The sequence below is a fragment of the Chamaea fasciata genome, unplaced genomic scaffold (genome assembly GCF_029207755.1).
Source record: "Chamaea fasciata isolate MVZ Bird 193981 ecotype frontalis unplaced genomic scaffold, bChaFas1.0.hap1 SCAF_18, whole genome shotgun sequence".
In the NCBI taxonomy this organism is placed as follows: Eukaryota; Metazoa; Chordata; class Aves; order Passeriformes; family Sylviidae; genus Chamaea; species Chamaea fasciata.
The window spans coordinates 2578883-2686359 of NW_027094103.1; the positions used below are offsets into that span (position 1 = coordinate 2578883).

Consider the following 107477-nt stretch of genomic DNA (forward strand, 5'->3'; position numbering starts at 1 on the left):
CAGCTTTTCAGGAAGCAGGAGAACATGAGGCAGAGGAGAAGAAACCAGCAAAGAAACAAAAAGCTAAAAATGAAGAAAGTGCAGAACAGATTCACAAGATGAAATAATAAAATAAAGGTGAGGAGGAGAAGAAGAGTGCAACCACCTTCAAAACACAGCACAGGTAGAAGTTGGGGAGCATAAAGAGAGACAACACCTTTGAATTTGTTGGAACAATAAATTTTCTTCTATTAATCCCATGATCTCTGCCAGCAGTGCTGACCTGTTGTCCCCACCCACCCAGGCAGAGTCAGCTTCAATTACCTTACCTCAGGAACATTCATTACAGGAAGATGCCCTGTGTGTATCAAATTAGTGCCTTCAGAAAACCCCTTCAGGAAATGTCTATATGCTCCTTATTCTGTTAGCAGGGAGAGATGGAGTGGGGATGCCAGCTGAGAAGGGGATTTTATGCAAACACGGGACTGCTGGACTGGCAGGGACATGTCCTGCCTGTACAAAATATTGGTGCAGCCTCTCAATTGCTTTTGTGCACAAGAACCATCATATTTTAGAGTTGAAAAAATTCTGATCTTAGATAGAAAATACTGGGATGAACAGCTGGACCTGGAGGTATCCACAGGAGACATCCCCTTTTAATCTACATAAGAGACCAAGGTTGATGAACCTTAGATGTCTTTGGAAGGTGTTTTTACCTTAGAGTTTTGGCATTGAGACAAGCAGCCAAGTCACTTGGAGCAACAACAGAGACAATACCAGTTCAAAATGATCCCCCTGTAGCTGGGGTTGGGAAAAGGTGAGATTTCCATGTGCAATACGAAAAGGTCTTAGATGTTGCAAAATCTACCAGTCAGCTGCTGGAACAGCCCCTGACACACTGGTGAAAGTCTTCAGCACATTTCCTAAACTGCTGAACAGATCTCAGATCTCAGAAGACATAGCCACAGACTATTACCCCTTTCAGGGACATGGTGTCTCAGAGAAATGTCCCATTCTCCTGCTTTTGTTGCCCCAGGGAAATGGGATGTAACATGCTGCCAACAGCTGCGAGCAAACAAGATTGTCCACACGGCAGCTGTAAGGCAATGGGACTGAGGAGAGATAAATTTCTGTCTCTGACAATAGCTAATGGGCTCCAGGCAGACTGGCAGCTGCAAAGCACCCAGTTCCCTGCTCTGGTTCTGCTGACCAGGCACCTCTGGGACTGTACTTTGAGCTGGTGAAGAAAAGAGGCAAAACAAGTCTGCTCCCATCTATTTTTATACTGCAGATCCATCTGCTTCTCTCCACAGCTGGCAAGGCCTCGAGCTCAGTTTAGATGCTCCAACAAAAGCCTCTTTATGAGGCATGGGAGTCCCCCAGCACTATCAGCACCACTTGGATTGGATTGCCCAGGCACGGGCTATTTTGGGCACCACAGGTGGTTTCTCCATCTCACTGAGCACAGGGATGGAGCCAGCAGATGCCTCACCACAGTACTGCTCTGCCATTCCACCGGGGGTAAACTGAGCAGTGTGAAGGCTCTGATAAGCCCATTGGATCTGGAGGGGTGGGACACAAAGGGAGGAGTTCAGGGAGTGGGTTTCACAGGTGAGACACAGCAGAATTTCTATCAACACCGAGTCTGAGAACTGCTTTTGAGGCAGAAAAACGGAGCAGAGCTGATCAGTGCCTCTGCCCTGAGCAAAGCACCAACTCACCCCACATCTAGACCCAAGGTCTTCATTCCACAGACACCATACCCTATAGAGCAAGTCCTGCTCTGTCTGGGCAAAGCAGAAACCTCCTCTCCTCTCCTCTCCTCTCCTCTCCTCTCCTCTCCTCTCCTCTCCTCTCCTCTCCTCTCCTCTCCTCTCCTCTCCTCTCCTCTCCTCTCCTCTCCTCTCCTCTCCTCTCCTCTCCTCTCCTCTCCTCTCCTCTCCTCTCCTCTCCTCTCTTCTCCTCTCCTCTCCGTCCAGGCAGTAACCCCTTCCTTTGTGCTGAGGTTCAACATCTGCTTGCTCCTGTTGGAGAGAACTCCAAGCTCTGGGTTTCCCCCTGACACACAAGCAGCGGAAAGCTCTCCCAGCCTCTCCTTTCTCTGTTATCATATTGCATGGATGTTTCCTGTGTTTATTTTTCTTGTCTGCTTGGCTGGCCTGGAGGGTCTCACCTGCTGGAAAACTGCTGTTACTTCTCTATCTGCAACATTGGCCAAGGGTTAGCAGAAAAAAAAAAAAAAAAAAAAAAAAGAAAAAAAAAAAAAAAAAAAAAAAAAAAGAAAAAAAGAGTTTTAGGTCACTTCTAGTTTTCTTGGGATGCCTGACTACCAGCAGAGGCCAGAGGCCACAGATGCTGAGGGAGAGCAGGTTCCTGTGTGTCCTTACCTGGAAGCTGACATCAGCAGATGCATGTCTTTAGGAAGAAGAACAGGGACACATTTCACCGCGCTGGGATTCATCTGGCATGGACAGAACACAGCCACCTGGAAAACACTGAAACATGGTTCTGTCCTCAAGGACCTCCCTTTGGAGACCGTGAACGTGTCTGTGCAGCAGACAGAGCACAGCTCTTCCAAGACCTGACTGACACACAGGCTTCAGTGTTCAGCGTCAGCCACATGTCACTGACATCCCGGCCCCAGGATACAGCCTCATGCTCCTGACGGGAAGAAGGTATTAAACTCTCCCAGGGAGGATTGCATGACCCACACAGCGTTTCCAAATCAAACGCTGATGGAGACATCCTCCTGCAAGGGAATCAGAGACTTCTGTTAGCGTAGAGAGCACCTCCTCTGCTCAAGCCACAGAGGGAAGATCTACAGGAGCATGGTTGCTGCAGTCCTTGAAAGTGCAGGCAGTTCTGAACCATGGAAAGGCGCAGGCAGCCCCTGCATCTTGAATAAACTTCTTGTGCAATAGGTCTGGTGTATGGCAGGAAGGAGGGATCATCTGCAAACACAGAATTTAGGATGGGAGAGAAATTGCTTGGGAAGCAAGTGCTCTGAGAAAGCAAGCTAGAAGTGGTTCTGATTAAAAGGCTTGATTCCTGTGCATTGCCTCGATCCATACGGAATAGGGATCTTGGGTTTAATTTTGTTGCAGATGAATTCTAGCTGGGTTTGTTCAGCAAACTGGAAGGCCTCAGTGCAAGTTAGGGATATTGTTGTGTATTTCCTCTGGAAGGAAACCAAAATGCTGTTTCTCATGACTTCAGAAAGGACACAGCTGTAGAACAAGCAGCTGAGTCTCAGCTTTACTTGTGGCATTGAGTTACTCATGGTGGGAGAAAATACTATTTCTGTTTTTTCAATGCAACCTTTAGCATTTTGATCCTTCTGGAATTAGAGGAAGATCTTGAGGAGGGTCTGAGACTTTTTTTTTTTTTTTTTTTTTTTTTTGTCTCCACCCTATTCTGTTAGTGCTTTTGGCATAGATATAAAGAAAGGCAGGAAGCACTCGGAATACTGGACTGCTCCCAAATGGCAGGCACCTCAGAAACGAGGCAGTCAGCTGTCCTTTAAGGTGCTGGATGCCACGTAGCCCAGCACGCCTGTGCTGGTGCTGGGTGCTCTCCTCTTGAGACTCTGCCTTGCAATCTGTCGCAATCCTTGTGAATTAACTGCAGCCGTCCCACACTAGCCTCTCTGGGATGGGAATGCAGACATTAGCCCTCTTCTCCCCAATGTCTTTTGGATCTACAGAATAATGTCACAATCAGATGTGTTGCCAGCACAGAACAGCTTCAAGTCAGCAGCACAATCTTCAGTAGCCTGCAAGGAGCCCTGTGTATCACAGGCCTGGATCAGGAAACCTGTGATTGCTCACAATCACATTAACAGAGAAGACAGGATGTCAGGGAGTCACTTGGCAAGTCTCAGAGCTACCATTCCTGTCACCTGTGAAACCAGTCAAATTCTCTGGATGATGGAATGGTTTAATATCACAGGATCCAGTGTGTGTGGCAGGGCTGCTCAAGACATTAACACAGGAAGCAATATTGTTCAATGTTGACTTAACTGCCTGGCAGGTTGTACAGTAATGGGGAAGGATGGGAGCCCACTTGGGCCCGGGACTCACAGCCCTGCAAACAGCATTTCTCCTTGGCAGGACTCTTTTCTACTGCTCAGTGGTAAAAGCTCGTATGAGCATGGAGTCAAAACAGATTTACCCAGCCCAGGTCAGCATGGGCAGAGGTGCTGAGCCCAGCACACCTGTCTGCAGGAAGCTTCAGCATCTGCTGCTGCTCAGCCCTTCAGCACCTCCAAAATAGGAGCTTGGCAAACAAAGCCAGCGGAGTGCATTGCTAAGCAGAACATTCTGCCGAGTCCCAACACCAGGACTGCGTGTTATAGGGCACTTGCCAATTCCTGAGTCAACTTTATTTATTATACACAAGAAAGGTCATGACGAATCTCAAAAGATAAAATCTGTGTCTGTCAAGTCACCTTCCTTATTTTCATTGGCCCAGACCCTCACGTTCCACACCAACAATAACAGGACATGGGTTCAGGAGGCACCATGAGTGCAGCTTACCCTGAGATGGCCCAGGCTTGTTTTGCATTCTTCATAGAACTGATCCAGGCTGCTCAATTCTCTTTATTAGGAGGTGGTTTTTTCCCTGGGTGCAGTCACCGCACTTGCACAGGAGCCCTGCATCCATGGAAATCCCAAAGAACAGACACAAGCTTTCACAGGCCAGATGATGCCAAATACCCAAATGATGCAGCTGCAAGTTCTCCACCAACATGAAGCACCTGAGATATGCTTAACTCCCAATTAGAAGAAATATCCTGGAGCAATACCAGCCCAAAAAACATCCCCATGATCTGAGGCAGCAAGATACCCCATGCACATAGATTTCTTCATTGTCATTTTGAGCTGTTACCTAGGAAAGGCAAAAGATTGGAGCTGCCTCAGGCTCTGGGTAAATCCTTGGCTAGACCTGAGCAATTGTAGCTCCAATGCTGTCAGTGTCCAAGCCAGCAGGTTTCAAGGCTTAAGTTGCAGTCACCTCTCTGGATTGCAGCAGAACACTCCCAGAAACCACAGTCCCTGCTCTGGAGTTCAGAGTAACAGTCTTGGACCACACAGTATGGATCTGCACTCCACATAACCTCATCTTTGTACAGCTTACTCTGAACTTGCAGATGGAAAGGTCTTTTCCCACTCCTTGCCTTTCACTTGCTGAAAAATCACTGCGCTGCTCTCAGACCCAGACTTGGTTTAGATTACTTTCTCTGATGTGTTGCAAGGACTCTAATTCTTGAAATGAAATTCTGATTTTCTGAATTCTTGAAATGAAATTCTGATTTTCTGAGATCTAGACAGCACTTTCCTGACACTGCAGGATCTTAGCAGTGACTGCTGCAGTCCCAAAGCAGAGAAGTGACTGCATCTTACAGCCAAAACTCCTCCAACAACTCCACCCACCGGGTCATTTCTGAGGAAACATCTCCAATATCCAGAGATGCCCCTCCTTGTTATCCAAACAACACTGAAAAGGAGAAAGAGAAGGCAGGGAGGAACACAGGTCCACTTACTATTCAGTGAGACTCCAACCTGCAGTGGGTCACATCATCTAACCTGAGGTGCTTATTTGTGGGATCAGAGAGGTGGATTCCTCCCAGGATCACTCTGAGCAGGCAAAAGTCTGTCTCCTTCCCATGAATGGGCACACAGAGAATCTCATCTCTCACATGATCACAGTCAAATGCAGGACTGGAGGAATCTTTCCTGTGAAAGTAAATTGTGAGGTCCACAGGGCCTCAGAGGAGGTGCTCAGAGCTTTTTGACTACCTGAAACTTCTTGAAACACATGTCGACACTTGTGTGTATTATGCTTAGCAGCGAAGTCTTCCTATTTGGGGGCAAAAGTGACAAAGAAGATTCTGCTGCTTTAGATACTGTGAAAAGCTCTTTAGCCAAAATCATTCTGCCATTTGTAGGGAACACCTGCTAATCCTCCACAGCCCCATCCTACTTCATCACTTAGAAATATCAGCAGTTCCCCAGTGCCGCAGCCAACTCTTGCCTACAGCAAAAGCCCTCAGAGTCTAATTGCTCCAGGTGACTGAGCCAAGGTGTGGATCTCTGAGCAGAGATTTCTGATCAGGCCAATTGTGTTGTTAAGCTGGGAGCTCTCTCTGTTCTTCCAAGTTCCCTTTCTTAGGTACGAGCATTGTTCCCGCTGGGCTCCTGCAGACGCCCATTGTTCCAAAGCTCCCGGCCTTTGATGCTGCAGAACAAAACGCACAGTGTTTGTGAAAGGAGGGAAAATCAAAAAGCTTCTCAATTACACACTTGGTGGAACAGCTCGGGCAGTTGGCTGCAGAGCACCAGAGTGCCAGCACCCCTCCACAAACTCCTCCTCCTGTGAGGAGGCCTTGAACACAGCTGCAAAGTGCCCCAAAAGAGGGAATGACTGGTGGCTGACGGCTATCTGGTGAAGTTTTCATTTCAGAACCTCCCAATTCCAAGTGCTCCTGGATTGAACAGATTTCTGTTCACCTCCTTAGGCACACGTTTAGTAGCCACCAGCTGGAAGAAGCTGGAAATTACTCCTGGTTCAGCCCTGGTTGGATTTGACAGGAGAAACACCACAGCAGCATCCAGATTTCCTGCCTCCATTTCCAGACTAATTTGGCGGGCAAGAACTGGGCAGAAGCCTGAAAGGGTGATGGTCTGAGGTGCACCAGCAGGGCCCCATGGAAGGAGAGCCAGCAGGGTGGGATGGCCCAGTCACAAAGTTGTTGCATGGTGCAGTTATGGACCCTCAGGTCCTGCTGTGGAACACCCCCTTCCTGCCCGGGCAGTGGTTTGGGTGAAAACAGCTTTACTTTGTGTTCTCTACACAGCTGTGAACGATTTCTAGTGCCACCATGACAGATCCCGGGATGTTAGAGATGGGGGGAGTCTTCTAGTCCATTTGGGTCTGTCACTTTTGTCCGTGCTAATCTCCTCTGTGAAAGCACAGGCAGCACCAGGGAGAGAACGCTCCAGAAGGATCAGTCAATGGAGAAAGCCAATAATATAATAAAAAAGCTTGCACACAAGATCCAGCCAGATGGATCTTCCTGGGACAAAGACACTCACACTCTCTTTTACAAATATATTTTATTATTTTAATGCTTATTAAGAAATGTAACCAAGACAGACTCCGCAGCACCAGCGGCTCCTCACTGCCCAGCAGTCTGATGACTTCACAGATATGAAAACTTCACAGATTCAAAAAAACCTTTGGTCAATGCACTTTAAATACATTTGCATGCACAGATTCTCCCACTCCCTTCCCACCCCCCCAATGGTAACTGACAGAGGGAAAACAACACCTATATCATAAAACATTTAAATTAAAAGAGTAATTGTTTCATACTGACAGCATGTGCAGCAAGGTGTTCATAGTGTCTTGGTTTTCAGACCACAGAGAACCTCTCCACAGGACAGGGCAGGACCACCAGCTCCTGAGACAGTGGGGGGAGTGAAGGATGTTCTCAGATCAACAGGTTCCAGTCTTGATTTTAACACGTCCTCGTGTGAACAGCCCCAGCAGGCAAGTAAGGTGGGGAGTTACACACAACATTGGCCCAGTCTGGGGATTCTCCTCTGTCAGGGTTAGTCACCTCTCATGCAAATGAGGAACTGGTGATTTTTGTTACTCTTCATGTGTTTTGCCATAGAGACAGCCAGAAGCTCAGGGCCGGAAAGAAAAAATGCTGAAATGACTCAGTGCAATTTGATGCCCAAAACAATTTGGGAGAGAACTTTTAGACAGCTGAACTTAGCAAACACCACCAGAGAGTATTGCATGCAGGTTTAATGCATCATGGCACCACTGCAGCCTGTTTGTCCTTCCACAGAACTTGGCTGGAAGGATTTGCATTTAGGTGGGGTCCATGCTCATGAAGCAGAAGGGGATTTGTTGTGCTGGATGTGCTCATGAAATGGGACAATGTATCTGGAAAGGACGTCACCCGTAAGAACCATCCCTGCCTCAGTCAATATAGATCCTACAAAGTCAACCCTGTGCACACCCCAGAAGGGCTGATCCTTGCAGTGACCCCAGGAGAGCTGTAAGGCTCCATGTCCCTTCCAGAGTCCTTCCCTCAGCAAGTCACACACTGGTCTCAAGCCAGCATCATCTTTACACCCCACAGCACCTCCCAGCACATTCCTGCTCCCCTGAAATCCTCCCAAACACCTACTCTACAAATGCTCCTTCACTACCAAGAGTTCCTGTCCATCCTGACCCTCCAGTCTCCCACACCTTAGAGACTTCTCTATATCCACCAGCATCCCCTGAGGCCTCTTCAAAGAATGATCAAAGGTTCAGACTATTCCATGTCACTCCAAGTCCACCTGTGCCCTAGCACCAACTGGGACCAGTGAGAAATCCTTTCTGTCTCCAGTATTCCCAGCTGCCCCACCATGCCAAATTGCTTCTTGGTTCAAGAGCAGCAGTTCAAGCTTGCACAGAACTTTGACATATCACTGATCCAAAAGGGACTCTGCAGGATACAGCTGTAAGTGCATTTATTTGCACACACCAAAGAGCAGTGCCTTATTGAGAAGAGCCCCAAGAACTCCTGGCAAAATTACTCCTGGCAATGATCAAACTTTGCTTTCTCCAAAACTTATAAAGCAAATAAACTCTGAACCTAAGAGTCTTCAGGGAATGGTGAAATTCATGGAATGCCCTCATGCCAAATGAAGCACCACATCTCTATGTGCATCTTCAGACTTTTTTAGCAAAAAGTTCTCATTCAATGAAAACAGTCTCTGCTGACCCCAGCTCCTGCTCTCTGGACCCACTGCACCTGGAATTCCCAAGAAGGTCTTCTCCAACCTCTCCTGATTGTCACCTCATTCTTCCCTTTGTCTTGGCACCATCTTTGTCTAACCAGAACAGCTGGATCAACTAAACGTTCTCCAGCAGGAAGAAAAATGGGCATATGAGTGGTCCTATGAAGTTTGGAAGGCAGGCACTTTTCTCAAGAGTGGAGAGCTGCCAGAAGAAAGAAAGAGCACACTTCACTGATGGGACCTATTGCTTCTTTTTTTTTTTTTTTTTTTTTTTTTTTTTTTTTTTTTTTTTTTTAAGGATAACAAACCAAGAAGCAGGAAGCCCTGAAATTATGATCCCTAAGAAACAAGAAATATGAAGTCCAAAATTATGTTCAAAAAGCTCCTGCTCTCCCCAACAGCTGCTCCAGAAACATCCTCTGAGGGTCCATCTCAGCCACACATTTGCCAGAAGGCCTGGCATGTGGCGCAGCTGCCATCCCTCCCTTCCTGTGGCTGCAGACAGCTCCACAAACCACCCTGTCCATACCCTGCCCTTCCTCCTGCACACAGCCCACCCCCTTCACACACTCTTTTCACTTCAGGTCTGGATCACCAGTACTGAAAGGGACTGGATACACTTGGGGGCAGCTCAAGCAGCAAGACAAGAGCTAAATTCGAGACATCTGGAAAGTCAGTAAGCTCACGTGGTGATCTTGTTGGGCAGGAAAGTTTTCCAGAGCAATCTGGAAAGCAGAACAATCCTAAGTGTGTCCATCAACACAGATCAACTTGATTCTTGGGGCAACCAAGCAAGAAACTGCCATAAGTAAGTGTGGAGATGCTCAGGAAACAATAGAAAGCAACCAATCCACACTAACTGCTGAAAGTCTGATCCAGTGCAGTGCAAACCATCCCTTTACCATGGCAGCTAAGGCTCAACAGGCAACACTTCTGCACTCGTGTGTGTCAGCACATGAGCAATGCTGGCATTTTCCCACACTTCCCTCCCTGCTCTGGGTCTTCGTGGACCTAATTGTTACTGACATGAGTGCCGGATGTAATCTTGTGTTATTCTTAGAAACATTTCAGCTCCCAGCTGAGGCCTGAAGAGAGCAGCCCCCCATTTTCCTGAGTTCCTCTGCCATTGTTACAGGAGGTCAGAGAAGCCATCACACCAATAACCTACAGAAATATTCCATCAAGAAGGATCAAGAGTAACGAGACCCCGAGTCACCCTACAGAGGAACGACCTGTGACGTCAGTCACAGGGAAATGGCTTCGTGTTCCTTAATGGTGCTGGAGTGATAATCCTCTCCTCTGACGTCAGACTGTGGGGAAGAGCCCTGCCAAGAAAGCAGCAGCTCAATTAAACCACGAAGTCTATTGTTTTACAAACTGGCCAGTCTTTCTGCTAAGGGCTGTGGTGGACAGCCACATCTTTTTATCCATCTCACAGTAAGCTTTGTGCTAGCCTGCAGCAGCTACATGCTCAAACACATTCAGCATCACAAACTTCTCCCCACGTGCATGTAGGGAAACTGGCAAAAAGAAAATTCCCCTCAAAATAAAACTAATTTTTCATTTTAATAGTTCACAATATATAAAATAAACATGGAATAAGAACATGCAAACCTATCCTGCTCTTCCTCAAGTATGAAAATCCAGTTTCCCTTGGCTTCTGAAATGTTAGTGGACAGACAAGAGGAGGAACCAGATTGGGAGAGGATATTTGTGATGTTTTCAGCTAGGGAATAAGCTTCAGATCCCCGAAAGACTGAAAGAATGAAAGTACCAGACTTTTCATTTCCCAGTAGGACCACTACTGCCTGTCTCTCCAGAAGGCTGGTAGTACTGGACATGGATTATTTGTCTGAGAAACAAAACCCAGACAATCCTCAGGTAGAATTCAAGCTGATGTGGTTTTCTGCTATCCTTGAGCTTCTAGACTTGTTGTGACACAGAAAAATTACCAAACTGCAGTGAAACAAACTGTGCAACAAACCACAGCAGTGTGTACACTTGCTGCAGCACAAATTTGCCTGGTCTCTTCTACAGAAAGTAGAAACTGCAGTTTCTAAGTTGAGTTCCAATACTACTGACACCTTTCAGCTTCTCAGAGCAGGAGCATCCTCTAACCAGACAGGCCCAGCTCTGTTGGCCTCTGCACCACCAGGGACACATCAGCCTTCACAGGAAAAAACTGAAATCACAGGAGAAAAGATTTTTAAATAAAGGTCATTGGAATTTCAAAATTAGGTCAAGGTATGTGTGTGGGTTGCTCTCTATCCCAAGAAAGAAGAAAGAAGTCCCTCAGCCTGTTGGGTGAGGATGAAGATGACTGAAATATGGAATATTGCCTCCCCTCACACACGTCTGGGGCCATGGAAAGAATTTGCATTCTAGGAGCTCGGGAGGAGAAGCACAGAGACAGGGAGAAAGCAGAAAGTGCCACCAGCCTGCCAAGAGCTCACACACCCACAGCCCTTCACAGCCCTGCCCTGAGGACAGCCCACAGCACCACGTCCTGCTGACAGCCCTTTTGCCAGGGGAAATCCTCGGCAGGGCTCAGCTTTGGTGATTTGTTGGACAAAGTGGAGCGCTAAGAGGTGATATTTGCCATCATGTGCATCTGGAACACTGAGCACTCAGGGCACGGATGTGAGTTCTTGCCCATCTTTTATAACTTCACGTAAAGTAACCTGGTCATCACGTGGCAAAAAAACATTTGAGCAACCTGTTGCAGTATAAGCTTTAAAAACACAAACTGAAAGACAAAATGCCATGGTTGAAAGTATCCAGAGTTCCCATCAGGTAAATCCCTTCCTTCTCCGAGCAGCTCCTGGCATCCTTCCCGATGACAGATTTTGCTATCTCCCCTTCTGCTTGTTGCAGGGCCACAGTACTGAGAGGCCCTTCCCAGTTGCTCTTTGTTATTCAGGGAATACTTCCACAGCCACGCTTCTATTTCCATTGGTAAAGACACGAAACCAACACTCAGCCACAGGCACAGTACAGCAGTGTCCCGAAACCCCTGCATCAGCAGTCTCCCAGTGCTGAACTTGGAATGCCATCCTCGGCCTTGGCACTGCTCTTGGTGACAGGTCATTGATGGGTAACGTGTCCCTCCTTCCTTTGTCCACTTCAGTGGTCTCTTGGCTTTTCTCCAGTCTGGTATTTAGGATCATCCAATAGTCCTGGATATGGACCCCTTTCTCCACAGCGATCTGAATACACTGCTCTCCCCCCGCCCCCCAACCTCCCTTTCTGCCATGGCAGAGGTCACCAATGGAAAAAAAAATAATTCTACCAGGAAAACTTCGAAAGTCTCATCAGGAAACATCAGCTGCAGCAAAGGCTGCTCTTTCCAGATCTGAGTAAGACACCTGGGCATCAAATAGCTCTTCACTGTGACGCTCCCTGTTCAGGCATGCATCTGAGAGAATCCCATTTTTGCAGGAGTGTGGGAGATGCCCGTTTGTCTCCAAGTCCAGAGCATTTCCATTCTGGTGCCATTCCAAGCCAGCTTTGCATTTGTTTAAGTCCTGCTTTTCGGGATCCCTGTGGATCTCCCCGTTGGTGTACACCTCTAGTGCATACTCACTGATCCGTATGCTGGCGTTCTCTGCGTCCCCGCCGTGGGTGGAAGTCCTGGAGCTGGCTGCTCCCGCCTTGAAGGGCTCCTTGCGGCCCAGGATGTGCTGGCTGATGATTTTCCGGAAGGTGTATCGGAACTCCCTGATGCGGTAGGCATAAATTAGGGGGTTTACAACTGAGTTAGCGTGGGACAGGATAATAGCCAGGTACATCAGCCAGAGGGGAGCGTGGGCGCAGTTTGGGCAAAAGAGGGTAAAGCAGTTAATAATGTGTAGTGGAAGCCAGCAGACTGCAAACAGCCCCACGATGATGGCTAAAGACTTGGCTGCGTGCACTTCCTTCTGCAGCGTGGAGCGGGAGCGTTCCCCGTGTACCATCTTGTTCTCCATCTGCTTCAGCTGCCGCCGGGCTGCCATGAAGATTTTCAAGTAGATGCCAAACATGAGAAGGAGGGGCAGGAGCACACAGGCAAAGAAGTTGTAGTAGACCATGTACTCCATGGTGACCACGGCCTCGAAGAGACACGCCACCATGCTGTTGCTGCAGTTGATGGGAGAGGACCAGTTGGAACCCGGGTCGTCGATCTGGGCACGCTTGTGCCACCCCAGCATTGGGGTCAGGCCGATGATGAAGGACAGCACCCAGCAGATGGCAATGATGCCTTTGGCTCGGGAGCCGGTCACCAAGCCATTGTACCTGGAAAGCAGAGAAGATGGGAGTTATATTGGTGGCATTCAACAAGCTGTTGGCACCCACACAACCTCACAATGGCCCCGTGTCGCCGGTAGGGACACGAAAGAACCACACTCACTCAGGTTCAGAGGTGAGCAGAGAAAGAAAGAGTTTATTATCATTTGTGATTTAAATGGGATTTGGAGTTTGGTCAAGGATTGGTAGATGAGAGGAACACCTTTCTGACCCTAGTGGTCAGTTCACCAGTCCATCAGAGACTGGTATGAAAACAATCTACTTGTTTATGTTACATTCATGAGAGACTCCGCTAGAAATATGTAAACAGTCATCAGAAGGCTAAAGAATCAGGGCGACAGCCCCACGTTCCAGAAAACAGTGAGAAAAGCACCTGCTTCATCCGAGAGGCCTTTGCACTGATGTGCAGAACCAATGCAGCACACCAAGGACATGGTGACACTGCCACCTACTTCCCTCCCCTTTCCTTTAGCAGTGAATAGTTGACAGAAAAGCAGGGGAATCAGTTCAGTTTTCATCTGTGCTCCTTCACCCCACCAGTCCACTTGGGCATGCACATAGATCTTGCAGCCTGGATAACCAACAGCACTGCTCCGACCCTCGTGATGAAGACCACTGTGGGTCTCTTGCCAAAGGCTAAGGCAGTGTCTCCTTCCTGGCAAAGGAGCGGCCTTTTAGCATGGAATTGTTAGGTCTGTCTTGCGGTAGATCTGTAAACCAAACAGTCCAAAAGAACCTGGAGGCACAGTGCCACCAGCCCTGCGTCCACATTGTGGTGTGCTCCAGGGAAATCCTGCCGGCTCAGTTGCAGCAGCCAGGCTGGCATTGCCTGCCTGGCACCTCACTCTCTCCTCAATGGCACTTTCAGGAAGACCAGCACCACCAACCTTCCTGAAATAACCGAGGCAAGTCAGCAGTTTTCCTCACCAGCCCAGCTAAGTCGACCCCATGTCTTTCTCAGAAAGGAGGAATTGAGCTGAGGACAATTCTCTGACTACAGGTGTGCCGTGGGCTGCACTGCACACACCAAAGGGACCTCAGTGGTGGAGGAGGTATTGATGCCTGCCTGAAGCCAGTGCTCTTAACAGTAAACTCTCCAAGATCTGTTGAAAGAAACAATAAGCGACATGGTAAGAATCCGACAGTGCAGTGGAGACTTGGTTTGTTTGGAATTTCAGCCAGTTTCCAAGGCCTCACAGGTTACTGCGAGTCCTGAGCTGACTCCACCAGTCCTTCCCTCTGAAAATGTAAATTAGGGCAGCAGTTTAACATTTCAATGCAATTTCCTTCCCTGGGTAATGCTCAGCATGGAAAGTAGATGGCCGGATTCCCACATTGTGCAGCGTGGGTCCCACACTGCGTTTGACCCCGTGTGTCTGTGATCGGACGGTAGCGCTGGGCTCCCAGTGTTTACCCTGTGCTCCTTCTCCCTCTGTCCCCAGGATTCTCTCCAAAAACAAACATGACAAGAAATAATACAACAAACCACAGAAATCTTTCCATCTCCCAGTGAAATAATTACTCCCACAGGTTCATGCTCCTATCCCAACACAAGTTCAAGACAGGCAAGAAGAGTGGCTGCTTTTGCACAGTAAAGAATGGAGATCCTGCACATGCTTTAAATCCCTGACAACGGGCCTTGGAAAAAACAAGATCCATCAGGCTTGAATTTCCCTTTCTCAGTCGCATTTCAAAACCAGAAAAGAGTGAGTGGTTACGGGAGCCAACCGCACAATTCCCAGCACGCAAAACACACCTAAATTGCCCTTCCAGAAATGAGGAAGGAATTCAGCCGATTCTGAGGGAGGAAAAGGTTTTTTCCAGCACTTAGTGGATCCTGCCCAGTGCTTAAAGGATGCAAAGGGCACGGCATGAATGGTAGCAGAGAGCTGCTCCATTCAGACCTCATCAACACATCAAAACAGCATCTGTGCTTTGAAATGTACACTCGGGGAGCAAGAGAGTGGCTGGAGGCCCTTGAGGCTTGGAAAAACAACAAAACAAACCAAACCAAACAAAACAAACAAACCCAAACAAACCAGACCAAAACAGAAAAAAAAAAAATCACCAACAACCGAAAAACACAACCATCAAAACCCTGCAGCTCCGGAATTAGCTACATCTCGTCAGAGGAATTTTGAAATTGTGCAGCTGTTATCCCACGACTAGAGATGTCCCTTCCCTTCCACTAAAAATATATTCACTACTGCTCCAGACAAACAAAACACCCCCCCCCCACACACACACACTTCCCCCTCCCTCTTATCCTCCGGGGATTCCCATGCAAGGAGCTTGACAAGGCTTCAGAAACCCGAGCAGCTTCCCGCTGCAGTGCATTGTGCCGGAGTGCATGTCCATAGCACCTTGTCAGGATCTCCCCGGGTCAGGACGGAAAGCTCACAGCATCTCCTGACATAGCCGGTGGCCTTGTGTTGGCCAGGTACCCACTGAGAAGTGTTAATTTGTTTAGGAGAGCTTTATTTCTAGGATCTACATGAGGCACCTCTGAGTGACTTGGCTGAGGGAGTGCTACAGTCCAGTTGGGCTTTCCTGGACTCTTTTCTCTCAGCCACTTGGAGATGTCACTGAAGGCAATGCCTTCAGTGTACATCTTTGTGTACTTTGTCTCAGTATCTTTCCAGGCTCACAGCAGCCAGGCCAAAGCCACTCTCCATATCCTCAGTGCTGCAGAGCTATGCAGGGTAAGTTCAGGGCTTCCCAGACACATCCCCTCTCCTGGGAGCAGCTGGCACCGTGCAGGAGACACAAGCTGCTGAAAGGAGCTGGTCACACCTGCAGCCCATGCTCTGCACAGCTGGCAGGTGACTTTGCAGCATGTCTGATGTGTCCAGACAGCACTGGATTGTCTGTGCACCAGCAGTTCTGCTTCCTGGAAATAACACACTTGCTACACAAACAACCACTTCTGCTTGTGAAATTCCAGACTCAAAGGATATGAGAGCAGAGCACAGGGATGCTCATGGTGGCACTGGGTGTGGGGACAGAGTCACCTGCCTCCTCTAAAAACCTAAACCAACTTTTGCAAACACATGAAAATGTGAAACTTTTCCCCAAAATAGTTCCACCTGCCCTGCTGCTCTCCCAACCAGCCAGCTGGCAGAGTGACTGCAGGAGAACAGCTGCCCTTGGTGAATGTACAGCTCCTCTGGGCTGCCCAGAGTAACTCGGCTGTGGATGGGCCTCTTCTGGGTCCTTGGGCTAAGTGCTGTGCCATGAAGACAAAGACTCCAGCGCAGAGTCTCTGAGACTGGTGGAAGACAGAGCTGGTAGTCTGCCCAGAGTGTCTTCAGGGAGAAGTAAAAATCTTTCAATACATTGCATGATCTGTAGCTGGCCTAACTCACCGTCACAGTGTCCAGCCATCCTGCTGCTTGTCTTGCAAACCCTCCTTTGGTGGACAGCCCTGCACATCCTCTGGCAGGTGCGGAGCAGTTTTCAGGCACCTTTACTGCACCACCCAGAATGCCTGTGCTCAGCTGCGGGCTTTGATCTGAATTCCAGCGCTGCTCAAAGGTGTTTAACAAATCGCTACAAAACGCTGCTCACCAAACACATCCACTCATCAGCCCACACCTCGGGCAGCTGCAGCCACCAGGGCCAGGACCAAGCAGGATGTTCAATCCCCATCACATCTGTGTGGAAATGAGAAATCCTGGCAATCCCAGATCATCCAGGAAATCTGTGTCAGGGCAAGAAATCCAACTGAGACCTTCACATGTACCAACTAAGCAACCTTTCCCAAACCCCTCAGTCCAGAACCTTCCTCCTCCATTGCCAGGTACCAGCTGACCCTGGTGTTTGTCCATGCTGTGGAGACCGGGGAGGTGAGTCCCACAGGTGGACACAGGTGCCCAGCATTATCTCTTCTCTAAGGAGCAGGAGCAGGAATGATGGGCAAACAGTTCTGCTCATGAAGTGATCAGCTTCCTGAATAAAACCATGGTAACAGCAACCTCTGTGCAGGCCATGAAGGCACTGCTTTCAAAGCTGTGCCCATGTTAAAAGAAGGAGGGGAATTACTCTGTTCTCACATAACCTGCCCTAAAGCTATTTAACATGAGCATATGTAGGAAATGCCTGCCATAAAGCCAAAAGGTTTATGGTGAGCAGGGGAAGAAATGAGTCCACATATGGCTCAAAGTGACAATAAAACATTAAAACCCTGGTTCATTGGTTTAGATGCTCACATGAGCGTTTCAGAAGGAAACCCTAGGAAATTAAAGCAACTACTGAAACAGGCTGTTCTCAGCACAAAGAGAGATCCATCCTGCACATCCTATACTTCATTCAGGGTTGGTGTTCATCTCCCCTATTCCTCCTAGACTTTGAGAAGTTCTTCATGTCCTCTGGCAGAAAAACATCCCAGCGCCACCTCAGAACTGCACTTTAAATCACCACCACATGGGATAAATCAGTCCCAAAGCTCCAAACACCAGGGAACTGCACCTTAATAATGTTTCCCCGGAGAAGCACCGCAGCAGTAAAAACAGCTTCCAGCAGAGGGAAAGGCCTGCAGCTGGCACTGTGTGACCTGGGGGTTTCGTGCCTCAATCCAGCACAGAGAGCAAGCAGCAGCCTCAGTAACCTCAGCAAACTTTTCTGTTTGGCTGCAGGAAGGAGAATTTCCCCTCTCTTTGCAGTGTGTTGGAGCTACCTGTCCTTCCCCTGGGAATGTCTTTACACCAAAGCCTGCACAGGAGCACGTGGCTGGGCACGGTGCCCACGGAGCTCTGCTGGCACCACAGAGCCTGGAAAGCAGCAATTGTTCTTGGCCCAGGGCTCCGTCCTGGGGCTCAGAGTCACAGCCAGTTTTGTTCAGAGCACCTGGGGGTTTGATATTAGCCGGTGCAGGTTTTCAGGGACCTGCCTCGTTTTGTCCTAGACCGAACAATGGCTCGGGCTCCTTTCCTTGGGAGTGCCTTACTGCAACTTGCAGAGTGTTACCCTTGTAGAAAAGCTGACAGAATTCAGCAGAGTGCTTGAGAACTTGTGGAAAAGTAACCAAATTCTACAAAATGTTTCAATTGTTTGAAAGGCAGAACACATAAGATACTCACAAATTAGTTTTTATCCATTTTAAAATTTCACCTGTAAATGTCTTTTCTCATTGCAGTTTTTTGGAGGAGGATCTCTTCTCCACAGAAAAATAATTTGAAAAGTACCTAATAATGTACTGAGGGGTCCAGAACCAAGCAGTATCAGAAAACCCACTCTTCTGCCTTCTTAGTACTGACAGTTTATTTTTATTTCATTTATGCGAATACACATCCACATATGCAGTTCCCTTCATTAGGACAAATCAGACATGAAATATTTAAAGGGAATTAGAAGAATAAAACACAGGTTTGGCCCTTTTTGGTTTCACTGGAGTGAAGGAAGTCTGGTTTATTAATGATTCAGCAAATGGATATTAGGAATACCTGGTGGTGCCTTTCATGTCATCTGAGAAGGAGAAGGGCCCTTCCCAGATGTTAAAGAATGGGGTGAAAGCAACTCAGTGTTAGTGGCAGAACTTGCCTTCAAATTGTTGGACCCATTTTTGAGACAAACAGGTATTAGTGAAAGAAAAAAACGTGAGGATGTGGGCAGTCTAAATTATATCACATTTCCCTCTTCGGATAATCAGCTTTCATTTTCTCAGCATGTCTGAGGCTATAAATCTAAAGCTTATTCCTCCATAAATTCTAAAGGGGAAACACAATTGACAAGTTCATCACTCCTGCTGAAAAAGGACAAACGAGCAGAGGACAGGGAGGAGGAGGAGCCCATGGATTTACCTGTGGGTTTCTGCATCCAGTCAGTCCCTCTGTCCCTGGGGAGGAAGAGGGTGTGCTCTGTTTTTTCCAAAACAAGATAGTGAAACCGGTGCCGTGCCCAGCACTGATGTAGTCTGCTTTTTTTGAAAAGACTCTCTACCTTGGCTGTTCCAGGAAATTACATTTTCAAGACAATATAGTTACAGTGATAGCCCAAAACGTGGGCAGAAATCCAGATTTTTAAAATCCCTTTCCTGGCAAGTCATCCTCTAGCAATAAGAGTGCTTAAACTGTCAGCAGACATCCTCAGAGTTAGCTTGTGAGAGATGAAATCAAGACATCAGCCCTTCTCAAAATCATTTCAGAGGCAGCTCCCAGGGGCTGCTCTACATGTTTCCTTGTACCATTTATCATTATTTTGGTTTTTAAACTGAAATCATCTACAGCAGAACTGTAGAAACGTGGAGACAGTCCAGTTTATGGGTAACCATTATTGGCAAAGTTTTCTCTGCAATGGAATGGAACCGTTATTCCTTATGTCTGCATCAAAATTAGAGGCTGTAACAGGTGTGACCAATAGGGTTTGGAAACTGCCCACTAAAGGCAATGTTACAGCAGCACAAACTTGCTGAGGTGAGGCTTCAGGAAAGACTTGGCTGCACTGGTCCACATGGAAAGGCAATTTCCGCTCTCCAGGGCTCCCAGTCTGGTTTTGAACAGGAGGTTTGTGTTAATTGACATAAGTGCTGCATGACCAAAGTATTCAGAAGAGACAGGACTAAATTGTACAGATCAGCACAAGTGATTTAAGCTCAAGAAGAGTGAGGATATCCAAAGACTCAAACTCAAGAGCTCAAAAAACCAGAAATTTGTTCCATTTTTTTCAGCCACTTTGGTTGTTCAGGAGACGAAGGCGGTCTCTCCACTCCTGAGAGCGTGCTGCATCCTCCTAAGGATGAGACAGGAAGGAAGGAGACTCCTACAGTTCTCCTGCAGCAGCCTCTCCAGGGGCTTCCTCTCCATCTCTGGAGCTCAGTGAGTGACTCGGAGCATTGTCACAGCAACGCTGCCTCGCGCCCACGGGCACACACAGCCCACCACAGCAACCTGCTCCTGCAAAACTGACCTGAGCAGCAGCCTCTGTGTGTGTGGGGCAAAACTTCCCCTGCCCCGTGTCAGCCTCCCTGGCTGCACACCACACAGCAGCCAGGCTCAGTCGTTAAAATGTCCTTTTCTGTCTTTAAACTGCAGAGACCACAAAACCCCCGTCTGCAGCCTCCACCTTCAACCTGTGCTGTGCTTCCAGGGGCAGTGCCTGAGCCACTCCGAATCTCCCTAAGGCCCATTTCTTGGTAGCCTGCTGCTGCTTCTCCCTTCACATTTAATGGACCCCTGAGAGAAAAGCCCACCTCCCTTCCCCAGCCCTGCTGCTACACCTTCCACAGGGAGGGGGGCAAGCTGACCTTGCCCTTTTCTGCCCTCCACCCTCCTTCTGGTGCCACTGGCTGCAGCTCAGGGCACAGTTTGCCCAAGTATGGAGTGGCAGCTCCCAGGCAGCACCTCTGTGATGCCATGGACACCCACCACCGGAGAACAGGAAAAGGAAGCAGCCAGAAAATCCACCAGCCAAGGCAGACTTTAGGACCTAGAAAAGTTGCTTTCAAAATACAGGAGAAAAAGCACTGATCTTCATTGAACTTTTCCTTCCTTGATTCATCTCCGGACATTTTTGGGGTTGTGGAGCCCTCAGCAGCCCAGCCCAGCCCGTGCTCACCTGAGGGGTATTCGGATGGCAATGATCCTGTCGATGGCGATGGCAAGGAGGCTGAAGATGGAGCTCTGAGTCAACACCAGGACAAAGCAGGCAATGAAGAGGCAGCCATAGAAGAAGGCACAGAAGCCAGTGCTGATGGTGATGGCAAAGGGGATCGCCAGCACACCCACGGCAATGTCAGCAGCAGCCAGGGACACCACGAAATAGTTGGTGACGTTCTGCAAGTTGCTGTTCAGGTAGACGGCCCAGCAGACCAGGATGTTCCCCAGGATGGCCAGCACGGCGATGATCAGCTCCAGGATGATGTAGGCTATGTCTGAGAGGAAGTCGTCCTTCCCATGTACTAGCATGGTGAGAACAACCAGCCCCAAAGCTCAGCGTTCATATCTGCAGAGCACTGAACAGCCAAGACGCCCAAAAGCTGCCTGGGGGCCGTGGGGTGCTCGGCTGCCAGCCCAGGAAGGCTGCTCACACACACGTTTTTCTCCCCACAGTTGTTCAAGGACTTTACAGTAGCTGGTGTCAAGAAAAAAAAGCCCAGGGTTTGCCAGCTCCAGCAAAGTGGATTCAACCAGGTGCAGAATAATTCAAACTCCAGCAGACAAACGGACAGGAGAGTCTCTCTTGGAGACACACAGTGCTCCCCAGGCCTCAGAGTGCAGCAGGCAGTGCAGCACAGCAGCTGTACTGTACAGCAGTGTCACATCAGCTCCGGTGCTTTGTTTCCTGTTGACAATCTCCCTTCTAGTCATGGCTTCCTGTCATCTCCATACCTACTAGCAACATCCTCTGGTCCTCTTTTTCACCTTTTCCCGCCAGGACTTGGGAAATATTCTCTTCAGCTGAAGCAAACATGAAACTTCTTCACTTGCAGTTTCCTCCTTTCTAAAAAGAAAAGAAAACACCAACCACATCCACTAAGTAATCAGCTCTATGGAGGAGATGGAGAAAGCAAAATCTCATTAAAGCGGCACATTAAATTGATAACGGATATTAAACAGACCTAGAAGAATACATTGTTGGCAAAATTCTCACATTTTGTCTATCCTGAAAGCTGCAGGGCCAAGCCCAAGCCCGGGAAGGCAGCGTTTCACAGCGGTGATGAGAAACAAGGGACGTTTTGTTTTCGAGGCTACCAAGTGAGCTGGCACTTCAGCAGCTGCTCCATAGCCCGCCCTGAAACACGAGAGCCCCACTAATTGTGTCCTGGCAAGTGCTGAGGCTGCACAGAGGAAAGGTGGAGGAGCCTTTCACACACACCTGTCTCCCTGTGGTCACAAACACCGGCTCTGAGCCATCACGTGCTGCCCACCCTCACGTGCTTTGCCACCAAACTGCTGCAGCAATTCCCGGCTCTGCAAGGCCATGAGCCCTCGTTCACAGGGGAGCCGCGCTGCTGGCGCGTGTGGTCACCCCTCTGGGGCCACACCTGGCTGGCCTCCGTGTCTGCAGGCGCTGGAACAAGATCCATGGCAGGGAGAAGTGCTCAAGGGGTCCCACACAGGGACATCTTCGAGGACATCCCTGCTGACCGTGCACACGCTTTGCAAGGGTCTCTGCAGGTTCCCCTCCTGCAGCTCCATCATTTTTGTTCAGGTAGATCTGTATCCTACGAGCAAACCATTTGTTCACGACACCTGCACTGTCCATAGTGTTTGTTGCATCCAGGACAGCATCATCCTTCACCTACAACCAGCCAGCAACACGTCCACGCAAACACCCCTCTCCCAGAAACACACACAGAGGCACGATGCCAATGTCACAGCTCAGGGCTGTGTTTGAGTTCCTGCAGTGTCCTGCACGCAGCCCTGGGACTAAAGCTGGTGCTGCTTGTGAGGAAACAGTCCTGCAGCTGCATTTTATACAGATCCACATCACCTGCACGCCCTTGCAGCTCACCTGGTACCTCTGCTTCAGATGTGGGTGCGTTTCACCACGGTTTCAGCTAAAAAACACAATTCCCTGAGCTTTGTGCCACAGTCAAGAGATAATTGCTTGCTGTCCTCACCTGTCACTTCCAGAGTGGGTTGCAAACCTTATTTAGCAAGCTTTAGCAATAATATTTTCTCATTAATTTAAGAAACAGCTTGATACATCAGAGGGCCAGGAGAGAGAGGAACACGGCACTAACTGATAAATCACCAAGCTCAGTTTTGGATGCAACATGAACCTCCAAACCCCAAGATTTCTGAGCCCCGTCCACAGGTGATCTGGTGTGGTCTCACCCATCAGGGTTTGATGCCTTCACAGTTCTCTCTGTTTTTCAAGTCAGAAACCTAATTTCTCAGGGTAAAATAAAAGGGTAAAGACAGTGATAATAAAAGAAAATATTATTAACTTGTGATTCACATCTGATCTCAGGAATATAATCTAATTTTAGACCTTTCATTGATTTAGAGCTCTATTGCTAATGCTGCATTTGAAAGGAAAGTGAATGATTCGTGGTGGTTTGGACATGGTTCAAAACCTTTGCTTTTCTCTACCTTCAGCTATCTTGTTTCTGTGTTTGGTTTTAGCAGAAGAAATCAACAGAAGAGATCAGTGTGTGATCTAGCCATTAAGAGGAAGATAAAGATCATCCATTTAATCTTTTTAAAGAAGAAAAACCCCAAGAAGTCTCTATAGCCTATGCTCCTGCAGCAAAGCCTCCAGTTTTTCAGTGACTTCCTAAAGATGGCTTTTACTTTCTTGGATTTCAGGGATGTCAGTGATATGCCTCTGCAAGCATCTGCTTGTCCATTACAAATCCCAACAGGTTTGTTTCAAAGCAGTGATACTGAAACCTCAACCTCCAGCCCAGCTTCCAGGGAAGAGGATTAGAATTAATATAAGATAGGAATACAGAAGATCTGGAGGCAGAGAGAACAGAAGGGGCAGGATGAGAAATAAACAATGCTTAGTGTACGTGTGTGAGCAAGAAGGGAGGGAAAAAAGACAGGAAAAAGCTGGTAGGAGGAAAAAACAACCTAACAAAGGAAGCAGTGGGCAAAACAGGCTCCTAAGAGGAAGGGGGGTGCAGGACATGGCTGTGCCTGAGACTCTGAGGTGGGTGTGAGCCCCTGAGCCCTCAGCAGGACAGGCTGGGAGCACACACCTCCCACAGGCTCCCACCTCACTGTGCAGGACAAGAGCACGTTCAAACTCCAGAGCCAGGCCAAGTTTAGAAAAATTAGCAAATTACTCTGGCATATTTGGGCCAAAACTACTGCTAAAGCCACTCTAATTCCCCCAGCAGCCCCTCTGAGATGGAGTCAGAAGAACTGAAGGAAGCCCTGGGCACCTTAACCTTGATGCTCAGAGGATTTATCTGAAGTCCTGCTGTGCTGCTCTGGCCCATCATGTTCACAGCTCATATACCTCAGTGAAGAGCATCAAAGCAAAATTACTGGATATTCTTCCCCATTTGAGAGCTCCCTTCAGTAGGGTCATGAATCCATACCGACCCTAGAGATGCATTTTGTTTAACCTGACTCTTTCAATGGCTCGTCTCAAACTCCAGCAGGACGTGGAGGAAAGTTACAAACTTCACTGTGGAGGTTCTGCACAAATCAGTGGCTCAGCACAAAGCCGAAATTTCCTGCACCTCTGCCTGAACCTGAAAAAGCACAGTGCTGGAATGCGAAGTTTAATGACTACATCACACGCTGTTTTCTGACACAACAGAGCTTTTAGCCTTCTACTTTGACTGTTTCATGGCCCGATGTTAAATCTGAATATTTATCTCTGAATTTGTTTGTCCCTCGCTTCCCATCTCTCTACACAAACAGCGGCCTGATTCTTCATCCCAAGCCCCAGCCATTTATTCTGAAGCAATGGGAATGTTATGTCCAGAAAAGGACAGCATGTCCTTCCACCCTCTGCTCTCAGATGGCCGGAAAACACTCGGAGTTCTGCAGAGCCAGCACATCTCAGGGGAGAAATGGCTGGAGCTGAGCAGGTGTCCCAGCCACGACAAAACAACATTTTGTCTCTGCCTCAGCGCCGCTGAGTAGCCACTGACAAGCAATTAGAAAAAGCAATTACTGGCCACACAGCCCCAGCCTCACCTGCTGCTGCCAGAATGTGCCACAGGCAGGGAGGGTTCACGTTCACCCTGAGCTCACCCACCTCTCCTCATTCCTCTCTCACAGGGTCAGCTGCTGTGGTGCTCACCTGACACAACAAATCTCCATTTCAGGAGCATTTGCGACTTGCTTTAGAACAAGATCAGGCTCGGTCTTTCTGCTTATACAGCTAGAAATTCACTGCACAGGGACAAAATGAAATGAAGACCACCCAGAGAAGATGACATCGATCCAGAGGCAAAATGAAATTTATTGTAGAATTGTCTACTTCATGCAAGACCCAAAGGCTCAGCAATCAGGTCTAATAAGAAAAAATTAATTAACAATCTGCTTTACTCACTGGGGAAGTGTATATTTAACATCTCAGGCCCTTGAGGGATCAGCATGGCAAGCTTCTTGAAACTTAAGAAAAATAGCCTGTATCACCCAACAGGCTGGACAGCCACAATTAGTATTTCTTCATAAGCCCTTGTTTTATTTTGTTAATTCCTTCTTGATACCCCGGGCTGTGTTCCGGCCTTTCCCCCATTATTAAATAAACCTTTTTTGTCATTCACAAACCTGTAAACCTGGTGCTCTGTTCGTTTGTAGTGACTTGGAACACTCTGTTCTCTCTCATATTTCAGTCCCAATGAGAAACTCCTGCTTGAAAATTCAATAAAGCATCTGCACAGCACGTTCCCATGAAGCCACTCACCAGCAGAGCCTAAGCAAGCTTTGGTTTGGCATCTCCAGTTGACTTTGGACCAAGGCGCTGCCCCTTCTCCCTCCTGAGTGCCAAAAGCATCGAGCTGAGCCCTTGGCCACCGCTTGCTTCAGATCACCCACCTCAGACAGGCTCATGTCCTGCTCTTGTCCCCTCCAGGCTGAGTCCAGCCCGCTCTGGGAGGGTTTGGCCGCCTCCGTCAGCTGGTCCAGAGCAGACTCACCCTCCGTGCCTGCCAGGCTCACAGGGCCTGTGACACTTCAGTTTGACAGCTCCTCTCACGTATGAGCAAAACCTCCAGACGATCAGCAGCCCTCAGGGCACCCAGGACAGTCTGTGGGCACGTAGGTGACAGACTGCAGCTCCCCGGGCCCCAGAGGGGCTGGGCTCTGTGTCTGCTCTGGGATGGGGCAGCAGAGGCAGCAGGCAGCTTAGGGGGGCCAGGGAGGGTGTTCGTCAAGGCTCATTCCACAGATCACAATCTTGCATTTCCCTTTGACAACATGACCCTTCGCAGGTACCGGCCGCATGCAGATTACCTAATTCCCTTAGGGAAAATCCTTGAATTCACACATGGCCCTAAGCAGAAAAATTGGTGCTGCTAAATCGTTTGTTTCCTACTTTCCAAAGCCTGGAGGGGGAGATGCCTGTCAGTTTTTATCCTCTCTTTGAAATCCCTTCAGCTCAAAGAGAATCTCCCTATCTTTTAAATCAAAGACTCCAAGAAATCTTGTCTCTCCCCCGCCACTTCAGAGGATCGAGTCACAATAAACCAGCCAATGTGCTCAAGGGCAGAACGCAAATTTGCAAAACAACCGGGGCTGTAAAACATAATGAAAACAGGTGTCCTTTGGGGAGAACGATAGGGAGTGCAGCAGGAGCACTTCTCTGTGTTGCTCAAGGGCTTCCCTTCTGTAGCTGGGTATTTTCTGAATACTTCACGTCGAGCAGCTTCCCCGGGTCCCTGACTGCTCACACACAGCTGTGGGGAGCATCCTCAGCCTCGCCTCCCTTGCAAGGATGAGGAGCTGTGGCTGGGTGGGGCAGGAAAGAGGAGGAAGGAGGCATCACCCACCTAACCAAGACGTACATTTTCTGATTCCTCTCTTTGCTTTATTATTGGCTGCTGCCTAAATGATCTTTTAGGTCATCTGCTTACAGTAATAGGAGGAAATTAAATATTAATAATAGACTATTTCCCTCTAGACTGCTCTTTGTTAACAAAGGATGCGAGTGAAACAAAGCAGGCAAAATTATCAGCACACCATGGTCTTGGTTTTCAGGTAGCTGGAGCACTCGCACTTTCCCTGAGCCCTCCCTGGAGGCCCTGGCAATGTGTGGACACCCTTGCAAGTGCAGAACAAGGGCAGGAGTGGAAATTTTTGTTCTATCAAGGAGCTCCACGTGCCAGTCTGACCCCTCCAGGCACCGTTTCAAATTTTATCCAAAATATCATCTGAGCCACTGATGCTCTGAGTGCAAAAATGCAAGGCCAAGGATTTTTGGAAGAACAGACTTTGTCTCCTCTTGGGAAGTGAAGTGTGCTGTAATATAAACCTACAGTGGGGTAATGAGCTTTCTGGATAGGCTTTGCAAGTTCTCCTGAAATAATAAGTAAAATGAGAGCTTCAGCTTTGCTAAATTTGGTGTAATCCCCTCTTACAGGAAAGCAACAGCCCTCTGAGACTTAAACCCTTCCCTTCATGTACTTGTGAAAGGCAGAAGAAATGGCTCTTCAGAGACCTGTACTGTGCCTGAACTTTGTCTCTCAGTTTAAAAAACGGGAAAGAGGGGCAACAATCCTGTTTCACATTTCCATCCCTGCTGCAGTCCAGGCCAAGAAGGGAGGCTGTACTCCAGCAACAAGCATGGTGGACCTGGGTGTAAATCTCGACTGATTGACCAGAGATAGCCGGACTGCTGCCTCAGTGGCAGCAACCGAAACCGGGACAAAACCACACCCTGCCAGCCGGTCCTGTGCCTCCCTTCTCCTCCTGTTTATGCCCATTAGAAAAAAGAAATTAAAACCAAAAACTGCCCCAAAAGTGAAATCCCACTGGAGAACAAGCAAAGGTTGTAACACAGATGGGCTTTCTGTCAGGAATGGCTAATCCCAAACCAATATTGCAGCTTTGCCTCCTACCCTCCAAGTGCTAGAAGTGGATTCATTTTTATTGTGGTAGCGGAAGATTAGAACAGAACACATTTGACCATATTTTTTTTTTCCTAAGTGGATGTTATAAATGTTTAAAAGCAAGAAAAAAAAAAAACAAACCTCACAGTAATTATTCCAATTCTAATGGTCACAAAAAGCCAAGGAGGGCAAAACTAAGTAGGGATGAATGACCAGCAGTTAAATAAGCCAGATCAAACAAACAGAAGGGAGAACAGCTCCCCGGTGCTCACCAAAGTCTCGCTGGGCAGCAGCAGGCATCATGATATGTTGCCAAAAGACACCAAAACATGTTGGATTTTTGAGGAAATTATTTGTACTCAGGACGGCTGATGTTCATTTATCTATGGTGGCATTTCTAAAAAATACAAAAAAAAAAAAAAAAAAAGAGCATTTGGATAAGCTTTCATAAGGCAGACAAGTAAAAAAGCATAATTAAAACCATGTACCATGACCAGAAACAAGTTACTACTGCCAATATCATCCACAATGTCTCTGAGGAGCCAGTTTTCCTTTCCTGTGTGAGGGAACAACTCAAACTCTGCCTCCTCACAGCCTCACTAAAGCCAGCTGTGTTCACACATGAGGAGCATTTCCTTCAAGGACAAAATAAAAGAAATGAGGAAACAGGATATAAAGAAGAGGTGACCCACTGAGGAATACAGGCAAGGGAAGAATTTTCTCTGAAGATATTTATCATATTGCTAATGCGTCCATTCTGGTTGATTTTAAAATAACAGAGTAGATTTCTCTCCAGATGTGAGTTTGCCTCTCATTTCTGTATGAAGTTTCCAGACAGGCTGTCGAGAATTGGGTACATCTGTTCGTTTTCTTGCATTTTTATCCACTTATTCCCAAAGCCCGTTTGCCTTCTCTAAGTACAGGATTTCTCTCCACCACGGCCCGTGATCCCTGCTCCCTGGAGCGCTGTCCTGCGGGCTGCCTGTTTGCATGAACTCTGATGGTGAAACAAAAACTCACCCCAGTGCAGGGAGAGCTGTTGCAGCAGGTCAACATCCCTCTACAGCAGAAAGAATGTAACTCTTACCATCTCTCTCCATGAAAAAAGGATTCCCCAGCTGTCCTTCCCTATCCTGACGAAAGCTTTGTACGCCACTGTTCATCCCAAAAGCAGGCAGAACCCACAATTACAAATTTTCTTTCCCCTGAGTTTGTTTCCAGCAACTTTCCCTCCTCCTTTTTGTCAGGTGCTCAGTGTCAGCCTCACCGTCCCGTCAGTGCTTCTGTCGCAGCCTCAAAGCTATTTCTGACATGTTTAGGACTCTGCCACCCTCTGCGGATAAGGAGCTGATGCTCTGATGATGCCCCGAGGCCACTTGCCCTCACTTGGTCATTCCCTCTCCTCTTTGCCGTGACTTGCGCCACGCTGCTGTCACCCTTGTGAGGTGACACTATCACCTGGAGCTACTCAAAGGGACTGTTTGCATCCCCGAGTCCTTGCTTATAAGGCCGTTTATTACGAACTTTCCACTGTCCCCGCTGCTGCTGGCGGAGTGTTCAGCCGTGCTCCGAGGGCTCTGAAGCCCTTGTGTCATTTCCTCAGCCCCCGAGCTGCGGTCAGGGCGCATCCGCTGCTCCGCCGGCCCCGCACCGCTCCCGCTTCCTGCTCCGCCGGCACCGGAGCCGCTGCTGGGCCGGGGGAGAGCACTGAGCTGCTGGGGAAATGACACTCCTCACCGCTGAGTCCAGTCCTTCTGCATCCAGCCACCACACCGGAGAACCTGCAGCCGTTCATAAATCACTTCGGAAAACATCTCGCTGCCTTTGCTGGCCGTTCACGGGCTGATGTTCTTGTCCAGAGGGAGCAGAAAGGAGAGAGCAGCTGTCAGGACCCCGCTAGAGCACATCCCTCCACCAGCCTTGGGAAAGGGCCCTTCTGTCCTCTGAAAACTTGAGACATGTTACAGTCTCTGCACAACAAGATATCACACAAAAGGTCCATCTGTAAAGAAACCTGCGATCATTTCTCAAATTCCTGACAACCAAGATCCTCACACCTTGCCAAACAAGGATAATCCGAAAAAGACCCCCAAGGCAAATTCCTTAGGGACTGACTTTTGACTCCCAACACAGAAGCTGTTAGTCAAGCAGAGATGGATCCCGGGGAGGTGCTCAGAACAGATATCCCCGAGCCTTTAGGATGGTTTCTCCCCCATGGACTGTGTCCATCTCTTGCCTGCTGTAATCATACAGCTGGGCTGAATGGTGGCTACAAGGAGGAAAAGGAAGATTTCCCTTTAGGAATGGGGTGGGAAAGTTAACAAGGATGAATCATAATGGTCAAGCAACGTTTGGATCAACATTTCGTAAGACACAGGATGGCATAAAAGGAAGTATTAATGTTTGTTAGGTGTTTGACAAAGTCAGGTACCTCAGTTTTGAAAGGTCCACTAAAGAGGAGCTGCCTTTTGGGATTATCAGAAACAGTCCCAGATTATTCCTGACTAGTCAGCCATCAGCACAGATCATTTTTTTGCCAAAATCCGGGCTGCAGAGCGTTTTACAAACTTTTTAAACATCAGTGTGCTTCCCCGCACATGCTCCAGGAGCTGTAATGGTGCTGGTGCCAGCCCAGGTCAGCCTGATGTGATTTTCCACCGTCCCATTGAACCTGGGCACTGATCTGTGCATTGGACGTATGTGGAAACTGTAATTATTCAAATCAATTTCAATCACGTGCCTCTCTTCTGAAGATTTTAGTAAAAAGCCACATACCTCTTAGCTGTCTTTTATCCAGGGGAATGTTTCCTATGGAAAATCCCAGTCTGTGCCCAAGTCTGTGGCTCTCATACTGAAACCAAAGTTGTTATTATCACAGAATATGACACTGAACCACCTACTTCCCTTAAATCCTTAAGCTCAACAGCTGATTCATACCAGGATCTGGCAATCCTGTTCTATTGGGGAAAACTCAATGACCAAAATGATAGGGCTGTTTGTAGAGGAGTTTCCCGGTACAAGAAGGGGGATTTGCATTAGAGAACAGGCAGAAAGAGCAGAAACATTTCTGCTGCCCTAGGTAGAAAAAATAAGAGGGAGAGGGGAGGGGAGGGGAGGGGAAGGGGAGACAAGAAGCAAGAGGAGAACACAACAGTGCAAACCCAAACCAAAACGTCCCCAACAAAGCAAAGCCAGGAGAAAAACAGAGGAGACTCTGAGGTCTGAATACTAAATGAGGAAACTTCCAACCGGGAAAACTGCAAACCTCACCATTCCCGAAGGGATGCGTTACAGGCTTGCACCTCGCTCTGCTCAGCAGCGTTCCTGCCCTGCCCGGGGGATGCTCAGACAGGATCAGCCTCGGGCCGGGCTCCGAGAGGCTCCAGCAGCCAAACCCCCCCGGCGAGCTGCGAACAGCTCCCAACACCGGGCACGGGGAGACAGGGAACGCCGTGCCGCAGATAAAACAGCCCCAAGCTGCAAGGACTGGAATGCCGGAGTGCCTTCCCCCCTGGAACTGGGAGCAATCACAAATGCTAATCAACACACAGACAGGAGCCCAGCATGTCACCCGTCACGTCTCCAAAGCTCCAGGAAAACCCCCCTTTCCTCTCCTTGTATCACAGGGGGACAGGAAGATTCCCTCATCCCCTGCAATGCCTTTCCCTCCCCCGGTCCCTGGATCAAATCATCCCTGCAAGAAGTTTCCCTCCCTGCTCACTTCTCCGTTGTCTCGGATGCATTGTTTGCAAATGTTCCCTAAAAATGCTTTGTAAAGTATTCTTTATTCCTGTTTCAAGTCTTTCCACATCCCTGTGTAACACCTGGACTTTATCTTGTTACCTGTCAGATAGTGATAAACCTACTGCATGCAGCCCCTGACTTACCATCTAAGATAAATACAATTTGTCTTGTGGCTGCCATTTCTTTTCAAACCCTGCCTTCTACAGCTGCATTTGTAGCGGTAATAAAATGACTTTATTCGGGCTTGAAATGTGTAACTTTTAAAGAAATAATAAATTTTAAAATCCCATCAGCAAGAGCCCCAGGACTCAGGTTGAGGAATGAAAGAGATCACACCTTTAGCCACTCACATATACCAAATATCAACTTTTGGTGAAGTTCTTTGAAATACTCTTTGCTGGTTGTCTGTGGGTTGCCCACTGTTGTCAGGATGGAGAACAAGTTAGATCAAAGGAGCTTTAAGCTGGACATCAGGGTATTTCCTGCACACCAGGAAAGTGAGGAGTCTCCACTGCAGGTCTTAGGAGCAGGACAGAGAAAGATGCCAGGAATGGCAAATCCACAGCTGATCCTGCCTTTGGGCAGAGGTCTGGATTAGATGACCTCCAAGTGCCTCTTAAGGATATTTTCCATAATTGAGAATTGTATGTGCCATCTGTCCATTCCGATCTACAGAGATTTACTGCAGAGAAAAAAAAAAGCGCAATACAACCAATAATTATTCCTGATACAGATGCAACCTTTGTGAAGGGAGAGGCATCTTCTGACTACAAAAGGAATTGAAGCCTTCAGAGGTTAAATCACCTTCTGTGCATCTGCCCAGACCCTCCTGCCCTCCCAAGACAGAATGCTGCCAGTTCTTCACCCCTAACAGTCCAACCCTCAATGTTCAACCACAAAAGCATCTCATTAAGTGGCAGCTGCCTCAGCATTTTTGAAATGAGAAGAGAGGCAAGGAACTGGTGCTATTTTGTTCAAGTAGCTTCATCAAGGCTGCTCAGGTGCACTGTGCAAAACCTGAAGATGGTCCATGAAGAAACCAAACCTTCTGGTCCTAAATACCAAATAGCTGATAAAAGGGAATAATCCTCCTCGTGAGGATCTTCTCTGATTCCTTCACACACAGCTCAAGATCTCTTCCCTGGTTTTTACTTTAGAGTCCAACAAAAAAAAAAACAAAAAAAAAAAAAAAAAACAAAAACAAAAAAAAAAGTTTAATAGCCCATCTCCATTTTCAGATGGAAATCACACAATAAAGAACAACCTTGGGAGTTAATCGCAATCCAGATCAAATGAGAAAATGAACAAGCAGAGCCAGAATCTGTTTTGAGCTGAAGACAAGGACAAACTTTGCAGGACACCAAGGGAGATGTTGGCACCGGCCTTTGGATGGAGAACACCTCACTCCCAGCTGTGCAGAGCTCAGAGACTTTCCCCACACTGTGCCTTGTCCCCAGCTCGTGTGGGCAGAAATGTCAAACCCCAGTGAAGACCTGAAGCGTAATGAAAATGGTGGGAAATCTGTGAAAGCTTAAACATCCTGTACGGACAAGAAATCACACGGCCATCAGTCAGCCAGGCAGAAAGGAAGTGGTAAAGGCAGAGGCTTTCCCTCGACACAAGATGGGAAAGCAGCCAGGCTCAAGACCAAGGGGGACCAGACCCTTATGAGAGACAGGACAGAAAGGAAGAGTAAAGATTCCCCCCAAACCTTCTGCAGGGCTGAGCTGTTCCCAGTGGCTCTTAGGAGAACTTAACCACACGGCTCTACGTGAAATCCATCATTGAGGATTAAACAACAAAGATGAAGAGCTTTCGAAAGTTGATTATATTCAAATGCAATAGCAGTAGCAGCCCTTATGGAAACATCCTATTAAAATACCAGCAAAAACAGAAATGCAAACACAACATAGGAGACCTGGCAGAGGCTTTCCAGCTCAGACCTTTAGTGTCTTTTGCAGCCATTAATAGAAGGACAGAGGCTAAAAACATCATTATTGGGCCAACATCCCTTGACCTGGTACAGGGTGATGCTGATTCTATTTTTTATGCACAAAAATACGTGTGGAGAGACACAGATTATATGCACATGAAAATTACAAACGTACCACATGGCCACCATTAAAAAGGAGACCTGCTTGCCTTTCGCTTTTTTTTTCACACCCTGCAATAGGTCATTTTTATTTTATGTACACACATACATGTTTGCAGTTTGTACCCACATGTTTTCTCTACAAATTCAGAGGTTCACAGCTTTCCTGGTAAATTCAGAATTTAATCTATTTGCCACATTAGGCAAGATTTTGTTTCCATGGGTTTTTGTGGTACGTGATTACATTTACATTGACTTTTTAATTGAGATTCAAAATAAGGTATTTCCTCCACAGACCTAACTCAATTGGAATATTTCTCACATCCTTGCTGGTCACTTTATCTAATCTTTTTCAACCTCACTTGGGCAACATGCTCCAGGCATGGCTCTAACTTCAGGGGCTGACCACGCTTTCTCTCTCTGTTAGTTTTCCTCATGCAGAAGAATGAATTTATCAGTTACTCCAGTTCTTGAGTTACATGTGCCTGAGACTTACAAGCCTGATAAGAAACCTGAAAACAAATACATCCAAAGACCGAGTTATCTAATAGTTGGCCATCTGCTTAGGAAAATCATTTTAAGTAGTTACAGCAATTCTATTAACTATTTACCAAGTGACTCATGTTGTTCTCTTTAAGTTAACCCTTCCTGTCTTTTCGTGGGCTCAGTGCCCCAGGCAGTTTTGAAGAAGGTGCTCAAGCACCTTTCCTCCTTTCAGGCTATGGCAAAGCCTGCAGTCCCCCTGCACTCGAGACCCCCCAAACTCACACAGTCCAGGGCACAAAAGAGCAATAAAGCGACCCTGACTCTTAGACCACACAAACAACCACGCAGAAAATCTCCCAGGAGCATCCCCGGCTTGGGCACCACGCGCCGGCACTGACACAGCGGGATGGGAACGCACCTGCAGCCTCAGGCACCCCGTGAAGGCAGGTGAGCCCCGGGCGGGGCAAAAACCTGCATCCACCCCCTGCCCACAGCCCCGGAGACACCTCGCAGCCTGCCGGCTGTCCTTCAGCTGCCCTCTCCCCCGGCGCAGGGCCACAGGCCCCTCGGGGGGCTCCGGGGCTGAGCGCTCCCGGCACAGGGAAAGGCACTCACTCTGCTGAGGAACTTGCAGCTGCTCGGCAGAGATAAGGCAGAGTTGGGGCTTTTGGGGGCAAGGAATGCGACAGGACCGCACAGGTTTGAAGCCATCTATTCAGTCCCTGCCTTTTACCCTTCCACACGGCTGGGAAGCGCATAGAGATCTCCTTTGAAAGCCCTAGAGAGAAGTTTGCAGGATGAAGGGCGCTCCTGTGGAATCACTATTTCGTGATTAAGCACAAATATCTGCTGAAGGGGCCAAGGAGGGCTGGGTGCAGGGAGGCAAAGTCCAGCACCTGATGTTTGAGGGAAGATCCGTGGAGCAAACATCTTGGAGCGCGGGGGTGTGTCGAGGGACTGACAGTTGGGAATCAGCACGGAGTGAAAAGCACCGGCTCCACCGGGGAAACGCCGTCCGAGCCGGGGCACGAGAAAGCGGCAGCAGGGCAAAATCGCGCCGTCTTGGGGCTAGGGGCTCGGCCGCACCGAGAGGGCGGCGGGCGGCCGCTTTTCAAATTCGCGGCACGGGCAGGAGAGGGAGCGGGGCTGCCGCGGACGCCGCGAGGGGAACCGAGCCGCGCTGCCGGGGCCGGGGACCGCCGCGCCCGGGATGCTCCAGCGGGACGAGCCCCGCCGCCCGCCCCGGCCGGGAGGTCCCGCTCCGCCCCGGGAGCTGCTCCCCGCGCCCCCGCCGCCCCTCCCCGCGGGCCCGCCGGCCTCACCCACCTGGGCTCGGGGCTCCGCTCCGCTCCGGCCGCGCCCGGAGCCGTGTGGCGGTGCCGGCGCTGCCCCGCTCCGCTCCCGCCTCCGCGCAGGACGCGGCTGCCGCGGCTCCCCCTGCAGGGCGGCGCGGGGCGGGCGCGGGGCGGCCACGGCCCCGGGAGCGGCACCGGGGACGGCACCGGGAACGGCACCGGGAGCGGCACCGGGAACGGCACCGGGGACGGCACCGGGGACGGCACCGGGGACGGCACCGGGAGCGGCACCGGGAACGGCACCGGGAACGGCACCGGGAACGGCCCCAGGAGCGGCACCGGGAGCGGCCCCGGGAGCGGCCCCGAGAGCGGCACCGGGGACGGCACCGGGAGCGGCACCAAGAGCGGGACGTGCGGCCACGGGAATGGCTCCCGCTCCGGGCCCCGCTCCCGGCCCCGCTCCCGGCGGGATGGGCGCCCCGCAGCCCCGCAGCTTTACCTGGCGGCCACCCGGCCCCGCGGCGCTCGGTGCCAACACGGGCAGCCCGGAGCAGCACCCCCGCAGCGGGGCTGCAGGAGGGAGGGCACTTACTTGAGAGTCCTCGCTCGTCGTGAGGGACCTGCCAGTGACAGCAGCGGGCTTTGACTGGGCTTGATCTGCATACAATGAAAGGAGGAAAGAAAGGAGAGGAGAGGAAAGGAGAGGAGAGGGGAAAGGGAAGGGAGAAGGAGAGGGGAGAGGGCAGAGGGGAGGGGAGGAGAGGAGGGCTTTCTCACTACATTATTTTAAGCATCTACTTCTTTCCAGGCTGGAAAACCCACCCAGCCAGTGGAAGGCTGCAGCTGTAGCACAGGGCTGGGTGGCACCGTGCGGTGCTGCGGGGGACACCGGGTCAGGCTGCACACAGAGAAACTTCACTCTCTTCCTAACTCCTACGGACGGAAAGGAGCCCCTGTGCTGTACTACCCGGGAAGGTTGAAGAGTTCTCTGCAGAGATATTGACTCTTTGACAGCCGTTTCCCATTCCCAGCGGGCAGGCTGTGGATGCCCCCAGCTCACAGCACAACTCCTGCCCGCGGTGCCCCTGGCGCTGCCCATGTCCCCAGCCAGCTCCTGCTCCTCCCAAGGACTTGGGGACAGCCATGACTCATCTCGCAGCAAGTTTGAAACAGGGAGAGAACCTCTCAAGAGTTTGACCTCACTGGTCTTTGTGGGGATCTTCTAAGTTTTTTAACTCCTATTTTTCAAGTTTACCTCTTCGCAAGTAAGCAATCTACACGTTCCTATTGGGTGGACATTGCAAACAGGAAAAACCTCCAACGTGACTCCACATTTCCCACCAGCGCTATGGCAGGTCCCAGCCTGGGACAGACTGATCCACCTCAGTGACAGCCAGCCCGGGCCCCTCTTGTGCAGGGACTGCCACAGCTTGGGTGCTTGTGTCATGCAGTGAGGTTTTATTCTAGGATTCCCTGCTCCAGAGGGGCTTTGCTGCTGCCACCTTGGCCAAAAGCATCCCCACATCCTGACACCCAGCACTGCTCCCCCTGCCTTCCCCGGCAGCAGCAGCAGCACTGGTGATGCTTTACATCTCCTTGGTGTAACAAGACAGTAGGAAAGAAGGAGCAGAACTGGCACCAGCCCCTTCAGTGCCAACCTCAAAATCTATGAGCATCTAAGCATTAAAAATTCAGCTCTGGCAGCAGCTCCTGGCACCTGAGCTGCCCTCCCCTCCACTCTCACCCCAGTCAGGAAGGCAGAAAGGTTCATGGGCTGGCTCAGCTACGCAGCTGGGAACTACAGAGCACAGCGAAGGCTGCTCCAAACACAATGGGAATCCTCTGGGGAGAAGAGAAAAAAAAAAAGTAGTTTTTCCCAGGAAGTTACAGAAAAAGCTGGAGTAATTTACCACACAGTAACATGAAATGATTTTAAGGAACACATACACTGACTAGCCAAGTCAAGAGAAAAAGCAAAAGTGGGAGATGAGAAAATTAGAAGTCTCATCAAAGCATGCTGCATAAATGATAGATTTAGAAATGCCATCTGCCTACATGATGTTTACCAGAGCTTTTTTTAAAAAATGCCGACACTAGGAATGGGATACTGTCCATGTAATGGTCTCACATCTGCCCTGTACAAGAGGTAGTATTTTCCCACTCCTAATTGATATTCCCTGGAATTTTATACCATGCAATTGTTTTTGAACTAGAGGGGCAAGTCAAAATCAGCTGCCTGCCAGGCTCTGCCGCATCTGCTCAGTGTTGCTCCTTCCCAGGGCAGTGTTTCCTGTATTGCAGAGGCTGCCTCACTCTTTGGCCCAGGTCCTCAAAGCCATCCAAATTACTCTCTCCCGCTGAAATCAATGAAAGCTGGAAATCAAAATACTTTTAAGGAGCAGAGATGCAGTTTCTAAATATTATTTTGTTCCTGAATGCATTAAATCCAAAGCTGTCGCAGTCAACTCCCTTTGCTGAACTGCCAGACTGGTTTATTCCAACCATCCCATCCTCAATATATCACCTTACAGGTTTCCCAAGTCACAAATGTTGATCACCATACCTTTGAAGGACCCCAGAAATGCATCACTGGGTGTTTCTTTTCCCAGTTTTAACTCTGATTTTTGCAGCTAACCAATTTTAAGAGTATTTAATGTAGGTTTTCTTTTAAATCTGCAAGTCATAGAAGATCCAAAGCAAATGTGAAGTACTTTCACAAGACTGGCTGATAACGTCTCCCTAAGCAGCTTCTAAACCTTCTCAGAAATTACTTTCCTTCCATGAAAAGTGTTCTGATACCAGGAGCACCAAACCACTGGTTCCTTCCCTCACTGGCCATTCCAGTTTGCACAGCATATCAGATCCCCATTGTCACCTACTGATTTTCTCTGTGCAGCTGGGAACTCTGCAGGGATCTAAAATGTTAAAACCAGTATTAACACCTCCCAGAGCAACTCGGCCAGACCCTCCATGTCTTCTGCATGCTCATTTCTCACTTCTGCACAAGTAACTGTGTTTATAATGAGCAGCTGCTGTTTTATGTCCTGTTCAGCAGTTGGATGGGATAACTTCCATTACTATAATAAGATTTGAATAGATCTGTTACCTTTCTTTCGACCTAAAAAATGAATTGGTTTTCTCGTGGTTCTATGCCATTGTCCCTGCCAAGTACCACACCATAACTCTTGTGTATATTCCATGTGCACTGTCCTTACCTCTGGGTATTTCTACTTATGCCCTCTCTTGCCAGTGGCCAATGACAGTAAATTGACAATAAGGAATACAAACAGCTTTTATATCTTTGGGTTTTTATAATAAATGCAGGGGTGGCAGCAGCACCAGAGAGTGCAACTGCCCTTGGTCACTCTGGAGAATAAACCAGCATTACTCTAAGTGCCCAGGCACAGCTTGAGAAGGGGTGACATGAAGAGACAGGCTGAAACCTCCTGGAAACAAAACAGCTTCCAGCAGCCCCCGCAGCCATGGGAAGGTACTGCCACACGTTCAGAGCTGGCTCTGAGCTGAGCTGAAACGAGTCCAGGACTGCAAGGACAGAAGTTAAATTTTCTGATTCTCCCATGTGGATCCAAGAACGGCTTTCTCATTCCTGGAAAGCAGAGCTGCAGTAATATCCTGTTCATTGTCTCACTGAACAAGGCAAACTCCAGAGGTTTGGGCAGCTGAAAAGTAGTGATAAGAGTATTTGCACTCCTCAGCAACTCAGCTCAAGCAGTAAACTCTAGAAAGCCTGTGTAGAACAACCCTTGAAATGCTTCCTCCAAAAAGGTGAGAGCAAAGCAAATAAAAACCTCCTGCTCGAGACCTGTTGTGAAACTCACCCTTCCCTTTGCTGGCACTGCACGAGCAACACCTTGGGCACGTCAGGGATACCCCTGGAACACAAAACAGGTTCATGACCAAACACAGCCTGCCACCCTGAAAATCAGACCCAGATACTGAGGCTTCCATGTGGAGGACTGAAAATGATCAGTTTGCCTAGGACAGAATCTGGAAGAATTAATCTTATTTTAAACAGAAAAATCATTTCTGTCTTTACAAAGAGATTAATGCTTTGAGGCTCTTCTCTGTCATGAACTTTTTCTTTCTAACTAGACCGAATTATTAAACACATGCAAAATGACATTTAAGGGATGCATACTTTGCCAAGAACACCCAACTGAGAATTGCATTAGCACGTGTTCAATGTTGTTAAACAGGACATTTCAAATGGTGTGTTCTGACTTGTACATATCCCACTCCCACTAATACTGCCTGAATCTCCTCAAAAGCAATGAAAGACACCTGTGTTAGTCTAAAAGATGGGATGAGGGCACAGTTACTTGAGGTCCTTTGAATACACCAGCAAATCCTTCAGCATTAAAGACAGAGATATATGTAAAAATCTGTATGTGTGTTTGTAAATATATGGTTATTTCCCTCACATTGCTCAACATTAACTATTTGATAGCATTTTTAAAATCAACATTGGGAAAAGCTCAATTTTCCTGAAGAGTGTCTTCTTAATCAAAGTTACACATGCAGAATTGTGCTGGCAATGCCTCTGGCTAAAATCATAATAAAGGACACTCCTGTGTCAGAGACTGGAGCGTTTTTGCACAAACTGTTCAATTCCAGCACAGGAGGAGTTCAGCTTTTACCAAAGGCTTAAGGAGAAGCTGAAGTCAAGGTAAGCTTTGCCCTCACAGGGAAATGCAAACTATATCCCCAACCGAGTCTGAACCCAGTCTGGGTCAGAACGAAAGAAGGATTTTCAGTAATTTCATGTCAGGAGTTGACTACTCTCCGTAAAAGGCACTGCCCAAACAGACTGTGGCTGTATTTCTCTCAATGCTATTCAGCATGACAGACTATGAGATGGAATTCAATCTAAATTTAAGCACTCTCTGTAAACTATTAATAGAAGAAAAACTGGTAGCATGAATCATCATGTGGGAGCTGCAGAGCAACAGCTAAAATATAACTTACCTTTATACAATAAATGAACTGTTGGATTTGAAAGGCCCAGCAGAAGTCACTTGATTCTTCTTCACTTGAACTATTCTCATTTTAATGTGAGGAGCAATGAGAGGGCAACCCTTATTTAACTCGACAAAATACACATTGTATATAACCCAGCTTTGTCCCACACACAAACTGGAGACAGAAAGTAGCTGCTGACCCTGCTCCCCACCACTCCCTGCTGGGGCATAGTGTGTGCTGGAAACGTCGGTGCAAAATGACACAACTTCGGGGCTTCATAGAGCTGAGCTCATGTTTTAGCATCCCATTTCAATGCCAGATGTACCTGTGGCCAAGAGCAGAACGGCACCAAACCTCCCTTTTGCCCAGACCAAAGCCCAGCTGGATTCATTTCTTGGAGCAGCAAAGCTGACAATGCAAAGCTGCGATTCTGCAGAGACAGCCCCGGCTCTGCCCAGTGCAGGCTGTGCCCTGGTGCAGCCCATGGACTCTGAGTGTGGCCCCAGGGAGACACAGCCTGAACTCAACACAGTGGCATTTTGGTGCTCTGTGGGATATTTATTTTTGAAAAATATGATATTGTCAACAGCTCAGTGAAATTGTCTCCAGACTGTTATGTCTCCTTCTCAAGTTTCTTTCATTTTTAAGAGCTTAACTTTTAGGCTTCTGGCGTGAGGATAGAGCCTAAAATGGTTTAAGAAAAGGACATAAACAAGGGAGTGAGCTATGCACAGCACTGGAGAGAAGCACAAATAGTGCCCCACACTATAGAATCAATGCAGATGTCTAAGAGCAAAAATACCGGGATGAGACACTACTGCGTCCAACTCTGTATTCATAATGAGATTAAGAAGGTTCCAAAGAAGTCAAAATCCTGAAGGACAAAGGCCATTTGAGAAAAGTCAACATCATGTTTTTCAAATAGGGCATTTCACATACAGAAATTCAGTTCTACAAGAAGGGTTAAACAATGGTGACACAGAGGAAATAGCAAAGGCTAATAAAAACCTTAACCTGGATTAGAATTGGTGGCACCAGTCGCTCATCTGCTTCTTTAAAAATTCATAGACAGATTTTTTTTCTGAACAAAAATTTACATGGGAGAAGTTTCAAATCAACTCTTCTAATAGAAATTAGACTAATAAAAAATATTTAATTAGACATAAATGCTCTTCCAATCTCGAGCTGCCAGGAACAGAGACACTGATCAGCCAATCATTCAAGGTGCTGGGTTGCAGTACCAAGTAGGAATTCATGGAGAAGGTACTGGAGTTTCCTCAATGCCATCACAACTTTCCAAGCAAATTCAAAGGAGAATTCACTCAACCTTTACTACTGAGGATGAAAAAGAAAACCAGCTTGAGATTTGAGAACATCTCAACATGAAATGCTGGGCTCAAGGAAAGACAGTGCTGAAAAAACAACACGGACAAAGCACCGAGTGAGGGAGCCGAGAGGGGCACAGAATTCAGCTCCCTTTTTGTTTGTTTTTTAAGCTCTAGCAGTGGCTGCTGGCTGTAAATAGCTTCCTAATTAATACAGTTAAGAAGGGAGTTAACTTTCAATGATAAGGGTCTCCTCTAAAACAATTCAGTGTGGTAATAACGCACATCTTTCGTGAGCCCCTCTGATCTCTGCCCTTTGTAGAACCCTCTGCAACAGACAGGATTTAATCCAAGTCTCTTCTGTCCATCAAAGCAATTGTGAAACCCTTCAGCACAATTTCAGCAGTTCTGCATTGCTAACTTAGTTCCTCCACGGAATTTAACTGCAGAAAAACCACGACTCCAATATCAGCTTTTGTGATTTAATACAATGGAATATTATATTGCTGCTGCTTCTGAGGTATTTTACTATTCCACTTAGCTGTAGCTTTTTGTTACAGCAAGATCTTAAAAACTAATGAAGCAATTTTATTATATTCAACTTAGACACACTTATGGAGCTGGTTTCACATTTTTAACAAAATTTTCTAGTGACATCTTGGAAGGCAATCCACAAAAATACCCTGGTGAGGGAATATTATTTCAGTGGATATGGGAAAGAAAAGTTGCAGCTCTACAGACTGTGCAGATCCTGCAGCTTTAGCATCCCTCAGGCCTGGCCCATGTCCTGCCCCCCAGATGCCCACTGCACCTGGAAAAGTCCCTCCTGTGGTACTGCACTTGCTACAGCAAAGAAAAACATCTACTTTCTAACATGCGCCTACTACACTACACTTCTGAAACACTTATTTGCAAAAGAAGTAGGAAAATTGAAGATCCACACTTACAAACAGGATATAAACCCATGTTCTCAAAGCACACACCTCCAGCAGCTCCAGACACTGCAGGAAGGAGTTCTCAGGGAGAGTATTTCCCCTCAAGAGAGGAGAAACAAGACACTTTCTTGCAGAACAACATTACTGAGACAAAGACTTTCCTGGATGGCTGAACAGTCAGAAAACACCACACAAAATCTCAGAAAGGGAGAATTAAAATACCTCTACTAGCTAGTGCCTTTCAGAATAATATTTACAATAATTAGGAGCTCAATCCAAACCTCCGGATCCAATTTATCCCAGAGCACTTGAAATTTAAGTTCGCAACCAGCACTTGAAAACAGTTACCATCCAGGATGATTTGAGACCAAACCACGTTAAAGTGTTCTAAGCTTTATTTTCACCTGGAAAATCTACGTTTAGGCTTGCTTTAAAGAGTCTGAACTGTTCTAGAGATTAAGTCCCCAAGCCCTCTCCAGCCCAACTCCTTTAGAGACAGAGAGGGAGTGAGCACACTATTGCCTTACTTGGGTTGGGCTAAGTAACATTTAAGTAATTCTAATCCTGCAACATATTACAGAAGTTGCCTAAACTGAACGTACTCTCTGCCATTTCCTTCTCTAGAACAATACAGGTTAAGCAGATGCCTTAAACATGTCCCTCTTATCTGGGGTATTCACTGACTTATCACTTAAAACCCTTTGGGGGCAGATCCTGTAGAGGCTGCTGGTGTCCCAAGAGAAATGACTTCCAAAAAAATCCTGAGGTTATGAGCATCCTCACCTCCAGCATTGCTTCCTGCAACACTGCTGAAAAAACAGCGCCAGACCCAGCGTGAGAACAGCCCCTTGTGCCGGCCCTCGGCCAAGAAAACACACACACGATCTGCTATTTGCAACCTTTATTTCATGAATAATTAAGAAGAAAACATGGCAACATTGGCAAATTGAAGGCATACATACTAAATACTCATACAGAATACATTATGGAGAAAGTAAATGCCCAGGTCTTTAGTGGTCCTTGCAAACTGAAAGCATATTGGGTCCTCCAAAAGGTTTAGCTTAACATAGGCTTGGCTGACTTTTCAAGGTCCAATCATTACCAACTTGTGCCTTTCAAACCAGAAACAGGATGAAATACAATTGGAACACTCATTCAAATTCTCCTCAAACCTGTATTTCTCAGCTCTAACCAGAAGCAAACAAATTTTTTTTTTTCCTCCTTGCCATTTAAATATATACACTAATACACCAGCCTAAGTACTCAAGACACAAGCGCTTGTTGAAACACGATCCATGTTACTCAGAACCTGCAGGAGTACAGACCTCAACACACACAGTCACACATGTGCATGTGGCTACATCTGTACGTTTATGCAAAGCCTCTCTCCGTGTAAGATGTGTGCAAACTATTCAAAAGGGTTCTGGAAAAAAACAAAGTACTTGCACCTGTCTAGTGACAGGCTGACATACAACAGCTGTGTTTCAAGGAAGAGTAAAACCAAGACAAATCAGAAAAGCTGGAAGGATGAGAAGAGCTTTTAGAATCACTGGGTTTTGTATCATCTTTAAAGGCCATGGAAAGTGAGCTTTAAATTAGCTGTTTAGCAGAGATCATTACTGGCTGCAGTGTCATCTCAAACAAGGTTAGTCCTTATCCAATATAGTGCTGTGAAGTCAGACTGAGGCTTCAATAAAATTCTGTTCTTTCACTAAGTCCAAAATTCATCACACTGTTCCGTCAGTCCTGCCTCACACCTGAACTGGAAGTACCCTCGTCCAAGAGGTGGAGGGTACCAATTAATGCCCTTCTGGGTTTGATCAGGAGAGCTGTTCAGCATTAAATGGGATCACTGATTTATTTCAGATACACTGAACAACTCTTGATCATTACTGACCTAAAGTGAACTTACAGTCTGGAGGCAAACTAGTCTATGTCTTATTTAGTAGTGTTATACTTTCTTCCCATTAGATAATACACAGAAAAAAAACACATTTCTGTTCAAAAAAACCTTCAGATACATATAAAAGTGCTACTTATAGACAGAAAAATTAACCTTACAATACACATTAAACCAAAAGTTTCTATCAAACTGAAATGTTGTAAGTTACAAGGATTAATTACTTGAGTATGTTACATGTGTTTGTGCCCTCCTAGACGAACTGATTCCCAAGTAACCATCCTAACTGAACATATGCAATAATTGGAAACCATTAAAAGCCTCCAAAGAATTTTCAACAATGGAACAAAAAACACCCCCCCCCCCCAAAAAAAACCCCCAACCAAACAAAAAATACAGTCAAAAAAACCCCAACAACAATCACACCCCCCTCCAAAAAAAAAACCACAACAACCCACAAAAAAACAACAAAAAAAAACAAACCACACAAAAAAAAAAAACAAACAAAAAAGTAAAGAAGAGCCCCCTTCTCCCCACTTGTTGAAAGAGTTCCAAATCAAAACGGGACTATTCCATTATTGCAAGTGCAGTCCACAGTCAGAACAGGTCAGTCCATGAGCTGTGGAAGCTGGACTGCCAGTGGCTCCTGTGCAGCAGGAAATGTCTGCTGGGCTCCCTCACTACCATATAAATACACCAGTTACATGCAGTTAAAACAATACATGGATCACTAGGGTGAAAATGCACATCACACATTGCTATGCTGGGGCAGAGCAGGTTCCAAGCCTTGCCTTCCCCAAGCGACTTCCTCACAGTCTACAACTATGCAAAATACAAAAGCCTTAGAAAAGTGCAACAAAACTAGCTTTATGACATTTTCCTTTCCATTTCCATAAATACAATCTCATAAAAATATTATTAAACAGAAGCATACTTCCCAGTGGAGAACTAACAGGCCACATTTCAGCTCTCAGTAAATGATTTTGCCTCAACTGAAACCCCCTGAAAATAGGGGGTTAAAATGAAACCTTGCATCAGGCTGCTGTAATATTCTGCCAGAAGTTTACCCTACTGCATATCCCCAAGTCCTGCTGGGACTGATGGGAACTTTCTGTGCAACTCTGAGGCAGACAGTGGCCTTTGGGTAAGGAATATTCCAAGCAAAAGCTAATGTCAGTTGGAAGGAAGTCATCTGGTATTCATGGGTTTCACTAAAGTTTCATTGGGAGGAAGTAATTCTAATATCCCAGAATTAATGAGCTCAAGGAGATCAGGACAGGGGCTTTGTCAAACTGAGTCCAAGGGTGCTGCGTCCAAACAACTGGTAAGTGTAGCAAAAATACAAGGAAAAAAAGACTCGCATCAATAAAAAGAAACGAGAACTGTACAAGCCTCGACCTTTGAAGTTATTTAGCATTAATTATCCACAGCATACTTGCTACATATTCCAGATGCTTAACGTCTTGGGTGAGATAATTATAGAGTGTACTACAAGGCTGATTCTGAAATCAGGGAACACAACAGAAGAACCTTAGCTGAAGGAGGGACACAGCAAGCCACGCAGTAATTTAAAACCCATTCAGCCACTCTCCTGTGAAAGCAGAAACACTGTTAAAGATATCTTGCTAAATAGGGACAATTAAATGTATCCAGAGATGTCTGTGTTTTGCCAGTCAACACACACTAACTTGGGAAAGCACAATGGCATGTCCAGCCCTCATGGATGACGAAGACACTTTAATAGCACTTCTCAGCAAGTAATTCCTCAAACTGGTTAATAGTAGCTTCAAGAAAGGGATACACTAATGGTAGCTTAAAGAAAGGAATTGCAGAGATAGAGCTCAGCAGAACATAAAAATCAAACAGAAATAAATATTTACCAAGTCAAGGGAAGGACCACAAACAAGCTACACAGTTAACTCAGTCCATACATGAGCATGGCTATTTTAAGGTCCTCTTTCTAGACCACCTCAGCGTAACTCACAATAGGCAAAAAACAGCATGAAGGTGTACAACTGCATTCCTTCCTAGAAGTATTTCCCCCCTTAGGAGCTCCTGCTTGGAGCTGTGTTAGTTGCAAGAGGGAAACAAGAGGTGAAGTCACCAGAGGAGTCAGTTTAAAGGTGTAACTGCATCACTTCAGCCCTTGGAATGAACTGTCACACAACATCTGAACACCAGGAAGTGTCCCCAGACCAGGAACAGGCAGGAAGAAAGACACCCACAAGTTCTCCAAATCTCCATCTTCCCAAATAATCTTGGTTAAAACTAGGCCGGAATAAAAATTGTGCCCTGGGCCAAATCTGTACAGAAATAGAACTGAGTGAAAGTAATCTTCTGGTGATGCAAAAGAATCCAAATGTCTGGAGTGTTGAAACCGAAAACATAGCCAAGAACTCAACACTGAGATCAGTAAGAGAAATGAGTCTCCAAGGCCACAGCTACACCATCCACAAGGCAGATCCTCAGCAGCTTAAACCACTGCACCATCACAGGAGGGGGCCAATTTATTTCTCCTCATGCACCTAAAACCTGCTGCCAGGGACATTAACAGGGATTTACACAATAAATTAAAGCAGAGGTCATTTAGCTCTGGCAAATTAAGGGTCTTCTAAGACACGATGACGGACTTTACAGAAAAACACAGTGGGAATGTTTTATAAAATTGGAGACAAAAAATTTTCAGAAACACTACATGTAACTCAAAGAATACATTTTATGCAAAAGAGACAAAAATCTACCTTTTAATCAGAATATGTCAGAATTATATACTATATTCTGGATAAACTATGCACAAACACAAATTTAAAAGTGAAAATTTCACTCAGTTTTTCAGAGGCAGAAGACTTTTTTTGTGAGGGCCAGAGATTCACACTGGAGACACTAAATTAGTGTTTCTATTCAAACAAACAGCCAAATCAAACTGAATTTTTAAACGAAACCAACTGAAAACCAAATCAAGTGTAACACCTGTGGAAGTGTTTCCATCCAGAGGACGACACAGCTGTACCTGCATCAGGGTGTCCCCACAGCTCCATTTTGTTGCCCACCCTACAGCTGGCCATGAGTAACCCTGATACTCTACAGCACAGGCATTTGCAAGGCACATAGTAAAATATAAATGGATGACAACATATTTTCAGTACATTCAGAAATAGCTTCTGGATTAAAAGTAAAACAAATCAGCATAAACTTGCACTTCACGTGAACAAAACCCCAAGCTGTTTCAGGATTAACTAGGAACAGAAACCAAACACAACAGTGTATTTATTCTACATCCAGAAGGGCTACTGCTATTTTTCCTCTTGGACAACTGAAAGCAGTTTGAACCTTCAGAAAAAAACCACATTGTAGAGTGCAGCAGGGCATTGTGTTTGCTTTAGATCTTCCATTGCTTCATTCCTTCCACTCGGCAGCTGTGCAGCACCTCACATGTAAAGGCTCAGATGCATCAGGACACAAAAACACTAAGAAGAAGTTTACAGAGCTCTGAAGTTCATAACAAGATCCCTTCCATAATTACTGCTAGCTTTTCTCTCTCTTCCTTTCTGAAGACCAGCAGCTCGTGTTTTTAACAGAAAGGATCTGGCAAACGTTGATTTCTTCTTTGACAAATGGTTACACTCTCAGGATTATTGCATTTAAGGACTCTGACAACATTCCAGGTAAATTAAAATAACCATTGGACAGAAAAAAAATAAGCTCAAAGCTCAAATTACCTCACCAACACATGTAACGAGTGAATTTAGATCAAGAAATGCTATCCTTTTCATTAGAAAAATATTTTTTTTTAACTCTAAGGCAATGAATAAGACAATCATAGAGAAGGATATCTGTTCAGTGGATAAACAGAAGGGTTTTTAAACACTGATTGGCAAAATCTGGAATTTAATAACAGGAGATAGAAAGCAAGACAGCAGTAATGTGTATTTCCACTAAGACTATTCTGATTGAAACTAATGAAGTAAAAAAATTTTTGAAGAAATATAGAGGAGAGGAAAATGCATTTCAGACTTTTATTAAAATCTATTAATGAAGATCTTTCAGTTGAAACCTCTCTTGCAACAATTGTCTTTAGGTTATGCTGGCTCTTCAAACGCACCAATTAATAATCTGAGGGTCTCTACTTCTAGTCCTAAAGAGCTGTAAGAATGTTTGAGACATTGCTGCTCGGAAAACTTCTCCTAAGGCCCTCCGCACAGGTTAAGTAGTTATTTTGCAAAGTTCCATAATTCTCACAGGCACATATCAGTGTAAATGTGTATTCTTATACAACGCTAGAGACACGCCGAATTATTACTCTTCACGTGGGCTATGTTTTTCAGATGATGGGGCTTGGGATTTGGCAATACTTTTGAGTTAAATCTGTGCTTTTATACCATGAAGAAGTTTCACAGATGCCAAGCACGGTTGCATTCACTGGGTTAACATCTATGACATTCAAACTGTCCTTAACAGTCGTAAGAGCACCATAGAACAGATTTATTTTCTTTACTGCTGAAAGAGCCTGTGCTTATAAATAGCAGCTGTTACAGAACTCACTGCTCAAGTTGGCTTCTGCTTAATATTAATGAGATGTTCCGTGGCTGAACTGCTGGGAAGCGTTCAGAAAAGCAAGAGGCAGAAGCAATGACAGAGTGAAGTCTCCCCTGGATTTGACAAACAAGATTACAACAAACAGCTTGTGACAAATGGAGCCATGAAACTGTTGGGAGCCATTAACATTCCACACCAGGCCCTGAAGTGCCAGGACGGATCAACTCAATGATCACTAAGGCACTTAAACTGTTTTGCCCAAGAGCTGCTAAATGAATTCAGGTACATTTTCAGAAAAAAAACCAAAACAAAACAAAAAGAAGTTGAGCAGACTAAAGTTTCTCAATTCCTTCCTTGTGACAGTGAGTCATTTCCACGCAATATTTGAGACTACTGGGTGTACACACATTACATCAGTTCCTCCACAGTCCTTCCCAGAGAACATCTCACCTTCTGTCACTCAGATGAGGATGTGCAAGACCAATGAAAAACACACAGAAAACATGGCAAAGCTGGATTTTGATACAAACTACTTCATTATTACGTCTTATTGAGAATATCTTCTCTGCAAAGGAAATGTTATCCCAGTTCCAAACTTCTACCCCAGATATCCACGACGTGTGCTCGTATTGCTGTAAGGAGAGCCCGGGGTGGCTGCATGTGCTGCACAGGCAAAGGAAGAAGAGAGCAAAGAACAAGCCAGGCAAGGGGCGATCATTGATTCATTTCTGTCAGAGTGGAAGCACAGGGACTTTGCACAGATTCCTTGAAGTGTAGTGTACCCTGAAAGCCAGGAGCTGCATGTGCTAGTCTTTACAATCCATAAGATAAAGATGAAAGCCACATCACTGTGACAGAGGTAGGCTTATAATGAAGCTTTAGAATGAAGACTTCTTCTGTGCCAGATTTTTCGAGGTATCAAGAGCACTTTTCCCCTCAATTTGTCATTATGGAATCAAAGCTTGTTTTCCTAGAATATTGTGCACATTTTAAAGGATGGAAAATAGCTGTATAGGCAGTAACTAAGTTACCATTAAGAACTCTACTGAAATGGGCTGCCATATGCTGTGGGTAGAATATTCAGAGTCTGTGGAATCAGGATGCTACAGAAAGTTCAGTAATATGATGCCATGTTATCCTTTTCCTTCTCAAAGCTTTATCTGTACATTCAGTCTCCTATATGCCAGAGGAAGCATTCATCTCACTCTCCCAGCAAAGAAAGTTTCAGGAAGTCTGACTAGAAAGGCAGCACAGAAGTAGTTCAGGCTCTTTAGGCTACATAATTAATCTGAATAGCTTAATAACTTGGGTTATTCCAAGCACTGTGGCAACAAGTTCTTGCTTTTAAACAGTTGTTTCCATGCTTAGGAGCTGAAGCAATCTGAGGCAATCCATGATAGTGTCACTGAAGTTTGAGGGGACTCAAATGTTGCCAGTTTTCAGTGAAATGGAGATTAGCATTTCAGTAAGATTTCCATTTGGTAGCTCATGTTGGTTGTATCCCATGGATCTGTCGAATGATCAGGGTTCAGGTTTCAAAGTATTTGTAAATTGCTGTAACATACAGCATGACATTCTGCCAGTCTGGACGCTCCGTTCGCACCATTTCATTGATGTCCTGTCACAGAAAACAGATTGGTCAAAGTCAGGAATGAAAACCCTGAGAGCAATGAGGCAGTGTTTTCACACATTCCTGGGAACGGTAAATCTGTCAAGTTTCCACAATTTAAAGTACTGATGAAGAAAGCCCTGTTTTCTTCCCTATATCTTGGTATTGCTCACAAAATGTAATGAATAGCATATCTGTAGATAGTTCTTTTGTTGACTTAAGATTGAAATGCCTGATGCTGTGCATGATCAAGCTGTCCCCCACTGAGCACAGCTGGTACAATAGTCAGACTTTAGTGTTCACATAACCCTGCACCATCCTTGCAAATCAACACAACCTACCCAGGAACTGTGAGACACGGAATCAAGGCCCAGATATTAATTAAAGTTCAAAATTCCCATCAGGTTAAGCATCAATGAATAACTGACTCCCATCTACCCTCTTCAGCAAATGTACAAAGCAAAACAGAGTGATTCCTAGTAATTTCTGTTTACTGTAAGGCTCTTCTTGAAAGCTTTGGATGCAGGAATCTCCAGAACTCAACAAAGAAGTTGTGAGTTCTTTTAGCTGAACACCTTCGGAATGAATAACTTCTACCTGCATTCCACTCCTGTTTACATACAGCAGTTTTCACACCCTTCCTAACCCCTTGCTCATGTAATATGGATGAGACAAAAATCCACAAACCTACAAATCACACAGAGTGTGCACGTAGGTATGTGAATAGATACTAACTTCTTAAGATGGATACAATTTGCATTGAATTCCATTCAGTTTGCCTGTTTAGAGTATCTGTAATGAAGTGCATCACAAAAGGGAAGGGCAGACATTTGGACTAAGGCTGAGTTATGCAAGAATTTCTGCAGTTATTTTCCACAATCTCATTCTTACATCAGCACTTAGTAAGAAACTTCCACATGTCAAATCGGTGCCAAAGACAAAGTACGAAAGCCCAGGAGTTGCACTGCCATTGTCGGCAAACACAATGCTGGGGGGCTAAAAGCACTGATAAGGATCAAGGAAAGTGTTATTTTTAAAAACTCTGTTGTACTGTTAGTTGCTAACTATGGCAGCTTTGTTAGAATTTAGGTTACGAAAGTATCACTTAAATCTCATTTCTGATAGCGGCCACTTCAGCTGAGCTTTTGTGATCAGTCACAAGGGTTTAGGATACTCCCAATTCCACACCTTCAGAAATACTCCTGTTCTAGTAAACACTCTACTATTGAAAACTAATTCTTTTACTCTAAAATTTGTGTAAGAAAATTTTTAAACAATCACTGGAAAAACCTTACAACTATGTGCAATGATGACAAATTAAAAGTCTAAACTTAAAAGGCAAATCTCAGCTCACACACTACACTGAGAAAAAAAGAACAAATTACATTGCTTGATTTGTAGCTCCAGAGTTCAAAAAATCCCAAATAATTTAAAAGTAGGTCAGAGACAGAACAGATTTAATGGATCCTTGAAAAACATATTCTCAAACAAATTCATTGCTGTTATTGGTATTTATTTTCCTAGTGGGAGAGTTAGTGAACCTTCCTTTTAAAGCTTAACTGGTCTGTATTTCAGTCATTATTTAGTGCAGTAATCTCTAGCTGAGCTCATCTGCTGCTATTTTTAAGTATAAACATCCAAATCCTTTGAGTCTACAAAACAGAGTAATTTTGATTTTTATAAATGGGTCATAATTCATTCAATATGCATTTAAATCTTACCAGAGTAGATTTGATGCCAACACTTTCAGCTGCCTGAAAAGCCAAAGTGAAATTTCTTCTCTGCATGAGATATGAAAACATGTTAGAAAACAAGGAAATACTATTTCTAACATAACAAAATGATCTTAAGAATGTTCATAATACTGCTACTACTTTTGCTTCAAATGGAGACTACAGTAATTTAAAAGTCATAGGAATGGATGTTTTAATATAATCCAAAAATTTATAAAAATTTTAATTAACTGCCTGTTCAGAAGATAATGCTGAGTATCATTGTCAGTGAAGAATACCTGAGTTATAAAATACTAAAGATTATTTATTCTCTCAAAAGCATAAACAAACAAAAAAAATCTCTTCATGCCTTAATGAAATAATCTTTTGTTTTTAGGATCTATTATCATTAATTGTACATCCTGGGCTAACCAGCAGGTAGGAACTGTGGCAGACCAGAACACACAGAGATGATTTAGAAATCCTAGTAACAGTGGGATTTTTAGAACTCAAATTAGTTCATTGGTCTTTATTAACTCATATTAATTAAAGCACTGCAGTCCTGGGAATGGAATTTTTTAAGTCTTACCTTGTCCTGGCTGTTCAGTTCTTGGTAGGGAATATGGGCTGGGAGGTAAGTGTGGAGAACTGCACAGAAAGCCAGGCCATCATTCCAGCTGCTGCTGAAGTTTGTGATGTCAATATTCTTGAAGAGAAAAAAAAAATAAAAGCAATATTAAAATCATAATCTAACAATTATTACATGCTACCAATTCATCAATAGTTCCTTTTAATACCTCTGAAGAAACTGGCAGGGAAAGGGGACAGCCCAATACCAAAGTGCTGTGGTAAGAGCTGCACTACTAATACAGTTGTAAGAAAGTCAGTTACTTTATATATTAATTTCAGGTAACATTAAGTCCTCCCTTAAAAAAAAGTGCAAAACGTGTGCTTGAGTGTGTGTTAAAAGCTGTAAAAGGTAATGGATTTGGTGCAACTGTACACCCCAAGACAGAAAAGCAAAGGAGACAAAGACCTGTACCACAAATCCCTGATCAGACAATGTGCTCCTATCTCTGTTCATGTTCGTTCCATTTTCTGCTTCTACTGCATTCATATCCAGAGAAAATTTCTAAATGATGAGGAAAAGTACTTTTTCTTCTAAACAAACCATTTCTCTATAGAAACTTATGTAAACGAGATCACAAACAAAAGTTTACTTCCATTTGGAAATAAAGATGTTCCAGCAGATTTAGTGCTGACAGTAGAAGACAATCTTTGGGATTGAAACTGAAATTGAAAATTGCTGTCTTGCACTCTTGATCTTTCAGTTCCCGTAGGAAATTCAGTGGGACTGGTAAATGCATCTCCTGAGACTGTATAAATTATTGTAGAGTCAGCCCAGTCCAAAAGAGTCATGAACAAGATGCCTCTGTGACCTTTTAAATGACTGTATATTTGGCTGTTGGCAGTCAAACAATGTTAGAGAGGCTAAGTGGATGGCAGTCAGTTTAAACTTTAATTAGGAAACAACCAGTAACAACAATATATCATATATCTTTTACACTTTCATGGAGAAATTATAAATATGCTTTCATATCTAACTCACTTAACTGGGCTCAAGCAGAAGCTTACTTAGTTTACTGCAGGAACTAAAACCTCCAGTCACAGAAGCGCAGGATCCCAATCACCTGAGCCAACCTTTCACCTGACAGCAATTCAGTCATCATCCTCAACATCTGTCTTGAACAAGACACTAAAACTGGTTATTCCTAAGGCAGAAAACTCCACCCAGAGCCAGAGTTCTGTGCCAGGCAGACCAGGGCACTTGGACTTCAAATGAACAACAACCACAATCTCCTCCGACAGAGGGGAAAAAACAAAACTCTGGGCAATTTCTAGAAGAATGTGAGGGAAATCTTGGTTTCCTGCTCAGCTTTAGCACTTTTGCTGTGAAGTGGTCCCAGTGTACGTGCTGGGGCTCACAGCGCTGCACACGGAAACGGCGCTGGAGACCCCCGGGCTGTGGGAACTGCCCTGCACAAGCTTCCTCCAGCCACAGGCTGGGAAAAAGCAAAAGCAAAAGGGAAAAAAATGAAGGGAGAAAAAAAAAAAAAAAGCCCTTTTCTCCTCAAGAGAGACAGGAAATTGGATTTAAATTAATTCCTGGTTAAAACTTTCTCAGTGTTACTTAAATTAAAGAAACATACGCAACACATAGTATGAGACTTTAAGAGAAAAAAATGGGAAAAATGTCAGATTGTTAAAGCCAATAAATCTCTACATGTGTCCATTTACACTTTTCGGAAAGTTCTTTCCTCCTACCCTGTACCCAATGAGGCCTCAGACTCCTATCTGTGTCAGTAGGATGGATAAAGGTAGGGAGAGGGGCTTTTCCTCATCACAGGTGTGTGTGGCAAGCCGGCTGTAAAAATCAGGTGTGAATGATCACGCTTGCTTTGCTACAGACTCCACTGAGGGAGAAAAACTCAAACCTGGTTTTCACCTCTTGGCTGAAATGCTCTCCCGCTTTCCCTGAGATGACCCAGTGATGTGGGAAGGGGAGGAGGCAGATGTACACTGGCATCGCCACAGTGAAATTGCAACCAGCAAATCTCCCCTTAAACATTACAACCGGACAAACTAAAAACTTCAGTTCAACTATTTTTAGTAAGTATCCACAGAATGCTGAATTTTTAATATAAACTTTGGGGGGGGAAGGGCCACTTAAAGTGCACCTACAAGTACGATTGGTTCTCAAACAAAACCAAGCTCAGAATACCCCATTTTTTCTAAATCATCTTGTAGGGTCCAGCTTTTATTATTAAGACAACAAGCAGAAAACAAACCCATCATCCAAGAATTTTAATGTATCCAGAGAAGCTGAATTAAATACAACGGAAGGAAACTATTAAAAGGGACTGGTTTCTGTTTCCAATTGCTCTAAGCATTATGAATTATTATTACCTCTCAGACTAAAAGAAGTATAATATTGGTCAGACAGTAAAAACAAATCTAGAAATGGGACAGATCGTCATTTAAACTGAAAATTTAATTTTTCATGTAGGGCTTTGAGCACATAACTGGCACATTTAAATACAGCAAATTTTATTTCCTAAATGCTTTTAACTACTTGTGGTTTTTTTTGAAAAAGCTTGGTCAGTATAATGAAATCAATCTTGCATTAAGCTCTTATTTCTCAAAGAATTGATGGTAAACAGAACATCAGCCTAAAATCTCTGACATAATTTCTTCTTTGTTACTGCTTTTATTAAGTAATTGGCTCTATTAAGAGAATTCTGCTGGAATCTAATCTAGAATTATTCAAGACATTTCAGACCACAAAGTATTAAAGCAATGGAAGGACATACTTTCAGATAAATTGTCACATGAGGAATAAGCTTTTCTGGAGATAAATGAACTAGAAGGGGATTTATCATCCCTTGTCTACTAATGACTAATAGGTAGGATGGGAGTGAAGCCACCTCTAGTACTTGGGGCAGATGGTTTTTAAAAAGACAATTCTAACAAAAATTAAGCAACAGACCATTGTCATAAAAAGATCTGCGGAAGGCACTTTCCAACCAGGAGTAAACAACTGCTGGTTAAAAATTTGTAAGACTTTCTGGAGACAGAACATACAAATACAAAGTGAAAAAGGGATGGTAACAGAACAACCTGGTAGATCCACAACCAAGAAGCATTTGAAGCATGACTCCAGCCCCTGAGTCCGAGGGGAAACTGCAGAGCAGGAGCAGTCACCACAAAATGAGGATTCCCTGGAGCTCATATTGAAAAAAAAGACTAAAACCAGTATTCCCCATGAAACTTTCTACACTGCTTAATAGACTGGCTTGTGCATAACATCAATCTAAGATCTCTGCAAACCTATGACTTTTCTAAAATTCACCATTTTAAAGTGGTTTTAACCAGCATATTGCTAATTTTAACATTTTCTCCTATTGCTTTTTTGCAATAATTCTAAATCAACAGAGGGTCTTCTAAAGTCAGTGAAAATACTTTTTTTAAAAAAAAACCAAGAAACAGATGTTAACTATTATAACCCAGTAACTCCTTACTTTTTTATGCCCCCAGAAAACTTCCACAGCTAAAAAAATCCCACAAACATCAAGAAGCCCAACTACAGAAAACGTGGTTTCTAACTCGCAGTTACAAATTAAAAACAAAGTAATTTTAACCACTTTTTCAGACATATCCCCAGCTTCAATCTCCCCGAACTATGGACATCTTGCACAGCAGCTATTTCTCCATCCCTTGTTCTGCAAAAGGGGGAGAGATTCCCATATCCAAACTTGGTTTGGCTCTCAAAAGAGTCAGGACATGAAGAAAATAAGAACATGTGTCTATGTCTCTGTTGTATTAGTTAATTAAATAAGTGGGTTGAGAAAGCAAAACTATTAATATGATTCTATGCTATAATATATTAAAGCCTTTAAACAAGATTTGAAGTTTAAGCGTACAGACCTTGGCAGACTTCTTCCCAGGGCAGAAAATTACTAGTAAAATGCTTTTAAAAGCTTTTAAAGATATATCCACAAAGGAAGAGAGTACCCATTATAGAAGACTACAAAGAGCTACAAAACTACAAAAGAACTGCTATCCACACTCCATTGAATCAGGATTCACCAACTCTCAAATCATGGAATAAAGCCGTGGCTGGAGGTGAGAACATGAAAGACATAAAAGTATTTCTGGAATAGACTTAGCAACAGTCCCAGCTACTGCCTCCTCAATCCCAGCTTCTGGAAAGGCAGTAAATGGCAAATATAGACCATCAAAACCCTGAAACACTGACTCGTAATGTTTCTTTCCATACCAAACACATGCCATTCTTCAGTTTGGGCACAAAGAACCACCATAAAAGAAGCAGTCATTCTCACAAAATCCAGTAATAGCTTCAGACATTAATGTACTTAAGAGGTACAGACAGCTTCGTAATTTATTCTAAATTTTGCCATAATTAAATCTAACAAGTTGACATTTCTCTTCTATCAGAATCCAATCCAAACACAAAAAGGAAGCATGTCCTTCCATAACTCAACGATTTTTGGCTAAAGCAACAGCTTAAACCAAGGAGAGAAGTGTTTTGGCATCCTGACTGCTCTGATGAATCAACCAGACAGCACAGAATGCACACCCTGCAGTCAGTTTTTGAACACAGGCTTACATAAGCACAGTCATGTCCTTCTCTTGTGCATTTTTAAAATCAATATAGTACTTTGAATGGAATATGACCTAGCTTAGTGTTGATAAGTTTTTTTTTAAAAAAAGCAACCTGAACCATTTTTTACTTCTAGTTTTGTTATTCTACACTTATTGCTCAAGCACAAAAGAAAGCATTGTTTGATTTCAAGGTGCATTGAGCACAGGATTCAATTTTTTGTAAGACACGTAGCTTTGATCTATACAGGAGGTAAAACTTAGGTCTTTGCAGCAAAAGTCTTTCCAGAAAGCAGCATTGCATGAAATAGAGGACAGCAACTACAGGACTACACTAAGTGTATCTGTATTTAGGAAGTGTGTAAAGCTTAAAGAAAGTTTTAAAAAAAATACTCTATTCTTGTTCCTATTTTGTGACAATTGCTTTTTCAGTGTCAGACTTCTGGAAGTGAATTATCTCTCAGAATGCTGACAAAAATGGAAAATAAATTGCAATACTGGTGGAGATAAGAATGGGTAAGGATGTGTGTATCCTGTTTGTTGGTCCTCTTTTAACATGAAACATGCATGCTCACATCCTTTTTGGGACTTTTATTAGCTGTGTACTCAAAATGAAAGTAGCTGTGCTCCAGCCAGGGTAAATGCTCCAGAACAGCTGGATGGGATTACTTTATGCTTTGAAGATATCTGGAATTTATGACAGTTTTATGACACTGCACATATTTTAGAGGAGCCAGGAGGATTCTCTCCTCTGAAAAATGCAGCATTTGACTCTGCACTCTGCAGCAGTGTCAGATCCTGAGCAAAGCTAACACACGATGAAATTTCAACTATTTTGTGCCTGTTGATCTGAAAACTAAAGGTGATCTGCTCCTCTTTTATCTAAATGCTTATCTTGAGAGCAGCTCTCCTCTCTCACGGCTCAGAGATCTGCCCAGCCCAGAATACAAAGCAGCTCAGTAACTCTGTGTGTGCAATTGTGTGAAGACTGAACAGGCTCTGGGTGGAAGTTAATACAGAACCTGCCTCTGCTAGTGCTGCACTGACCTTCTGCAGATCACCATTCTCCAAACCTGAGCTCCAAGGAGAAATCCTGCCTGCAAACAACATTCAGGCAGCATGTTAAAAGCTACAATATAGTAAGATATGAAGTCATTCAGGTTTTTACACCAGTAATTTCTCTTATTTTCATTGGCTGCATCAACCTGATTTTTTTTTTACTAAGGTCTTGAAAAAACATTTGGAGCACAGTTAAATATTAACTACATTTAAAGGTGACTATTCATTTATTCTCCTTCAAATTTGGTTGAATAAATAAGAAAAGTGTACAATTAAGTAATTTACAGGGTTTTTAACAGGGTTTATTCCACTCTAATGGACTGAAATGAAGAGCTTCACAACACTATCATACTTGAATTATTTAGCATTCACAAAGTTTCAAGCTTCTAAAGCAGAAACAAGTACTTAAGACTTTTAATCAAAAGCTTGAAAGCAATTTTCTAGAAGGGATAGGAAAGCAGGAGTTATTTCTCTTCCACTTTACTTGAGCAGAAAAAAACCCCCATACCAGTGGTACCAGACAATTCTGCAGTGCTGTATTCTCCACAAGTATCTTGTGAGTAAAGAAAACCTTCTCTCTTTGAAACAGGACAGACTTTGGTGTGGTTTTGGGGGGTTTTCTCCTTCTTTAGTATTTGCTGTTGTTGATAAGGATAAACCAACTCCACCACACCTGGTGCTTAACAGGCAGCTCACCTACACCACTCTGTACACTTTCAAGAATTTTAGAAATTCAGATTTGTATCTGGTTACTTGTGTGATTGCTATTTGTTAGTATTTATTAGCTACTTTCCACTATCCAGTGCAAAATATAATGGCAGAGATGAAAGGCAAAAAAACAATACCAGGAGCAAACATGTCTCTGTTAGAAATGGAGCTTTAACTCAACCTGCAGGGTTCCATCTTCCCTGTGAAGCACCAACAGCTGAAATAATTTTCTATAAATACCTTTCATGCATTTATGCATAAAGACCTACAGCTGTGAGACATCACCTCCAGGTGAGAGGGAGAAAAGAGAAAAAAACTGATTACTGTTGGCAATGGATGAAGAGAGGAAACACATCTTGAAAAATACTAAGTATTGGTAGCTAATTTAATAGGACAAAATTAAGACAAGGATTATTCTGAAACAAAAGGCTTCTAATTTTTTCTTTTCTTTTGGTTGTTTCCAAATGATGGTTGCAATTTTCCAGGTCATTTCAGAACTTGTTACGGACTCAATTTGCAAGAAACTTTCCTTTAGCCTGCCATATTTGCTGCTAATATTGGCCAAACTGGTAATATTGGATAGAAATTGGTGACTGGATAGAAGGCAACCTGCTGCTCTTCCTAGAGGAAAAGCTTGGGATATTCAGGACTTGTATTCTGTGAGGCTCCTGCAGCAGCTCAGAGACAGAGGAGGGCTGGGCAACCAGCATGTACCTGCAGCTCAGAAAGCTTGTGCTGGCTCTCACCCAGGTGCTAAAGCAAACAAAACAACAGTGGTACAGAGGAAAAGTAGAAGTTCTAATGATAGGAAATGCTGGGGAGAAAAGGGAGCTGTGGCAGAGCGTGAGACACCAGGAAGAGCTGGAGGTAAAGAGGGTCCTGTCCATGCTTGGATGGCGGGGAAGGAAGAAGAGCTGAATACCTTCAGCAACACCGAATGAGGAAGGGACATGTTCATCACCCTGATGCTTGTTTACTGTTTGTCAGCTTTGAACACACATAGTTTTAAAATAAAATTAAAATGAAGCAGAGATTCATTGAAAATGGAAAAAAGAAAAAGATCCTTATCTGATATTGATAACATTGAGATGCCAAAAATCTGGATAAGCACTGTTCACAATGAATACAGTGCTGGGTATATTTAAAACATTAGAACACCACCAACACGGTGTTCAACCAGAACTGAATTCCAGGGCATGCTGAAAATAATCAAATTCTGTACAACAAAGAAATGAAAAATGAGTGTGCCTAAAGCAAAAGCCATTCTTCTCCCAGAACTACTTAATATAACCTCCTGATACTATCTTATAGTTTCAATGAAGGCACTGCAGTGGCTCTGCAGATGCTCTGTGCTTTCTCAGTACCATGCTGCAGGTTCTGAAGCAAGTACAGAAAGTCTCAAACCCTGTCCTTTTACCAGTGTTTATAAAACTCAAGGAATTATAAGCAGCAATCTGTAGAATCAGAAGCATATTCTTGAATGTGCACACAACTACAGACTGAAAAGTTTGGAATAATTTCTATCACTTTTCCTAACCAGATTAACGAAGCTGTCAAATTCATCTTTCATCTCAAGACAATATGGGAAAATATTTTTGCACTTAGTTTGAGGATTTATAAAGAAATATAACATCCTGCCTTTTTTAAAATGTGGGGAAGGAGAAAGGCTCTTTCCACAAAGCTGCTTATCCTCAGAAATAGCACAGTAGAGTACCAGACGTGCCACAGGAAGAGGGGGAGGGCTCATATCACAGCCTGTCCATTGTGCTGGAGGAGGACTTTTCCTATGGATGGGTGACCATCCTGTTATGAGCCTCTCAACTTCCTCCTGCATTGTGAGGCTCAAGTCATGGAAAGAGTAAAGTTCTTAAACTGAGGATTGTGTTGGGAACTCCAAACACTTTCAATACAAGTTAACCAAACAAATACATCACGGTCAGACTATTAACATCCTGGTTTAGTTTGCTGAAGCCACTATTCTTTTGAAAAAATAATGTAATCAGGAGAACTCTGGACAGTTATCTTGTTAGTTCTTTTGGCTTCTGATAACAATTTGGACCAAGTGAAAAAAAAAAAAAGTCTGCAACCACAGTGGAAAGCCAAATTTGAAATGCAAGACAATGCCACCCTCACAAAACAAACTGTCCCTAAGAGGCTAAATGGGAGTGCATTCAAGGATCCAAAGAAAACCCCTATGATAATTACCAATAAAAAAAAAAAATAAATCTCTGAAATCTGAGAAAGTGTACTTCAACTGCATTTGGGAAACATTTAAACATGAAGCTGATAAAGTTTCAGCTCCAGTTTCAAAAGTGCAACCTGTGAAAGGCTGATTTCGAGTGCCTCATTGGGAGGGCAGCTGCCCCCTTAAGAAAAAGCTGTGGAGCAAAGTGCCAGAGGAGCTGCTGGGGCTGGAGCAGCACTGGGAGCACATGTTCCAAGGGGAGGGTACAGGACATGCCAGGGCACTCAGGCTATGCAGTCAGGTGTGCAGCAGCCTGGCTCATGCCACTGGCAGCCACTGACCATGGCCTTAGGCAGCTCTGCAGGTACCTGGTAGCCCTCTGTTTTCTTCTGGCACCACTTCAGCAGGGCGTTCCTCTTGGAGCCTCCATATTCTCTTGCCAGGGCAGACAAGGGATCTTTCCTCTCTTCCCTAGGAACAAGACCAGAAGAGCTTATAACGCATCAGAAACAGGTATTTATAAAGGCTTAAACAGAAGGACAAATTCTCGGCACGCTGAAAGTAGCAAGATACAGCACTTCTGACTGAAAAACAGAACACACAGGAATACCTGAGAAAGACTTCTGAGTTCGTTTGGAGGAATTCTTTCATTAGCAAGTCATCCTTCTTTTTCCTTTAAGCTTTTTTTACTGGATCTTTGCACCTCAATGATATTTCTAAGAGTTTGAAAAATTACACTCACAGCACAGTAATTTCCAGTCTGAACCATTAAGCCAACTCAAGTGACTTTATTTCGTATTTAGAAAGAAAATAAACTGATGCTATCTCTTTTGCATCTTATGGCTGATTACAAATGTCACCTTGAAACAGCAAGTTTGCATATGAGCAGCACGGCACTATTAACAGAACATTTGCCTGAGACCTGGAGTTCTCAAAAAAGAAGGGGGAGATCTATGTAGGCTGATCTGCCATTTGATGTATTAGCACAATAAAAGCAGTCAATTAATTTCAATTCCAGTTTGTCAAGCTATCTTAAGTAATTTTTTCCTTAAGAAAAGTTTGGGGGAGAAAAGAACAACCTAACTAAGTTGGCCATTTTTTCGTGAGCCTTACGTTACAAGCATCTCTTTACCAGGCTTCAGAAATTAATTCTTAGATTTTAAAAATATATATGTTATAGAGGCTAATACTTCGCTAGTGGCTTGGTTACATGATTCAGTATTTCTATAGATATTATAATAAACAGTCTTTGAAAGAAAGAGCAAATACTACACCATTCTGGATATTAGTTACCACACATGAAGTGTGCCAGCAGTTGTTCTTGTTTTTAATAATCTCCATTTGGAAAATTAAAATAAGACAGCTATCAATGAACTGCAAAAACTTCCCCATCTGCCATTTTAAAGAGTCTATCAGATGTAAGCAAATTTTTGACAACATTTACAGAGATGACACCCTATGTTACTCTTTCTGAATATTTCCCAAAAGACATAGGCATTGTATACATTCACTCTCAAATCTTCAGCTCTTTGTTCTTTACAGCCCATATGGTGACTGGAAAGAGGGGTGGAATGTGGAAATACATCATATCATCAGTGGATTCTCTGCTGCAGATCTACAGGTAGCAATTCTGCAGCTCCAGCTAAGGGAAAAGAAGGCATCCATGGAATGTGGATTTCTTTCTTTGTGTGTGCTACGAACAGAACACCGGAGACTATTCCATGTATCAGCATCTCCTGGTCAATGCACAAAAGAGAACTGGCCCAACAGACAAGGAAATGTTTTAAGGCACTGATCTTAAGTTCACATATTGCAATTTGCTTGGCCAACATATGGATGGGCAGGATCTTGAAGTTACTTAGAAATAACACTTGAAATATCCATGAAAATTTATGCCTAGCAGGACAGTAAACACAAAACAGTAACTGCTATCTTTGATGCAGAGCCTTCCAACCTAACTGGTCATCTTGAATTAACACGACAAGGAAGTCAATAATTGTGTATTTAAAATATGAAATAAGTTATCTGAATGGGCCACTGTACCTAAACTTCATGGGCACCACACAGCCAGAATGATGGTTCAAGTTTTTAAATCAGTACAAATAATTCAGTTTTTACATCAGTACAAATATCAACAACTTACACTGGTGTATTTTTTTCCTTTGGTGATTGAAACAAGTAACAATGGGATTGCATATTCAATCTATAATGACGGTTATGCAACACTATGAGAACTGAAGAACAGAGATCTGGGGCGACAATAGAACTCAAATAAAAATATCCCTCTCTCTTTACGCTAAACATACTGTTTAGCCATGAGGGAGCTGTACAGCCTGTTCTCAAATTCCAGCAAGAGCACATGGTTTATATCAGGTTCTCACAGTTATGAAAACACTGCTGAAGAAAATAAATTAGCATTAAGTTGTATGGAGACAATGAGAAATGGCTTGACATACAAATCTTACATGTTCACATATTAGGTCAACTGCATTCCAAATCAAAGAGCCAACCAAGTTTCAACTAGAACAGGGAACAGTAAACTGCAAGTATTTGTTCTAGTGAACTACACCAATAACTGTTTATCTTCCAATAACTTTCATTAAAAGGTAGGGGGAAAACAGAGCAATCTGGTCATGTAACAAACTGAACTCCAGCAGCGACACTCAGAGTGGCTCCAAAGGCCACACTCATCACCCCACACCCACTGCTGCACAGCCCATTAAGTCTTTTGTAGAACTGAACATTGCAGGCAATGCTTTCATAAGCACAGTAATGATTTCATAATTATAACTGTACAGTTTCACCCTGGATTTCATAATTATAACTGTACAGTTTCACACTTTTTGCTCCAGTCTGCAGACTGACACCAATACAACTCAATCTTATCAGTTCAAAGCTCATACACAGGTGTTTCAGGGGTTTTTTTTAAACTTATTTCTGGATGTACTCAGTTTAAATTTAGGTGCTAACATACACATTAATTGCTGGTCATAAAGTACCCACAGTTAAATTCATTTTAATTTCTGCACAATAAAAGCAGGGCAGTACGGAGGTCTGTCTCAGCTGATTTCAGGAAAATCACTTTCAAAAGCACCCACAGCTGTGAATATCTTAGAATTTTGTACATATTGCCAGTGTCTCTGAACATTAAAGGGTTTAAATACTTCTGCTGCAGAAAAGTTTTGTCAGGAAGCTCTGTGAGAAACGGTCTTGACAGAGTTATTTAACCTTTGTCTGCCAATTTCCCAATCTCTGAAGCAGAGCTGAGGACATACTTCACTTGGATAACTTGAGGATTAAACACTTTGAAGTCCTCTGACTGATAACACAACAGAGAGGAAAAGTTTTAAATTTACCACAGACTTATCTTTTGTCCCTACTAATCAAAGGAGGTTGTCTGGCAATTTGTTGCTCAGACTTGCACTATGACTCCATCTGTGGGACAAAAAACCCAGGCCCATTCACTCATGGTTATTAAAAAGACTTGCAAGTGTCTGGGATTAAGACCTGGGCATGCTGCTTTTTGTCTTCAACTGGGATTACAGGAGTTAAGGTTTATCATGGTCTCCCTGGGTCCAAGCCAGTCTGCATGATCTGCTCCATGTGCTGTAAGCTCACTTCCTGAATTTGGCTTCGTGGTATTTTGAATTGGTATTAATATTTAGTGACATGACTTAACTTGCTTTAACTCATAAGCTTTAAAAAGCTTATGAGAAAGTCTTAACTTTTAGTCTAACTTCTAAAGCAAATACTGAGCCGCAGAAAAACCTTTCTGAAGCTCTTACAGATTACTGAAGATCATTACTGTGTGGGGTCTGGAGTCTCAGCACCAATATTACAGACTAGAGGTATGCAGACAGACAGCTGTGGAATTAACCCCAATAAAGGATTTGTACCTTATTCTGCTTCTGGTTGTAGGGGTGACTGATGCTGTAGGAGAAGATGAGAGGGACAGCTGTGGTGAGGTGGTACCCATTGCCATCAGAGATGCTGGGGATGCTCCATCAGGGGCACTGATGTCCCGCTTCATCTCTTCACTACTTCTTCGAGACACTAAAGGGGAATTGCCCATGCACTGATCATTTGCAAATATAAAAACTTTCAAACATGCTCTCAGACAAGCATCAGTTCAGAAACCAAGTATAGAAACCTGGATCTAATAGTGGGTGTCAACACTCTTCTTGACACTTTCCACTTTGGAAATATGAAGGACTTAGACTACACTAGAAACATTTATGATCAAGGCTGTATTTTGAAGCAATGAAAGTTTGATGGATGTATCTTAATGGAATATCACTATTTCCAATTGAAGGATCTAATGAATGAAAAGGAATTTGAACATCAAAGCATTCATTTTCCTCTAGTCCATATAGTTACATTGCAAAGCTTCAAGTAGTTAGGGAAAAAGACCAAATCAGTTTAGAGATGACAGCTGTTTTACTTCCATTTAATTTTAATGAAGAATTGGCATGTATGTGATGCTCTGGACATTAATTAAATATCATCAACAATAATATCAAACATTGACCTGAGCCCAGTCAGCCACATTCCACAGAGCTTGCTTCATTTTAAGAAAGGAAATGATTTTTCTTTTCAAATGAAAGCACAAGCATTGTACTCTGTAAAACCAAATTTGGAATTGTTACATGTTCTCTACAGGGAAGAGTTTCCAGTTAAAAGTATGAGGTCTGCCTTTATACTTAAATAGTCACCACTGTTCATGTTTGTGCAAATCAAAGATTCAATTCTTTACATAAATCAGGGACTCATTTTCTAATGACCTGGGGGCAAGTACCTTAATTTATAAATACCAGACACAAGAAGTTTGGGTTCTTAAGACAAACAAAAACTAAAATCTAAAACTTGTAAGCATTTACTCAACTATGAAAGGGGTTTTTTTAAAAAAATATTGATCTAAAATCAATTCTGTCTAGATTATACAAAGCATCGTTTTCACAGTATCACAGTACTTGTGCTATAATTCGTAAAGATTTGGTTTTAAAACCCCTGCTGATACTGAGACATCAGTATATACAGCTTGATAGTAAACTAACACTCTGCATAAACTTGTATTTAGCAAGTCTGTTTTTTTTAAGTGCAAAGTTAACATCAAATATCCAGCAACTACCATCAGCAATACTGAAGAATATTTGTGGGTTATGCCAGTCACAAAGTAGACCTGTAAGTACATGGCTGAAATGAGAATTTCTAATTTTCCTGATCACCTAAAGCCCGTGGTGTTACCTGAAATAGATTTGGCACTTTCCATGGCAGGGACTCTGGGCAGAGAGGCCGGCCGGCTGGTAGAGGATGTTCTCAACAAATGCTCTGGACAAGGGAAAAGGAGAGAGATCATCATTGCTCAAGATTCCAGCCAAATGTAAGACATCCAGTCTGAGTCATGAATATTGCCCACCCGTGCAATATTTGGCTGTTTTAGGGAGGGCAATTGATTTTATCTGGAAGACAGAGAAGCCCTAAAATTGCCAATGAAGTGCACTAGGAACACACCATGAGCACATTAATCCTTTTCCCTAAAGTCTCTTGCTAATCCACTTGCCCTGGTCATAAAAAAAATCCTTAAACCAAAAGGCTGAGAAAGGAACCCCCCTTCAGCACATGGCCAAAAATACTCAATGTGTCCTTCACCACGTTCAATGGTAAAGCAGATTGCTTTGTCCCTCAGGTGATTTTTTTTTCCTCCTCTCTGGTTTGTTGGATTGACGTTTTTTGGGCTTTGGGTTTTGGTTTTTTTTACATTTTATTATTAAATAAAACTACACATTTTTTCTTTCTTCCTCCATGCAGTAGAGTCTAAAAGGTGCCTTTACATATTGTACTGCAAGATTAGTTCTGCCCAATGCCAATGAGTAAAAAAAACCTACAACAAAATTAATTTTCTGTAGCAATAAATCAAAGCTATTTCCTATCACAAAATATTCCTTCAAGTAAAAACTGCAAACAAAAAGTTTACACACCCCTATGTAGAAACACTTAGAGTAATTTGAATATAAAGCCGCATGGAAACAAGGATTAAGAAAAGTGTAACCCCATTTATTAGTTGAAATTGTGACATAAGAAACATACATTGCTGGAGAGATACATTAAAAGTATATCTGTATGGCTGTATACAGGAATTCTGTCTGGCACCCTCACTACTGGAACACAGTCCTGCTCCTGCATTCGCTGATTGGAAAAAAACCACAAAAGCCATGTGAAACATACCATTCATTTTGTGTTTAAGCTTATGTCTACCCCTGAACTTTGTAACAATTAAAGAATCCTGTATTATCTTCTTGGAAAGGCATTTCAATATTCCTAAAAATATCAAAGTTTCTAAAATTAAAACTGCAGCTGCATTGTACAAAGAGCCTCAATATGGATTCAACAAAAGCAAGAAGGAAATCTGGCACATACAGACTATTATGAAGTGCTACAGAAAAAAAAAATCCCAACCCTTTAGAAAACATCAGACCTCAGGAATACCAAATTGAGAGGAAATATTCAGCCTGGAGTCATATGGGGATTATCTTGAGAAACATCTACACACAAAAAGCCCCTAAAGCAGGCATAAATCAGAGAGCTACACCCAACACATGATAGCCATTCATTCTCACAGGAAGAGCACATTGTGAACAGTGTTTTGAGAGACAAAACAAAGTTCACAGAACAGGGGAATATTGGGAAATAGATAAATCAACACTCGATTCCATTCAATTTTTCATCTGGCTCCTGAAGGTTCAATACTTAATAAGTTTATTATTCACATGCAATACAATGCCAACCATCATCCTTGTTTTGTTTTGGGGGGTTAAAAAACCCACAACCACACAACTATTGTAACCCCAGAGGTGGGGTTTTAAGTATCTGGGACAGCTGCAAGAGATGTCCCTGAAATTATCTTATCTTGATTTTACAAATGATCTTAGTTTATGCACACACTGAAACTTGTCAGAATAATACCAAGTTATCAGCATGCAATTGTGGTTCTGTTGGAAATTCAAAAAAGCATCTTTACGTTATACCACCACCTGTGATGAAACACAAGTAAAAAGAACTTAAACATGAGATAGTCTATGATTCTATTAAGATACTTTGATAATAAAAAGTATGCAACATGATAATGCTTTGGATATGAAATAATTTTTTACAAAACTATCAACAGCAGTGCTGAAACCAAAGTTTAAATGAACTTGAATCAGTACCTTGAACAGGAATTTCTGCATAGCTTGGTCTTTTGTCTGTCAGTGTAGCAAGGGGTTTTGAGGCTGAGATTGGCCCACTTATGGAATGCCTCTGAAATGGAAAAATACTTGTGTCAGAGATAACTGGAAGGTAAAAAACAAATGTGAGAATGCAGAATCAGCTTTAGAAATTCAGATATGACATTATTACTAATTTTAAAGAACTACAAAAATAAAGGAATCTTTAAAACTTTTTCCTTCTTTACATTAAAAACCTTTACTTTTGCCAAACTACATGCCATTTACCTCTTTAAACTGAGACCTGTTTCTCAGACCAATGTTAAAAACTAAGGCTGTGGATGCTCTTGCAGTTTTTCTATTAATTCTCACTCTCATTTATCTTTTGTCTGAACAAACCTGTTCTGGTTAAATTTGATGTGTTTATTTAAATCAACAGAATGCCCTATATAAAGCCAAGGTTTTAGTGCATGACTTGTGTTATAAGTCTTTACAGCTTTGTGCCTCTTCCTGGAAAGTTGGGAGAATGGATATAGTGACCCAAAGTACTCTTTGCTATGAAAAACACTACTGAAAAAATGGGGTTTATTCAGAATGTCAGGAGCTTTTGTTCCCTCATATTTAACTGAGATGTTCTGGGAACAAATGAAGACACATTTTATTATTTGCCAAAGATGTAATAAAACACAAATAGGATTTTTTTTTTTTTTTGCCTTTTCGAGTCACTTTAATTTTTGTTCTCCTTTAAACAGCTATGAATTGAGCACGTTATTTTCAAATTTTATATAAACATTTAGCAATATATGGCTTTTAGGAAGCACATGATCACAGCTGTGTTAAGACTCGTACACACAATTCAGTAAGCACTGAATAGGACTAAAATAAGCATTTTAGTCTCACACAGTAAACTGTACAAAGCAGTAATTACCCTTATAGTTACTGAAACAGATTCAGTTGCTGAAGACTCATGGAAGATCACCCACAATTACTTCAAATTAATCATTTCAAAGAGCCTGTTGCAAATTACAATTCATCCTTTATTCACCCTGTCCTTTCTATTAGATTCCAATATTCAATCATAATCAGTCCACTAATGTGTTTATCCTGAAAACTCTTTCAGGTCTCCATCTGGCCCAAGGTTAAATGAGTCTTATCTTCATAAAATACTAAAGGTCAGGTGTTTCTCATGCCAAATTATGTAGGCAAGACAGACAAATCCAGAACTGTGATTAAAACAAGTTAACAGTACATACTTTCCAGCATCCCATAGCACAGGCAGGATTACAGGGCTGCTTATTCATCAGTTAGAGTCAAACTAGAGTTACGTTTTTGTGCTAGAAATCAAATGGAGAGAACTACTGCCAACATACAGCACGAAGAATTTCACCTCTTCGTATATCCAATGTCCTGCACATACACAACAGAGACTATACCTTTAAACGTGCAGGTGAAAGTGACTGTGAGCCATGCACAGAAATGCCCACAACAGCTTCCCCTACGAGCTGCTATTTCACACTTCCCTACCTAAAAAACCACCTAACATTTCCTAACTAAAGGACAAGAACCTTACCAAAGTGAGCCATTTCATTGCATCTCCCCACGCCAGGAAACAGCTAAAATAGATAATGAGGCTAAAATAAAAAGATTTAATTTTGGTTAGCTTTGGGACTAGCACTACGGGGGGGGGGGGGGAGTACAGAGCTTCAGCCACTAAACACAGGTATGTACAGAGCTGGATAACCCTATACCTTTATCCCTTAAACACAAACATCCTTTATGGATATTGTCAGAAAGTTGCTGTATCACTCAGCTGAGAACTTGCTGCATGTTGGTGTCTTTGCAATAAAACAAAGCGGTTGTCTCTGCTCCTGTAGGCCCTGCAGACAGGGCTCCCTTGCACTGCTTAGTGCCTTATTCTGTATCTCACAGCTACCAGCAGTAACACAGCGACTGCTGCACTGCAAACCAGAGGAACATGGACCACCTGATGTTTATCTATTTTCACCTGCCTCCATCGATGGAGCAGTGCACAGGTGTCTGGGAGATATTCTAAATTTGAATCAGAGTTATGGCAGGATGAACTAATCGCTTCAACTCCAAATATTTGGCTTCTGATTCGCCATCCTTGTGTCTGGTGTCAGCTATGGAAGGAAACATGACCATCACCACTAGAGGAAAGTATCTTCCTGATCACTTTGCACTTCATGCCAGTGCACCTCCACATGGCAGTTGCAGAACAAACACTGTTTTTCACATATTGGCTAGTTAAGATATAGGAAGTCTTTAACGCTAAATTGCTTCGACCTTGGAAGTTTATATGCTCAGAGCAAACCAGGACATTCAATGGTAACCTGTAAATCTGAAACCATGTCTGTTTCAGAGTGTCCTCCAGCCAAAAAGCAGCGAAAGAAAGTACCCAGGGACAGGAGCAGATATACTCCCTTGTCCTTATATTCCTCCCTAGGCATCTGCTTTGGTCACTCCCAGTGGCATACCAGAGCAACTAAGCTTTGGGCTAACCCAGTGGGGCTGTTCTCACATTCTGAAGAGCATTCTCTTCATACCTCTCTGCCGAAATTGTTCTGCAGTACTGCTAAGAGCCATAGTAAAACACAGCTATGTTCCACTGCAGGCTTGGACCTGAAGCCAGAAAGGGTTTTGTTTGTTTGTTTTGGGTCGCAAAATATATCCAAGAATCTGTCTCATTATACATACACACACAGCTGTAAAGAAAAACAAACTAAGCAAACAAAAACTCTTCAAGACAGAGGAAATCCATGACACAATCCAAAGACAAAGCACACGGTTGATGCATCTGTACTTGGACAATGTTTTTGCAACCAATCCATCTTACAGAAGTACCAACACTGTGCCAGTTTCTCAGTAGGTGCCCATGCAAATATTTCCCCCATGACAGTATTTAAAAGCAACCAAGATTAATGATAATAAACATTGCAACACTCATAGAGATCCACCTTTCCTCAAAGACCTTAAACCATAGATGACTTCTATAAGGTGGGAGCCAACAGGTCAGCTCACATTGTGATTACTTGTTAAAATCTTGCTTTTCAATTGCGAGAGAGAACAAACAAAAAATGTTTCAAAAAAATTACACAGAACACAACAGTAGAAAATGAGGCAGCAATATGAAAATAAAACTCAACCCTCTTCTCTTTTGAGCAGAAAATATTCACATAACTGGGGTCATGAAACCCAATTGCCTTCCGGATAATTACAGGCACTTTGAAGAAAACCACCTATCTTCAGAAAGACAATAGAAGCTGTTTTCATTTACACACCCTCCCCTTTGTCTTTCAGGCAACGTTTCCCACTAATGAGTATCCAGCTGTTAATGACTTGGATCTATACCAGAAGTTGAATTCAAAATTCAAGTAATTCTGGCAGATCAAGAACATCAAACAAGAGCTGTAAACCTGAGCAGCTTTGCAGTATTCTAAGAGATTACTTTGGTTCATGGTTAATTTACAGGTAAATAAAGTGGGATAAGCCTTAGGCTTCACCAAAAAGTCTTCTGTCTGCCAAAGGTCTGGTTCAGCCCTTTGGAACATGAGATTAAGTCTGCCTCCTCCTACAAGAGTGCAGAAATAAACAGAAATATAAAGACAGATCAATAGGAACAATGCATCTGTCAGCGAACTCGTCACACTTGACTAATTTAGAAAACTGCTGTCAAGAGTGACTGAACCACAAGAAGTAGCAGAAGCTCTCCCAAAAAAACATTTAATTCTTTCTCTTTGCTTTAAGGCTATCTATTTGTTTCATGAAATTCACTCTTAAATGAATAAAACCTGCACCAGTCTGAGAACAGGAGAACAGTCAGTCTGTTCCAGGTATTGTTCCTTGAGGACTAAAGCTAATATGTCTGTAAAGTCCTCAGTTCAGGCAGAGAGAATGTATTACCAAATCATTACGCTGACCTACAGTGAAAATCGAGTTTCGGAACTTTTGGATAACAATATCTTGAAGACAACAGGAGAATTACGGATATTAAAGGAGTAAAACCAAGTACATTCTTTGATTTCTCTTTATGAATCTGGTCCCATCTGCTTTGCCCTTAAACTTGATGGCTTCTGCCAAAATCTCACTTCACACAGCAAGTGAGATAATCAAACCAGCAAAGATCTACAAAGCTGAACATCAGAGTCCTGACAATGCCATCTCAGTGCACCCAGGCTGCTGCAGCAGCTGAGCAAAAGGACAAAGCTTCAGAGGGGACAGCACAAAACACACAGCACCATCACCCACTGGCCAAACTCAGTCAGTGCAAAATGAACAAAGACCAGAAATTTGCAATTATATCAATCCTCCCTTGTCAGGCCTGCATTGAAAGATACATTTATACTAATGATTGCTGACAGGTTCTGCACAGACCTTAGTGCACTACTGAAGGGAATTACTGCTGTTTCCCTGCCAGGCACAGGACTAAGAACTGACAAACAGCAACTCTAAAACTAAGGAACGCAAATAAAGTCTTCTTCTCATGCGTTTTAATAGCACATGAATTGCAATGGTTGCAAATATTTAACAAGAACTTCCAAATTTCCAACGTGCTTCTCAGTGAAAGACTTGTTAGACTGAACAGTTTAGTAATTACTTACTTAAGGCAACATTTTATCATTATTTCCCCAGCAAGTCAGCCAATATTTGTATGTTACCACCCATAGTTTCACATAATCTTCTTCACAGAGAAGGATTAAGTGCAGTCATAAAACACCCACCTGCATAGGGGATACAGCAGCAGCTGGGGGGGTTTTCATGGGACTTGGGCTCAGGGGAGTGCGAGGAATTGTGGCAGCAGCAGGGCTTGGAACTAGGAGGAACATGGAAAGGAAGCCATCGTGAGCATGACGCTGTTCTGCAGTGCAACAGGAGACTGCTAAAGCCAACCCTCACCTTGTACTTTACATTACTAGTTTTACCAGATCACACTCTCAGAATTTCAATTAGCAATTGACTGAAAAGTCATTTGAAAGTATGCCTACACATTTACTCCCCTGCAATTACCTTCATTTGCTGTCTTTCTATCATCCATGGTAAAAGCCTGAGTGTGCTGGGGGTGGACAAGGCTAAGGTGCAGGATACTATTACCTTGGCAGATGTAAATCATGGCATTACTAGTTCTCTGATCTTCAGACAATTAAAGACATAGCAGCAGGCTCCTGGCTCTGCCAGTAATACAAGAAAGATAAACTATATCACCTGCTTCTCCTTTCTAGTTTCTAATCAAAGTCCACAGGGAGTAGATTATTACAAAGCTTAAATTTTAGGATTAAACAAGTAACATTTTTAGAAATGTATGAAAACAGAAAAATTCTAAATTGGTGAAGCAGTGATCTGATGATTTAACAACATGATTAGACACGAATGCTGAGGTAGAAGGGAGATACTAGCTTGAAATAAAGGATTCTGAAGAAGGGAGAGGAGATTTAGCATTTAAGTAAACTAACTGGCAAGAAAGCACCTTCCTCGAGTAACACGCTAAAAAGAACTTCTAAATTAGCACTAGAAAAATAAAAAACTGTAAATGCCTATGAACAAGACGAACAAGAATGGAAATAGAAGCATTTACAGAATGGTTAAATAACAGAGATGGTTCTGTATCTTAAACTTCCTGGTTCTAAGCAGTGAAAAGCAGCTTCGCTGGGCACAGTACTGTACTGTCTCTGCTAACTCAATCTGCTGCAGACCAAGCCTTTTTACATGAGACTTACAGTGACTTTGTTGGACATGAAAGTCAAAACTCAAAGACCTGGAAAGGGAAATGTTTAAATCCATACAAGGTGTCATACTTGCAGTTAAAGGTGAAACCCAAGTGTTTCTCATTTCAGAATAATTACTTGGACTCCTTATTCTGGTCACTAATAGAGAAGAACACCACTTCTTCCCACAATCAGAATCATAGTAAAGTCCACTGTCTCAAGAGTGAGACTCCTTCCATTTTAGAAAATATCTCCTATATCTTTCAATAGGTGATACTGGCTGGATCTTACTTTTAACTGTCATCAGAGCTTTGAATATAAGATATAAGTTATTAAAAGAAATAAACTCAGCTGTAGCTATTACATGGCTTTTAAAATGCTTAATTTGGTACATTAAGTTCACATTTTAATAATCGGGCTGAAATCAGCTGTGCTCCCAGCTATAATTATGTGTGTCATATGTGTTTATGTATTTCTAATATACAGGAGCACTGAATCAAAGCATCCAGCATATGAGTCACTGGCAATGCGACAGCAAAGAGAAAAATAAAGACAAGACAAAAAAAGGATGCTTGCACTTAACTGCAGTGAACAATCTGTTCTGCAATCCAGTTTGGGTTGGTTTGTTTCAGCCATCACTTGGAGGTCATGACAGGACAGAGCAGTTTGCCTGTGAGTGAGCGGAGCCACCGGAGATGACCAGGTGACACGTGCAGAGGGGCAGCCTGTGCACTCACCTTGGGAGGAGGCACTGTCAAAGGACTTGATGAGCGTTTTCACAGTGGGAGTTGGCTCCGAGGAGGTGGAGGATCTGCGACTCAGGCCCATTCCTTGTCTCAGAGCTGCCAGATCCCTCTCGACTGCATTCATGTAATTGTACACTCGACCACGCTCTTCTTCCTGCCTGAAGTCAATGGGCTGCTCATTTAGGGCATTTAAAAACATTTTAACAGGGAAAGTCTTAAAAAAATTAACGTGAATTGAAGCTGAATTAAAACCTACGGTCCAAATGGGTCATTGCATTAACCTAGTTTTCTTTCCACTGTAATTCAGAAATAGGTTATCAACCCAAATTATCACTGTAAGTTCTTACTGTTTGTCAGCAACAGAGCTCAGCAACTGGTAAAAAAGTCTATCAAAACAATATCTTGTATAAGGCTTTAATTCCTGCTCCTATCTCACACACACATGGATGGAAAAAATTGAGGCTTAAGGATTTTATCATTCTACATGAAAATAATCATCTCAGAGGAGAGAATTTTTTTCCACCTGAATAAATGGAAAACAATTTAATACTAAGGAGGTAAGAATATATTTCTGGTATACATCTTCAGGCAGTATCTGCTTTTCCCCAAGTTTCACAGCCTGTGCTATCTCCTGTCCTACCAGATGCTGGGCTAAATGTAATGTAAATCTTACCAAATTGCCATCCATGCAGAAAACAATTGTTCTATATATACACATCACAAGCATCATTCTGTAAGCTACATTCATATCTAACCCCTAGAGACAATGTAGTCAGCATTCAAATGGTGCTGTCCAAGATGTTCCTATTTGAGGACTTCAATACTTCTGAAAGACAGATAACTCAAGTTTCTACATCTCTGGAGCACCTAATTCAAGCCACAATACATCACAATTTGGATTATTTTGGTTTTTATATAGAAAGCATCTCTAATTAGTAGTGGGAAGAAAACAGTGTAAGTAAGTTATATGCAGAACTTGATTAAGGTTTCTTCTCAGGTAAAAACCCAGCTGTGTTTTTAACCACACCAAAAGCCTTGGCTGCTAATAAGAAATATTAATGATGGTACAGAAAAGCCAACACTGCTTGCTTTTCAACACTGTGGGAAGCGAAATCATTTTTAGCTGTTAAACTATAAAAAATCCTGCACTTCAACCTGCTTTTGTAAAACCCAGGGTGGATTAACTATACAGTATAAAGAAACAAATATTGCTGGTGTAAGTGTACCTATTTTGACCGCTGAAAGCAGCATAAAGCAGCTTGCTGAAATGCAGATCCTCGCAGTGAGAGGATTTACAAACTACTGGAGCCTCAACAATTAAGAAACTGGATTTCCAAAACTGCAAAAAAGACCATGTATCCCTGTTGTCATTTGCATACTTGCGTGACTTTATCTCCTCCAGCTCCTTGGTGAGCTTCTCGTTTTTCTCCTGCGCCTCGTGCAATCTGCGCTTCAGGTCCCCGATCTCCTCCTGGGCCTCGGACTTGATATCGTTGGCTATAACCACTGCAGTCTGCAGGTCTGCCTGGAACTGGCGCCATTCTGCTGACTCCTCCTGCAAGCATCAGTTTGGAAGTTAAAAATAAAAGTTATCCTTATTATTCATAGTTTTCCTATGCTGTTAAAGGAAACGATTTACAGAACGACAGAGGCACTTGTCCAGTGTTAGGGATGACCTAACTCACAAGTTAAACTGAAGAGGTTTTGCTGGAAGTTAACTAGACTTTGAAAGTCATGAATTTCTTTTCTGGAGACAAATAAAATGTTCAAAGTGGAGGAGAAAAATATTTCATATTAAACTCCACATCAAAACACACAAGAACATTTTCTTCTCAGGCCAACATCATATCTTTGTGGCACTGAGAAATTTTCAGCATTGTTTAGTGTCTGTAGGTTAGTAAATATATTCCCATGATGCCTGTCTTTCAGAAAGGATTATTTTATTGGCATTGTATCTAATATTATCTTTTCACAATTTCATATGCTTGTCTTAGGAAATTCTAAGCTTACAATTTATTGACTTTTTCGGTTGTTACCTACCCGGAGTCTCCTGTGAAGATTCTTGATCTCTCTTTCCATGTCATGCTTTTGATCCTGAAGCTTTTTAACTGTATCTGGAAAAAAAAAAGTTAAATTCCCTGTAAGATCTGAGTCAGGGATTTATTTACTTAAAAATGAGTAACTGAAAAGACCTGCAAATGTTTTTGAAGACTTACTCAGAGAAGACATTTTTATAACCAAAGACATCTGATGAAACATAGTTTGAGAAGGAATAATTTGCCAGAGGGTGTTAATAAGTACACACTCCTCTGTGACTGGTAAGGGGAGCAGCATAAGCAAACTCAATTCTTATACAAATCCCAAATCACAATGCTAAAGCAACAAAGCAATAACAAAGAGCAGGTAAACAAGGTAGGCAATTTAACATGAAAGGATCCTAAAGACAGCAGTGTCTCAGGGGGGGTTTCCCTCCTCAAACATGAGCTGCAGCTACATGAAGCCTTTTGATTCACAGTTTAATTCCTGCCATAAAGCAGCTGACATAACACTCACAGCCGTGCCTTCCACAGGGCTAAAACTGAACTCATGCCCCCAAGAATCTGACATTCTTGTCTATCAAGCTACTATTTGAGGTCAAAGCAAACTATATTTACAGCAAAAGGCCAAACAGTCTGTGAGCTCGTGTTATGAGAGAGATGTTCCCCTAAATCTGTCAGCAGTGACACAAAAGGGTTCACAGCCCGATCACCAGCAGCTCCTGTGTGGCGTCTGACAGACTGGCTACTGCAATTATTATTCATTTGTGACTTTATTCAATACACAGGGACAATGTAATTGATTTCTCCATTCTTAAAACTAATTAACTAATAAAGAAGAACACGGCATAAATTTCTAACTAGTGTGTCACTTCACTGATCCTTGGATTCTAGGATATTTTATTTCTATAGCATTCGTGTGACTGTAAAAACTTTAAAAATGATGAAGAAACTGACTAAATGCATTTTGTTGCTCAGATGCAATATCCCAACACCTGCTGGAAACAAATATTCTTCCCGTATATTAGCAATGCTCTTTCCAAAACATGACAGAAGGTGCCTAATACATTTAGGCTGTTCAATACACAAAACCTTCCTCAATAACCCCAAGTACAGGCATTTTTAAGTCACAGTTTCTTTACAAGAACCATATAAACCTCAGCTGGCCTGAAAACATGATAACCTTTCAAACTTGGAAAAGCTGAAAGATTAAAAATAGACAGATCCGTCTGTATTTATCTCCTCCTTGCAAGACTGCCCATTTTAAGTTGCACCCAGCTGATCTTTAAGCTTTGAAGATAAGCCTACAGGGTGGGCCACTCAAATCTCATGATACTATGATACTTAAGCAAAGCCCTCCAATTTTTAGCTTGTCTCTTTATACACAACTTGTTTGAGCTAAATTCAGAACTAAAGGGGCCAGCTTTAGGCCAAAGTTATAAAACTTGCTCCCCCCCCCTCTTTTCCTTTAAATACATTTTGGAACAAATCAAGTTGATGTTCATTTTTATTTTTAAAACAGTTCAAAGAAAAAATGTTTTCAAAAACAAAATTTGCAGTACTACTAAAAGCAAGCTATCTAAAAATAACCACAAACCAGAAACCATAAATGCACCCACAGTTAAAGCCTGTGTAGTGCCATTGTTTTGAGCTTCTGTGAGTTATGAAACGCACCATTAAATTTTAGTGTATTTAGGCTTTGAAGTAAAACACAATGGTCTGAATATTCTGCAGGTACCATAAATAATACAGAGGAGTTTAGAGCAGTTGCTGGAAACAGTGCTCTTTCTCCTCCCCAATCAACCAAGGAGATTTAAAACAACCCCCACCAAATTGCAACTGAATTTGAAATGCCGTGAGAAATTATGACTAATATAAGTGATTTCACCTCTTCCACCAACTACAACCAGATAATTCAAGTAGTCAAAATAAGTAGAGGCTGCCATGTAGAATCTTTCCTTTCTGCACCCTTGCAAACTCCACACCCTTCTCTAACACACACAAACCCTTTCCACCTCCACCTGCCTGAATTTTCAGTACGGAAGGACCTTCTACCATTATCCAGTCTCCTTCTTTTAAGGATCATAGACAACAAAGAAGACTGAGATAAAAGAAAAAGTAACTGCATGTTAGGGTAAATGAAGAACAAGGAGACTCTTCTGATGAATGAATAGGATAATCAGAAATGGCAAATCAGCTAGCTCGTGTTTTACTGCAGGATCCAATTACACCTACATTTCACAAAATGATATTGATTTAAGCCACAGTTTGACAAGGCCTTACCTCTACCTAAGAGGCAGGGAAAAAAAAAAAAGATTATGGGACATGCAGACTACAAATGGCAAAGAAAACCTTTACAACTTGGGCTGGGGGTAGGAGGAAGAGTTTTGTAAGGCTACCAGAGAAAAGGTATCACAATGTTCTGTATATGCAATTTTTATTAATTCCAATATAACTAGCAGTTAGAATTTATCACTATGAAATAAAAATGAGTATCAACATTCAGTTGTTTAATTTAATAGTTTCTGGGGAAAAATAAGGGAAAAAATACTAACAATATTCAGACACATGCAGTAGTTTCAGCAAAAATGACATGACAGTTCCTGGGAGGGGACACTAAACCAAGTAATTCTGACACAGGCAATTCCACAATGGGCACTCCCACAGTTTTTGTACTGGTTACACAGGCATGCCTTATACTGGGAGAGCATTTTGATTCTTTAGCATAGAAATGGCTCTCCCAGCACAACCACAAATATACAGAGTAGTATGAGAACTACAGCTCCCTTCTGCAAGGAAGAGGCATTGGGTACAAATACCAAAGCTCAGGCAATTTGTAAATCAATCTTGCTTTTGAGCTCATCATGTCAGACAACACGTTTATACATCAAGAAAGGTGATTTTTTAAGGGTCTGCCATTAGTAAAAAAAAAAAAGTACATGAAATGTTAAAAAAAGTACAAGAAATGAACATCCTATTGACTTTTCCAACACTTTGTTAGAAAAGGCCTAAATATGGTAATGCAAACTTTTCATTTCATAACTGCTGTCAAGATCCTTTTCAAATGAGATATAGCAGAATTAAAACTAACACTGTCAGATCCATAAAAGAACTATTCACTGAACATTAAATATATCCACCTTCTAGCTCACCTACCTTTGTCCCAAAAATTCACTGACTTACATAGTTACAGACTAGGAGAACCTGCGTGCACCTGTGCTAAGAGAACAAGCAATGACCATTTTTGCGCTTCAGAAGAAACCTCTGAGAAGTGGTAAGCTAACTTACAAATACATATTTTCTCTAAATTAGGAGTAAAACTTTTTCTGGAAAAAAATTCCCCACAAACTCTTATTAACTGCTTGGGAGGAAAAAAAGGTTTTTTCTTTCCCCCTTAGTTACTGCGGATGACTAATGTGACAGCTGGGCCACCTGACTAGTGCAAGTTTTTGGGAGTCAGAAGCAAAATCCAGAGGCAACACGCCATCTAGTGCGGTGTCAGCCTTCTCCACGGTCCTTCCCTCCCCACAGCCTCTTTCAGCTCAGCACAGCAGGGAGGACAGAAAACATGCAGATTATTTTAATGTTTCTGGGACTTTTCACGTACAATAGAATCATAGAGTACTCTCACTTGGAAGGGATCTATCAGGATCATCGAGTTCAACTCCTGGCCCTGCACAGGTCACCCCAATAATCCCACCCTGTGCCTGAGAGCATTGTCCAAACACTCCTTGAGCTCTGGCAGCCTTGGGGCCATGACCACTGTCCTTGGGGAGCCTGTTCCTGTGCCCAACAACCCCCCGGGTGAAGAACCTTTTCCTGGTATCCAGCCTAAAGCTGCCCTGACTTAGCTCCAGCCATTTCCTCAAGCCCTGTCACCAGCCACAGAGAGCAGGAATTGAAGACCACAACCAGGTCTCCCCTCAGCCTCCTCCAGGCTGAACAAACCAAGTGCCCTCAGCTGCTCCTCATTAGGTTTTCCCTCCAGGCCCTTTAAGCACTATGCTTAAAACTCTTCATCCCAGCAGTAACAAGCTCACTGCAGCTCTCACCACATCTGGATGGATGTCAGGAACATACCGTGTGTTTTCCATCAATGCAATTTGCATCCTGCTGCACACATCAAAGAGATCCCTGTTTCTGCAGGCAGACATATTAACAGCTAAAATGTGACAGTTGAATACCCAGATTACTGTGAAAAATGTGCCATTGTAGGTTCCTTGTGTTTCTTTTTGGTGTTTGAAAAGCCCACAGTGAACCATACCCTAAGTACCAGTGCTTGGAGTGTTTCCCATTCCTACATTACTATTTTCGTTGATTAATCATTAAATTGAGTGAACACTCACCACTTCATCTATGAGGCATCTTTCTCCTAAGTGTAAAGTGTGTCTTTAGGAAAATCTTTAAGTTATAATTTTCCATTTTGTGTTTAGAACTCTTTTAAATGTTGTATGTACTACCTCGGAGACCCAGGTTTTTCACGATGTTCTATGCTGTCAGTACCTAGAGACTACCACGAAAAAACTCCTGTAAGAGGTTTAACTATGAACCCACAACCAACAGAGTTTTCAAGCTGTCAGAAATAATACACTTTTAAAGTTTTCATACAATTCTTCGGGTGCCATCCTTTCTTACTGCCACTAGATGCCACTCTCCTTCCAGCATATAACAACAGCTTGCTTCCCCCCCAAAGGATCACGTCAGGACACCGGCTGGTCCAGATGAATTTTCCAAACCATTTCAAGACCAATGAATAACAAAGACTGTTGCAATTTTAGTTGAGAATTTCTCCCCTGGCAGAGGTTTGTCTGAGAGAATTTTTACCAGTCGAAATTAAATATCTGACAGCTGGTTTGTACCCATAAAGCAGAAGCATCTAAAAATCAGAGCTGCCTTGTAATCAGGTTCCTAAATAACTACTTGACTAGAGTGCTGTTTCCTGCATGAGTGTATTTCAGTTAATGGACAAAACAAAACAAGTAGAAAACTGTTCAACCTTTTTGAGTCTTTGCTCCAAAATTACTGTCTTTTAGCACAGAAAGGGAAAAAATATTCAGAATAAAAACTTATAACTATTTTGTGAAGAGAAGCAGCGATTGCCTTTCAAGATAAATAAAGAAGGATTGCTTAGGGAAACAACACTCACAGCCATGTCTGAAGACACTGAGCTTGAATAAACCATTTAGGTTGCTTAAGACACTAACTTTTCTTGATAGCAGACCAATTTAAAACCCTTTCTATGAATATTTCCCTTGTTGTTAGAAGGAATCATGCTTTGGTTGTTTTTTTTGTTTGTTTGTTTTTGTTATCTTGTTTCATCTTTGAATAACATGGAAGACTAACAGATATTTGAATTCCCTAAGTAGCACTGTGCAAATTGAGCTTGCCAGGGTAGAGTTGCCTGTGTTCTTATTTAGATGGAGACTAATTGCAGAATTCCAGCCCGTGGTAGGAATGTCTGAGCAGGTCTCCAAGATCAGAGAGGGAACTAAGGCACAGAGAGCTAGACAGGTACACAGTAAACATGTTTTCTACTACATGTTTTTCTACTTTGAAGAACTTGAAAACAATATTAGTAGATTTCATATTTGTTCTCTATTCACAGGTTTTTATTCCCACACCATCTACTATGTGGGAAAAGCCAAGCCAACTTGATTTCTTTCTTTCCCTAGTGTGTGAAGATTCTGCAAAACCTAGTCTGACTTGAATTCAGACATACAAAAGACAAGTGGAAATATTTTCAATATTACAGTGTTCTACTTGAGCTTCTCTTAAATTATCCTTTCTCTCAGGAGAAATGCATAATACTTACTCTCCAAATCAGATATGATAAGATTGTCATGAAGCTTCACAGCACGGTGCTGCTCTACTTCATCCTCCAGCTCAAAGATGGTTTCTTTCATGTCACTCCTCTCAGTCTCTTTTTCATCTAGTTCTGTCCGAAGCTTTTCTAGAGTCACATTGAGATCCTCAATTTGTTTCTTGGCTTCTTCTTGAAACACTCGATATTCATCTTCAACCTAAAGAAGAATTTATCTCAGTTGCATATTAAACATACTTTCAGTTTTGTAACTACCACACTTACAATCTATTTCCGCAACCAGAAAAATACAGGGGGAATGTAAGCCTTTGACTATACATTCTTCTAGTGCAACTCTTTTCCTGGGCCAAAGTAAAACTTTTTTATTCTCAGGCTGGATATATGAGTATTCCCAGCTATTCTAAGACCAGAGCCCTGCATACAAGTGAAGCAACACCACCATTGTATCAAGGCTGAGGTTTCATGAGCAGCTGATCCAATTTAACACCCAGCTGCCACGGAAAAGGGACAGGGTGGGGGAAACCTCTTTATCCTTCCTTTCTCTTGTCAAAAGAAAAAAAGCTTGGTCTCTTGTGCATCAATTTTAGTGCTTGCTGGACGTGTGTGATGAGTGATTTCCTTAAGCAAGTGTCACATTTGTGTGTGAGGTGTGTTAGTGAGTTGAAGCAGTTCTCAGAGGAGCCTGTCAAACTATTAAATTGGAAAAAAACCAAAAACAAAAAACATCACAAAACAGGGAAGGGAAGAAGTGGACTTGCTTGACTTCTCTCTTTCAGGAGCAGGGGAAGAGAGATTTTGTCTTGCCTCATAAAACTGTAACATAAGTAACAGGCTGGGACCAGAGGCACATTAACCCAATAGCAAAAATGGGGTGTCAGAAAAACAAGGGAAATTAGGTTGTGGCTTAGGGTGGGCAAGGCTGGCAGGCACCAAGTTTAATAGACAAAATAGCCTGCTTTTATGTCATTAGTTTAAGTGCTTCTTATTTTAACAGCACTCTCCAACTTCAATTATTAAAATTATTTTAGTGTATTTTTCACCCCAAATTAAGGTTGATTCTAACAGGCTCGTGATCATGACTAACATGTTGATTTGCAGCTAATATATAGTTCACACATTTTATTTGGCATAAATTGTCCCTTCAGGAAGATATACCTTTAAGTGCATATAAGTCAATTGTGTGATTCTTGCTTTTATATTAAATTATGGTAAATACCGTTACTAGACATAGCTACTGCATAAATTAGAAATATTTGGGTCAAAACAGAACTGGAAATAAACATTTTGATCCAAAACCTGATCAGCACATAAAGTCTTGCAAAAGGTGTGCAATTTAAGCACTAAACTAGTACAATATTTTAAATACTGTTTAAGTTTGGCCACTGAAATAAGCTGTGAAGTTTAAATATTTTTAAAAAGTAACATAAGAGTCACCCTGTAGCTCAGTGAATCCATAAATTCTTTCAAATGCTCACATCATTTTTACTGCAAAAGTCAAGAGAAAGTAATCAGTCCTAACACAACTGCAATCCAATTAAGGCCATAATTAATCTTTTACTCTTGAAAGAACTACAGAGGCCAAAAAGTCACAGTGTACATGGGATGTTAGAATGCAATGGTGTTTTAAGCACTACCTTAGCAATGGCATCTTGCAATCGATTGGCGTCGTTGCGCGTGTGTGCCAGCTCTTCCTGCAGGCCACTGGCCAAGGTCTCTGCTTTTTCCTTATCCAGCCTGACACTCTCCAGCAGGTCTTGTATATCTGATTTATCTCCAGAGTTGTGTATAGAGTACAACTCGGCCACTCTCTGCTTTTCGTGCTCTAGCTGAGCTTTCAGCCTGTTCATTTCAATCTGGTCACTGGCTACCGTGGCTTTGTACTCCTCTAAGGTAGCTGCCAGAGCTGTTTTGCTTTTCTGCTCCGACTCAATAATCCGTTCCATGTGGTGATTCCTCTCTTTTAACGCCCCTATCATTTCTTGGGCCTCCTTGTTGTCTTGCTCTGCCATCTTTAAAGTGTTGCTCAAGTGCTGCTGCACCCCCAGCAGCTGCTCGCGCTCGAAGCGAGCGTTCTCCGCCAGCTCCATGTAACGCTGCTCCAGCTCCATGTAGCGCCCGCTCTTCATGTCTTCATCAATCACATAGGAAATGTGGTGCTCATCCAAAAGGGACCGGAAATACTCGATCTGGCGGCTGAAGTGTTCCAGCTTGTCACTCTGCTGGCACAAAGACTCCATCAGGATTACTTTTTCCTCTCCAAGTCTTTCATTCTCGCTGTTCAGCTCTTGTGTTATTTGTTGCAGGTCTGCAAGCTCTTGAAGCGTGGCTTGGAGCTCTTCAGCTGTACTGTGTTGATTCTCCTCCATCTGATGTATCCGTTCTGTCAGACAAGCTACGGATACTTCACTTGCATTGCCACTGCTTCCCTTCCTGGATCTTTCTATGCTTGGTACTCCTTCAGATTCTGAAGAGGACGGAGCATCTAAGGCATCATCGCTTGATGTCAGTGGCTGATAAACTTCACTGCACTCGCTGTCTAAATTATCCATGGAATTACTGTGTTGGTTGTCCATGAGAGTGTTTTCATCCTGACTTAACAAGTCTTCCATTGATCCAGGAGCAGAGCCTTCCACTGAAGATGTCAGAGTGCCCCCACCATCGCTGTGGTTGCCAGCTGTAATCTCTGGACTCAAAGACTGATAGCCAAAGAGCTTTTCAGAGTTGTCTAGCCTTTGTTCCAAAGAAAAGCCCAAAGCATTTAGTCTGTCTTTTAACATTCGATTCTCATTCTTCAGCTGGTTGAGCTCTTCTCGGATGGCAGTGTTTTGTTCCTGTAACTGGAGCAGTGTAGACTCTACATCAGTTGGCTGATGGACAACAATGGCTTCTTTCTCTTCAGATTTTTCATCCCCCTCAAGATGATCTTCATTGAGTCCCAGCTGAGCACGCATGTCCCTTAACTCATTTCTCAGGTGCAAGATTTCCACATCTTTAGTCTTTGCTAAGGTCAGAAGATCATTGACCTTAGCCTCCAGCGCAGCTTTGTCACTGATCTGGTTGTCTGACTTGGACTTGCTCATGCGGATGTCGGCCTCGGGGTTGGTGCGGCTGCGGGAGCGCTTGGCCAGCACCGTGTCACCGGGCCCCTGCCCTGCCAGGGGCAGCTTCTTGCTCTGGCTCAAACGGGAACGGTCCCGGATCCTCTCTCTGGAAGAGCTGGACTCTTTATTTCCAGATGAAGTGCTACGCTTAGCTGTGGAACTGGTACCTGTATGTTTTTCAAAAGTTAGGAACATGAATTTAAAATACAATATCTGTCACAGAAGGCAACACAGTGGTTGATTTTCTCAATCACACTGCTACGTACATTTCATAGAAAATATTGGAAGTAAGCATTAACCCAACATTCAGCATTTTCTGTTCCCTATATTTTCATCTCATTGCATAAAAATGAAGATATAGATCATTACTCCTTTGCTTCCAGATGCTTTGCAGCTTTGCAAGCATTACTGAATCCAAAACATAGCAATGGAAGGAAGATCTATTTCAATCCATATCAATAACACACTAAATGATTTCACTTTTCTGAACAGTTTCTGAAAGCCTTCTTACTTCATTTCTATAAAGCAATACAAAATGTCCAAAATGTTCACTGTAACAAGGCATCTTGGAGATTTAGTACTTGTGTCATGGATTTTTTAAACAGACAACTTTCGAAAAATCTATGATTCTCTAAATTAATTATATTATTTCATTTTAGATAAGAGTTGCACAGTCAGTACTGAAAAAACTAAAAGGAACACCCTCCAAAAAAGCAATTACATTATTAAAAACAGGAAAGGATTTCAGAAGGTGTGTGATTTGACCAAGGTTTGAATGAGCACTTCAGTAGGCAACCTGGATCCTCAATACATTAAATGAAAATGAAAAGCCTCCCAACTTCCACCTTTAAGAATCAATATATCCGTTTACCTGCAATAGTTTTGGGTTTGTTTTCCAGACTGTTCATGGTTGTCCCTGGAGCTGAAGATGCTGTTGATACACAAGAGTTCTTCTTGGCCTTGACACCGTTGGTCATGGTCACTCCACCACCACCAGCCATCCCTGCTAAGAGGTCATCGTTACTCTTAGTCTGAAAGAAAGGGAAGAAGCAGCTTTAAGACAGCTGGCCCAGCAGTCTGCACAGCCAACACTTCTACTGGTAAAGATTCCTTCAGTTTAAAAAGTACATATTTGACAAGTCATGTGTCTATGCAAGAATGCTGAAAAGTGTAAGTGCACTGCACTGTGCAGAGTCGGTAAACTGAAATGGAACTTTAACTCCTTACATATGAGTGAGCATTGAAACTGAGTCGTCTCTCCCCCCCCAAAAAAATTCTTAATCTTTCAGTACCAAGGAGAAAAATAATAATTAAAAAACCAATTAAGGCACAGTAACACATCATAGTATAAAACTTGTCAATTTTGACTGAAAGTTTGCTTATGCATGAAAACGAAGGCACTCCTTAGCTAATTAAACCACCAATTACCAGGACGTTAGTACAATATCCTTCAATTGAATATGATCAAATGTTTTCCGGTGGACAAATTCACAACAAAAAGCTCAAATTAAAGAAGAGCAAAAATCAATCCAACATCAGCAAAATACAACTTCTAGCTCAAAATACTAAGCTACAGATCACTAGAAACTAGGACAGAGGCAGAGGAAAAGCTATCCTCAGTATATGTCCTTGCCCTGCTTTCAAGGCCTTTTCTAGGGAATTTTAAGAGATGGGGTATTTGTTTGATGGACTTTTTGTCTAACCTCATATGATTGCTCCTGAAACTACTGTTAGCCACAAACGCTTCCTGGAATGTGACAAGGCAGCAAGCACAGCATTCTCAACAACCAGACTCCCAAACAGAGAATATATCTTTCAGAATAAAGCAAAGTCTAGGAATACTAATCTCTTAAGCATTAATTGGCAGACTTTATACTCTTTAGAATACAATTTTTCAAATGGTGAAAATTAAAATATGCTCAACATTTTTCCCATTATATGAGGAAAAAAAAATTTAAAAGAAAACAGCTGTGCTAGCAGCATTCCTTGAGCAACTTTATTATTCAGCTGGACAACACATTTGAACTCTCCTCCAACATCCCAGCTAAAAGGTAGTGCATAGAAGTTAACCAGTTGCTTTCCATCACGTCTGTAAGTTTGTAACTTCCAGCTCCCACACGAATCCATGTTAAAAACTATACTGCAGACATTAAAATTCTATACATTTAGAATAAAGACAGACTTGCTTAATTAAAAAAAAATAGTTGCATGTCACTATATTCTCTACAGTCTGTTTTTGCAAGTGCCAATTCCAGAACAGCTAGGAACACTGATCACAGCACGGTGGAAAGAGCATGGATGGGATCTGTGCCATTTACAAAGAGCAGCTGCAAAACAAAAGGGAGCTTTGGGACAAGAACATATTTGTTCTGCATGCAATTGATAGAAATACAGAAAATTTACAGATAGAAATGTTTAAGGGTAAAATCCTCTAGGACAAGAATGTTTTTATTGAATCATGTCAGAAATTGTGCAGCTTCTGGTAAAGTTAATAAAAGGCTGGAAGAAAACACAACACTCCAAGGATCTAGTCTGCTGTGCATCTAAAGCTGGCGTTTCTGCTATGAAAATGCCATTGGAGTTGGCTGTGCAAACAAGGCTTTTCCAAGGGCTCCTTCCTCCCAGGAGTCAGAGCAGCCCCTTGATCTGCCACGACACGCAGCCATGCAAACAGGCACAGGCAATGGAAATAGAAATAGGAAAGCAAAAATGTGGGGGGCTACAAAAGCCATAAAGCCCACCCAGCTCGTGTGGGGAGGACGGGCTGAGCACAAACTACAGGTCTACAACAACCCTGGCTTACCTGTGATCCAATTAGCTTTTGTATCTAATTAAGCCAATTTTGTGGGCATGGGGGTACAGGGGTAGGGAAACAACCCTGTGCTACTGTTCCCTAAACCAAGGTATTACAAGAAGGCACAGAACAGTGATTTTCTGCTTGGCTGCTGCATCTGCCCACCCTCCTGCAAACGTGATAGTTCAAACAGACTGTGAGCTGTCAGCATTTTCAGCCTGCTGAAAGACTGGGGAAATTAGATTAAGCTTTTAGACACTTAGAGTACAAGTACATGTTATCAAGCCAAATAGGTCAAGATGTGACTCAGCTTGAAGAAAAAAAAAAACGCTAAGTAAAATATACACTTTCAGACATTAGTCATCTGCTGTCCTTGCTGAACAAAGGAATTTAAGACAGCCATTCTTCTTTTGACTTACCCATAAACTATTTCTGGTCTAGGTTGGAAGGCACTGCCTCCTCTGCAGCCAATTAGTAAACAGTTTCTCAAAGCTGTAACATTATATTCTTGGCAAAGAAAACTATTTAGCAAAGCTTTGGAAAAATTACAAACCGGCAGCTCTCTTCTTAATGTTCCACAATGGCAACCGTTCAGAAGTTTCAAAATCAAAGTATTTTAGCAGCATATCTTTTAAATTGAAGCAAAAGCAATGGTGTATATTTATCAAACCACTTTTTTCCATTTACTAAGAACTGTGCCATCCTGCTCAGCACTAAAACTCTTACATTAAAATATGAAAAAATTAGAAAAGTTCATCCAGACCTATTTTGATTTTCTATAGAAAAAACCACTTTATAATTATACAATTCATATTCTGTTTTCCTCTCACTGCTTTCTTTCAGCGCAACAAAACTTGAATAATGACCTATACAATTCATTTCATCTTAGTTTCTCAACAGGTATACCCTATTTACTGCATCTCATTCAAATGCCTTTATATATATATAATTATTCCTACCTAAGATTTTCTTTGATGGTTGTTGTTGCTGCATTTGAGCTTTTCAAACACAAAACTTCACAACAATCTGTAATTAAGTTACTGCATTTTGCAAACAGAATAGAAGCCCAGACATATGAATACTGAAAACACACTCTAACTTTTAATATTCAAATATTGGTCTCAGAGTCCTGGCTTTTCAGGGACACTGGCTTTTGCAATTCGTCTGAAGTACAGCTGCTGTCTAATTACAGCTGGGAGTGTTAGCAGGATCACAAGCTCATTAGCTGAAGAAGTCAAAAAATAATGACCTTAAAAATAAGAATATATTATTTGTAGGGTGGTTTTTGACAGATTACAAACTAAAAGTGGCTGGCAGTTAAATTTCTGTAGTAATAATGTGTGTGGGGTGCTGAACATTTGCACAAGTGCTGGGAAAAGTGGGAGACAGAAACTACAGAGAAGGAAACGACCAAGGGCACTGGGGAGAAGCTGAACAGACAGGGCCTTTCACTCAATATCCAACTCAAAGGACTGAATAAATTAGTAAGCATTGCAATGAAGTTATTTAATGGCAGCTTTTTTTTTTTGGTCAAAGAATATTAAATGAAATTCAGAACACACACCAATTCATCAACTCTAGGAGCATACCCTACAGCTTCTATGAGGAAAACAATATGCCAAATGTTTCGTCAACAATATCAAATATCAAATGATATTAAAAATTGTTTAAAAAATGAAACTTCTATTGATAGTTATTTCAAGCCAGAAATTATGTCAGTTGTCAGTACCAGTAAACAAAAACACTCCACAAACAACTAACTTTGTTATATACACAACACTCAAAGAAGATTCATCACTAGCATTAAGTCACCCAGTTGGCACATCAGCACCCCAACAAGTAAAAGACATCCAACTGTATGAGTAAGCCTGGTTGAACATAAACCTGAGATAAGCCTTAGTAATCAAGAGAAAATTTTCATTGTGCCTCAAACTCACAAATTGTCATGAATTCTAATCCCACACCAAAACACAGCCAGAAGTGTTACTAATATAAGTAAAACTGTGAAAGCATGCTGGGTCAAATCTGTTCACTGTTAGATCATCCTCCTCCTTTATCTCCCTGAGAGGTATGACATAAGAAACTTGATAAGGAAACTACAAAGGACTTCAGTTGCTTTGAGAGGTTTCTAAAAATATAAAGTAAGTAGTGTCAACAAGCATCAAAAGATTATTTAAAGCTCAGAAAACTGCAAGATGCACTGGGTGATGGAAGAAAGGAGGGGCACTGGGAGAAAACCTCCCTGAAACCTGGCTTGCAAGTTCATCAGCAAAAGTATTAACCATTCTTCCATAAAAGAAAAGGAAGAAGAGAAAGGGAACACACCTTTTGACTTCAGTAATCCTGCAGAGCTATTACAGAGAGACCTCAACCCTTACACTTCTTTCATTTTGGATCTTTATTTGCCAGTTACTTAAATGGCCTTTGTGGCTCCCTGTGTGTCAGTGATAGCAGTGCAGGTCCCAGCTGGACACCCTGTTCCCTGCTCTGTCCATTTGTTCCAGGGCAGCAGCAGCACAGCACTGCACACCGGGGCTGCAGAGAGCAAAAGGAGCTGGATCCAGCCACGTCTCCATGCCAGGAAAAGGAGACAGACCAGGCAGGCTCATTCCATCCATCCATCCAACACAGATGTGGTTGCTCCCAGGTGAAAACTCCCCACCAGCACACCTCAGTGTGTCTGTTTGTTGGAAGCCATATGCTCCTACATATATTGCCCGATTTTGCTACTGTAAGAGAAAACCTCTACCTTTGAACTTGTTCTGGGAGCAAGAATCAACTTGTGAAAATTCAGCTCAAGCAGTACTTCAACACAAAGGCCAAAACAGCCAGAAGAATTCAGCTGCACTGACATATAGAAGTTCTCATGTTAGATACTTCATTAGTTCTTTTCTCAGAACTAGTAAATAACTCTTATCAAATCCTATTAGTCACTGACATCATTCAAGCATAACACCAAACAAACAACATTCGTCAGAACACAACTTCCACTCTGCTCCTTTTGCACAACAGCCAAGTCCTGCACAGCACATTCCCCTCCACCTCATCCTGCAGTATGAAAGTACAGCATGAATGACACACAAGATCCTGTCACCCTGCCCAGCACTCTGGAACTTCCCAGATTCCCTCCAGCTACCCATGCAACCTCTAGTCTAAGCTTCATTAAAGACAAGCCTTGAAATTCTACCCTTTTTAAAGCTTTACTGTAAAAAATACAAATAATCAGAATGTTCTGCTGGTTATTACCTTCAAAAGAGATGCTGATGTCCCGGTTTTGGAGAGTTTTGTTACTGCAGACACTGAGGAGCCGTTTTCTGGTTTGGCTTTTTCACTTGTTTGAGCTTTATTTACTCCAGGCACTTTGGGCACTGAGCCAACACTCCTGCTTGCTTTCTTCATTCTGGGCTGTCTGTTTATGATGCATTTACAAACAAATCTACAAGCAGAAAGAAAGAGACTTTAAATATAAAATCCAGATGAAAAGCAATGTCTTTTTTTAAAAAAGTTCTATTTAAGACCAGAAATCCAGAGGAGCAGCAAAGACCTCAAATTAGAGCCAAACAAAATGCATGTGACTGACCAATGGTTTTTGCCTTTTTTTTAAAAGGGATTTTTGCTAAGGACTAAGCACTTCCTACAGCTCCACTTCAAATTATAATCTTTTTTTTTTAGTTCTCGTTCCACAAATGGCATTGAATTGAGGATATTTTATAAGTGCCCCATGTTGCTGAGTTCACTCGTTAGCCAGCGAAAGAAAGGCTTACAAGGGAGCAACGTCCTTTATTTCTGACTGTGGGAAGGAAAACACTGTGGGAGTGTTCAGGCAACAGCCTAACTACCAACAACACTGGATCTGAGAAAAGATTACCACTGGCTCGGTAACTCCAGCGCGGTGAGAAAAACGGCAGCCGCGGAGAAAAACTTACTCTACAAAAAATCCAAAGACGTTGAAAAATTCAGATTCCCTCAAACCAATTATTAAAAATCACAATAATAAACACACTGAATTTTATAAAATTTAACACGAGTCATGTGGTTACGAGGATTCTCTGCAAGAAGCAGCCAGAAGCAGCTCACTGGGTTCCACGGCCCGCAGTGAGGACACCCCTGCAGCTTGCCTGGCCTGCTGCCTCTGCCAGCAGACAACTGCCAGCACTGCCATTCCACCCACGAGCACAGAGGAAAGTCCAGAAAACAAAGCTGACTTTATCCCAACCCAGGAGCAGCCACAACAGACCCGAAAACTGGAGGTATAACAACAACAGCTAAATCCAAGGAAGCACAGACTAACAGAACAGCTATAACTTGAAGCATGGGCTACCAGAAAGACTAGACACACCAGGATCTTCTCCTCCTGCAAGAGGGAGAGCAGGCAGCTGTTTTCTTCATCATCCTGAGTCAGATGTCGTGGGATGGAAGATTAAGAGGACAGCATCTCCATTCCACTTTCAGTCTTACAGATTCCAGGTGGAAGCAAGTGATCAGCTTTATCTGAGCCCAATAACTCACAGCTGATTAGAAACATGAAACACGTCCAGTCATTTCCATCTCTTAAAAATTGAAGCATTTCAAAGGCACAAAAAGCAGACTGATGATTGTGTGCACGAGACATCTGCCGTAACAACACAGTCATCAGAAGTACTAAATAGTTTCACTTAACAAAATTAACCATACCTGTACACACACTCCTTCCTTCTGAGCGCCACCTCAGCTGCACACGAGTATATTTCAATTCTGACTTTGATAAAAGTCAGTAAAACTCCAGGAGTTTTGCCTCCTCAGATCCCTAAGTAATGTTAACAGAAGCAACAGGAAGCTTCATCTTAAGACACTGAAAATATTTGTTCATAGCTTCCAGATTCCCTTTAGCTCTGAAAGCTGCCATGAACAGACACAGAAAACTTTGTTTGCTGTTGCAGTTTCATCATCACAATGTCAAAAATGCACCAGTCCTGCCATACAGCTACAAGAAATCAGAATGCCTTCACAGAAGATTAAATAACTGAGAGACAATTTGAAATGAGAGACTCCTTAAAAAACCAAAACCCAAACCAGAAAAGCCCCAGGAAGGTAATATGTTTGCTATACACACATAATATTAAGTGGTACAACTGCCTACTAGATTCCAGAAGCAGATGGTAACACTGGTTACCGTCTAAGTTACCACACTTCTATTTCTTGCTTTTTTCATGTTCATGAGTCAATCACTCACTTGTGCTTTTGATCTTATTCAACTGAAAACTAAAACTGAAAATACTAAAGAGGTTAGAGTTCTTTAGTGAAACCAACATATTTACTACTGAATGGAATTCTTGATGTTCTACAGACATAAATCAATGGCCCATAGCACGCTTGAGGAATAACCAAATGAATTTGCAGAGCGCACTTTGTAGTGAAGCTGACTGCATTTAAAAAATTATCCCCAAGAAAAACCACACCTGTGATAAATCCAGCCAGTCAGAACCATCCCTTTTTGACAGCTCACAGAGTGGGAAGGCCAGCACTCCGAGGAGGGTTAGGGCACCAGCAGTGGTAAATTTGTGATAAATTTGACTGTGATACATTTAGGCAAAGCCTGACAACCTTGCCTGGCAATGTAGATAAAGCAGTGGCTGGCATGGAGACACCCAGCACTGGCTGGTTGCAGTGCACATCCTTCAGGACTGCAGAGCACACTCATCAGCCCTGACACACCCTGCAAAGCCAGACACAGCACACATGAGCTTTGCATGCACAGTAAACACAGTTGGAGCTGTTTATTACAGCAACTAAGACAATAACACAACCCACTGGATGGATGGCCTCAGAAAGAGATACAGGCTAACATTACCTTTTACAGAACAAACCATTTATACCAATATCAGTATATCTCAGGGGGTCAGCAGTGACAAGACTGTGAACTCAAATGTTTCTCACCCATGAGAAGTGCTCCTGAAAACATGCCACAGTGTTTGCTTCAACAACAGCAACTGCCAAGCACAGAGATGGAAGCAAGTACAACTCAACAACGTCAGCTAAGTACAATCCTCATGTTTCATCACAGCATTACTTTAAATCTGTAAATTTGACACACAAGACCACTACTTTTGATTCTCTGAAACTCAAAGGCAGCACTGCATGTCCAGAAACTTTAAAGATACACAGAGGACAAGAAGGGTTAGGGACCTCTGTTACTGTTTTATTTCCAGAGAAACTAAGCCTTAGTAGTTACTTTCCTAATGAAAGAAGTTTACGTCATTATAGTTTAAAAAGTGAGAAAAATACACAAATGAGTCACACAAAATAAGAATAAGACATCAATTAGCCTTACAGGTTCTAAAAGCAGCTGCTCACTAAGACTCCTGAAGTGAATTTATGGCCTCTCTGTGCCAATTTCTCCCTTCCTGCCTTCTCCAGGAAGGAAAAAGAAGACAGGGTTTCAGCACTGAAAACAGACGACATCAATATTGTGTGACTGGGAGTAGAAAAAGCCCTGCTTCACCAGCTTCTCAAAAGGCAGGCATGGCAGATAAAAACGACTTTTGTGCTTCTGAAGAACACCACCACATTCCTTTAGAATAAACAGTATTAAGAATCAACAATAATCTTGTCTCTGCCCAACAAGAAAATGTAACAATAAATTTTAAAGTAAGAAATGGAACACTCTCTAACCAAACGAAGCTTTCTGAAGAGTAACATACGGCACTAACAATTCAAATGAGAACCAAATATTATTTCACTATTGTTTTAAAAAGAAAATACTGCATATAAAACCGTATTTTATATTTTGCCCTAGGGAGAAAGAAGGAATTACTGAAGACTTCCTTTCCCTTTATACACACTTCCTCCTCCTCAAAAAGGAAAAAAAAAAAAAAAAAAAGAAAAAGAAAAAGAAAAAAAAAAAGGAAGAAAAAGCCACTACTAAAGAAAATACTCATCAACAGGCACAAGACGTTACTGGAAAACATTTGATTAATGATAGCACAAACAGTATCAATTAATCAAAATGGGAAAAAGCCTAAGAAATGCCAAAATATCAGACAGAAAGACTGCATTCCTACACCAAACTGTAACTATTCACTCTAACCTGTATCCTTTCCCAGCCGTCTCTCTTTCCATAGCACACATAGTCAGGAAACAGGAGAGCCTTGCTCAGGAGTGCTCCCCCTGCTCTGTTGGAGGCATGTGAAACCAGTCCTGCACTTTATACCAGCTGCAAACACAACTGCATAAATAATAATTTAAAACTGTTTTGCCCAATAGCATGGCTCTGCTCCTAAGTGTAAACTGATATGATACATCCAGCCAGCCAACATGTAATGCTTTCAGAATTTCTCTTCAGATCCCTGAGCACTGGAGCAGGGCAGGGAGGGGATGATTCCTCACTGTGATTATTTTAATCTCATCCATTATTTAATATGCTTGTTTATGCTAATATTGCTGTCACAAAAGTAAAGCTCAGTTACAAGAGTATAAAATACAGTTTCCTGTGCCTGGAAGACAATAGGGGGTGAAGCAATAAAAGTATTTTTTGAGAGGCATTAAGCAGTGCTACCTAGTAAAAATTGTGAATTATTAGGAAAATCATAAATAATCTTAGCATTATCTTCAAAGAGGTAAAAAAAAAAAAAAATAGAAGCAAGTGATCCCTCAAATCTGAGGATACAGAGCACTTTTCAAAAATCAAATACCCAAGTTGTAGAAGAAACTGCTCACATCTCAGAGCAATAGAGTCAGTACACTTTCACTCTCTATTTGTGCAAATTCTTTGGTTTTGATATATTTAGGCTGACAACTTTGCCCAAATAATTAGGGAATGACATTTTCAGGTCACTTACAGTCCCAAAAGGCAAAAAAAGCAAAGAGATTATAAAACACAGCCTCATCAACCCCCTGCAAAGTACAGATACAGAACTTTCCCAAGTCTCTGCAGACAAGACAGCACAGACACCAAAAAGTTCCGTATCTGGAATATGAAACAAGCTATATAGAAAGAGACACAGCTCTCTACATTTATAACTTTCAGCCTGCAAACTGCACAAGCACTCTACAGTAATGTCTCTTGCCCAATAATTCCAAAAACATGATTTATAAACCACTGGATTCCAGCAGCCCAGAGCAAATAGTGCATTTCTTTTATTGCTTAAGATCAAAACATCAGTTTCAGGGACTTGAAAGTTTGCTGATGCTAGCTGGTAATTTAAGACATCAAGGATAACAGGAGAGTCCATGGAATCACAAAGACCCTTATGAGACAATAAAAACAGCAAACAAAATTAAATATAGGCAAACACAAACACATCTATCTCTGGGGGGAAAGCAACTTCAGCTTCAAATATAAATGTGCTCTCAGTGTATCAATACTGCTCAGCAAGACTACAGCATTCTGATTCACAGCTTCATTAAACTATCAGTACAGTGTTTGGAATAAGGGAAAGAAAAGAAGCAAAGCAATTCCAGAAATTATTAAAGAAAGGAATAGAGAATGAACCATAAAACACAAATATCACACTCAACAAATCAATTTTTTGCCCATCTACCCACACTTTAATTGCTGTGTGCAGTTCTTCTCTCAACCTCAAACAACAACAACAACAACAACAAAGATTTCCTTACAGATCTTAAACTGATCAAGGAAGGGGCAAAAATAAGATCAAAGGTGTATATAATAGCTCCCATGAGACATCTCACAGAACATGACAAAAGCCTATCAAATCTGGAATGGAATCGAGAAGGCAGACTGGGAGTGGCTGTTAATCACCTCTTCAGTACTAAAACTAAAGACCAGAAAATGAATTTAGAGCCAGGTTCTAAATAAAAAAAGTGAGCTCTATTTTTAATGGATATTGTGTGAGGAGATGGGGAGACTGGTCATGCACAAGGTACAGAAATTTCCTAATGGCTGTTAAATATCTGAGCACAAAGGGCTCAGAAACCCCTCTGAGCCAAAACTAATTGCAAGGTGGGAACGCAGTCAGGGCAGGAGGGAAGATCTTGGGTTTGGGTTTTTTCCTAAGGCATCTGCCCATGGCTGCAGGTGGGCTGGAGCTCCAGGTGGGCTGGACCCAGTGTGGGCAGCTCTTGTGCTGCGAGGAAAATACCCAGCTGTGCATTGCAGAGCAATACAGATGGAGCACACGGCGCTGCACTCCTGGAACAATGGCTGCAAGGAGTCATTTCGAGAGAAAAGACCTTTCTATTACTTTCTGTCTTAAAAATTCTGAAGAGCCTTTACAGTTTTCCACTACAAGTTGTGGGATTACAAAAATAAGAATTCTGCATAGAAGTTATGCTATCCATCTGCTGTTTTCAAGCTACGTTTGCTATTGCTACTTCTCTTTCAAACAGAAGGGAGGAAAGACCAGAGCTTTGGGCAAGAATTGGCTGTTACACACCTCAATTCCTCTACTCCTTCTTTGGAGAAAACTTCAGAGCTGTAGCTGCTGCGAGCGATGTGTAACCGTTGCAATACTTAACATTCCAGACAAGTGACAGGAACATTTACAGAACTCCTGAACTCACAAACTGTGCTCTAAAAGCCTTTTCATAACAAAATTAAAATTATGTAGCCTGGTTTTCAAGCTCCTATTTCAAACAACTCCTATTTCAAACCACGGCCAAGGAAACAAAGAACAACTGTTCATCAACTAGCATGGGGGAACTGTTCCACAGAGAAGGGCAACACTGTCCATAACTTGGTCTCCTGAGCTCCTACACTGACTGCAGCTTCAGAAGACTTTTTTTTAATTATTGCTTTGAAAAACAGAATAACAGACGAGGTAAATCCATACCTTACTGGTATCCATCGTTGAGCTGATTAAAAAACATTCCAGGTCAGCTCAGCACCCTTAGCACTCCCATTAACTACAGCTGCTCACAGTCCAGATCAAAATACCATCCACATTACTACAGTAGGGTTTGTTTCCTTGGTGTTGCAAATACAGGTAATTTGGTTACATTGTCATTTTTCACTCCTTTTGGGAAATTTCACAGTTGCATCCCAATTTTAAGCCACACACTAAGAGATGAGGCAGCATACACCTATTTCCTGGGTAGCAATTACACTTCTATGTCAGGTTTTACATGCTTGAACAAACTGCAGACGTGTCAATCTTCCCTGTAAAACCCTAGGGTTAATATTAGCTAAATAACAGAGCCAACTCCTACAGCAAAACTTGTTTTCCACGAAAATATAAAAATGAACACACTAATTTGCCCAGCCATAGGACTGCCCGGCTTTAAGTACAAAACCCCAGTAATCTAAAAAGTGATGCTTGATCAGCTAACTCCATTCACTGGAAGTGCTCTTACCTGTTATTCCAAGCATGCTCTAAAATAAGTTATTCCAAAAATCAGCAACCTTCCAGCGAAAGGTGTATTTAGTGTCCTATAACCTTAAGCATATACTGTATTCCTCACATAGCAAAGTCCACTGGTGGAATGCTTACACTGCTAATTGCTGTGATTCCTACAGACCTGAGTCCTACTGACAAACACACACGTGGAAGTTCTCCTGGCAGTACTTTCAAAACCAGCCATGTCATTTTTAAAACCAGGGGAGTTGGTAGAAGAGCACAACAAAAGGTGTACAACCAACACAACAGCTTCCTTCCCTTTCAGACTGACTTGCTCAGTGTACATTTCACTGCAATGTTCTCTCTCCGGCACGGCTGCTCCCAAAAGTGCTGCCTTGAGCAGGTGACCAGGGGTGACCTCCTCCCTTTGGTCCATGGTAAATTCAGTCAGCTGAACTCGGCTATCAACAACCTCAGCAAAGGCTTCTGCGGCATCAGGCTCCCAGGGAGGAGTAAGGCAGGCAGCAGCCAGGTGCCCACGACAGGAAGGGGGACGGAGAAAGGCCATGCAATGGGCCATTCCACAGGCACACCAGTGGCTCCCAGCACACGTGTGATACAGGTAAAACCTGTAAGAGAAGTGATTAACTTTGACTAGGTCTCATCCTCATCCAAAACACTCCACCAGACCTTCAGTTCATGCAAAATCCAAACCCTCCAAGTCCTGATACCGGGATGGTTATGATGATAGATCTGTTCTTACCAGCAGCTGGTTAATTCTCAGCTTGAGGACTTTCTAAAGGCTGCAAGGTGACTGGGTGCTCACAATGTCCACTTCACCACCAGCCTGGTCTGACAACATTCTTGAAGGCATTGCAACAAAAAAAGTCCCAGAGAACAGAAGAAGCAATAATGAGATGTATCACCTGAGGACCTTCCCAGGCCCCAGGTGTTTACAGCTCTGGGATTCCCAAGCCCAGAAGGACCATCCTGGTCTCAGATGCACCAACAGAATGGCCCAGCTGGGAATGGCTCATGCACAAGTCAATCTTGCTAAGGCTGAGGGAGGGAAGTGCCTGCTGGGGACTGCTTAAGTTAGTCATGGAAATAATTTAATTGTACCCTGCCACCTAAAGAGGCAGTCCCACCCCTTCCTCAGTCCTCTCACTTTTCTCCATTCTAGAGATCACAGCTCATTTCTGATGACTTGGTCTTTCAGACAGATCAGGACTGATGTGACTCACCTTGTAATTGCTAGATACTATGCAAAGGAAGCAGCGGGACTGGGAACTGGGAACAAGGAGGAAGTCTCATCCTTTCAGAGATGGTGTAGTCCCAGATTTGTTTTAATTCAGTTTCAGGCTATTGGCCGCTCAGCAACAGCCCTGCTTTAAATGAACTTCTTACTGCCACCAAACCACCAACATTTCCAAGCCACACTGTTCCAGGGCACAGATGAACCGTGTCATTTTTACACTGTCACCACATGACAAAACAGGGCACTGAGGGGTCTGAAGCCTGGCTATCAAGGGATTTCAATCCTGTGCAGTGGCCCACATCTTTCCTCACCTCCAAGACCTGTCACCAACACACTCATTATACAGTTTAAAGTCCTTCAGGCTTGGCAGACAGAGCCACATGCAAATCCTTCCTAAATACTCTGGTATCACTAAGGGAGGAGCAGTTACCAGCCCCAGTGTGGAAGCACAAGGACATAAAAACTTGAGTCATATGGAAGAAAAGTCCTTGTGACAGGATGGAGAGGTTTCCCTCAACGGGTAATTTTTTTATTTCCCCAGGGAAAAAGGGCAAGACTGTTTCTCTTCCAAACTTAATTCCAAGCCTTCCAGAAAAGGGTGAATCACCAGGCAGTTTATGGAGTCACCATTCCCTGGGACAGTTTGCTTGTTGGAGCAATGCAGGATTTTACATGGGACAAAGGCTGGGAAAGCACTGAAAGCCCAGTACAGCATCCCCAGCTGATGGAGCTGCTGATGTGCTGATATCTCCATGGAATGCTAAGGGCACTTTCCACTGTGAAACACTTTGCAGGTATTTCTTTGAAAAGCTCCTGTATCTCCAGGTTTCCTGGCAAGCCTCTGATGTGTGGCCTCAGAATAGTTTTTCCTCCAGAAAAATGCAGTCTTTCTATTAAAAAAGGCTACACTGAAGTCTTTTTCTTTTCCCTCAAATATCCTTTACATTACAGCATTAATGTCCATAACTGATAGATCTAATTTTCTTCTGTAGACAAACACCATTTATTTTTTACAGGTGTGTGTATTATCAGAAAGATTTTCAGGAAACTGTCAAGAAGTTTTTGTAACAAGTATTTGCATGATTTCAAGTTTTTAACACAGCAAATGTAGTTCTGAATATGAAACGAAGTAGACTGAAATTTCACCTGCACACTTGAATCTACACCCTTTAAAATGTCTTCGCTATGTTTCCTGAGTTTTCACAAAACAGAATTTACATTGTTTACAGTAATATCTATCCCAGCAAACTATCAAAACCTTTGGAAAACAGAATGATGCCACCTTTAAACTTTTCCAAAGTCACAGGCATGCCCATGCTACAGGAAACTCTCTCCTGTAGTTTTGTATAAAACTAGAAAGAACAGCAATAGTAATGGGAGAAAAGTTTATGTCACAAAGTTTTCATTTTAACATGTTAATTCCTGATGACCTCACTATTGTTAAATTCAATTATATTGCCACATTCAAGGATGCATCTCATATTTATGTCAAGAATAATTCGATGACAACAGCTACCAGCAAGTGTATGTATTTAAGAAGTTCATAATTTTCAAAAGAGACATTAATTGTCCATCTTATATAAGCAAGTGCAGATTCAAAGTAGCTTTGCATGATTCTGCCACTGAAAGGAAAGAAGGCAGTTTTTTTTTGTTTGGTTTGTTTTGTCACAAAAAGAAATAAAAACAAAAAGAAAACTTCAAGTGTACACAGTTACTCAGAGTAGTGGAAGGAATCATGTCTATAAAAGCAGCTTTAATTTTCCTTTTCTCTTCCAGTAAAGCCTATATTCCTTCAGGGACCTGAAGGAAATATTTGCCATTAACCATTTAAAGCGCTGGTGACTTGTTAGGGTCGAGCAAATTGAAACAGGCAAGACCACTGTCTGAAAAGACACTGCACAGCAGATGCTACTTTAAATGCACACCCATTACCAACCCTCAGTGTCATTTACTTTGCTAAATAAAAGAAAATTTTAGCTCAGTATAACCTGGCAATTCAGTAAAAAGAAAAAAAACATTAAAAATCCTATGGCTAAACAGAGAAAGAGAAACTCTAGCAGATCATTATAATAAACCTGCCCATGTCACTGAAGACCTGTCCATACAAAGACAGCCAACATTCTAGCAGTGAAATACATTGAAGAAGCCTCTCCAATGCCAACCCTCACACAGCAAGCAAATTCTGCAGCCGAAACTTCAAGAAGGTTCCATCTGCCAAAACCACTGTGTGCTTTTAATTAAGAACATCCACAGAAATGCATTAAGAAGAACACAGAAAGTTTCAGGGAGCGGTAGGAACGCCAGCCTCGTGGTCATGCTTTCCACCCACCTCCCCTAACACAGATCCCACAGAAAGTCATGACTCACTGCATGTACCTGTGCACAACACGTATCCCACACTGGCCAAATGACCAAAGCCAAGGAAATGCTTTTAGCATCTAAAAAATACAAATACTTTCAGACTGATGTCATCAAATGCATCACTCGAGTACTTCAACTCCACCTTAACTCTTTTTTAGTATTATTCAAATTCTACATGTTAGATGCTCAGTTTCTTTTCCTGAATAAAACTGCATATCTAACAATGAGTTGCAGCCAGCCATTACCTAGGCTCCACTCTGGCACACAGTGATGGAAAATAAAATTTACGTAAGATTTATCTTTCAAAAATGTCAAACCAAGTTCGAAGTAAGTGAAAACTTGTTATTTATTCCTTTGAAACTTTGCTTTAGTGGCTTTATAACCACTTGATACGTAAAAAGTGACTAGTTCTAATTTTTTTTTTTGTACTGAAACCTTGTGGATTGAAACCCTTCATAGAGTCTCCCTTCACCTAACTTCAGAATTCATTCTCGTACTAGTCTTCCCTGCAATGCTCTGCCACTGATTTGCAACACAGTGTCAGTTCTTTGCAAAACTGAAGTACCTGAAGATATTTAGTTACAAAGATGAAGAACAAAAGTTGTAGTGCTTACAGTGTGCCTACGCCTCCTAGATGCAGGACAGTAAAGTTGTCTTTCCCAAGGAAAATCATGCATGTATGTGTGAAAACTCTACTAATGATTTTTTTTTAATTTATTTAAAGATAGTGTCCTGTGATTACTTCCAGGCTACACTACTGCTAAGTGCTCCAAATGGTGCCTTCTCCGATCATTTCAACTGGAATAAGCTCAAAAGAAACAAGTAATATGTTCCTTGTAACGAGTCACGTAAGGCTCCCCTAATGTACATAAATCAGCTTCCAACACTTGCTCTTTCTCCCTTTTTCAGTATAAAGACCAAAAATAAGACTAAATGGGGAGACTTTTTTTAGCCAGGAAGTACAAGCCTAACTAACGTTTCTTATGCTGTTTTTCCCAATGAGCAATAGTGATTCAGTCCCATTAATAGCATTACACACTGCTAGGACTGGATCCTTGTTGACAAGACAGGCTCCAACATCACAAGGTCAAAAAAGAGCTTCTGAATTACGTTAGTGAAAAATCTCTTAAGGAGTTTCCATAGCCTCCACCTACTGAGAATCTCTTTTCTTCTTTCATACCAATAGTAAAGCAAAAATGGCACAAATTTGACTTCAAAATGTTACTTCTAAGTACATTTCTATTAATGCATAAAACGTTGACTGTACATCAGATTTATTACAGAAACTTCTAAAACTCAAGAAGTATTAGACCTGGCATTTGCCACCTTTAAATGATGTCCAGGCATGGCTCAGGAAAATGCCAGCTGGCCCAAGCAAGCCATGCCAATGCCCATGCTGACAAGGATGTGGCCAAGCACGTGCCAGACCTCAGCCCAACACCCAAGCTGTCCTTGATTTACCACTATGGACACACATGGAGGGAACCCTTAGACCCAGCCTGATGCAGAAGACACCTTTGGCAGATGCCTGGAGGCCACAGAGATCACACCAACCTAGAGCACAGAGGGAAAGGGAAAATACCCCAGAGCTGCAAATCACGATAGAAGGTAACAGTCCGTGACAGCTGGAAATCCCTGCACAGGTGTTTTCCCACAGTGATGTTCCACTATCATCAGACTTTAATATAAAAAACACTCATACAATCGAAGAGACAAGATCTTTACCCATGATCACACTAAAACACGTGTCAACACCTGGCTTGAGCAGATAAAATGAGAAAATGTGGGCTGCATTATCTAACGAGATGGGCCTTTAGTTGACAGAAACAGAAAAACACATCAAAAAGATTTGAGACGTTTTATTCCTAATTATGCATTGTATTCAAAAAAGAAAGAAAAACACATGTATCTTCAGCCATACAAAACAACATCTGAGAAATCAAGGGCTCTTTTCCTCACTTCACCTAGTTTACCAGCCTGGAATCTGGTTTTTCCATTAGCTGAAAGTGAAGTGGCAGTGTTACAAGAAACATGAGACTACTCCCGTCTCAGTTTCCCAGTTTTAATCTCAGACTATTTACAATGACCTTCTCTTTTCATTTTTGTTAGCAACTACCTAAGAACACTCAACTAGGCTGGAGACGGGGAAAAAACTGCTTCTCTTCTTCTGAGCTACTGCAGCACTATATGGTGATCCACAGTGTTAAAAGCAGTCACTGGCTTTAATTTGCCTTCCAGCAGCCAAAGTCCACACCATTAATGAAGCAGGAAGCAGCTCCAGAAGGTTTATGTTTGCTTTTGGGGTGAGCAGAGCTTGCACAGACTATGCCCTTCAAGGGAACCCATGGCTCCTTAGAGCTTTTTTCACCCAGCAGAACCACTTACAGGACACATTTTCTGCTACAAGAGAACGGTGCTTCCCAGATCCCAGCACAGAAAGACACTTCATGCAATCACAGACAGTGAGGATGCTGTTGTGGAGAGGAGGCTGCAGTTTGCTGAGCATCAGCACAGCACTGCATTGGTTTTCTCTCTAAAGACACAGCGTACAGAACCTCTCAGAACAGGCTGGTGACTGGGTTTGTCCCAGCTACAGGAACTTGCCTTCTTACATCCCTGGTAATATCAGGTCATGACAGACTTGGAAACTAAAATAGTGTGAGGCACAGGATAGCAGAGAGCAGGCACAAAACTGGAACTCAGAGACCCTTTCAGCTCTAAAAAGGCAGGAAAACCGCGCTCCAGAGAACCACGAGACCAGAATTCAAACAAAGGTGCTCCCAAACACTCCAAAACCCAGCTAGAAAGCTGCTGAACGCGGGCACTAGGCGTTTCTCCTCAGGGAGCCCCACACGCACCCACCATCCCTCTGACAGACCCCAGGCAGCAGCGCGAAGCCGATGATTCCCCCGCGGGATGCGATCGCGGGCCGACGCGCGCCTCCCCGCCGGCCGGCAGCGGCGGCCGCCCCGCTCCCTCGGCGCCTGCCCCGCGGCGCTCCCGCAGGCTCATCGCGACACGGGTGACAGGGAGGACGCGGCAGGGCGGCCGCAGGGTGCGGGGGGACCCGAGGCGGGCGCGGGGCGGCGTCACGGCCGCGGGGTGACAGCCCTCGGGGGGCGGCGGTGAGGAGGGGCCGAGCCCGGGGCTTCCCGCGGCCGTGAGGCGCTGCGGCCGGGGCGCGGGACACAGGCCCCGCCGGAGCCTGCGCGGCCGCGGGCGACCCCCCGGCGGGCGGGCGGGGGTCGTGGCCGGGCTGCGCCCGCCGGCGCTCGGCGCTTACCGGGGCAGCCGCCGCCTCCTTGCCGCTGCTCCGCAGCCCCGGCTCCGGGGGCGCCGCGCGGGCCGGGCCGGCGGGAGGGGGGCGCGGAGGGGCGCGCGCACGGCAGGGACCCCCTCCGCCCGCCTCCGCCCCGCCCCCTGGCGGCACCGCGCACGCGCCCCCCGCGGGCCCGCCCCGCCCCGGGGGCCGTGAGGGGAAAGGGCGGGGCGCGGGCACGGGCGGCGCCTGCGCGGGGCGGCCCCTCCCTCAGCGCCGGGCTGTCCGCACCTGAAGCTCAGAACGGCGGGATGCCGGCTGCCGGTTGCGAGGGAAAGACTCTCAGGTGGTCGAGCCCAAACTGTGACCCAACACCATCGGGTCATCTAGAACATGGCGGTGAACTCAGCGCCACGTTCAGTCTGCCCTTAAGCGCCTCCCGGCACGGTGACTCCATCACCTCCCAGGGCAGCCCGTTCCGAAGTCTGATTAGCCCTTCTGTGGAGAAATTACTCGTGTCCAACCTGAACCTCCCCTGGCACAGCTTGGGGCCCTTTCCTCTCATCCTGTCCCTTGTTGCCGGGGGCAGACCCCGACCCCTCAGGGCGGCATCCTCCTGCCGGGGAGTTGTGGAGGGACAGAAGGTCCCCCCCGAGCCTCCTTTTCTCCAGGCCGAACCCCCCCTCAGCTCCCTCAGCCGCTCCTCGTCACTCTGGTGCTCCAGGCCCTTCCCCAGCCTCGCTGCCCGTCTGAGGGCGGGAGGGCGGCAACGGCCCCGGCCCAGGGCCTGCATCTGGGACTGATGAAAAAATCAATTATTTTGGGGCGGGAGAATAAGCACGCATAATTTTTAAGCTCTGGGACCAAGCACGCACAGTGCAGGAAGCATAAGTGTGAGCGGGGGGGTTGTGGGTCTTTTAAACCTGTGCCTTACTGCCCAGATCTATAATTGAAGCTTCTCATTCGAGTGAGAAGCAGATGTTTGTTTAAATGTGTGTCATGGCTTAAATGGGCTAGAGTTTTCTTCACTGTGTTCAGCACAAACCCAAATATAGCCTGTACTAGCCACCTTGAAGAAAATGAACTCTACCCCAGCCAAAACCAGCACATTGTGGTAGGAAATAGCTTTGCCTTCTTAGGTTACAAGAACTCACGTGCACACAAGCTTTCAGAGTCTGAGCTCCCTTCAAACACACTAAACTCAGCTTTGCAGCCCATCACTGTGCAGGATGTTTGACTTGTCATGAATAACCAGCAACTGAAGTTAATAACCCCAAATTGCAGCGTGGGTGCCTTGGTGGGAGGTATAGCGGAGTTTGTATTTACAGGCACTGGCTGGGAAGTGCTATGAACACAGTAATGAAGAAAATGTGCTGATTTGACACATCCCTGTAAAAGTTTCCCTCTATTTAGGTTAAAGCTTCTCTCCCAACAGCAACTCAGCTGTTTCAGCATGAGGAACATTTCAGTGTGAGATTGAGTTGCATGTTCTCCCTTGAGGTACATTCCTTCCTAGAATTCACAGGAATATAGAATTTGTAGGTTGGAGACTGGTAGGCCAAGTATGATTTAGAGTCCCCTTATCTTTGGTGAAGTTAAATTTTTAATATCATAAATTAAAGTAAATGATATTGCTATT

At 43.4% G+C, this 107477-nt stretch overlaps 2 protein-coding genes across 6 annotated transcripts; both read right to left on the minus strand.

The window, feature by feature from the left end:
* Positions 1-9028: 9028 nt before the first annotated feature.
* On the minus strand, positions 9029-35835 carry ADORA2A (adenosine A2a receptor). Of its 3 annotated transcripts, none has more exons than XM_066199575.1 (4): positions 35729-35835; positions 27792-27916; positions 20616-21500; positions 9029-13052 (listed from the first exon to the last, which is right to left on the minus strand). In XM_066199575.1, the coding sequence occupies exons 3-4, from the start codon at positions 20963-20965 to the stop codon at positions 12092-12094; spliced, it is 1311 nt and encodes a 436-aa protein (XP_066055672.1). In that variant the 5' UTR covers positions 20966-21500; positions 27792-27916; positions 35729-35835; the 3' UTR covers positions 9029-12091. The 3 variants fall into 3 exon arrangements, with proteins under 3 accessions (XP_066055672.1, XP_066055673.1, XP_066055674.1); XM_066199576.1 differs by lacking the exon at positions 35729-35835 and adding an exon at positions 35168-35254; XM_066199577.1 differs by lacking the exon at positions 27792-27916.
* Positions 35836-43262: 7427 nt separating this feature from the next.
* Positions 43263-105947, minus strand: SPECC1L (sperm antigen with calponin homology and coiled-coil domains 1 like). 3 transcript variants are annotated; one of them, XM_066199405.1, is made up of 16 exons: positions 105863-105947; positions 91933-92122; positions 86764-86923; positions 84426-86059; positions 82783-82990; positions 76975-77048; positions 76314-76489; positions 74926-75092; positions 73208-73299; positions 68472-68562; positions 66511-66594; positions 65163-65319; positions 61635-61737; positions 52723-52839; positions 52143-52202; positions 43263-50430 (listed from the first exon to the last, which is right to left on the minus strand). In XM_066199405.1, the coding sequence occupies exons 2-16, from the start codon at positions 92083-92085 to the stop codon at positions 50341-50343; spliced, it is 3366 nt and encodes a 1121-aa protein (XP_066055502.1). In that variant the 5' UTR covers positions 92086-92122; positions 105863-105947; the 3' UTR covers positions 43263-50340. The 3 variants fall into 3 exon arrangements, with proteins under 3 accessions (XP_066055502.1, XP_066055500.1, XP_066055501.1); XM_066199403.1 differs by lacking the exon at positions 105863-105947 and adding an exon at positions 95753-95825; XM_066199404.1 differs by lacking the exon at positions 105863-105947 and having other exon boundaries at positions 86764-86898; positions 91933-91965.
* Between the last annotated feature and the right edge of the window lie 1530 nt (positions 105948-107477).

What these genes read in the sequence shown, in the direction of transcription:
- SPECC1L (XM_066199403.1), bottom strand. Translation starts at nt 95,793, where the DNA reads ATGTGTGCTATGGAAAGAGAGACGGCTGGGAAAGGATACAG. An exon ending in ACGGCTGGGAAAGGATACAG is followed by an intron (nt 92,123 to 95,752) that starts GTTAGAGTGAAT and finishes TTCTGCTTGTAG; the next exon opens with ATTTGTTTGTAAATGCATCA. An exon ending in CATCAGCATCTCTTTTGAAG is followed by an intron (nt 86,924 to 91,932) that starts GTAATAACCAGC and finishes CCTTTCTTTCAG; the next exon opens with ACTAAGAGTAACGATGACCT.
- ADORA2A (XM_066199577.1), bottom strand. Translation starts at nt 20,965, where the DNA reads ATGCTAGTACATGGGAAGGACGACTTCCTCTCAGACATAGCCTACATC. An exon ending in GCCATCCGAATACCCCTCAG is followed by an intron (nt 13,053 to 20,615) that starts GTGAGCACGGGC and finishes TCTGCTTTCCAG; the next exon opens with GTACAATGGCTTGGTGACCG.